This window comes from Staurois parvus, unplaced genomic scaffold (assembly GCF_062004578.1).
Source record: "Staurois parvus isolate SC_StPar_1 unplaced genomic scaffold, SC_StPar_1.0 ptg000232l, whole genome shotgun sequence".
Taxonomy (NCBI): domain Eukaryota; kingdom Metazoa; phylum Chordata; class Amphibia; order Anura; family Ranidae; genus Staurois; species Staurois parvus.
The window spans coordinates 7,459,990-7,604,168 of NW_028318028.1; the positions used below are offsets into that span (position 1 = coordinate 7,459,990).

The 144,179-nt window shown below is 40.5% G+C and overlaps 1 protein-coding gene and 1 long non-coding RNA gene across 2 annotated transcripts; one reads left to right on the forward strand and one right to left on the reverse strand.

The window, feature by feature from the left end:
- Positions 1-1,492: 1,492 nt before the first annotated feature.
- Positions 1,493-8,983, forward strand: LOC149460328 (uncharacterized). Its single transcript, XR_016313094.1, has 4 exons — positions 1,493-1,601; positions 4,980-4,991; positions 5,928-6,016; positions 8,600-8,983. It is a non-coding gene; the product is annotated as an uncharacterized LOC149460328 (long non-coding RNA).
- An 11,119-nt stretch (positions 8,984-20,102) lies between these two features.
- LOC149460329 (uncharacterized) lies at positions 20,103-111,954 on the reverse strand. The gene is made up of 12 exons (XM_089679905.1): positions 111,816-111,954; positions 87,335-101,929; positions 85,863-85,894; positions 84,020-84,044; positions 78,348-83,558; positions 75,637-75,734; positions 71,482-71,529; positions 65,481-65,497; positions 62,153-62,253; positions 50,624-58,333; positions 39,510-39,598; positions 20,103-23,517 (listed from the first exon to the last, which is right to left on the reverse strand). Exons 1-12 carry the CDS (start codon positions 111,919-111,921, stop codon positions 23,455-23,457), a joined length of 28,095 nt encoding a protein of 9,364 aa, XP_089536031.1. The 5' UTR covers positions 111,922-111,954; the 3' UTR covers positions 20,103-23,454.
- Between the last annotated feature and the right edge of the window lie 32,225 nt (positions 111,955-144,179).

Sequence of the window (144,179 nt, forward strand, 5' to 3'; positions counted from 1 at the left end):
GAAACAAATATAAACAACACGTAAACCCATAAAATAAATAAGTCTGATTGGTGTCAAGTCTATGCACAATTCACACTATACACTCCAATGGCTTTCTTGCTTGTCCTCTGTGACATGGCTAGTGCACAGCATCAATAAAGTGACTTTGTGCTCATAATTGCTCCATGCCCCCTCAAATATTCCTGTATTCACAAGAAGGATTGGACCCCCTACACACAGTATGACCGTCAAAAGCGCTTTAGCTCTTATAGAGCAGCTTTCCTCTTTACTCCTCTCCTTTTACTCCTTCAAACTCCTCTCTCCACATCCATAAGTTCCACCGCTTGTGAATATGCAAGTATGCTGACACCACTCAGGCAGTGATATGGACCAAAGACGGAAGAATGTATGCTCAGATTAAGGGTCTCGTATGTATTCTTGCTGTAGAACAGGGGTATCAAACTGGCGGCCCTCCAGCAGTCGCAAAACTACAATTCATGCTTCTACCTTTAGAAGTCATGTTTGTAACTGTCAATCTTGCAATGCCTCATGGGACTTGTAGTTTGGCAACAGCTGGAGGGCCACTAGTTTGACACCTGTGCAGTAGGATGTGCTACAGGAAAAGTGACATTTACGAATAAAAAAAATTATGCAGTTTTATTGCTGACTTCTTTAAAAAAATAAATATAATACACTGGGGGACCATTGCTATTTTCTTGATAACCCCTTGCCTATTAGCCCAGAATGTGAGCATTTTGGATTTCACAGATTTAGCTCCCATTGATTTTAGTAGAGTTCAAGTTCAATATCAGGGGCGGACTGACAACTCATGGGGCTCCCGGGCAATAGGGGATCATGGGGCCCCTGTGTCCTTGCCCAAACTCAAAAAAGCCTATGAAAAAGGTACCAGGGGCATCTCATGGGGCCCCCAACTGACCCCGGGCCCTCGGACAGTGCCTGAGTTTCCAAATGGTCAGTCCGCCCCTGTTCAGTATCCAAACGTCTTTGAAGTTTGCCAAACCTTGCTCAAACCGAATCCAAGACAGTTTGGCTCAAACTAGTGATTTGCTACAAGAAATATTGGATTTTCCTTGGACAATGGTAACCATGATATGCAGAGGATGAATCTAACCACGGAGAGCAATAAAATGCTGACAAATATTCTAACCCTACTCCTCCTTGGATTTCTAGATAGATTGGCAGATGAATATAGATAGATGGATGGATAGATAGATAGATAGATAGATAGATACGCACATATCTATGTTATAAAGTCACAAACAGAAACTTAATGAATTTACAGTTAGCTCACAGTTACTAAATATAGTAAGAGCACAGTTGGGAAGATGTTTGGAATGCCATCTCAGCCATCATGAATTTGAGATTCCTTATAGTGAGTGATGTAAACCCATACATAAACAGGAGAAATAAGCAGAAGAAGAGGAGGCGGAGATAATACTGAACCCTCCTCATACCAGCAGCTATTTATTAACCAGCTTGTTCTGCCAGTTATATATATGAATACACCCAATCTGACATTTCATTGTCAGTCATAATGAATTGTAAAGTTTTAGCTCGTGGTTTGTTCCTGCTGGTGCTCGTTTCCCTACTGGCACAAAATGGTGAGTGTGTGTCCATCCTCCGCATTTATTTTTATGTACATACATGAACTGTGTTAGAAAAACTCCAGTTAGTGTCTAAGAGCTTACACTCAGTTTGATTGTGGGGTCAAACTGTTTGTGATCCCTATTAGTTTTAATATAACATTTAGATTACCATTACATACATTTGTTAACTACATAACTTCACATTATTAATCACCAACCATTGAACTGCCAAGCTGCCACTGTCATTGTTGTATCTGTAGTTATTGCTGACTATTTCTGTGTGGGGCTGAGGAGGAGAGGGAATTCTGTATATTTTTTTAGGAACAATATTCACTGTTAATATGTCATATTTCTGTTTGATGTGTGTCTTTAGCCATTTTTTTTATATAATATGAAAGCACTTAAACAGGTTTATATTGCTCTCGGTGCCCCCACTGGGGGGATTCTTCCACTTTATTTGTTCTACTGTCGATGAGACAGAAAGGAAAATCATCACCTAAATAGGAAGAGAAGGGAAATCTTCTGAAGGGTGAACTAGTTTTGGTTGCAACTAAAAAGTAATTTATATTCTCTTTGGAGAGATTTCTTCTCACTTCCTGTTGCATCTACAAGACAAGAGGTCCCCAACAGGACACATATAACAAAAATAGACTAGAAGTTGTTTAAAAATGTCCTACACTATCCAAAATTAAAAATAGAGAGATAGAAAATTAGGTTTGCTACTTCCAAGCCCAAAACCCAAAACCCTTGAAGGAGACTGGGTGCCAAACTCAAGGCAGGTGCTTGTCTTATGCCCCACTCAACCAATAGATAGAAAAGAAAGTAAGCTGGAATGTCTCAGTAAAATTCAAACTCTCATAACTTTATTGCTGCAGACAAACAGCCACAGAGTCCCTACCTGTGACCTCCTTTCACACGTTTCACCCAGAAGATAAAGCTCAAAAGAATAATCCTGGTATCTGTGTCAGAGCAGAGGGGGAGGTCTTAGGCAGGAATTCCTTGTCTGTCTGTCTGAAGCAATAAATTTATCAAACTTTGAATTTTACCAGCTAACTTTATCATAAAAAATTGTTTGAAAATAGATAGACCATAGATTGTTTTAAAAGGGGCCTAGATTTTTCCCTGAACGTGCAGAATATAACTGGCTACTAATATTTATAGGTAAAGTAGGGGGGGAAATAATTTCTTCCCCCCTCTGGAGAAAAGTCGACCATGCTTTTTTTTTTTTTTTGCATTCCTCTGGATCAACTGTGACTTGTGTCTTTTTTCCATCCAGATTAACTATGTAACTATGTAAGACTATATACACTTTGATTTAATGTTGTACTCTTGTATATTCTCACTGCCTAGTGTCTTCCCCAGAACTGTGAACAGTATTGGCTATGTAGATGTAAAAATTATAATAATAATCATTTATGCTATGTGGGCAGCACAGTGGCTAAATGGTTAGCACTTCCACCTGGCAGTTCTAGGGTCGTTGGTTCAAATCCCAGCCACGGCACCACCTGCCTGGAGTTTGCATGTTCTCCCTGTGCCTGCGTGGGTTTCCTCCGGGTACTCCGGTTTCCTCCCACACTCCAAAGACATGCTGGTAGGTTAATTGGATCCTGTCTAAATTGGCCCTAGCATGTGTATGTATGAATGTGAGTTAGGGACCTTAGATTGTACACCCATTGAGGATCAGGGACTGATGTGAATGTATAATATATATGTAAAAGTGCTGCGTAAATTGACGGCGCTATATAAGTACCTGAAATAATGCTAAGCCAAAGTACTTAATTGAAATATTTGAACAGCTTTATTAACTGATATACATTGAAAGTGTAGAATTCTTTAGCATATAACCACAAGAACTCTTCTATTGCACAGTACCTTTAATCTACTTTTATGATAAACCTAACAGAGTGCTTCATTGAACAAGTAAGACAATATCACAGGCAGAGAGACGTTGTAAAATGGTGTCTAGACTCAGTGGCTTCTGTGGGCCCCCACTTGTGCTACCACCAGGTCCACTAACGGTTAGTGAAAGTTGTAGTCTGGTACCGAGCCCAGCGGCTGAAACAATCAGCTTCTAGGTTTCCAATGCTTCTACAGAGTTAAATGCAGTTCATCTGCATTGTGTTACATCAGTAGTGTAGTCATTCTGAAGTCTGCCAAGGTGCTTTCTGTAAATACAGGAGCTCAGACAGAATTGTTTCTGCTCTGTCCAGCTCCCCCTACACTCACAGATTATTGCTATAGGGATCTATTGCAGGCATCAATAGATCACTGTTAGAAGTGATCTGCTGCGGAACAGTTGAGATTAGGTCTTAAAAAAAAATCTCTATCTCTGTCTGTCTATCTATCTATCTATCTATCTATCTATCTATCTATCTATCTATCTATCTACACCCAATGCATTTTATACATATATATATACAAAATACAAGGGTGTTACTAAACAGGTAGCTAATTATTTTCTCCTTTAAAGAATCATCAAGCTACTTCAGCATTCCTGCCCTTTTAGTCACTTACTTGCACTATGCAGTGGAAATGGTTTGTACTCAGGTCCTAGATGGCTTCCATATATACAGCACATGCAATACTAAAGAGGTGTAACCACATGTTATATCAGGGGCGGACTGACAACTCATGGGGCCCCCGGGCAATAGGGGATCATGGGGCCCCTGTGTCCTTGCCCAAACTCAAAAAAGCCTATGAAAAAGGTACCAGGGGCATCTCATGGGGCCCCCTACTGACCCCTTGCCCTCGGGCAGTGCCCGAGTTTCCAAATGGTCAGTCTGCCCCTGATATATATACATGCACAGTATATATACTTTTTCCCCCCCCTATGTGTAATGTAATGTCAAAAATGCTCACTTTTAGGCGATCTCTGAAAACCTATCTCTTCAGGGAAGCCTATCCTGCCCTCAGCTAATAATGAAATCTTCTACTCTTCCTACCAGTCCATCCCCCACAGTTATTACCTTTTGTACCACTAGCCCCTCCCTCCTAGATTGTAAGCTCCAAGGAGCAGGGCCCTCCTTTCCCTCTTGTATTGAACTGTATTGTTGCTGTATGGTCCCCCGTTATATTGTAAAGCGCTGAGCAAACTGTTGGTGCTATATAAATCCTGTATTATAATAATAATAATAATAAAAAAAAGGTAATAAAGCTCTAGTAAAGTGCAGAACCATGACGTTGCTGAAATGAAAAAAAAAAAATGCTCAGGGTCACAAGTGGATTCAGGAAACAAAAGTCCTGGAGACTACAGTGGTTTAAAAATTGTGTTTGCGTAAAAAAATATGTATAATATGTTATAACTTTCCCATTGCGTTACTTAACTATTGCTGGTAAATGCTATACTAATTTGATTATTAATTATATCATTTATTTTCTTTTTCATTCTAACAGCACTTGCCGCTGGTAAGTATATTTACAAATATTTTGACTCTCAAAAGAATGTGGGGCAATTAACAGAATACAATAATAAAATAAGGGGATAATTAAAGTAGAACATAAGTCAAAAATATGTTGTATTATTTATCTATTTTTAGTTTTAGATAGAAGATGGAATAATGTATGTTAGAACTTAAGTTAGATGTTTATTGCTGTCTGTGTCCCCACTGGGGAGTTTTCTCCTCACTTCCTGTGGTGTCATAAAAACAGAAAGTTAGAGGCATTCCTTCAATATTGATCCAATAAGGGAATTTTAACTAGTAGAATGGAATGGGGAATCATTAGGACCTCTGTCTGATTTTTGTTGCTGATTGGGCTTATGGCAAGGAGATTTATTTACTTCCTGATGTGTTACCGGGGCAGGAAATGGTGTGAAATCTTCCCAGGAAGGACACAGAACTAAAATCCTGAGTTAATGATTTAAGTATCATGATTCAGTCATTAAAAAACTTTTTGTAGCTGTTGCCTAAAACCATAGGCAAGAGGAAATTAGAAAATCATTTAGTGTCTGAGTCTTATTCAGGCAGAAAGTAAATGAGGTTCCACTATTTAAATATCCATGTTCTGGTGCATAATTAAAGAATCATGAAGAATACCCACCTGCCGTTGAAATGAGCAATGTCCATGGTTGTATAAATGAGCCCCAGGGGTCACAGTCTGCCAGAATGATATGTCCACCCCTCCTGCCCTTCACGGTGTTAATCTGCCACAAGAGTGGTACTCGCAAGGTTAGCTGGACAGCCAAAGCAGAGAATCTGAGAAGAGCTTCCTTTGTCAGAAGGGCAAAAAGTGATGAGAAGTTAGATCTTCAAGTGCACTAACAGCTTCACTTAACAACGTGTATATGTTTCTTTTTATTGTTGTTTATATGTGCAACATTTAAATATATTTTCTGTCCTCTAGATAATAACTCTATGACTGCAGCTGAAATTGCAATTCTTGTTATGAGTGCTGTTATCACAGGCGTGGCTCTCCTATTTTTCTTAAGTTCAGTAAGTAAATCCACATTATTACACCTAATGCCCATCTGAAGAATGAAACATCAGGATGTTTATTGATTGTCTTGTCTACTCTATTTGGTGATATCATAGTAGCTGAAAGTTTAAGTCTATGTAAAGCCAAAACTTAACTTTTAAAAGACAAGTATGAGTTGACAACAACAACAAAAGAAGTATACTCACCTAGGTGGATGCAGCATTGATCCAATGCTGCATCTGTCCCCCACCAGCTCTAAGACTTAGAACTAAGCAATCAAACACCGTTGATCTCTCAGTTTGCAGTATTCTGTGAGCAGAGGGCTGGTGACTGTCAGTCACCGGCTCTCTGCTCTGCCCTTCCAGCACTCACTAAGGCACTGAGCTGTGGACGGGACAGGAGGGGCTGGCTCAGTATTGCTGAGTGGTTGAGCCAGGTGCTGGTCCAGGCTTTTGGGTGGCTCTCGTCCTAATGTTCGGGATCTTTTCAGAGCCTGCAGTGGCTCCTGACATCAGCCAACAGTGAGCTTTATCCTGCTGTTGGCTTAAAACAGGTCACATGAGTGCAGAATGAACTGTATTCCTCTGATCCCCAAGAGAAGTATAGCCATAATAGCTTTTGCCAACTTTTTTCCTTTAATTTTGGATAGAATAGGGAAGGGTTAAAACCATTTTACTCATGTCCCATTAAGAAGATTTACCATTACCTACTGTCCAGTAGACACATGAGGGAGAAAATCTCTGCATAGTGAAGAAAGTGTTGTCTACATTGGGACATTATATTCCTGTCTTGACAAATTTTAGAATTTCCCTCACTTGCCATATTAGTTAAAATGGTTACTAGAATTCCTAAGAATCTCCAAAGTTAGAACACAACAAAAATAAATCGCTCTTTTATGCAAAGCCAACAAAAAAAACATAAAAAAGCTTGGCCGAGAAATATTTTAACTGTGCCAATTTCTAATGGTTTATAAATTAGGGTTTCTCAACCAGGTTTCCATGGAACCCTAAGGCTTCTCTAGAGCTTGTTAGGGGTTCCTTGAGCATTGAGCAATTTCTGCCTCTCAGATTTGTTCCCACTGACACCATTGATCCTTTTAGCTATCTGTAAGGGGGGTAATTCTTCCCAATGACCACAAGTGTAAGGAGAATTTTCTCCAATGACCATCACACTAATGTATCATGAGTTGGAAATATAGTAATTTTTAGCAACTGGAAAAGTTATCTCAAGGATTCCTTTGTGTTGAAAAGGCTGAGAAAGTCTGATCTTAATGAATGCTGCCTCCTGCAGCTCCTCAAGGGCTTTGAGGGAATCTGCCACAAAAGATGTTAGCTGTCTGAGCTGAGTCTCCTATCCAGTGCTAAAGGCTGCCAGGCTTATTGGGTGTAAAGCTCCACAGGTTTGCTTTGTCTCCACACAGGGACTGCAATTAGGAGCCTCCAGAGGTAGATGGGAGCTTCGGCAGTGATGGGTAACAGTCTTTCAATACTATAATATAGTGGACCTATATGTTAAATCTATATAAAAAGTAGATCTATGGTCACAGTACACATTTTCATTTTATAGAAAAGTCATTGCATTGGCAATACCAGCAATAGTTATTTTTGTCAATCCAATATAAGCTTACCCGAAAAATCTCCTTTACTGTTGTCAGTGCTGCTTGATTTCTTGCTATCCTATTCCATGGCTTCTTGAATTCCCTGCATGCTTTGCAGCTTTTCCTCTGCTGCTTACTTTTGATTTCTAAGGACTACTTATCCAATGGTACCTTGCTGCCTGCAAGCTGTGATGAAATAAATGAAACACATTATGGCAATTAATATATATTTTTACATTTTGACCATAGATGTGCTATACATATAGGTCCACTATAAATCTATGGCTAGCTGGGATGGGTAAGTAGTTATAGGAGTTCTGGGATATGGATATTTCTCCTTTAGTTACATGATTTTTTACAAAGAGAAGGATCAAGCAATATGAATGCTGATCATTTCGTTCAACAGGGATCATAAGTGCAAATATCTAGTCTTTTTTTGGGAGCAGCATTAGAGAGTCAGAAACAACATTTTCTACAGGGGAATTAAATATTGAGGTCTTTGTATTACTCATTATCTATCCCAGAAAGACTGTTAATATACCATTATGTGAATACGGAAGTAATGGTATGCATTAAAGCACACCTCCAGGATTTATTTCTTTGCTCAGTCTCCTTTGTACCCCTTTCTGTTAAGAAGTGCTGTGCTCTATTTCCTCTGCAAACTGCCAGTCCTTTTCCTGGTTGAATGATGCCGGAGTCATTCAACCCACTTCCTGTGAGTTTTGGCTGTCAAAGACACACCCCATGGGGGTGTGCCATCACATTAGCCTGGGCATACAGTGGAATCCTGCATAGAACATAATTCCCACTCCACAATGTACTGTTCTATGTAGTGGTCAGGATAACCCACTGCTGACAACAGAGAAGAGGAAGAACATTAGGACATCACCAGCCAGAAGGCAACTGGAATATGTATACTATGGTGGTGGGCTTTACATCATATCATACCATCCATGTAATATTTTTATCCAATGCCCTTGCTTTTTTTTTTGTTTGTATTTAGATTATATTCTACTCGCGTTCGGGTTGATGTCCATGTGAAAGAAATGGACCTCCAATTTTCAGACCTCATTTACATGTGGCAACCTGGGAAAAGCTGGCTTCCTGTCAAAAATATTTTGCACACTTACTATCATTGTTGTTCCTGAAGTACCAACAGCATCCCACACAACCTAATCAGCTTCTTCTGTTAAATAATTCATATTTATTTTTTGTAGTTGAGCCTTGTACTCTGAGTGGTTACACAACATTTGTTCCATCTTGGCTCTAAAAGAATTGACTGATTGTCTGATGTTTTATAAAGAGACTCTTTAGCCGCAAGAAATGTATTTGTATTTATTTCTGGAAAACAAAAATCTAATATCTAATAAAATACTTTAAAAATTAATCTGCCTTATATTGCACAATCCAATGAACCTGAGCCCAGATGACTTGCACTGACGCATTTACATATTCTAAGCGAGCAGTAAAAGAATGTTAAAACATGCCCTCCATCTTCTCTAACTATAAGTACTATGATGAAATTAATATCCAAAATTCATAGAGATAGTGGCTATAATTATGAGAACAGAACTTTGGCAGGCCACCATCCCTCAAATGTAAACAATCAAAATGTGTTTCTAAACTCTTAGAAATCAACTAAAACCAAACTCTAAAGTCTGATCCCTGCCATTGGTTGGAAAGATTTTTTGAGTGCTCAGTTAACCTAGGATGCAGAGGTAAGGCATGGTGATGTCACCCTCACTTCCCAGAAGCAGGGGCTAAAGTAAGTACTTTTTTTCTTTTTTTGAGTGAAAGCTTTTACACTTGTAAAAGTGATTTTACTTTGGGGTAGGTGAGGCTTAAACCATGGAAGTTATACTTCTACTTCACAAAAATTTGTGAAAAAACAACCTACAGTACCTAGATGACATTCAGTAAGAGTTTGACATTAGTTTTAAGAGACCTGTCAGTGCCTAAAAGCCCTGCAATAGTTTCCCAAAAGCCCCCTTTTTTGCCCTTCTAAGCCAGTTGACCAAGGTTCAAAGGCCAGGCAGTGCATTACGGTTGCTAAGGTGAATTGCCACCTTTGTTCACTTGGTCCACGAATCTCAAATATGCAAGATTTGCCACAAACCCATGCCTCATTCCTAGTTGTTATCAGTAGAGGATTTAAAGTTGTCTGCGCTGAGGGATTAAACATTGTTATCACCAAAGAGTCTGAGGCTGCAATCACTGGTGCAATTGTGGTTGTTGTCATTGGGAGATTTCAGTTTGTTGTCATTGAAGTATTGGGAGTTCTTGTCATTGTGAGATTTGAGGCTGTTGTCACTGGAGTATTTGAGTTTGTTGTCATCGAAGGAATTAAGGTTGTTGTCAGTGACTGGGGGTTTTGAGGCTTTTGCCATTAGAGGATTTGAAGTTGTTGTCACCGGGTGGTCTTTGGTTGTTGTCAATGAAGGATCTGTTGTTGTCATTGGGAGATTTGAGGTTGTTATCAATAGGAGATTGAAGCTGATTACACTGGGGAATTTGAGGTTGCTGACATTGGGCTTTTTGAGTTTGTTGTCATTGGATGATTTGAGGTTGTTGTCACAAAGAGATCTAAGGCTGTTGTTTCCACAAGAAATATTTGAAGTCTTTGAGGGTCAAATTGCGATTTGAACATTTTGTGCAGGAGTATTTGTCCCAAAATAAAGAAATAAATATTTAAAAAAACTTTCTTAGCAAATGTCATTATACATTTTAAAACATTAACAACTCACTCACAGTTGTGAATATAACCATTAGGATATGTGTTTTTGGTATAGTGTAAGCTGTTCCAAAAATCCTTTTGTTAAATATTTAATTTCTTTATTGTATAAACCAGGGGTCTCTAAACAAAGGGCCAGTTTACTGTCATTCAGTTTTTAGGGGGGCCAGACTTGGGCCATTGGGAGTAGAAAAGGTCTCAATGCGAGTGGGAAAAAGATGTCCCATCTTTGATGTCAGTGGAAGGAATAGTGCCCCATCGTTTGTGTTATTGGGAGGAATTGTGCCCTATTGTTTGTGTCATTGGGAAGAATTGTGCCCCCTCATTGGTGTCATTAGGTCCCATAGTTGGTATCATTGGGAGAAATTGTGCCCCTTCATTGGTGTCAGCAGGGGGAATTTTGCCCCATTGTTGGTATCAGTGGATGAAATAGTGCCCCAGTGGCCAGATAAAAGCAAGCAAAGGGCCGCATCTGGCCCCAGGGTTGCAGTTTGGAGACCACTGGTATAAACCAATACAGTGATACTTTTGTATACTGTATAAATGTTGATTGCTGGGTGTCTGATTTTTACTTGATAGAGTAGTAAAGGGTTAGAACCCTGGTGAAGTTTTGATCCCTGTTGAGGAAACATGCCAACTATATTGCTTTCATTGGGATAGGTAATGTTAGGAAATCAAACATTTTTATGATTACCACATTTACAGCAGCAGAAAGGGTAAAATGTTCCCATGCGGACACCTATTTCATAGACAACTATGTGTGTCATATTTTCTCTCTTCTCTCTCTTTTCTTTGGCTGCCTGTTGCGCTTAGAAAAGAAGTAAAGTAAAATCTCCCCAATGAGATACAGAGAAAAAAAATGAAATCCTGAGAGGTTTTATTCATTTCCTACTTTATCCAAAACAACAAAACGAAATGTCTATAGATTCAAAATAAACTAAGGAACCTATTTATAGAATTTGCTTTATGTTTCATAGTCCCTTTCAATGATCTCTAATGTATCTATTTTTCCTGTAAATATCAAAATTTGGACAAAGAAAATTATGATACAATGTGGAAATTGTTAAAAAATAAGTATGAAATGTCATCAGTAAAATAAATAAGTGTAAATAAAAATATGATATCTTGATGATGGACTGTTTATATTTCCTTTGCTTAAGAAAAACTTTATTTTCCTGATTTCAAAAGAGCAATAAAGACTGTCCACTTTTACAGGTTGATGGCTAGTGATCCTGGGCTCTTTGTATTGCAATATGAATTAGTTTAGCTACTTGTATTTGGCTTATAATTAGGACTGGTTCACCCAATCATGTTTGCAAATCAATGTGGTTTTTACACGCAGCTATAACAATGCATTAGGTGCGTTGTCCTACATTTTGATACATTTTTTAGCACAAGCAAGTGACGTGGTCAGTGCAGGTTTAGTGGTGTTCCATTCGAGGTAGATTTGGTGAACAGTCCTGAAATTTGGATACTAAACCCAAAACAATGCATTAGGTGTGTTGTCCTACATTTTGATACATTTCCTAGCACAGGCAAGTGACATGGTGGTCAGTGGAGGTTTAGTGTTGTTTAGTTTGAGGCAGATTTGGTGAACAGTCCTGAAATTTGGATGCTAAACCCAAACCCCATTAAAGTAAATTGGAGCCAAATGTTAAAAAATAGTAACAGCCATTTTCTAGCCTGATAGGCAGGGGATTGTCAAATAAATACAATGGGGGGTCGTGCATTGCACCGGGGAACATGTACCAAAGCAAATACATTTTTAAATATTCCCTTTGGTAGGGAACAGCAATTTTAATAATGCCTGAAAGTCAAATTAAAAATGCAAAAATCCATTAAAAAACATCCCAGCCTTCTGTTCTGGAAATTTTATAGATAGGCAACTCCTATCCTCATATTGATTAGTGGTTTCAAATTAATAATAACTACTGCAGTAGGGAACAGGCACAAAAAGATACACTCAGCATCATTCCAAATAACTGTTCTGTTTATTTGGCGCAATTGACGTTTTTTTTTACACACATGATTATGTAGGTATCAAATTAATATTACAATTATACTTTTATGGTAACAAGGGGCGTTACATGGGCAGGATAATTTCTAATCAGGACTTGAAGGAATGCAGCCATGTAATGAAAACATTATTAGTGCCGTGTGCGCAATGAGTGCAGTGTGCAAATAAATAGGCAAAGCATACAAAATAAATTACAATTTTATACAGAATTTACAATTTCCTTTACAGTCTCCTCTCTTTTGATCAATATTTTACATTTTGATCACAGACCACACCTACTATCACCTTTAACCTGGAACATCTTTACAATTAAGTGGACCTAGCCCGGCCTATGAGGCAAACTGCAATGGGGAGAATTTAATAGCTGACGGCAACTATATTTTTACATAATTACCTTTCATTGTAACTAAAACTTACATAAAAAACAAATGATTGATAAAAAATATTTACAGAGCGATTGGCTGTACACTCAGATTTTGTGGCCAGAAAGGCCTTGTAAGTTAATTGTGGACATGCTGACTTAAACACAGACAATTCCACATAAAATGGAAGACATATAAAAGAGAATATGACTTCAACATGGCTGAACTACTTTTCAAATCACATTATTTTTTTATCCCTCACAGTTAAAGCATTTAAATAAATGATATCCTAGACTGCTATTCCAAATGGGAAACAAATCAAACACAGAGATAATTTAATTTAGTAATTTTTTGTGGAGTATGCTGTGGATCCAGGTGACTTTTCCTTCAAGTTTTGTAAACTGTACATGAAATAGATTCAGTATTGTGTCTCCAAACACACACTAGTTTACTAAATCCTTCCAAACTGTTAGGATCTGGAATTTGGGGATAAAACACATAAATGAGTTTGTCAAAAACCTTAAAAGATCAGCAACATTCTCTACGAGATCTGAGTGGAGGGCTTCAGCTGCTAAGAAAAATTTCAGCAAATGAGCAACACACTTCCTAACAAAATATCATAGGGGGAGAGTTCATATATCACCTTAGGAGCTTCATATAAAATACGAGGTGGTATCAAAAAGTTTAAAAACTAGTTTTGTAACACTTCAACAGATGGCAGCGCAAGGCTGTACTCGCAGTCACAGGGAGCATGGACCTTAATAAGTCAGTGTGCCAAAAATATCATCCTGTGTACATTGGGTGATGTGCAACTGGCGCTATTCTGAACACGTGTGTTACCATGTCTGCTATTACATCGTGGACAGCAAGTTAGAACACAGAGCAAACGTGAAATTCTGCATGAAACTGGGCAAATCTGTCACAGTGACATCTGACAAGTTTACGGCGATGCTGCAATGAGTCATTCAAGGTGTTTTGAGTGGCAAGCATGCTTCAAAAGTGGAAGAACATCACCGGAAGACGGCGAGATATCAGGAAGATCTTCAACGAGCTCAGCCCCTGAAAATGTCAAAACCATTAGGCAACTTATGTATGATGATTGCCGCCATTGTGGGTGTATCATATAGAACAGTCCAGGCAATCCTCCCATGTGATTTGAACATGCTCTTTGTTTTAACTTGCTATCCATGATGAAATAGCAGACATGGTAACGCACATGGTCAGAATAGCATCAGTTGCACAGCTCTCCCATAAAATGATTTCCTTTGTTACTTTCTCTAGCTTCTGGGACTCTGTATTTACAAACTACTTTGGATAACTCTTTTTACTATGGCCTTTGCAGCAACATTTTCTACTGGCCAAACTTCTGGCCATTCAGAAAAACATGTCCATACAGACAAGTGCATACTCGTAAGATCCTGACTTGGGCATCTGGGTATATCTTTTTGTAATTTCTTGAAGGGATGTTCAGTTTTTGGTAACACCTTTGGTAAAGGTAAAACAAGAAGCGGTATATTGAAAAACAACTGTAGTAAACTCTGATGCTGTCCCATGTCCATTTACTAAGGCAGCCATAACTGCTTTTGTCTGATGACACGGTCCATGTGTCAAGCAAAAGAGTGGCTGGCTGGCTTCTAAATCTCTACTATCTATATAAATGTATACTCTTGATAGCTCGCAGGCTTTGTTAAAGCACACAGCTCTGCCTCTTGCGCTGGGGAAGAAGGTCCTTTCACATGGATGTTCTGATTGGGTTTGTCTGCCTGTTTTGCAGGCGGACCCAATTGGAGCCTCCATTCTCCTCTACAGAGCAGTGGGTATAAATGGATGTGTCCGCTTACACCCGCTGACATCCGATCCGCAAAAAAAAAGACAAATGGGGATTCAATTCCCCTTCCGTCCATCGGATCAGTTTGGATGGAAACGAACAGGTGATCTGTTTCCATCCGACCTCTCATTGAGGACAATGAGTTGCTCTGTGTCCGCTCTGCAGCAACGGAGCGGACAAAGACCTGTTATCCATTTGCTCAGCGGGGATCAGAAGAGAGATCTCCCGCTGAGAAAGTGGATACTCTAATCAGGTCCTCTCCGTGTGAAAGGACCCTAAATACAGAACGTTCTTCTGGGTGATAACTGAATATTCAGTATGGGTCTTGTCATCCTTGGTATAAAAACCGTGATCAAATCTACAAAAAAAAAAAAAAATATCTGGGTCTTCAAGGATTGTGTCAACTCATGTGGTTTTTATTGGTCTCCGGCCTCCTCCAATACAGGCAATAAGGGCCTCCTCCAATACAGGCAATAAGGTGGCCTAGTTCAATGGTACATATTCTTCATTGTTAGCTTTGTACATAAATAACAATACAAATTCATATTTTGTGAACCTTGCATTAGACACATATTTAGTTGGACTGTTTGCAATAATTCCTGGACAGAATGTGGGACCATTAAAGTTAAATATTTGACCAAAATAATGTCTGTAACTTTATCTAGTAGCACCTTACATGCAAAAATACCAACCCTACTCCTGCAGGAATGAGATGAGCAAGGACCAACTCATTCACACAAAAAATATATATAGTAAATGCTTTATTTACTATTATTACTTTTTACTAATGTAAATCCATCTGACAATGCCAAAGGAAAAAAAAAAACACGCTGACTGACAGACATTTCCGATCCTCACTTGCTGTGAATGACAGCTCCGGTCCCCACTACTAAATTTTAACAAAGGGGCATGGTGTATCCAATGATGTCATTAACCAAATATGACCATGGCAATTCCCCAGCAAATGAATGGGGGCCAGGTGATATCATTAGCTAATAAGGATGTGATGGGTACCCTACATGGCCAAGCAAACAAAAGTTCTTTTAATTGCTAAAGGTAATTTTTCCAGGAAGCACTGATATAACACTGTATTTGAAGCTTTTCTTTTTTTTTAGCATACAGACAGCACATAAAAACTTGGCAATTAATCAGATCCATGGTCACCATCTATGAGGATAATTGGGGAGTAAAAATGTATAATCTGGTTGTCTTGGAGCAATGATGACCATTGTTGTGTCAGATGAATGAAGGCTAAAGGCTCCTGAGCTAGTTTCCCTTATGTCAGTGTGTCAATGGATGTCTTTTGTTACTACTTTTCCAAGTGTTACTCTGCCAATGTATTTTGTACTAAAGCATTGTTATAAGATAGTCACAGATTTTGCTATGAACACTATCAGTGCTTTGATCCACATTTTCAATTTGGCTAGACTTCATAACTTTACTTTTGCTGTGTCTCAGTGACACAAATAATCTTGGCGGCTACCTGGCCAGGTTCTTCCTGTATACATATAAGTGGATTTATTCCAATTCCAAGGTGTGTCTCTATAGCTCATGAGTCATTTTCTTGTTAGCCTTCTGTGCCTTATATGGGAAATTATACCCAATATATTAAAGCACTGCCCCAGCTAAAACAATTTCTTGTCCCGATGTGTCACTAACATAGGAAGAAAGAGGAAATATCACCAGTGAGGTTGCATTTAAAACCTGATAGAGGTTCTCAACCTTCCCTAGTCAATCCAAGGAGCAGAGATTGGACTGGGGCACTTTGAAAACTGCCCATCACTGATCCCTTAACTGTTATAAGCTACCTTTTAGGCCAAATAGGAATGCATGGGAGGTGGGAAGGGACAGGCAAAGAAAACTTTACTGTAGAATGCTCAAGGGATGCAGCATCCAGGCTCAGTAAGTAGGGCACTCCACATAAGCAGACTAACTATGGGTTCAGAGCCATTTCCCTATACTCACAGGGTACCGTGTCCCAGGATCCCTCAACAGGGAGTTTTACTGCAATACTTGACTCAGATGCTCAGTTCTTAGTTGCTGGATCTTGCCTTCCTGGACTTTCAGGACAGGATCCTCGCTCAACTCCTCTGGAGTCACACCTACACATGTATCACCAAGTGCACATGTGCTTCACCTCACCTCATTCTGGCTTTCATTCCCCCATACGTATATTATCCATGCTCAGCTCCAGTCTTTTTCTCAGATAGTACACCACAACCAGTGGGGATAGACTGAAAAAATATAAGGAAACTCTTAAAGCATAACCACTTTCAAAAACTTCAAGCAGGCATGCTCTTTATGGCAGAAGAGACATTTCATGTAAGTTCTGCAATAAAAGAAATTTACCTGCCTACTTGTAAACTTTTTTTGGAAGTTACACTGAGCTGTACAAGTGCAACTTGATTTGCATTTCGGCACAGCGCCTGCATGCCGGGATAACTCCACACCTAGACATGGGCAGGAGTGACATCATCCAACATTGGCCAATGAGGAGAGCCGCAGCCTGGCAGTTGCACGCTGCAAGAGCAGTTGCTCCAGAGTTTAGCAAATGAGGTGAAGCTTCACTCTGAAAAGAATACCCAATCACATGCAAGGAAAATAAAAAAAACAAACAAAAAAACATTTTTGCTTGCACATGATTGGATGATGAATGTCAGCAGGGCGTCTGCTCATTTAGCAAGCTCTGGAGCATCTGCTCTTGCAAAGTCCAGCCTATTTGCCTTTAGTAAATCAACCCAAGTATTTTCAGCTTCATTTAGGATAGGGTGATGTTCCTCTTTCATATACTAGCGTCTTCTATTTCACAAACAAAGGATTTCCCAGCAACACTTACAAGCCAGCCTGCAAAACAACCAATTTGGTCTTGTCTAGCAGTTTGCTAGAAAAACAGAGGGTTTTGTTTGCACAGATTTGCAAATACATGTGTAAGCCACAGTCCTGAGTCAAGGGTCCTATGTTTACTGTGGACCTAACTAAAATTTCCATAGCTTCCATAGTAGGAGCACATGCATCAATGGATAGTTTAAGGGTAGGTATCCCTGGAGTACCACATCCCTTCTAAAAAAGGTACAGGGACGCTCGTGATGCCCAGCTATACCAAAATGACAGCAAAGGCAACCAGTGCATCCCTGCATCCAAGTTAGCCAACTACACCGACAACAACCTTCTTGACCCTTTACAGTCTGACTTTTGCTCACTCCACTCCACTGAAACTGCTCTACTAAAACTCACTAATGATCTACTAACAGCTAAAACCAATGGCCACTACTCCATACTCTTACTCTCTGCAGCTTTTGATACGGTTGACCATCCCCTCCTCCTCAAAAAACTCCACTCTCTTGGCCTCAGAGACTCTACTCTCTCCTGGTTCTCCTCCTACCTATCGCAGCACTCCTTCAGCGTTACCTATAACGCTGCCTCCTCCTCTTCACTCCCTCTTTCTGTAGGGGTCCCTCAAGGTTCTGTCCTTGGACCCCTTCTCTTCTCCATCTACACCTCCTCCCTTGGTCACTTGATAAACTCCCATGGCTTTAAGTACCATCTCTATGCTGATGACACACAAATCTATCTTTCTACTCCTCACCTCACCCCTTCAGTCTCCTCTTGCATTACTAACCTACTAAGCGACATATCGGCATGGATGTCTCTCCACTTCCTCAAACTCAATCTTTATAAAACTGAGCTCTTAGTATGCACCCCAGCCCGTGCCCCCTCCCCTGACTTCTCCATCAAGATCAATAACACAATCATCATTCCCTCCCCTCATGCCAGGGTACTAGGTGTAATCCTAGACTCCCATCTGTCCTTTCATCCTCAAATCTAATGACTGTCCAAAACTTGTAGACTTCACCTCCGCAACATCTCCAAGATACGCCCATTATTAACCACGGAAACCACTAAGCAACCTATTCACTCCCTTGTTATATCTAGCCTTGACTATTGTAACTCCCTCCTCATTGGCCTACCGAATCGCAGGCTATCCCCTCTTCAGTCTATCATGAATGCTGCTGCCAGACTTATCCACCTTACTAACCGTTCTGTATCCGCCACCCCTCTCTGCCAATCCCTCCACTGGCTTCCCATTGCCCAACGGATAAAATTCAAAACATTAACAATAACGTATAAAGCCATTTATAACTCTGCCTCAAATTACATCAACGATCTTGTCTCTAAATATCACCCAAACCGTACTCTCCGCTCCTCGCAAGACCTCCTGCTCTCTAGCTCCCTTGTCTCCTCCTCCCATGCTCGTCTCCAGGACTTTTCCAGAGCTTCCCTCATCCTCTGGAACTCTCTACCCCAATTCATCAGACTATTGCCTACACTGCTCACTTTTAGGCGATCTCTGAAAACCTATCTCTTCAGGGAAGCCTATCCTGCCCTCAGCTAATAATGGAATCTTCTACTCTTCCAACCAGTCCATTCCCCACAGTTACTACCTTTTGTACCACTAGCCCCTCCCTCCTAGATTGTAATCTCCAAGGAGCACGCCCTCCTTTCCCTCTTGTATTGAACTGTATTGTTGCTGTATTGTCTCCCATTATATTGTAAAGCACTGAGCAAACTGTTGGCACTATATAAATCCTGTATAATAATAATAATATAATAAACTACACAAGAAAAAAAGCCTCCTACGCAGGGGCAGACTGACAACTCATGGGGCCCCCGGGCAATAGGGGATCATGGGGCCCCTGTGTCCTTGCCCAAACTCAAAAAAGCCTATGAAAAAGGTACCAGGGGCATCTCTTGGGTCCCCCTATTGACCCCAGGCCCTCGAGCAGTGCCAGAGTTTCCAAATGGTCAGTCTGCCCCTGCTCCTACGATGGAGGCTATGGAAATTTTAGTTAGGTCCACAGAGGATATAGATATACAGAGGACCCTTGACGTGGGACTGTGGCTTACACATGTATTTACAAATGTGTACAAATAAAACCCTCCGTTTTTAATGCAAACTGCTAGACAGGCCCAAATTGGTTGTTTTGCAGGCTGGCAAGTGTTACTGGGAAATCCTTTGCGATGTGCATTGCCCCTCTATGCACCATACTTCTAAAGCTCGTTATAGGTTTGGGACAGCATCTTCTATCTCCCTGAGTTCCGATGATGAGAATTCACAATCAAAATTTACATTCCTACCCAGTTGTTGCAAATTACAAAGTCTATTTGTCTTTAGTGAATTAACCCCACAGCGTCCATAGATACCAACATTGTCTACTTGCAAGCAAACGTTCCTTGCTCTGCTCCTGTGCCACCAACTTGAAGACAGACACTGTACATGTGCAAGCCAGGCCCATGGGACATAGGACATGTACAAAATCTGGTGCACTGTCTCCTAGGATATGTGATGTAGACATAGGAATTTATAGTTTTTAAAAATCCTGAAAATGTGTAGGAGGAATTGGGTAAGTGAGAGAATTGTGTAGGAGGAAAGAGGCAAGTGAGTGGATGTTAAGCAAATTGTTGAAGGCCCACTTTTAATGACCAGAAACAGTAGAGAAAGAAAATATAGTATTTTTGGATGGAGTTGATCCCTAATAGTAATAATATATTCAAATAAAATACCATACATTTATTGGTTTACACAATCTGACACATTTTTATTTAGAAATTTTTGTAAACAGTGCATCTGTAAGAAAATACATTCAATCCATTTTATTTTTTATCCAACACCAAGAATATCACTATCAGAAAAAAGAAAAACAGAAATGTTCTTAGTATCTTTGTGTGGGATTTTTTTTTCAATCACAAAAACAAATTAAATTCTTCACAGATTCAATGCAGATAAACATGAAAGAGCAACACATACTAACTCAGAATAAGCTTATGGTTCCAATAAATAATGAAGAAAGCAAATCTGCACCGCCCTCTTCTGGCTACAAGTTATAATGTAGCAGCCGAGTGTTGTATGGTGTTAGCCATCCATGAAAGGAAAAGTTTGGGTTTAAGGTAATACCATTTTCTGGATAGTTAAATAGATTGTTGAGCAAGCCTTCATGGCACACAGGGCCCTCTTCAGGCATCTTGTCAAAGAGGCCAGCATGCCTTGAAAATTTGCAATACATTCTGTTTTTTTAAATAAATGTTTATTCGATAATCTCAAAACAAGTGATACAAAAGTAAAACAACAAAGAAAAGTGTATCAAGGGTTACCACCATCAATTGACAAAACAACCGCTCAGAAGATTCCCATACACTTTTATGATAATGTAAAATAGTTTGTGGTCAGCTTATATCAAGTAATAAACCAGGGAGAAAAAGAAAAAAAAGAAAAAAAGAAAAGAAAAAGAAGGAAAGAAAAAGGAAAAAAGAAAAAGAGTGGAGAGGAAAGGGGCATTGAAGGAGCCGTTATCAACGTTAGTCTCAAAACGGATCACAGATAAGAGCCAATATTTAGTATGAGATAATATGAAACAGTAATTCTAATGACCTTCAGAAGTGTTAGAGGCCATAACCTATAGATATTTGGGAGTGGACTTAAAAGCCAGCCAGCATGTCCATACTGTAGTAAAAGAAGATGGTGATTGACGCAAGTTGTTGGTGAGGTCTTCCATTTCACAAATATGGTCTATAGTTTGGAACCAAAGTTTTGTGGGGGGTATATTCTGTTGTTGCCAACAAAAGGGAATTAAGGATTTGGCTATGTTTAGTAAATGGGAAGTAATAGAATATTTATGCAGGCCTATGTGTTCTTCAGAGCAATGAAACAGAATGACCTAACGATCATTGGAGTCTTAACATATACTGAAAGCAAAGAGGGTGCATAGACCTAGTGCATTAGCAAAATATCAACCTGAAAGTATAAAAGTATTCTACTTGCAAACACATGACATGCATTAGCACATAAAGAGGGGTCAAGCCCTTTTTGGCTCTGAAGAAGAGGCCTCAACCCTTGAAACACGCAAGCCTTAGTACACTATGGGGCTTCCCACACTACTGGCTGAGTACCATGGATCTGGAGGCGGTCTCGTCTGCTTCCATTTCTATGCTAATGCACGTCATGTGTTTGTGAGTAGAATACTTTTATACTTTTGAACAAATTGTTATTTTAGTAATGAGCTAGGTCAGTGTGCCCTTTGTTGTTTTTTTCTGTATATACTCTTCTGCTACCTGTATTTGATTTAGACACTTTAGGATCAATTATATCAAAACCTCCCTTTAATGCCCCATGAAACCTGCATCCTTGGTGGGAAAAGCTCCCCTCACTTCTCATCCTGTGTTCTAGAGAGAAATTTTACAATGAAGCTACATACAGAAAAATAAAAAGGAACAAAACATTTTTCCTATTCACACTGTACCATAAGAGTTTTTTTTTCTTATCTTGGGGACCACCTGACAGAGATTTGAATGGTACCACCATGGTAGTGGCTGAGTTCCCATGCCCTTTGTTTGCCTTTTGCCCCCTCTAGACTTTAGTGAGGTTCACTCTCTCCTAGTCAGTTTGACACAGTCAGACAAAACACATAATTCAGTACTGAATGTATAGTATAAATTGAAAACCTAATTTCTTTTATCTAGAGCATCATCTCTGCCCAGATGGCGGCCTGCCAAAGTAGGGGCATGGAATATTGTAGTGTAGTTCTTACCACCCTTAAATCTATTAGTCCGAGTGCCACTTTGTCCAAACTCCTTGCATTGCAACCCCTCCAATAAATCTAGTGTTTTTCCTTCCAGCTTTAGTGTAGAATCATATGGCTGCAGACTGCCCGCACTTACTCTAATCAGGATCGCCAAAAAACAAAAATGACAGGCAAGCGAAAAAGGGAAAGGTAGAGGTGTTGTCATATGGAGACAGTAGGTGGCAAGGGTTGCTGATGTGACCTCTTCCATGTCCTCCCCCTCCTCCATCTTTTCCTTCTCTTCTTTGTGTCTGCCTTCACTTCTGCCACTCTATAGTAGATGAGAAACATTAAGATGCAACAAAGGATACCCCACAACAAGCAGATACACAGCATTTTACTACCTACATTCAGTAAGTGTTTACATCAGCTTTACCAAACCAATACTAGTCTCTCCCTATGCACTTTATCAGCAGTATTCCCCATGCTTTCACTATCACAGATAAATATATGGCTGCTGTGACGTTGCCCAATTATAGTGAGGGGAGTAACTTATCTAAAAGCCCCCTTATTGGCCCTTCTAAGTCATCAGGCCTAAGTTTAAAGACCAGGCAGTGCATTATGGTTACAAAGAACTTGGTCTTGTGAATTACTGCATAGCTTTTTTTGTCTTCGAACCTCAAAAAACATAGAACTAACTGCAAACCCATGGCAGTGGTGAACCCAAACTTCATGCTGGGGATATCTTCTATGATTCATAAGCAAAAGATATCCTCATGTCCTTTTCTTCTCCAGACAGAAGTCTAAATTGTGTGTACATGTCTATATCCAAACCACCTAGTGTAATTTCTGTCTCCTCTCTCATTGCTGTCTGCATGAGTCACTTCTGCCAGTCTATGCTGACACCAGGCAATCCCAGGAGATGCCCCCTCCCCTCCAGCAACACAGCAGTTGATTGATAGCCTCAGCTGTGCATAACTCCCTATGAGACTATCGGGGGTGGGGGCCTTTTTCTCAGGTCTCAGATTACACTCAGCTCCCTGCTTTATGCCATACAGTGTGTTACATCAGATCCCAACACACTTCCCTCTGGAACTGAGGAATGCTTCCTAAATTTTGTAAGTTTAACAGCTGTAGAGAAGGGAGAGCTACAGGTACAACTTATTCAGGAGGACTTGTGTCTTCTTTGTGTATCACCTGGGGCCAGTCACATCACAGGATATAAGTAAGGGCTTACAACCACTTTAATATATTAATTTTGGAAGTTGTTAGTGCCAGAGGTGCATCACTCTATGGAGGAGACTGAAATTTCCAAGGAGCCATCTTCCACATTCAATGGTCGCCTTTCAAATCTCTTTTCATCTTCATATATTATGAATATTATATACTGGAAGTTCATAGTGATCTTTCCGCCTGCGAGCCAATATCTGTCAGTAGAAAAGAAAAAAGGAGCCTGCTCAAGTAATTACCATGAAGGGCTTTTCCCCATATATAGTAGCACACTATGTAATGAATCAAAGAATTTAACATATTGATGCAAAAAGAAAGCAAGTTTAACCCCTTAAAGCAGGGGTGTCCAAACTATAGCCCTCCAGGTGTTGAGGAACTGCAAGTCCCATGAGGCCTTGCAAGACTCTGACATCCACAGGCAAGACACCCAGAGGCAGAGGCATGATGGGACTTGTAGTACTTCAACAGCTGGAGGGCCATAGTTTGGACACCCCTGCCTTAAAGTGTTACTAAACCCACAACAGTAAAATCAGTCTGTATATTCAGTAAAGCATGCGTGTAATACTCACTGTAAAACCTAAGGGGTTAATCCTCTGCATTGTGTAAAAAGGCTGTTTGATCCTGTCATCTGATTCTCCCCTTCTTCCAGTGACCCCCTTTTATCTCCTTATAAGACTTGTGGAGACACTCTGCACATGCTCAGTTTGGCATGTAGAGATATTTTTTTTTCTTTGGGAGGGTGCATGTGATCAGCGCAAGGCCAATCAGCACTGTCCAGACAGAGGTCAGGGGTTCTGCATCCTCCTAGAGCAGAATGAAAAGTCTTCCTACAAGCTTTAACCAATGCTCTGCTGAACACTGATAGAAGTCACACTGCTATATACTGCTGATGAGAAAATTATTTAGCAGTTTATATTTACTAAAATAATTGCCTTTCCAGCACAAAATGGTTAAGGTCTACTAACCCTTCACTTCTCCAAAGTTTACAGTGACATTGCATATAAACACTAAAAAAGGAAACGCTGTTAATATATTACAACTGCTGGTCACTGTATAATACTCATAAAGCAAATATACTGCATATATTAGAAATAATAATAATAATAATTAAATAAAAAAATAAAAAACAAAACAACAAAACAAAAACCACTGCAAGCCATGTCCCTTTAACCATTTGCCGCCCGCCCTATGGCCGAATGGCAGCCGGCAAATGTCATCAGCATTCCGGGTGGACGCCATATGGCGTCCTCCCGCACATGCGCAGATTGCGCTCCTGCAGAACCACGCAGCGGCGCGATCTGTCACCGGCCGTGTACCTCAGACACGGCCGATGACAGATCTGAGTATCGGCCCCCGTTGCCGGTACCATGTGACCTGCTGTGACCAATCACAGCAGGTCACATGACAGTTGTATACAATGGATGGCTTCATTCATGCCGTCCATTGTATACTAGTGTCTAGCTGTGAATGGTCACAGCTAATCACATGCACATGTTATGTGATTAGCTGTGGCCAAATCACAGCTAAGCACATAAAAAAACCCCAAAAAACAAAAAACCCTGAATGAATCGATGTCATTCAGGTAAATGCTTGCTTATAGCAAAGTAATTCTTTGCTATAAGCAAATTGTGTAAAAAGAAAAAAAAATACTGATCACTTCCCCAAAGTGGTACAATGTTACTAGGGTAACATTGTACTACTTTGGTCAGAGTGAAATATGAAAAAAAAATCTTAAAAAAAGAAAAACAAATTAATAAAAATAATAAAAAAACTAAAAAAAAAAAATATATATATTTTTTTTCATACTGTCACCAGTCAGTGTCCCTGATCACCGCCATGCCAGTTATATGATGATTTTGTACTGCACACTGGTGACAATATGTAAAAAAAAATAGTGAAACTAATTTTTTAAATTTTTTCATTTTCCAAAAAAATATGACAAAAAAAATACAACTTCAAAAAACTCGCCATGCCTCTTATGAAGTACGTTGGACTGTCTACTTTGCAAAAAGGGGTCATTTGGGGGATATCTGTACTATTCTGACATCATTCTTGGACCTCAAGAAATTAGATTGGCTGTCAGTACTTCAGGATTGATCAATATTCAGATCTATACCATAGTTTGTGAACTCTATAACTTTCCTACAAACTAAAAAACACATCCTAATTTGGGTTATTTTCAAAGACATGTAGCAGAATACATCTCAGCCTAAATTTATGAAGAACAATTATTTATTTGCAAACTTTTATAACAGAAACAAAGAAAAACGTGTGTTTTTTTCAAAATGTTTGGTCTTTTTTTGTTAATTTAGCAAAAAATAAAAACCCCAGCTGTGATTAAATACAACCAAAAGAAAGCTCTAGTTGTGTGAAGAAAATTATAAAATTTTAGTTTGGGTACAATGTTGTATGACCGCGCAATTGTCATTCAAAGTGTGAGAGCGCTGAAACCTGAAAACTGGCCTGGGCAGGAAGGTGTAAAATTGCCCGGTATTGAAACGGTTAAAGACCATTTGTTATAGAAAAATATATAAAAATCGCATAGGTATACCTATCCACATTAAAACCCCACACACTGTACATCCAGAATATACAAAGAGCTCTCTTTTAAAGATGGATATGACAGTACTGTCAGTACACTCACTCAGGGCAGCTATATTCTCAGTCCCACTGAGGTGACCTATATTGATGCATATTGTATCAGTTACCAGGTATGGGTCTTAGACAAAAAGATAGATTTTAACACTATTTGGGTTGTGGTCCTTTTAAGGGAAAAGTTCATGGGACATTTTTGTACACATGCAGTGTGAAAGGTTTAGGGGTAGTCTAGTTGGAGGGAGAGTATGGATTTCAGTACTCTGGATTGGTAAATTCCCATATGGAACCTGGAATTCAGAGTCTCAGAGAGTCTTGTTTGGGAACGAGCCTCTAAACCAGCGGTTCTCAACCTGGGGGTCGCGACCCCTTTGGGGGTCGAACGACGCTTCCACAGGGGTCGCCTAAGACCATCGGAAAACACATATTTCCGATGGTCTTAGGAACCGAGACACCGCTCCTCGCCGCCGCCACCGCCGTCTCCAGGTGTGGGCGGGATGACATGCCGCCCCTGTCATCTGGACACACCTCAAGATCAATCCTCGCCTGTGATTGGCCTCCAGCACTGTAGCTCAGGCACACAGGCGGCCAATCACCGGCAAGGAGGTGGAGCTTGGAGAGGAGGGGCCGAGCGGCACCGCGAAGATCGAGTGAGTGAAGAGGAGGAGAGCGGCCGGAGAAGGAAGACAGCTGACAGGTAAGTGTCGGTACCATGGGAGAGGGAGGGAGCGAGCGAGCCCAGGCTGGAGCAGGGGTCTGCAAGGTAAGTATCACTGGTGTCAGTGGGAATAGTGCCTCATCATTGGTGTCACTAATACCAATGATGGGGCACTATTCCTCCCACTGACACCAATGATGGGGCACTATTCCTCCCACTGACACCAACGATGGGGCACTATTCCTCCCCCCACTGACACCAACAATGAGGCACTATTCCTCCCCCACTGACACCAAGGATGGGGCACGATTCCTCCCCCCACTGACACCAACGATGGGGCACAATTCCTCCCCCCACTGACACCAACGATGGGGCACAATTCCTCCCCCCACTGACACCAACGATGGGGCACAATTCCTCCCCCCACTGACACCAACGATGGAGCACAATTCCTCCCCCCACTGACACCAAGGATGGGGCACTATTCCTCCCCCCACTGACACCAAGGATGGGGCACTATTCCTCCCCCCACTGACACCAATGATGGAGCACAATTCCTCCCCCCACTGACACCAAGGATGGGGCACTATTCCTCCCCCCACTGACACCAATGATGGGGCACTATTCCTCCCCCCACTGACACCAATGATGGGGCACTATTCCCCCCACTGACACCTATGATGGGGCACTATTCTATTCCTCCCCCCACTGACACCAAGGATGGGGCACTATTCCTCCCCCCACTGACACCAAGGATGGGGCACTATTCCTCCCCCCACTGACACCAAGGATGGGGCACTATTCCTCCCCCCACTGATACCAATGATGGGGCACTCTTCCCCCCACTGACACCAATGATGGGGCACTATTCCCCCCACTGACACACCTATGATGGGGCACTATTCCTCCTCCCACTGACACCTATGATGGGGCACTATTCCTCCCACTGATACCGATGATGAGGCACTATTCCTCCCACTGACACCAATGACGGGGCACTATTCCTCCCACTGATACCAATGACGGGGCACTATTCCTCCCACTGATACCAATGATGGGGCACTAGTCCTCCCACTGACACCAATGAAGGGGGCACTATTCCTCCCACTGACACCAATGACGGGGCACTATTCCTCCCACTGACACCAATGACGGGGCACTATTCCTCCCACTGACACCAATGACGGGGCACTATTCCTCCCACTGACACCAATGACGGGGCACTATTCCTCCCACTGATACCAATGACGGGGCACTATTCCTCCCACTGACACCAATGACGGGGCAATATTCCTCCCACTGACACCAATGACGTGGCACTATTCCTCCTACTGCAAAATTACAGTTATGAAGTAGCAACGAAAATAATTTTATGGTTGGGGGTCACCACAACATGAGGAACTGTATTAAGGGGTCGCGGCGTTAGAAAGGTTGAGAACCACTGCTCTAAACCTTGATTACAGGGACTTTTGTCATATAAAGGTTAACCCACCTGCAGAGAGGCTTGAAAAGCAGCATGAAGGTGTCAGCACATGTCTATGAGGTATTGTGAAGTGGTTCATAGCTATGCAAAAGTGTGGCCTATGTGGGGGCTGAGACCCTGTTTTGCTGAGCTCTTGGGGCTTTTGCTATACTCTGAAGCTGACGGGAACCCTAAACTCAAGTGCAGGACTGGTATATTGGCGGTGAGCTTGTTTTTAGAGTTCAATAAAGGCTGTTACTTTTACAAGCGGCTGACTGGTGATCTGGGACTATCCAGAATGCAATGTGTACATTAATCCATTGCAACTACTATAATTTGTAAACGTTTACATACACATTTAATCCTGATTAAATAATAGAATATTGATCAAACGTTCACAACTGGACATACTGTATACGGCTATAGCTTTGTCAGTCCATCCAGTATTCTTTGTAAATTCATATTGTCTTACAGAGTGCGGAAACACTATATAGGGCAAAGTATTGTCATGCACCCAGCAGAACACTGCCCCAAGGAGAACCCTTGCCTGCTGCTAGATAGTTCTGCTCCCATTATAGTATGGTAAAGATATAGTCGCAATTAGATGTTAGCTCTCCTTTTAGGAAAGTCCCTCCTCCATTAATATCATGTGTGTAGTCAATGCTCATATAAATGTCAGCAGGGCTTAGGTCAGATGGGGCATTGGAACCAAACACCCCAGAGCTGCTAAGGTGCAGTATCCTAAAGACCTGATCTAAAGGCCCCCTTGCAGGACTGGAGTCCTGCAAGGTGGAACAGCATTTGTGAGTAGTGGTGGAAGCCTGGGAGAGAATGTGCCATCTGTGCTTAGCTGGGCAGAGCCATACAGATATACACTCACTGGTCACTTTATTAAGTACACCATGCTAGTGCTGAGAAAATATCCCTCACACCATTACGCCACCAGTCTGAACCACTGATACAAGGCAGGATGGATCCATGCTTTCATGTTGTTTACGTCAAATTCTTACCCTATCATCTGAATGTTGCAGCAACCAGACTGCCCATTCTCCCTTGACATCAACAAGGCATTTTCGTCCATACAACTGCTGCTCACTGGATATTTTCTCTTTTTCGGACCATTCTCAGTAAGCCGTAGAGATGGTTGTTATCCCAGTAGATCAGCAGTTTCTGAAACGCTTAGATCAGCCTGTCTGGCACAAACAACCATGCCACGTTTAAAGTCACTTAAATCCCCTTTTTTCCCCATTCTGATGCTCAGTTTTAACTTCAGCAAGTCATCTTCACCACGTCTACATGCCTAAATGGATTGAGCTGCTGTTCTGTGATTGGCTAATTAGCAAATTGTGTTGCCAGGCAATTGAACATGGGTACCTAATAAAGTGGCCGGTGAGTGTATGGGGAAGAGACTGGTATACTATAGAAGTCACCTTGATCCCCCTGATCCTCAGCATGTCCCGTGACATGGTAAAGTAAGCTTTTAGGGGATAGTATACACAGGGAAGCGGTCCCAACTAGTGTTGGGCTTGTGTTCTACTCAAAGTTTGGTGAACACACAAACAATAAGGTCGTTCAGGGGGCTGTTTTCCCCTTTGTGCTCCAAAAATGCACTGCGCTGTGACAGGTCAGGTGCAATGCTTTAGCCAATCACAGCACACAATGTCACAAGGGAGCAGGGTCCCCCGGTTGAAGTCACTGGGTGGCCTCACCCCTTAGATATTTAAGAACTGTCAAGCCGGTACAGCTGTCAAATGGCGGGAGCCAGCATCAAGAGTGGAGCTTTTTTTGATTTCCTTTTTCGGGTCGGCGGTAATCGTGGTTGACATTGGATCTACTTCAAGGACATTTTTATTTTTAATAAAGGACTGGTCTTCTGTCATTTTTTACACACTTTTTTTGTGAATGAGTAGCAGTACCATGTACCCCATACTCATTCACATGGGGGGGCCGGGATCTGAGGGCCTCCTTTGAAGCATGTTTTCAATACTAAAATACTGCATGACTTAATAAAATAACTAATGAGGTATTTTAGTAGGGTTAGGTTAAAGTATAACAAAAGCCAATTTTTCCTTTTTTTTTTTAAGTTTTGGATAGAGTGGAGAATCTTTAGAATACCTGTCAGGTATTTATTGCTCTGTGCCCCATTATAGAGATTCATCCTCTCTATTTGATTTGTGTACAGTTATGACTGAATGGATGTGAAAGAATTTGAAATTTTGGCTTGACCCCAAACTTTGAGGACCATAAAATCTCTCCAAGTCCATTAAGAGACACAGGTTCCAACCCTCTTTTTAATTGGCCTTATGTCCTGTTTACCTACGAAACCAAGGCATGCTGGGAGACACACAGAGGTGACTTTAGTTTTTCTGTTTGCCTGTGTCCCAATCTCCTGTAGGTGGCAGTATAAACTGACTGAAAGATTTCCTGAATTCCTGTGCCCCTCATTGGACTCAAAGAAAAAGGTTTTAGGTTTCAAAAGTCTTATTTTTAGTATACTGAGGGAGGGTTAAAACTTCAGACAATTGTACTTGCCATGTAATGCCCCCTCCCCCTGTTTCTGGTATAGCAGTCACAGAGACAGGAAGTGGGGGAAAATCTTCCCAATGGGGTCACAGATAGACATAAAAATGTTATGATATGTGGGGGAGCTGTTTTTTCCCCCCCAATCAGTGATTGCCAAAATTGTGGCTCGGTGACATGATGGAGGAAGCCCCCAGGAAAATATTACCACAATGCAATGTGGAACCTTGGAAACATTGTTGGTGCGCTACATACATATATACTTCAATAAGAAATGAAAACGTGACAGACTGACCAAACCAAATAAAGAATTTGGCCAGATTTACACTAGTGCACATCGCTGTAATGCATGGCAATGTGCCTTACATGCTTTTGTGCAATGCCATTCATTCTGAGTGTGACCTCATTGCACCTTACCAAAGGACGTTCACTGCAGTGCAGCATGCAGCAACACACTAATGTGCATTGCATTGTGGGGGAGTGTGATGCCAGAAATGACACATTCTTCTTTTTTGGGGTGTTATGGTGCATTAGGCAGAATTTTAATGGGCTTCCTTAATGCAACACACATTCGTGCATATGCCAAAAAAGTGTAAAAGAGTCCATAAGGGTTAAGTTACACTTAATAAATCAATGTGAGAGCAATCTCTCTACGCACAGAATACACTAAGCCCTAAAACATAACATTTATTCAAACACAGCTAAAATAACTTATAGTGGCAAAAAATGTATGAACCTGCAGGTGATGCAAAGAATGCAAAGAATAAAAAAAATCTGGTAGGCACATTTAAATGAGGTTTTCCGAAGAGAAAAAAAAAAACAAAAAAAACATTCCCTTACTTGCATATCCAAAAAACCGGTCATACTAATGAGTATCTCCCACACCAGACTATTTTTCAATTTTACCATGCATCCCTTGATAATATAAAGCACATCAAAAAGTGAGCATCCCAACCCCAAAACTCTACATGTTTCACCCATAAAAGGGCATCATTAGGAGTGAAAAAAGTGCCATTTAAAATCAAACATGTGCTCAAACACAAAACGTGCAATGAAGGCGGCCGCCATCTATAACTCTTATTTATATATTTTAGTCACCACCAGGGGGCAAACAGGAATCCAGTTTAGACAGGAGCTCCATCATACTACCAGAGCACCCCCCGTGGTTAATTGGCAGACTACTATTGATTGTATCAGTTGTATCATACATGTTTAGATTCATACCACCAATTTTCTTTGCTCGGTATTACCAACTTTAAACCATTTCAAGTATATAACTTTATTAGGAAATCACCAAACCAGATGCACACAGAGAGAAACATCAGACTGCAGCAAGCATAATCAGTTTATTCATGTATAAATGGCAGAAATGTGAAAGCTTCATTAAAGCCTGAAGGGGCCCTAGATCCCAATGTAAATATCCATCTAGCTTCAGCTCTCCGCAGCATTCTATCCAAATTGCCCTTTTCCAACTTAATGTCCTGCATGACCCAAAATTTTAGACCATTGGGTTTACCCAGAAATGCCTCCCCACTGGTCTACCCTTTCAAGAGTATATCATTTACATGTTTCAGGGCACATCACTTTAGTTGTGTAATAATTTTCCCAACATAAAATAGTGGGCAAGGCCATTTGGCAACATATACAAGCCCACTGGAATTACAGTTGTAAAAAGATTTTATCTGTATTTTTGGGTTTGTGAATTCCTTCATTGTGAGAACAAAAGGATATGCTTTACTATGGCCACAATGGAAGGAGCCATTTGGTTTCTGTGGCAGCCATATTGACAATTGCTTGCCCCTCTATCCTGTTCATTATGACTATGCACCAGTAAATCTCTTAAATTCCCTCACAACTATCCCAAGATGGTGTTTGATGGTACTATATAGCACTTCCACATCTAGACTAGCGAATAGTATATCTGTATATAGCGAGGTCAGCTATTTTCTTAACCAGTCACCTGATTTCCTGATCTATTAGGGTAGCCTGGTGGTTCCTGTTGGTATTATGTATCTTTGTTAAGGTATAAAATGTTGCAGTTGTCGGATTGAGATGTAATTATGTTCATCTTTTGAGATCAGTTCCATGCAGATTGCAGTATGAAGTATCTCTTAATTTATGTGACTATTCCTTGATCAGATATCTGGCCAGTATCACATAATTATTCTCATTATCAAAAATCAATAAACACATTCTTATATAGGGGCTCAGAACATTTCCACCCTTATCTTGCAACATCTCCAAAGCCTTCATTTCACCAGATGATTGTGATCTTTCCTAATGCTTCTCTTACAAGCTGGCATAAATCATTATCTACCAGTTTCACAAATAGCTAGATATTACTCCCCTGTGGGAAAGGCGGAGTATAATCACTCTTAAAAGGATAAGTTCACCTTTCAGAAAAAAAATGCATTTTTTTGCTTGTAAAAAAAAAAATTGCATTTATTATTTTTGTCTACAGGAGTCTGTAAATCATTGTACCAGCAATCAGTAGATCGCTGATGCTATGCAGGTCTCCTGCAGACCTGTGAGAATACAAGATGTATGACCAAGCAGATATTCTGATAGGAAGCTTCAATGAACTACCACCTTAAACATGGGTGGAACATGTAACATGTTCCCAAAGGGGAACTTATCCTTTAAGCTTGAGATCAGTAAAAGGGCCCCTCACTTCAACATCTGTCTCGTTTTCTTGTTGTGTAGATTCAAATATTCTCAGACTTTCAATCTCTTTTTGGGAGGTTAATGATAACTAGTCTATTTGTTTTTCTATTCCTTTTAATGCCAACATTCGTGCAAACAAATTTATATCTTTGACCAAACCAAAGAGATTGAAATCTGTTGATGGAAGTGTCTTTTTCTAGGACACTAATGTGGTCAGGGTTTAGGACAAAAGAAGGGAAGACTGAAAATTGGCATTAAAAAAAAAAAAAAAAAAAAAAGGGAAGAAGGATAGAGGATACTCCTAACTTGGTTAAGAAAATAGCTGACCTTAATATCACGTTAGATATACTATTTGCTAGTCTGGACATGGAAACGCTATACAGTAACATCAAACACCATCTGGGGATAGCTGCAAGGGCATACTTTTTACAAACTAGGGGAAGGGACTTTCAGCAATATAGTTTTGTCCTTGAACTTACAATTTATCCTCGAACATAATTACTTCCTGTTCAATGGGACCAAGTATCAGCAGACAACTGGCACAGCATCTGCACCCATGTACGCCATCCCTTTCTTATGTAGGAGGGAACACATGATTGTATTCTAGGATGAAATGCATGAATACACCTCTAGAATCTTGCTGTGGGCAAGATTCTTAGAAGACACGTTCATATCATGGGACGGAAGTATACTGGCGTTCAATTGGTTTGTGGAGGTACTTAATACTTAATGCCAACAAGATTGGCATATACTTCACAAGGGAAATCCACATTAGACACCAATTTCTTAGATCTGAAGATAAGTAGAGGTGAAAGTGGACAAATTTAAACATTTTATCCTAAATCAGCTATAAATAGTCTGCTGCATTGGTACAGCCATCACCCCAAATCCCTGAAACGTGGCATTCCTACTGGGCTATTTGTACAAGCATGACCTAATTGCATGTCTCAGGGAGCCTTTGGATGAAAGGACTCAAAATTTCATGGATAGGGGTTACCCAAAAAGATCTTTTTAGATCATTTTGTAAGGCCAGAGATACATCAAGAGACTTACTGCTAATTGATTAAAAGAAAAAAAAAAGGACCATAATAATGTTGTGTGACTGATGTGCACCTACTCTCAACAATCTGGAGAAATTTACAACATCTTACATAAATATTGGCTGGTTATCCTGGATGATAAAGATCTGAGAGACTGCTTACCACCCAGGGGCGGACTGACCATTTGGAAACTCGGGCACTGCCCGAGGGCCCGGGGTTAGTAGGGGGCCCCATGAGATGCCCCTGGTACCTTTTTCATAGGCTTTTTTGAGTTTGGGTAAGGACACAGGGGCCCCATGATCCCCTATTGCCCAGGGGCCCCATGAGTTGTCAGTCCGCCCCTGTTACCACCTTCTGCATCTGTCACCTATCGGGAGCAAAGAATTTTGAACAGGATAGACGGCGCAATAAATCATCAACATGGCTGCTACAGAAACCAATTAGCTCCTTCCCTTATGGCCATTGTAAAGCATGTACTTTTGTTCCCACAGTGAAGGAATTCACAAACCCAAAAAACAGGGAAAAAAATACAGAAAATCTTTTTACAGATGTAATTCCAGTGGGTTTATATATGTGTTGCCAGTTGTCCTTGCCCACTATTTTATGTGGGGAAAATGATTAGACAACTAAAGTGATGTGCACTGGAGCATGTAAATTATATACTGTTGAAAAAGGGTAGACCAGCAGTAAGGCATTTCTGGGATAAACATAGGGGTAAACCCAATGGTCTAAAATTTTGGGTCATGCAGGACATTAAATTGGGACAGAGAAAGAGCATCTTGGATAGAATGCTGCTGAGAGCTGAAGCTAAATGGATTTTTAGATTGGGATCTAGGGCCCCTTCAGCCCTTATGCAATATTTCTCACTTCTGCTATTTGTACATGAACTAATTATGCTTGCTGAAGTCTGACGTTTGTTGGTGTGCATCTGGTTTGGCGATTCCTTAATAAATAAAGTTATATACTTGAAATGGTTAAAAGTTGGTAACAACAAGAAGAAAATTGTCTGTAAAAATCTAGACATGTATGGTACAATTGACACAATTGATAGTAGTCTGGCAATTGACCACAGGGGGGAGCTCTGGTAGTACAATGGAGCTCCTGTCTGATTGGAATTCCTGCTTGCCCCCTGGTGGTGACTAAAATATATAAATAATAGTTATAGATGGCGCCCGCCTTCATTGCACGTTTTGTGTTTGAGCACATGTTTGATTTTAAATGACACCTTTTTCACTCCTGATGATGCCCTTTTATGGGTGAAACATGTAGAGTTTTGGGGTTGGGATGCTCACTTTTTGATGTGCTTTATTCTATCAGGAGATGCAGAGTAACACTGAAAAATAGACTGTTATGGGAGATACTCAGAAGTATGACCAGTGTTTGGATAGAAGTAAGGGAATATTTCTCTTCATGGAAAATCTCATTTGAATACTCCTACCAGTTTTTTTATCCCCTGCATCCACCTGCAGGTTCACACATTTTTGCCAACATAAGTTATTTTAGCGGTGTATGAATAAATGTTATGTTTTACCCCAGGTTCACACCTAAGCATTTTCGGCAGCGTTTTGCAGAAACGCACTACAGCCTATTTAACATTCCTACAGGACAGGTTCACATCTGTGTTTTCGCCTGGTGCATTTTTTGGAAAGGGTCAGGGACTCTTTAATGCAAAAAGTTGCGTTTTTGGATCTATAGACTTCAATGGAAATGCTGCAGAAAAGCATGTAGTGTGCTTTTGCCACGTTTTTGATAAGTTTTAAATCTGCCTAGCAACAAGGAAAAAAAAAAAAAAAGCATCAAAAACGTATGTGCAAAAATGCAATGCAAAACGCACTGCAGAAATGGATCAAATGCAAATTGCATGGGTGTGAACCTAGACTTAGGGCTTAGTGGGTTCTGTGCATAGAGAGATTGACGCACAGTTCTCACATAGATTTATCAGTTGTGATTCCCACACAGTAGCCTGTAATTAATTTAGTTCTGAATAGTCAGGCAAATGTATTGGTTTATAGTTAAGTTACAGTTAAAGTTAAAAGTAATTCTAAAACCAAAGACTAAAAACATAATACATTGGTGGCTTACAAGTCCTTCGATGTGGTGGCTCCATATGGTTTGTTTTTCAAACCTCAGTGCATTCAAGTATACCTCTTGAACCTGCCTGAAATCTTGTGTAACCCTTTGTGCACTAAACTTAAATGTTTCAGCTTTCCATTGTTTCTGTGAACTACAAGGCAATGCCTCTCTATGTAATGAAGATGGTGAGAGCAGGAGGTGTTTGTAGTATCCAGATTTCAGTTGTCCCCCCCCCCCCCCGATATTCAATCATTACTATGCCCTCCAAATTTCAGTTGATGCAAGGGGGCACTCTGCTGGACTCGGCAGACCCTTGCCATACACTACCATAATGACCCCTGTCCTCCACCCTGCTGAACACTGTACCTCTGCCCTGATGGCTGCAGTCCTCTGCCCTGCTGGTCCCCTGTACTGCCCTACAAACTGCGTATTCCTGCCCTCTGCTAATCCCTATCCTCTGCCCTGCCACTACAGTCTGATACTGATTCTTATTTTTGTTCACTGTGCTGATGACCTCCTATCCTCTGCCCCCCTTACATTGTTTACTGCACCCCCACAATCAGACTGGCTAGATTCAGACCTACATTCAAGGGTTGATAATCTACATATTTATTTTTTGGGGAGTTAAGATAAACTTTAAAAATATAATATTGCCAGAAATACTGGCTTCTTTAGTTTTTTTTTTTTCAGGCTGAGAACAGTTCCAACAAGTATCTGTTGATCCTGCCAACAATTCAGTGTTCTTTCCATTTCTTGTTAAAGGAACTAGAAGAATAAAATTATCTTTCCTGTGTAAACTACTAATCCTTTTAGCTTGCATGTAATGGAGAGAAACAAAGGCAGACATGTTTGATGTCCTGCAAACACAAATGCTCCTGCGCTTGGGGATGGACTCGATGCAGGCTACAACCACATTAAGAATGTCCTGGAACATGCACACCTTGCTGCCCTCAAATGGACCGGGGGAATCCAAATATACTGAATGGGGAAAGAACAAAGAGAGGGCGCACAGGCCTAGTGCATTACCATAAAAAATGTTTAATAAAAAATAAAGTAGGTGTTGTACTCACAAACGACAATATAGTCAAGGCACATCATAAAGAACAGCTTAGTCAACACCACGCTGAGTAACAGTCCGCAATAGGGAGTTTAGACATCCAAAAGGCTGACGCGTTTCGAGGACTTGTGGCTCTGAGGAAGAGGCAAGTCCTTGAAACGCGTCATCCTTTTGGATGTCTAAACTCCCTATTGCGGACTGTTACTCAGTGCGGTGTTGACCCAGCTGTTCTTTATGATGTGCCTTGACTATATTGTCGTTTGTGAGTACAACACCTACTTTATTTTTTATTAAACATTTTTTATGGTAATGCACTAGGCCTGTGCGCCCTCTCTTTGTTCTTTCCCCATTCATGTTTGATGTCCTGTCTGGTGGACAACAGTGGTTCCCTGTAAGAACCTCTTGAACCTGCCTGGTTTCAGGCAGGTTCAAGAGTTATACTTGAATGTACTCAGGTTTGAAAAACAAAACATATGGAGCCACCACATCTAAGGACTTGTGAGCTGCCAATGTATTATATTTTTAGTCTTTGGTTTTATAATTACTTTTAACTTTAACTGTAACTTAACTATAAACCAATACATTTGCCTGACTTTTCAGAACTAAATTAATTACAGGCTACTGTGTGGGAATCACAGCTGATAAATCTAAGTGAGAACTGTGTGTCAATCTCTCTATGCACAGAACCCACTAAGCCTTAAGGCTAGGTTCACACCTATGCACAAAAGAATAGTAAGAAAAGCCAAAAGGTGTCAGGAAGTGTTTTATTCCTAAGATTACTGGGTGAAAATAAAGGGGAATACAGAAAAAAAAGAAAACTAATGCAGCCTCATCTAATGGCTGATAAGCTGCAATACAGTATTTTATATTTTTATTTTTGGGTTTAGCAGTTAATGCCAGATTTAGCATTAAGGGTTAGGTTTAAAATGAACGTTTAGCTAAAAGCAATGTTTTTCGACAGCTTTAGTTACATTACCTGTAATAATGGATGACTCATGATGTTCAGGCTGCTGGATTCTGATAATCTTCACTGCAGGGCTATCCTGTCCTCTTCCTGCTGCTGAACTTTCATTTTTGTTGGGGTTAACATCATCATTCCTTTGGGCTCAGCTGCACTAAAGATGATCTTGTGGGGACATGCCCCCTCCTCCATAGAGAAAAGTTCTTTCACTGATTACACTGCCTGTAGCAAGATCTATAAATGGCAGTGGGGAAGGGGAGCGTGAGAGGGTCATGTGACCCCTTTTCACAGGCACTGTAATTCATAAAAACTTTCCTCAATGGAGGAGAGGGTGGAATGGGGTGTGTCCTCATCCAATCATTTTTAGCGCCTGAAGCCGTTAACCCCCATAGCACCAGCAGTTCAGCAGCAGGAAGAGGACAGAGTAGCCCTGCAGTGAAGATTTCCACAGAATCCAGCAGGGTACACATTGAAGGATAGCCTTCACTACAGGCAAGTAATGTAACTTAGGCTGCAAAGGAAAAAACAGTTTCTTTACCAAACTTCAGCTTTAAGATAATGATTAACATACATAATTACTACATTTACTTTAATTGCTATTACTGGCTATTATTGGCATTAATATTTGTTGTTATTGTTTGTTTTTTTTTAGACACTTTTTTTGCCAATTTTGAGTATATGCAGCACAGGAATAGAAACTTGCTTAGAAACACAAAAATAAAAATTGATCAATTATAAAGTCTACAATTAGAATCCACACTAGCAGCTAGCACAGTATTAACGGTTACAAAAGAGAACTATAAAAATGTAAAAATAAGGATCTTTTTCCATTCAAAGTTTCCTCTGGACACATGTTGGACTCATGCTGTTTCCTTAACACTGGACTTTCTATACTCTATATGTTGAATTTCTTGTATCATGCTATTTTAGATATGTACTTAGCGCTGCATTGTTCAATTTTTACAGAAATATAAACACTATAGTAGGAAACCTCTTAGCAATCTTGATGCAAGGTTAGAACTTTGCACCACGCTTCCATTACTGAACACTGCCTGAGACAAAATTCACATCCCGCCTAATGGGAAGAGCAGAAATGCCTGGATGAAGATGTGATGGGCGCCTGATACCTTTCACATCTACTGTACTTATGTGTACTTACCACACAGCATGTCCAACAAGTACAAACCATCCCACATGCTGATGCAAGACCAATAAGAATGATAGCCCAATAGGGAAGGTCTTCTGTATCTGTCAAAGATGAAAAATAAGAGATTAAAATGTCAGAAAGCAAAATACCATCATCTAAACAGTACTGAGCAAACACTAGCAGCACATAATCATCCTAGAGATTGTACAGTCATAGTTACCTAATTATAATCATAGTTACATGGTCACGTTCAACCATTCATGCAGCTTTGGTCCGTAGGAAGGCAAAAAATGGACTTAAACCAATCCCTGTGGAAAATTACTGCTATCCTTAAAGTGGTTCTAAAGGCTCAAAGTTTTTCACCTTCATGCATTCTATGCATGAAGGTAAAATACCTTCAGTGTGCAGCAGCCCCCCTAAGACTTACCTGAGCCCTCTCTGGTTCCAGCAAGGTGCACGAGAGCCTCGGCTCTCTGCCTCCTCAGTGGCTGAGACAGCAGTAGCAACCATTGGCTCCTGCTACTGTCAATCACAGCCAATAAGCCAATGAGGACAGAGCAGGGAGTGGGGCCAAGCCATGTTCTGTGTGTGAATGGACACAGAACAGCAGCAAAGTGAGCCTGCTCAGGTGCCCCCATAGCAAACTGCTTACTATGGGAGCCCTTGGCAGGAGAGAGGGGCCAGGTGCGCCAAGGGGAACCCAAGAAGAGGAGGATCGGGGTTGCTCTATGCAAAACCACTGCACAGAGCAGGTAAGTATGACATGTTTGCTATTTTTAAACAAACAAAAAAAAATCTGCCTTCAATATAACTTTAAATTGATATTAAACCCAAAACCAAAAATGTAATATATTGCAGTTTAACAATCAGTAGATAAGGTGGCTGCATCAGTTCCTTTTTTAAGCTTGTTTCCACCTGGTAATCTGGCCAATAACACACCTCCTGTATTAGAGAGACACCACTCTGGATGAAGGAGCACAGGGGGAAATTTGACCTGCGGCATTGTCAGTCTGGGTAGGGGAGTGTTAGATAGTTACATAGTTAGTCTGGCTGAAAAAAAAGACAAAAGTCCATCCAGTTCAACCATTTAAAAAAAAAAAAAAGTGGTTATAATCCTACACCCACAGTTGATCCAGAAGAAGGCAACAAAAACCCCAGCAAAGCACAATCCAATTTGTTCCTGCAGGGAAAAAAATTCCTTCCTGATCCCCAGAGAGGCAATCGGTTATTCTCTGGATCAACTTTACCTATAAATGTTGGATACAAAAAATATAACTGGATACTAAGAAAGAATCTCGGCCTTTTGCAAAGCAATCCACTGAGCTGGCCAGAACCAACACTTGAGGGAGTCTATTCCACATTTTCACAGCTCTCACTGTGAAGAAACCTTTCCGTGTTTGGAGATTAAATTTCTATTCCTCCAGAGATAAAGAGTGCCCCCTTGTCCTCTGTGATGACCTCAGGGTAAATAACTCTACACCGAGTTCACTATATGAACCACTGATGTATTTATACATGTTGATCATATCCCTCCTTAATCTCCTCTTCTCGGGAGAGAATACATTCAGTTCCTCTAATCTTTCCTCATAGCTGAGCTCCTCCATGCCTCGTATCAGTTTGGTTGCCTTTATTTGTACTCTCTCCAGTTCCCCAATGTTTTTTGTGAATTGGTGCACAAAACTGAACTGCATATTCCAGATGAGGTCTTACTAATGATTTGTAGAAGGGTAATATGATATCTCTCTCTCTGGAGTCTATACCTCTTTTAATACAAGAGAGGATTTTTAATTTTATTAAGCTTGTGATCTACCAGAACTCCCAGATCCTTCTCCACCATTGATTCCCCCAGTTGTACCCCCCCTAGCATGTCCATTTGTACCCCCCTAGTATGTATGATGCATGCTTATTCTTAGCCCCCAAGTGCATAACCTTACATTTATGAACATTAAACCTCATTTGCCACATAGTTGTCCAATTAAACAGTGCATTGAGGTCGGCTTGTAAGTTGGAGACATCCTGTAAGGACGTTATTCCACTGCACAGCTTGGTGTCATCTGCAAAGACTAAAATTGGGTTTTTGTATCCCAGACCCAATATTGTTTATAAATATATTAAAAGGTAAGGGTCCTAACACTGAACCTTGGGGTACACCACTGACAACCCTAGACCATTCAGAGTATGAATCATTAACCACTACTCTCTGAATATGATCTTTTAGCCACTTTTCTAACCATTTACATACAGATTTTTCCAAGCTCGTAGACTTTACTTTACACATTAGCTGTGTGTGAGGAACTGTGTCAAACGCTTTTGCAAAATCCAAGTATACCACATCCACTGCCACCCCTCTGTCCAAAGTTTTGCTCACCCCTCATAAAAAGAAATCAGATTTGTTTGACAACTTCTGTCTTTCATGAATCCATGCTGTCTGTTGCTTAAAATATTTTTTTCCAGCAAGAACTCATCTACGTGGTCTTTTATTAAACTCTCCAGTATCTTCCCAACTATAGAAGTTACACTAACAGGTCAATAATTACTTGGTAAAGCTTTTGACCCCTTTTTAAATATTGGCACCACATTGGCCTTACGCCAATCCAGTGGTACTATGCCAGTCATTAAAGAGTCCCTAAAAATTAGAAAATGGCTTTGAAATGACAGAGCTCAATTCTTTAAGGACCCGTGGATGTATGCCATCCGTTCCAGGTGCCTTATTCACCATTATTCTGTCTAAATATTTTTTGGATCATATCAGTTGTGAGCCAATGTGGGTCATCTGGAGCTTTATCAATACCATGCCCATTATTATTATTATTATTGGACAAGAGCTCCCCCATGCTCCTTTGTATACACAGAGCTGAAGAAGGTATTTAATAAATTTGTCTTCTCTTTGTCCCCAGTCACCCACTCTAGATTATTTTGTAAAGGACCTACATGCTCGGACCGCACCTTTTTACTATTAGTATATTTGAAGAATTTTTGGGGGTCGGTCCAGCTATCTTTTGCAATCTGTTGTTCATTTTCAATTTTTGCGGCCTTTATTTCCTTTTTGCATATTCTGTTATATTCTTAGTAATGTTTAAATGATGATAGCGTTCCTTCATCTTTATATTTATTAAAAGCTCTTTTCTTATTTATATCTTTTTTAACTTTGGCCGTAAGCCACATAGGTTTGATTTTTAGCCTTTTAAACTTGTTGCTCATGGGAATATATTTTACAGTGTGTTCACATACAGTCTTTTTGAAGAACTCCCATTTCTGCGTTGTGTTCATTGATGTCAATATTCCCTCTCAGTCTAAGTCTTGGAGAGCAGCTCTCAGCCTTGGAAAATTAGCTCTCTTATTATTATTATAATTATACAGGATTTATATAGCGCCAACAGTTTGCTCAGCGCTTTACAATATAACGGGAGACAATACAGCAACAATACAGTTCAATACAAGAGGGTTAGGAGGGCCCTGCTCCTTGGAACTTACAATGTAAGAGATTCTCTCTTAAAATTTAGTGTTTTTATTTTTCCCGTATGTGATCGCTGTTTACAGCTAACAATAGATGAAATCATGTTATGGTCACTGCTACCCAGATGTTCTTTTATATGAACATTCGTAATAAGCTCTGCATGGTTTGAAATTACCAGGTCCAGCAGAGCATCATTCTTAGTAAGGGCCTCTATGAACTGTACCATAAAATGGTCCTGTATTAGGTTTAAACATTTGTATCCTTTAACTGTTCCTGCAGTACCTGTCAGGCACCGCCTGGCGGAATCTCTAGTGATCCACAGAACGGGATTTCCCAGGATGCGGAGTCTAAGTTCCAGTCTGCCTTTTCACCAGAGCCCCTGATGGTGGGGATGGACTTGGTGCAAGACTGAAACCAGGTCGCGACCCCTGAGTGCACCCAACTGTGGTAGAGGGGTTCCGCCGAGGGTACGTGTCAGGGATGAGCCTGATGTGAAGAGGCTGACAAGTCCAGGTCCCGAGCGGGATGGATGGATGACAGTCAGGAATAAGCGTAGTCAGGCTAGCCGGGTCGGTAACGATGGAGGCAGGTAGGTACCAAGCAGTAGACAGAGAACAGCCGGGTCACGAACCAAGGTTCAGCAACGGGAGGTCAAATAATAATATAGCAACAGGCAGGAGAGTAGTCAGGGACGAGCCAGGGGGTCAGAGCAGGAGAAGGTCAACACAAATCAGAACAAGCAGGATCGGCAACAGGAACACACTTCAGAACACGGGTACAGGAACAAGACCTTGTGGCAACCTGGCCACCGCCTGGTCAGTTTAAATAGTGCGCCCTGCACCGTCATTGGTGCCAGGCGCGCGCCCGCGTGCACGAGTGTGCATGCACGGCCGCCGCCCAGGTCCTAGTACCTGCACATTAGTGCGCCTAGGCAATCTGCGCATGTGCAGACCTGTGCGCCGCGGTGAGACCCACAGTCCCTGACAGTACCATTACTCCAGTCAATTTCCAGGTAGTTAAAATCCCCCAATATTATCACTGTCCCAGCCCTTGCAGCCCTTTCAATCTGTGCAAGGAGCTGGGTCTCCATCTCCTCATTAACACTGGGAGGCCTATAACAAACTCCAATGATTACCTTTGTAGTACGCACCCCCATGTGCAGTTCCACCCATAATACTTCAGCCTCATCACACTCTCCATCAACTAGGTCCTCTTTCATACTCGCTCTGAGATCACTTATCACATAGAGACAGACACCACCACCTTTCCTATTTTCCCTGTCTCTCCAAAAGAGAACATAGCCAGGAATATTAATGACCCAGTCATGTGAAGAATGAAGCCAAGTTTCAGCAATACCAATTAAATCATAGTTCTCTTTATTCACCAAAGCTTCCAACTCACCTATTTTGCTTGGCAGACTTATGGCATTGGTGAATAAACACTTTCATGCATTGACACCTTGTGCACCTATATTTTTTATATTTTTTATTTTCATACAAATGGTACCAATTTTACTGGTTATTTGTAACATGGGAACCTTTGTATCATCTGCCATAGCCCTCCCCCCATCTTTCCCCATTCAACCCACCAATAAGTACTGACCCCTGTCTGATCTGTCTACCACATTATATTCAAATTCTCCCTCCCCCCTAGATCCTAGTTTAAATACTCCTCCAGCCTTTCCATAAACCTCTCCCCTAGCACAGCAGACCCCCTTCCATTTAGGAGCAAACCATCTCTAGCATATAGGCTGCACCCAGATGAAAAGTCAGCCCAGTGAACCCCAAATCCTTCCCTTTTACACCAGGTCTTTAACCATGCATTGAGTTCGCTACTCTCCCACTGTCTTTCCTCAGTTGCTCATGGCACAGGTAAAATTTCAGAGAATATCACATTGGAGTTCCTTCCCTTCAACTTGAAGCCTAGTTCTTTAAATTGATTCTTAAGGAGCCTCCACCTTCCATGTATTCTGTCATTGGTTCCAACATGGACCAAGACTGCTGGGTCATGCCCAGCCCCTCTTAATAATTTATCAACCCAGTCCACCACATGCCGAACCCTGGCACCAGGGAGACAGCAAACCATTCAGTTGAGGTGATCCTGGTGATAAATTATTCCATCAGTCCTTCTGATTATAGAATCCCCTTCTACCACCAGCTTTCTAGGCCTTCCTGCCCTCCCGGCTGTTAGGGAAAGCAGTGACATCCAGGGCTGCCACCCCTGATCTTGCCACCCCCACATCTTCACCCAACCTGGCAAATCTGTTTGGGTGCACAAACCCAGGAAAAGCTTTCCTTTTCTGTGAGCCCTTAAAAGCTACCGTAATTCCAATATATATACCATAGTTTTTAGACGCTATACCTTTCACACAAACCAATTAATGTACATGTATTGGGATTTTTTTTTACCAAAGACATGTAACAGAATACATTCTAGCCTAAATTTATGAGTTTAATGGATATTTTTTATAACCAAAAGTGAAAAAAATAGTTTTTTTTCAAAATTTTTGGTCTTTTTTTGTTTATAGCGCAAAAAGTAATAACCACAGAGGTGATCAAATACCACCAAAAGAAAACTCTATTTGTGTGAAAAAAAGAACTTAAATTTCATTTGGGTATAGCATTGCATGACCGCGCAATAACCAGTTGAAATAGTATAGTGCTGAACAGCAAAAAATGGCCTGGTCATGAAGGGGGGTTAAATCTTCTGGAGGGCAAGTGGTTAACGCAAAAACGCTTCAAAAACTTCTCAGTGTGAAAGTAGCCTTAATGTTTTTTTCTATGCTGACATATGTTCTGCAGTTACCTTTTTCAAGTATGCAATCTGTCTTGTGAATTTGTTAATTTGTGTGGTGGATCTGAGGAGTTGATTCGCTGGATTTTCCCATCAAAATTCTAGAGGTCCACATCAAAAGGAGCTCTCCAGTGCCCCAGAAAGTTCTGCTGAAAACCACTGCCAAGATGTAGGTTTGTCAGTGGCCCCATCTGGGGGACACATGGAGTTCCCTGGGGTCCTGTGGACTTTTGCTACTTCCTGTGGATTACCAGCCAGTCATGGACTCTGCCTTTCATGGACTCTAAAGACACATTGCCGCTACTCAGGTATGACACTCTACGAACACCTCTGTACAGGATTATACATAAGATGTTGCCTACAAGAACTGTTCCTGCATGTTTGTCTTGCTTCGGTAAAGTTCCAGTTAACTGTTTGTTTGATGCCTGGTCTGAAGATTCGTACCTAAGTGGTGCAATGAATGGCATAGCTAATAGAACAGGGCTTGTTTCAAGGGGACCTAGGTTGGAGCAGACCCTACACATAGAGTCCAGCATGGGTCTGCTGACTAGTGTAGGCTATATTGCTGAAATTAGGGACAACTATGTTAATGTGTCATTTGCTTAAGGCAGCCAATTAGCCAGGGGATGGTGACTTGGCCAGGGTGACGGTTACTGTGGTGGTGAAGGTGTGTTATACTTGGCCCCTTCAATGGCCCCTAGCTCTGGGACCAGCTCTGCAGCACAGAGTAGCTAGGATCCAATCAAAAAAGGGGGGTTTGTGAAAAGAGATTCACAGAAAAGCGGCTACATTATGAACAGACCGTGACACTCAGAAAATTTTCCAAAAATTATGCTTTATTACACAGATATAAATATGACATATGGGCATTCGCCCTGGTTTACCATCACCTCAGTATGAGACAATAACACACAGACCTAAAACCATATAAAATGACATCAAGACCGGTCTAAATGTATGTGCAACAGAAAAAGTGACTGCAAGAGTCTAATATCTCTGTAGTACAAACACATAGGTAAACACTTCCCTGAAGAGGTGTATCCAAAAATTATACCATAGGTATACCATAATATTAAATAATGAATTTACACCAATATCATAATGGTGAATCCCGAACAGGGAATCCAAAAATTATACTATGGATATACGTATATCACATGTATGAAATGCAGTAAGCACAATAAGCGTAAAAGAGGGGAACAGTAAGCCTCAGGCCTGTTTGGAAAAAGACATAAATGTCAAATATATGATGCAATACATTCCTGTGCCGGCACACGTGGTTGGGGCCCGTTCATCTGTTATGTGAACAGCTGTATCATAAAGCTCTTGAATGGAAATAAGCCCCATTTATTCCCAGGATGGGAGAAAAGGTGCAGATTGCAGCACTCTGCTTGAAATGGTGTCTTCACCACTGTATGTGGACTACACACCACCCTTTGTAGGAAAAGCAAAACATATCCCAAGGAATCTTCTGCCTGTTGAGCTATATGCGGTATGTCCTGTATCCTACACAAAGCACCATAATGTCCCCATCCTGTAGTGAAACAAATAATGTGGGAAGTCACTGACAGAGCTTGCACTCAATAAGATATGTAGGTCATATTGATCACAGAGGACCGTATATCTAATGTCCTGTAACAATCCACTCACCACCTGTGCCGTGGATAAAGGGAATGAAAGAAATGTCCTTCATGGATATTGCCAAACACGGCCACAGAGGCCCAGGAACCACCGCTGACATCCGCCGATATACCGCGGGTTCCAGCCCCCTCTCAGCGCCTGTACTGCTCACGCTTGCCTCATGGCATGTGAAGATGGCTTCCTCCTTATGGGTCAGCGTGCGTTCCACCTAGTGCGCATGACCGGAAGTGACGTATCTGACGTATGACGTCAACGCGTTTCGCCGATGGGCGTATCTCACTCAGCTTCGTCAGGACCAATGGGACAGCTGCATTTCAATATCCTATTTATAGTGGGTAAAGACCCACCCATTTATGCAAAAGAGGTGACCTGCAGTTGTTCCTAATGGAAGAAAACAAGGGGGGGGGCTAAATACTTAGCACAGCTACTGGTCTTAATTAAAATTAAAAAGGCAGGCGGCTGGAGTCCACAGGGAGGGGAGAGGCTTAGTATTTTAACCAAAACATATATTAATCAAAGGTCATAAATTATATATACCAGTCTGTTGGGGCTTTTATCACACTTTAACCAGGAGATGGCGATATAAGTCAAAGAATCATGAATTCCATCCACTGAATCGGGTTCTTAGGGAGACAATATCAATTATCAAAAGATACCAATAAATACCACAAGATGGCAATATAATCTGAAAATTCACATGAGGGTCATTATAACAAAAATACCCCAGTTTTTTACATCCATCCTATGGTATGGTTATTGTTCAGAGACGAAAGGTATTAAGGGACATATAACCAGACAGTGAGTCCTTTTGCATTATTTAGAGCTATATAAAAGACTCATATCGTAATGTCATCCATATTTACGTTGATATTCCCAATATACACAGGTTTATCGCAATTCCAGCCATCTTTTACGCTCTTTTACGCTTATTGTGCTTACTGCATTTCATACATGTGATATACGTATATCCATAGTATAATTTTTGGATTCCCTGTTCGGGATTCACCATTATGATATTGGTGTAAATTCATTATTTAATATTATGGTATACCTATGGTATAATTTTTGGATACACCTCTTCAGGGAAGTGTTTACCTATGTGTTTGTACTACAGAGATATTAGACTCTTGCAGTCACTTTTTCTGTTGCACATACATTTAGACCGGTCTTGATGTCATTTTATATGGTTTTAGGTCTGTGTGTTATTGTCTCATACTGAGGTGATGGTAAACCAGGGCGAATGCCCATATGTCATATTTATATCTGTGTAATAAAGCATAATTTTTGGAAAATTTTCTGAGTGTCACGGTCTGTTCATAATGTAGCCGCTTTTCTGTGAATCTCTTTTCACAAACCCCCCTTTTTTGAATGCCTTCTTTGGCTACTGAATGGAAACCAAACATTGGGTGACACGATAATTTAATTAACAACCTCTTAATAACTACCTATAATAGCTAGGATCCAAGCCTGGAAAGTCATGGATGAGAACAGAGGCCCCTGGAGTAGTACAAACATGTAATCACAGGTTGGTGTAATGAGTTCCCTTGTATCCAGTAGCAACATGCTGGTATGTCACTGGGAGTGAGGTGACAGGCTATTGCTGTGTTGGTAGTGACTGGGACCTGCTCAGTGGTCCAGACCCTAATCATTGCGTACCTGGGAGTTGGAGTCTATAACCTGTGGTGGTAGTTGTAATGTTAACCTGAAGTTAGTTAGCAATGGGTTGCCAAGAGGTGAAAGTGTTCTGTGCTCTTGGGCAAGAGTGCCACTTCAAATGCAAGTTTTGCACAGCTCGGATCTCACATATAGTGAGGCATCCTGCAGGTAGGGTTCCCATCCTGGGTGAGTTTGTTCCTACAACTGGGTGTGGTTAGCTAGGGAAGGTATGTAAATTACCATGTGCTAAAATATCACTAAATATAAAGAGCAACTCGTCCTCACATATGAATGTCTGAAAGCTATTTTATTTGAGGGAATAGGACTTTCTTAGTGCTGATAAACAATACACAAAAACTTTTCCTATCAAAAAGCAAATACTTTTTAATTACAGAGAACATATTTATATTAAAAACCACATAGAATCAGTCATATTTACAGTAGATTTCCATATGAACTGTATAGCCATACCCATTGGGAAGGTAGTGGGTCAATGGTGTAGTGACTGCTGGCTCTTTAGCTGAATAGCCACTTTAATGTAGAGTAAGGCATTAGGGAGAAAGGGGGCTGATGATCACACACACACACACATACACCGTGGGCACATAGGTGCCACCCACAGTTCTGGCTCTGTACATACACCGGGCGCTTTAAGCCCTGTCCACAATGGGTCACTTAATTATATTTAACTTTCAGCACAGGAGAATTAACATATCTTTACAACAATAGCATTACTAACATCCAGATTTAAACTTACCTAGTCATACAAAAGTATCATGTCAGTCAAACAATGGGGATGAAGTTTGGATTTGATGCTACCATGGGTACTTGGTGAATCCATAGGATTTTCAAAGATCAAAGTTTCGGCTGAAAATTATGTAGGTTCGCCACCAGAAATAAAGAACAACCTTGCACACGGGACACCTAAAACGTCATGTTTTTAGGCATTCAGGTGGGTTTTTTAACTGATCTAAATACAGCCAATCGTTTTAATGGGTCTGTACACACAGGCACACAACCTTGCATTGCATATAGATCAGATCACCTTTTCTGGTCAGTATATATTTTTTTTGCATATAGATACAAATACATGCATATACAATAGTTCCTTGATTAAAACGAGCTAGAAACAATTTTACACATATGTAAGCGTACACCCGAATACATGCATATATGTGCCATGTTTTTTTTTTCTGCCAGGAATATCTGATGTTCATCCATCAGTACCTTTTTAATGCAGTGTGGAGCCTGTACCCCTGGTCGAACCAGTCACAGAAGGCAGCATTTTAAAAGGTAATGTATGTGTACTGTAATCCAACAACCTTTCTGTCACATGGAGGGAACACAGTACTGATATTGTCAGTCTGTGTTGGGGAGAACTGTCACTTCTGAGTAGGGAGAGATACTGTTTTTCTTTTTTTCCCCTAATTTTGGCATTGGAACAAGTTCCCATAGCAGCATTCCTTATCATGGCATTTGCATCTAGGCATTTGCAATTAAATCAGATGTATGTATATATTATGCTGATTACTTAGAAGCATAGCTATAATACAATGCATGCAAATAAATATAACTTTACCTGTTTGTTTCATCAGGGTACGTGCATCCAGTATTGTTACATTCCCAGTGACAGTTGCACTGATAAACATGCTAACATCAGCTGACGTCATATGACCAACTATTGTGGCCAGTGATGCAGAAATTCCAGTTGCTGAGCCTCTTGTAGTTGGTGTTGTTGTTCCTTTGGACCTTGATGTCGTTGAACCTTCTACTGATAGTGATATTTTTTCCTTTGACGTTATTAAAGTTCTTTCCTCCTTTACTGTTGTTTCCACTCTAGCTGAAGTCATATTTTCTGAATGCACTGCACCTTTTAAAGTTTTTGCTGTTACACCTTCTATAAGAATTGTGTCTGTGCTTTCTAGTGTTGATGCAGCTTTGGTTATAGTTGTTGTCACTTTAGGAAGTCCTGTTAAATTTAGTGATGTTGTAGCACCTGTAGCTGATAAACTTTCAGTTGATAGTGCTTTTGCCCTTTCTGTGGAATGTTTTGCTGTAATTTCCAAAGATTTTGATGTGGTATGATCTGAATGTAATACTGATTGGTCTTTTGTTATTGATATTTGGTCTTCTGTAGTTGATGTTGCACCTTTTGAGGTCACAGAAGGGCCTATTGCTGTTGTTTGAAGCTGAGTAGTCATTTTTGTGGTAATCTCTGAAGTTAATCCTGATGTTGAACCCTCTGTAATTATGTTTGTAGAATGTTCTGTAAATGGCAGTGTTGTATGATGGGCTATGATGTCCCCAGAAGTTGTGGCTGTAGTACCATTTATAGATGGTATTGTGGTTTCCTCTGCCTTTATTGTTGTGGTTGCTGAATCAGTTTTCACTGCAGTTACCACCGTTGAATCCACATCAGATAGTGATGATGTACCTTCGGTAACTGTTTTTGTAGTGCTCCCTGCTTTTGATGTTGTGCTTTCAACAGTTTCCACTAATATGCTTTTTGTTGTTGATATATTGCCTTCAGTATACAATGTTATGGACCCCTTTGTTGTAATTGTAGTAATTATTTTGTCTGCCTCTGTACCTTCTATAGGTAATACTGGAGATTTTATTGTAGCATTTTCAGTACTTGTTGCCTCTGTGCTCTGGGAACTTACTGCTTTTGTGCTTACTAATAATATACCTTCTGAAATTGTTGTGGCACCTTCTGAAACTGTTGACATCCTTGTGCCTTCTGTGTCTGATTCTGTTGGGATTACCTGTGTTGTGACTTTTGTACTTTCGGACCTAACAGCATCTGTAGTTGACACTATTCCTGTTGTGTCTTGAGAATCCACTGCTGTTGTTCCTTCAGTTTCCATTATTGTTGTGCTTTCTGTAATTTTAGAAATTGAAGGTCTGTTAGTTATGTCTGTTTCATTCTGATTACTGGTTACAGTTGTACTTTCTTTGATTATTTGGGTGGTGATTTCAGAAACTGGTACTGTCGATCCTATTTTGGTTATTAAAGTTGTAGTGCCTATAGTTGGCGATACTGAACTTTCTATAGTTGATAGTGCTGTGGCTGCTGAATGTGTTTGTTTGGTGCCTTCTGTTATTGATATAGTTATGCTTGTTGGTCTTTCAGTAGTTGCCACTGTAGTGCTATTTTCAGGTACCTCTGATGCATCTGCTGTAGCTACTGTTGTGGTAGCTTCTGGAATTGATAATGAACCTTTGGTCATATCTTTTGTTATGCCTGTTGTTACCTGTGTCCTTGCTGTTGTAGCTGTTAATAATGTTGTTGTGATATCTGTATATGTTTTCTCTGTGGTTGCTGTAGTTCCAGCAACTGTTGGTGTTTCTGCTGTTGCATATTTTGAAGTCACTACGCTTTCAGTTGTTTCTGAAGTACCTTCAGTAAATATTGTTGTTGAAACTCCAGTACTTGTTAACAATTTACCCCCTGAAGTTTCTGTTGTTGCCAGTGTAGACATTGTGTCCTTTTCTGTGGATATTGTTGTTGTGTGTTCTGTAGTCCCTGCTGATGTTCCTTCTGACGAAGCTGTGGTTGTGTCTCTGGTGCTTTCTGTTACTGTACCTTTTGTAGTTACTGCTGTTGATGTAAACGGAGAAGTTAATATTGTGTGCTCTGTAAATGTTGTTGGGACTTTTGTGTCTTCAGTGGTTATTGGTGTGGTACCTTCTGTTGTGGTTATTAGTACACCTTCTGTGGATGAGACTGAGGTACTTTTTGTACTTATTTGGGTAGTGCCTTCTGTAAGTGTTGAAGATGAACTTACACTAGATGCTTCACTTTCTGAAGTTGTTAAAGCTGCACTTTCTGTAACTAGCGACGTGGTGAGCTCCACAACTGGTGATGCTGAACTTTCCATAGAAGTGACCATTGTGACTTGTGTGGTAGTCATTTGTGAGGTGACCTCTGATACTGCAACTGTTGAGGCTTCAGTAGATCTAACTGGATCAGAAGTTGTGACTAATGTGGTTAATGCCGTGCTGTCTTGTGGTGTTGCTGATGTTAAGGCTTCAGTGGTTTCTGTACCTGCCACTGTTGCTACCTGTGTTGAACTTGGTGCAGCACTTACTGTGGAGAGTATTGCCAATGTTTCTGTAGTTACTGCAGTTATTGCTGAAGTACTTTCTTTGATTGCTGTTCTAACACCAGTTGAAAGATCTGCTGTTGTAACTATTGTAGATGTAGTTATTGCACTTGTAGTTGCTTTTTTGGATGTATTTTCAGTAGCTAATATTGTGGTACCTTCTGTAATTGTTGTTCCTTCATTAGTTGTTACTGTGTTACCTTCTGTAGTCATCACACTAGCCCCTACTATATTTGAAGCTGAAGTGCCTTCCGTGGTTGGTTTTGTTGTGTTAGTTTCTGCTGTTGCCAGTGTAGACATTGTGTCCTTTTCTGTGGATATTGTTGTTGTGTGTTCTGTAGTCCCTGCTGATGTTCCTTCTGACGAAGCTGTTGTATCTCTGGTGCTTTCTGTTACTGTACCTTTTGTAGTTACTTCTGTTGATGTAAATGGAGAAGTTATTATTGTGTGCTCTGTAAATGTTGTTGAGACTTTTGTGTCTTCAGTGGTTATTGGTGTGGTACCTTCTGCTGTGGTTATTAGTACACCTTCTGTGGAATGGACTGAGGTACTTTTTGTACTTATTTGGGTAGTACCTTCTGTAACTGTTGAAGATGAACTTACACTAGATGCTTCGCTTTCTGAAGTTGATAAAGCTGCACTTTCTGTAACTAGCGATGTGGTGAGCTCCACAACTGGTGATGCTGAACTTTCCATAGCAGTCACCGCTGTGACTTGTGTGGTAGTCATTTGTGAGGTGACCTCTGATACTGCAACTGTTGAGGCTTCGGTAGATGTAACTGGATCAGAAGTTGTGACTAATGTGGTTAATGCCGTGCTGTCTTGTGGTGTTGCTGATGTTAAGGCTTCAGTGGTTTCTGTACCTGCCACTGTTGCTACCTGTGTTGAACTTGGTGCAGCACTTACTGTGGAGACTATTGTCAATGTTTCTGTAGTTACTGCAGTTACGGCTGAAGTTACTTCTTTGATTGCTGTTGTAACACCAGTTGACAGTTCTGCTGTTGTATCTTTTGTAGATGTAGTTATTGCACTTGTAGGTGCATTTTTGGATGTATTTTCAGTAGCTAATATTGTGGTACTTTCTTTAACTGTTGTTCCTTCATTAGTTGTTACTGTGTTACCTTCTGTAGTCATCACACTAGCCCCTACTATATGTGAAGCTGAAGTGCCTTCTGTGGTTGCTTTTGTTGTGTTGGCATTAGTTTCTGTTGTTGCCAGTGTAGACATTGTGTCCTTTTCTGTGGATATTGTTGTTGTGTGTTCTGTAGTCCCTGCTGATGTTCCTTCTGACGAAGCTGTGGTTGTATCTCTGGTGCTTTCTGTTATTGTACCTTTTGTAGTTACTGCTGTTGATGTAAATGGAGAAGTTATTATTGTGTGCTCTGTAAATGTTGTTGAGACTTTTGTGTCTTCAGTGGTTATTGGTGTGGTACCTTCTACCGTGGTTATTAGTACACCTTCTGTGGAATGGACTGAGGTACTTTTTGTACTTATTTGGGTAGTACCTTCTGTAAGTGCTGAAGATGAACTTACACTAGATGCTTCGCTTTCTGAAGTTGTTAAAGCTGCACTTTCTGTAACTATCGATGTGGTGAGCTCCACAACTGGTGATGCTGAACTTTCCATAGCAGTCACCGCTGTGACTTGTGTGGTAGTCATTTGTGAGGTGACCTCTGATACTGCAACTGTTGAGGCTTCGGTAGATCTAACTGGATCAGAAGTTGTGACTAATGTGGTTAATGCCGTGCTGTCTTGTGGTGTTGCTGATGTTAAGGCTTCAGTGGTTTCTGTACCTGCCACTGTTGATAGCCAAGTTGAACTTGGTGCAGCACTTACTGTGGAGAATATTGCCAATGGTTCTGTAGTTACTGCAGTTACTGCTGAAGTTACTTCTTTGATTGCTGTTGTAATGCCAGTTGACAGTTCTGCTGTTGTATCTTTTGTAGATGTAGTTATTGCACTTGTAGGTGCTTTTTTGGATGTATCTTCAGTAGCTAATATTGTGGTACCTTCTGTAATTGTTGTTCCTTCATTAGTTGTTACTGTGTTACCTTCTGTAGTCATCACACTAGCCCCTACTATATTTGAAGCTGAAGTTCCCTCTGTGGTTGCTTTTGTTGTGTTAGTTTCTGTTGTTTCCAGTGTAGACATTGTGTCCTTTTCTGTGGATATTGTTGTTGTGTGTTCTGTAGTCCCTACTGATGTTCCTTCTGATAAAGCTGTTGTTGTATCTCTGGTGCTTTCTGTTACTGTACCTTTTGTAGTTACTGCTGTTGATGTAAACGGAGAAGTTAATATTGTGTGCTCTGTAAATGTTGTTGAGACTTTTGTGTCTTCAGTGGTTATTGGTGTGGTACCTTCTGCTGTGGTTATTAGTGCACCTTCTGTGGATGAGACTGAGGTACTTTTTGTACTTATTTGGGTAGTACCTTCTGTAAGTGTTGAAGATGAACTTACACTAGATGCTTCACTTTCTGAAGTTGATAAAGCTGCACTTTCTGTAACTATCGATGTGGTGAGCTCCACAACTGGTGATGCTGAGCTTTCCATAGCAGTCACCGCTGTGACTTGTGTGGTAGTCATTTGTGAGGTGACCACTGATACTGCAACTGTTGAGGCTTCGGTAGATCTAACTGGATCAGAAGTTGTGACTAATGTGGTTAATGCCGTGCTTTCTTTTGGTGTTGCTGATGTTAAGGCTTCAGTGGTTTCTGTACCTGCCACTGTTGATAGCCAAGTTGAACTTGGTTCAGCACTTACTGTGGAGAGTACTGCCAATGTTTCTGTAGTTACTGCAGTTACTGCTGAAGTACTTTCTTTGATTGCTGTTGTAATGCCAGTTGACAGTTCTGCTGTTGTATCTTTTGTAGATGTAGTTATTGCACTTGTAGGTGCTTTTTTGGATGTATCTTCAGTAGCTAATATTGTGGTACCTTCTGTAATTATTATTCCTTCATTAGTTGTTACTGTGTTACCTTCTGTAGTCATCACACTAGCCCCTACTATATGTGAAGCTGAAGTGCCTTCTGTGGTTGTTTTTTTTGTGTTGGCATTAGTTTCTGTTGTTGCCAGTGTAGACATTGTGTCCTTTTCTGTGGATATTGTTGTTGTGTGTTCTGTAGTCCCTACTGATGTTCCTTCTGACGAAGCTGTGGTTGTATCTCTGGTGCTTTCTGTTACTGTACCTTTTGTAGTTACTGCTGTTGATGTAAACGGAGAAGTTAATATTGTGTGCTCTGTAAATGTTGTTGAGACTTTTGTGTCTTCAGTGGTTATTGGTGTGGTACCTTCTGTTGTGGTTATTAGTACACCTTCTGTGGATGAGACTGAGGTACTTTTTGTACTTATTTGGGTAGTGCCTTCTGTAAGTGTTGAAGATGAACTTACACTAGATGCTTCACTTTCTGAAGTTGATAAAGCTGCACTTTCTGTAACTAGCGATGTGGTGAGCTCCACAACTGGTGATGCTGAACTTTCCATAGAAGTGACCATTGTGACTTGTGTGGTAGTCATTTGTGAGGTGACCTCTGATACTGCAACTGTTGAGGCTTCGGTAGATCTAACTGGATCAGAAGTTGTGACTAATGTGGTTAATGCCGTGCTGTCTTGTGGTGTTGCTGATGTTAAGGCTTCAGTGGTTTCTGTACCTGCCACTGTTGATAGCCAAGTTGAACTTGGTTCAGCACTTACTGTGGAGACTATTGCCAATGTTTCTGTAGTTACTGCAGTTACTGCTGAAGTTACTTCTTTGATTGCTGTCGTAACGCCAGTTGAAAGCTCTGCTGTTGTATCTTTTGTAGATGTAGTTACTCTAGTTGAGGCAGAAGTGCCCTCTGTGGTTGGTTTTGTTGCGTTAGTGTTAATTTCTGTTGTTGCTTGTGTAGACACTGACACCGATACTGCAACTGTTGTGACTTCAGCAGATCCATCTGGTTTAGAAGTTGTGACTAATGTGGTTAATGCCGTGTTGTCTTTTGGTGTTGCTGATGTTAAGGCTTTGGTGGATTCTGTACCTGCCACTGTTGATACCTGAGTTGAAAATAGTGCACTATTTGTGGTTAATACAGTTGTTCCATCTGTGGTTGTGGCTGCTGTACCTTCTGTAGATGTCCCTGATGTTTTTTCTTCAGTTGTTATTACATGTGTTGGTGTTCCTATTGTTGTACCCAACGTTGTAGCCACTGATGCAACTGAAGTAGTAGTTCTCACTGTTTCCTCACTTCTAGTTGACATGGTTGTGCCTTCTGTAGGTAATGTTGGAGTGCCTTGTGGAGTAATTGTTATTGGGATACTGCTGGCTTCTGCTTTTGCAATACTTGTTTTTCCAAACACTGTTGTGGCTTCTGTTTGCAATGTCAGTGTGTGTTCTGTTGTTCCTTCAATAGTTGTGACTGATGTTGTTTTGGTAAATACTGGTGTGACTTCTGTGGACTCTAATGTTTTATCTTTTGTTGTTGCCGCTACTGATACAACAGCACTAGTTAATACTGTAGTCCCTACTGAACTTATGTTGTTGTCATATTTAATTGTTCCTGTTGTTACTTCTGTTTTTAATTGTGTGGTACCTTCAGTAGATGACACTAGTTTGCCTTCTGTGGTAATAACCTTTGTACTTTTTATATTTTCTGTGGCAGATTTTGTACTTTCTACTGTTGTACCCTCAGTATATTCTGCCTTTTTATCTTGTGTAGTCATACCTGTTTTACCATTGCTAGTCTCTACTGTATCTTTTGTAGGTTTAAAAGTTGTAGTTTCAGTATTTAATGCTGTAGTTGCTGAATGTTCTTTAAAAACTGTTGTGTGTTCAGTACTTGCTGAAGTTGTTCCCAAAAGAGTTGTTTCTGGTATTTTTTGAGGTGTTGATATTATATTTTGTGTAATTGCTGCTGTTGTAGATTTTGACATTTCTGCATTTGTGTTCTTGCTAGTTGTTAATTTTGCATCTTGTGTGTCCGGTTTAGCTGTACTTTCCAAATATGATGCTGTTGTTACTGTTGCCTCCATTATAGCTCCTTTTGTAGTTAGATCTTCGATGCTATGAGTTGGAGAAAGTGTGGTGGCTCTGGTGAGACTTAGAGATGTTGCAGGGACTTCTATGCTTGAAGATGCTTTTTCATCTGGAACTGATGAAGGCAATTTTCTTGTAGCATTTTTTGCTTTGCTCTGTGCCACTATTTCTCTCACTGCAAAATATTAACAAATGCTATAAGCATATGAGATTAACTTATAAAAATAACTAAAGGTTCCTGTATGACAGTTTAACAAATCCAAAGCTTCCTAAAGTAATCAAAAAACTTTCTTCTCGTAGCCAAACCATTTATTTTCAACCTGACTAACTATGTTACTATATACTCAATCAATTCTTCTTCTCTGCCTGGCCAGTCATTGCTCTCCAATGTTATCAAGTACATTGTAAGAAGTGAAGTAGTTTGAATGGCCTTGAGTGACAGCTAGGGGTTGCAAAATTGTAGTGTTCAGCCTCTCCTGCAAACAGAAGGATTGGGGGGGGGGGAGCATGGGGCCAACAGTTTTTGTGAAGGCCCCCCCTCCCCTCACAGCATGTGTAGTGGTTGAAGGTGTAGCATTTGAAAAAGGAGGAGTGCTGGTATGTACTATTTAGAAAATATGGAATCGCATAGGGGGATTTTAGGAAAATATTGTTGAAGGTGAGCTTACACTTCAAATACTAATTTCCAATAAATAAACAGGATCTTGGGAATTTGGATTTAGAAACCCATTATTGACATAATGTTACAAATCAGTTCCTAAATCAATTCAAGTTGGAGAATTAATGAGGGACTGTCCATCAGCACACATCTTTTTTTGTCACTTCCATTCTGTTCAGCCACTGGTAGCACAAAAAATGTGATATTTCTAAGTAAAGGGAAGCATGTGGCTTTCTTTCCTTACAGGCCGTTACTTGATGATTGGCTGCTTAGGCACCCACCATTGTCACGAGGGCGAGGTAGAAATTCTCAGCCCCGTGTAAGCTCCAAGTCTTAGCTCACACAGAGCTTCTTCATGTCACTCCAGGTAACCAATCAGAGCAGCAAGGAAGCAGAAGGCAGGAGAGCATGTGTCGCTAGCAAGACATGACCCTTGCTTGTATGGGCAAAGCTCAGGATTACTTAAAAGCCTGACTTCATACTCGTGTGCGGAGCAAGCCACCCTCCCCAGGTCTGAAGAGGACAGCACCAGAGAGCAGAGGATTGTTCAAGTATTTGTAGCTTTACAGCATATTTTTTTTCATATGTAGAAAAGTAGTGGAGTAGGACTTAATGTCATGAGAAAATAAAAGGTGTCAAATAAACACTGAACACTACTTCTAACAATTTAGTCTTATTGTTGGATGGCTCCAGTAGCGTTAGCAAGGTCCTGCTATAATACAATGTAATTTGCATCCTTTGTGTGAATATACAAGAAATTCCCATTTTCTAAATTTGTAAATGACATAGTAGCAATATGCAAGCTGACACATTTTTATCCTGGTTACAAATGCCTCAATCTTGTAGTATTGTATTTTACATTAAATCATTATGTTTGGTTCCATTTCTAAAACATCCTTTCAATTTTCAAACAAGTGTTTTCAGTCTTATTGAAATTGGATAATAGTGGGAAATACAATAGTAACTACATGCCTTTTATTGAAAAAGGTAATTTTAAACTCTATCTGTGTGTGTATATTATATATATATGTATAGGCTTAGCAACACTATACAAAACAGAAGCAGATATACATTTTTATTTTTTATTGTGCATATAAACTCCTAAGGCCCCTTAACACCAAGACGTCACTGTAACATGCACATTATGGCATTGAATTACTAAAACCGAAGGGTGCAAAATCTGGTGCAGCTGTGCATAGAAACCAATCAGCTTCCATATTATTTTTTTTTAAAAGCTTAATTGAATAAGCTGAAGTTAGAAACTGATTGGCTACCATGCACAGCTGCAGTAAATCCTGAATGCTCCAGTTTTAGTGAAGCAACCCCTATGTATGTGTTACCACGGTGCAAGGTAACACACGTAACGTGCATTATTGCCATCCATTGAAAATAGCATCTCAATGTGTTGCAGCATGCTGGAATGCTGCATTTCCCCAAAAAATGGTCAATTCAGATTTTTGCCACGTTAGGGTGCAATGGCAGGCCATTCATTTCATTGGACTGTCTTAACACAACACATGTTAAGGTGTGACATAACACATGTTAACACAAGTGACCAGCCCAGCTGCTTGTAGTCCCTTTCAAAAGCCCCTGTGACAATGAGTGACAATGGCAGAGCACAACTGTGTTGTCACTCTATAACAGCAGATTTAAAAATGTAAAGATTTAAAATTTTGAAACTACATGTTAAAGCTAACAAGATTTTGGTAGTTTGGCTTATACTGTATATACTGTTTAATTTTTTTTGCCATGACTCAATTTACAAAACCAACTGAAAGCATTCATATTTCTCATAGTTTTTTTCCCACAGATAAAATCAGAACATAAAAATGACTGGGACAAAAACAGATCTTATGGAAACATGGAAAGCATCTATAGCTGAATCTCAATTCATCAGGTGCGAAGAAAATCAGGTTGACATACTTCTTTATTTTTTCTGACTGCTCTTAAAGGAAACTTGTACAGAGAAAAGTTGGAGGCACACATTATTGAACTTTCTTTCTTAATGCAGCCATCTCTGGAGTGCATGTAGACATGAAGAGGCTGTCGGAGACCAGCAGCAAAATAGGTGAAAACTGTATTTTTTCAAAGAAAAAACACAGTGATTGTTTCTGATACTCTGTGATTTAGCAAACTGTCATCCAGTTGGGTTTACATCTATTTTAGACTGTTGGATAAGCATGGCAGCCAAGCAAACAGGGTTTTCAGGAGGCCAACAATGGCTGTACAATCCACTAATGGATTTTCTATTGCATATTGATTAACCAGTCCTTATATATACACAAAATATATTAATAACCTTTTTTAATAGAATAGAGGAGGATTGGGTGCAATGTCATATGAGTTATCATTAATGATAAAAATAGATTCACATTAGGTAGCAATGTATCCTTGGAAATTATTTTTTTACTATGTGAAAGTGAATACAATCTGTGGACTTAGTGACCCAGAAGGGGTCTAATTATTATTTGGAATCCAGCAGCAGTTACAATTATACCCACAGTGCTGAATCACTGCTTAAGATGATACAATTATATTAGAATAATATATTACAGTATTAAAATATATTATAGCTCAGCACCTCAGAGTGACCTGTAGTATGTCTAGGCTTTACTGATGCCAAAGACTGACATATGCCACTACTGTATTATTATTTGTGTAAGAAGCAGAATATAGATTGTGTATTTCATCGATAATGGGTCACTATTTGGGACCGTGGGCCTTATTCACACTATTTAAACATCTCCACACTCTTCATATGTGTTTTAACATGTTTGATCTTTTTTTTCTCCACATTTTAAACTACTTGTTTTATTTACTTTTTTGCACATTTATAATGAATGTTTTAATGTATTGTTGTGAATCTTTATGCATTTTAGATGCATATTTAATGTGAAAACATTTGCATGCCTTTTTAACACATAAAGCACCTACAATACATACAAAACATCTCCACACTCTTAATATGTGTTTTAACATGTTTGATCTTTTTTTTCTCCATATTTTAAACTACTTGTTTTATGTACTTTTTTGCACATTTATAATGAATATTTGAATGTATTGTTGTGTATCTTTAGGCATTTTAGGTGCATATTTAATGTGAAAACATTTGCATGCCTTTTTAACACATTATGCACCTACAATGCACACAAATGCATTTAAAATTTGCACAAAAAAGCACATAAATGCACAGAAACAAATGAAAGCCCACCCAGAATTCAAGGAGGAGTTGCTACTGGAAATGCTACTATAACTAAAATTAAATCAAACATGTTTTACAGGCAGCAATGTGAATAGGTTGTTATTAATCCACATTGATAGATGTTTAATTCTTACCTGCAGGCAGTAGGAAAAAGTAAAAAATAAAAATAATTTTCCATTTAGTGCAGTTCTGGCAGTGGGAATAAAATCCATGCAACATCTCCATAGTGCAGAAACTTTATTACCAGATCTTCTCTTAATTCAAAACTTTAAAGAAAACCAAATGTCAATTAATTCATTAAAGTCCCTTTTCATATGACAGCAGAAAGCAGCTGGCTTAAATGTAGATGATTTATATTGAAGGCATGTCATTTTGTGCAGCCACGTATATTACGAGGAATGAGGAAAAAGCCCGGGGAATGGCTGCAAGTATACAGGACAGCATTGAAACATGTCGAAACACAAAAATGGGAGTCATTATCAAACATATCTTCTCTATGGACTGTAGTTGCATGTGAAAGTATATAAACTTATATTCCAAGTATCTTCAAACAAACTGTTATTAAGTGCCAATATATCAAAATAAAAAAAACAATTACCTTCAGGGAAAAAACAGTTGACACCATGTACAAATGTACACAAGGGAGCACTCCTACTGATATAAAAATTAAATTATGTAACATTGAAACATTGTAACATAGCATTTTCTGTGCTGTCATTTTACACCCTGTTCCAAATTATTAGGCAAATTATATTTTTCTCATTTACCTAAATAATTGATGTAAATAACAGTCAGCATAATTCTCATGTTATCAACTATTAAGAGTACAATTCAAATTTTATTGAACAAACCTCCTGATAACAGTATTTTTTTTAAACATAAAAACTTACAATGCACTGTTCCAAATTATTACACACAGTAAGTTTCAAAACACTTTATAGGTTGTAAAGAACTGAAAATTGTAATTTGTTGTGTTTGCAGCATATTTACTGAAATCAAAAGCTATTTCAATCAAACTTTTAACAACATTTTAACTTTTTAAACATTTTAACAGGTCACGTTACATTGTAACATAGGACCCCTTATTTGATAGCAGCTTCACAAGACTTGCATCCATTGAACTTGTGAGTTTTTGGACAGTTTCTGCTTGAATTTGTTTGCAAGATGTCAGAATAGCCTCCCAGAGCTGCTGTTTGGATGTAAACTGCCTCCCGCCCTCATAAATCTTTTGCTTGAGGATGCTCCAAAGGTTCTCAGTAGGATTGAGGTCAGGGGAGGATGGAGGCCACACCATGACTTTCTCTCCTTTTACCCCATAGCAGCCATTGATGCGAGATATTCTTTGCAGCATGAGATTGTGCATTGTCATGCATGAAGATGATTTTATTACAGAAAGCATAAATATGTCACAAAGAATAAATATTTTGTTTTTCAGTTTAACTCATGGATGGCATTGTGTGTCAAGGCTCTTTTGATCACTGAAAACAATCTCGGACACCTGTGATAATTAGATTGGCCAGTGAGCCCAATTTAAGGAAAAACTACTAAAGGACGGTGTTCCACATTATTAAGCAGAGCACCATTTTCAAGCAATATGGGGAAGAAAAATGATCTCTCTGCTGCCGAAAAGAGTGAAATAGTTCAATGTCTTAGACGTGGTATGAAAACATTAGATATTTCACAAAAACCTAAGCGTGATCATCGCACTATTAAGAGATTTGTGGCTGATTCAGAGCATAGACGGGTTCGTGCAGATAAAGGCACATTGAGGAAGATTTCTGCCAGATCCATGCATCAGATCAAGAGAGCAGCTGCTAAAATATCATTACATAGCAGCAAACAGATATTTGAAGCTGCTGGTGCCTCTGGAGTCCCACAGACATCAAGGTGTAGAGTCCTCCAGAGTCTTGCAACTGTGCATAAACCTTCTATTCGGCCACCACTAACCAATGCTCACAAGCAGAAACGGCTGCATTGGGCAGAAAAATACATGAAGACTAATTTTCAAACAGTCCTGTTCACTGATGAGTGCCGTGCAACCCTGGATGGTCCAGATGGATAGAGTAGTGGATGGTTGGTGGACGGCCTCCCTGTTCCAACAAGGCTGCCTTCAATGTCTTGGACCAATGTCTGTACCAGGGAAGAAAGTGGTCAGTCATAAACTCCACATACTTTTCAGAGGTCATCTTTACACCTTAGGGGCCCCTAAAAGGGCCGACCAGCTCTGTTCCCATGATTCCAGCCCAAAACATGACTCCACCACCGCCTTGCTGACGTCGCAGCCTTGTTGGAACAGGGTGGCCGTCCACCAACCATCCACTACTCTATCCATCTGGACCATCCAGGGTTGCATTCAGGCTGGAGGTATCCAGTAAAGAAGCTGAATGATACTACAGGAGGCATTGCAGTACCTAGGACACAATGAGTACTAGCCTCAAGGATCCTAGAAACTGTCCTTGCCACCTCATAACTACCTTTATTCTTCTTGGCATAGATTCAACAAGGTGTTGGAAACGTTCCTCAGTAATTTTGGTCCATATTGACACGATTTACTGTTGCCTTTTTATAATCTCAAACCAGTCTGCCCAATCTCTTCTGACCTCTGACATCAACAAGGCGTTTTTGTCCACACAACTGCTGTTCACTGGATATTTTTATTTTTTTGGACCATTCTCTGTAAACCTTAGAGATGGTTGTACTTCCCAGTAGATCAGTAGTTTTTTAAATTCTCAGACAAGCCTGCCTGGCACCAACAACCATGCCATGTTCAAATCACTTAATTCCCCTTTCTTCCCCATTCTGATGCTCAGTTTGAACTTCAGCAAGTTATTTTCACCACGTCTAGATGCCTAAATGCATTGAGTTGTTGCCATGTGATTGGCTGATTAGCAATTTGTGTTACCAAGCAATTGAGCAGGAGTACCTAATAAAGTGGCCAGTGAGTGTATACAGTATTTATGAACACGAGACTTACAAAATGCTATGTTTATTTGCACTCCTGACAAAGCAGAGTTTGTACCCAAAATAATTTGTGGAGAAGATTTTAATTCCATTGCCTCATTAGCTAAATCATAAATGCTATTTGACTGTGAAGTAAAAATTAATTACAGCATAAGGATACCGGATAGTGATATCAATACAACTGAGACTGGAGTAAATGTATTTGAGAACTACTTGATTTTTTAAATGTATTATAAATTGTATTTACATTTTGTTTATCATAAACTGAATATGGTATCCTCCAATGTAAGTCCACCTGTTGGCATCTAAATTATGTATGGGTTAACCAACTTGTTAACTTCTCAATTTGTTTTGCTAATGTTGAGAAGATAGACTTACTGCCAGCAGGATTTGACCCACATTGCGTGATTTACAAGAGTAAATGTTTGTAGCAGATCCCCAATCCACTTGTTAAATTTATATACTCAGTGAACTGATAAAGGGGTCTTTTAGGTCACTTACCAGTTCCATGAGGAGCTCTGGATCAAATTTTCCAACCAGAGGTCAACAAATGAATAAGATTCAGTGGAGAATATTATTTTACTGAGTAATGGTAGGCTATGGGGATTATTGAAAATGGTAGGGACTTTACCACTTACCCTCCAGAAGATTTACCCCACTTCCTGACCAAGCCATTTTTTGCGATACAGCGCTGCATTATGTTACTGAAACTGACAATTGCGCAGTCATGCAATGCTGTACATAAATTAAATTTGTTATTTTTTTCCCACAAATAGAGCTTTCTTTCAGCGGTATTTGATCACTTCTGCATTTTTATTTTTGCACTATAAACAAAAAAGACTGACAATTCTGAAAAAAAACCCAAACAATATTTTTGACTTTTTGCTATAAAACATATCCAATAAAACAATTACTAGTAATGGCGGTGATCAGCAACTTAGCGCAGGACTGCAGCGAGCATTCTGACACTGAGTGGGAACTGACTAACTGCCACTGACATCCCCAGTTACACTAATACAGTGATCAGTGCTAATAAAAAGCACTGACACTATACAAAATAGCATTGGGCAGGAAGGGGTGATCAAAGGGTTAACTGTGTGCTGTGTGTGTGTTTTAAATTTTGTGATGTGTGCTCTTTTACTTGGGAGACATGCTGTTGTGTATCTCTCAGCTGTGCAGAGGGATACAAAGCAGCATGTCCATGCTGACAGGAGAGAGACATGTATTGTTTATACACAGGTCTCTCCCCTGTCAGCTTTGCTGATGATCACCGAGTGATTGACATCCCCAGTCGCCAATAACAGCACAGGTAGGCCGGCGTGCATGCCCCCTACCTGGAAATGCAAATCACGTGTATGTGTGTGTGTTTGTGTGTGTGTATATATACAGTTGTGTTCAAAATAATAGCAGTGTGTTGAAAAAAGTGAATAAAGCTCAAAATCCTTCTAATAGCTTTTATTTCCATACACACAAATGCATTGGGAACACTACACATTCTATTCCAAATCAAAACAGGAAGAAAAATATATCAAATTTGTGTTGTTCCTCTAAAAAAAAATTTAAGAAAAGTGAATATTAGACTGTTCAAAAAAATAGCAGTGTTTGTATTCTTCTTTACAATCTCAAACATTCACTATATAAACTGAAAAATGTTTGAAGATTTTGCTTTCCTTTGAATCACTTAATTAATATTTAGTTGTAGAAGCACTGTTTCTGAGAACTGCTGTACATCTGTGTTGCATGGAGTCAACCAACTTCTGGCACCTGTGAACAGGTATTCCAGCCCAGGATGATTGGACTGCATTCCACAGTTCTTCTCTATTTCTTGGTTTTGCCTCAGAAACAGCATTTTTGATGTCACACCACAAGTTTTCTATTGGATTAAGATCCGGGGATTGGGCTGGCCACTCCATAACGTCAATCTTGTTGGTCTGGAACCAAGATGTTGCACGTTTACTGGTGTGTTTGGGGTCGTTGTCTTGTTGGAACACCCATTTCAAGGGCATTTCCTCTTCAGCATAAGGCAGCATGACCTCTTCAAGTATTCTGCTGTATTCAAACTGATCCATGATCCCTGGTATGCGATAAATAGGCCCAACACCGTAGTATGAGAAACATCCCCATATCATGATGCTTGTGCAACCATGCTTCACTGTCTTCACAGTGTACTGTGGCTTGAATTCAGTGTTTGGGGGTCGTCTGACAAACTGTCTCTGGCCACTAGACCCAAAAAAAACAATCTTACTTTCATCAGTCCACAAAATGTTGCGCCATTTCTCTTTAGGCCAGTCAATGTGCTCTTTGGCAAATTGTAACCTCTTTAGCACATGTCTTTTTTTCAACAGTGGGACTTTGCGGGGGCTTCTTGCAGACAGCTTGGCTTCACATAGGCGTCTTCTAATTGTAACAGTACTCACAGGTAACTTTACACCTTCTTTGATCTTCCTTGAGCTGATTGTTGGCTGAGTCCTTGCCATTTTGGCTATTCTTCTATCCATTCGAATGGTAGTTTTTTGCTTTCTTCCACGTCTTACAGGTTTTGGTTGCCATTTTAAAGCATTTGCGATCATTTTAGCTGAGCAGCCTATCATTTTCTGCACTTCTTTATATGTTTTCCCCTCTACAATCAACGTTTTAATCAAGGCATGCTGTTCTTCTGAACAATGTCTGCAATGACCCATTTTCCTCAGAATTTCAGAGAGAAATGCACTGTAACCAGCATGTACAACATTTGCTGCCTTCCTTCCTTAAATAAGGGCAATAATTGCCATCTGTTTTTCAAAGAATGATTGACCTCACTAATAGAACTCCACACTGCTATTATTTTGAACATGCCCCTTTCAATTAGTGATTCAATTACACAGAATCAGCAGCATGCATGTCATGACTGTTGGGTCTGTTGGATTTCTATTACTCTACTACACCTGCTAGTAAATTATTTGCTATGTAGAAATATAATTTCTACAAAAAACAGTGATTGATCAGACTAGTAATGTCTGACTGCTATTATTTTGAACACAACGGTGTATATATATATATTTATTTATAGAGCCTATGAGGGTGCAATAATAGTCACCAAAACACTTCCAATTTGTGCTTCAACAATATACGGTAATCCTTCCACTGGTAAGTAATTCCACAATTACCCGTCCTGTAAAGTTTCTTATATATCAATTACATATCAATGTGCATCACCACACTCATGATTCAAGATGGACCCTCACCTCCAGGTATTGACCTATAAATTATACCAGGTCAATAAATGCTTCCCCCATTCCCTGAAGATGACATAAAGGCCTCTCGATGATCCTGGGTTCCCTCTCTCTTCCATTGCTCATATAAGCTGCCTGTTTCTTTAACCTCTTGACGCCGACGTAACACAAATATGCGGCCTCACGGACCTGGGCTTTTTTCCGTGGGGCCGCATATTTGCGTACCTGTCTTTGTGCTGGGAGCGCGCCGCTCGGCGCGCTCCCAGCACCAAGACCGCGGTGTCACTGAGAGCCCCGGGTCCTGTTCTAACGATCGGGACTCGGGACTCCCGATTCCGGGTCACGTGATCGCTGTGATAGCCTCTGATTGGCTATCACAGTGATCAATCACTGTGTGGCCCGGCCCCCTTGTTTTCTCTCTCTCTCTATGAATGGAGAAGAGAGATACATTGTATCTCTCGAACTCCTGACATAGAGAGATAAAAAAAAAGTTTGTAAAAAAAAAAAAAAAGATAAATAAATAAATATTAAAAAATAAAAGAAAAAATAAAGAAAAATACCTAGATCAAGGTTTGATCTAGTTCAGTACCAGGGTTAGTGTTTGGGTCAAGGTCAGGGTCAAAGGTCAGGGTCAAGGGCAAAGGTCAGGGTCAAAGGTCAGGATTTAAAAAAAAAATTGGTATCAGTGTCAGATAGTGTTAATGTCAATGTCAGTGACAGTGTGTTTTATGTAAAAAAAAAATAAAAAAAAAGACAAAAACAAAATGCGCACTGTTGTTTCTGGACTGTACTACGGGTACAAACAACAAATAACATACACATATATGGTAGCGCTGCGATCGTCAAGAACTGGAGAATGTATTTTGGGTTGTTCTTTGGTGGTAGGTTATGGTCGTAACAAGAAACACACAGTTAAATTTAAAAAAATGATTTTTTTTACTATTTTGGCCCAGTTTTCCTTTAATAATAAAAAAAAAATTAGGAGCTATCCATAACCATTTACCACCAAATGAAAGCCCAATTTGTTCTGAAAAAAACAAGGTATAATCCACCTGGATGTACAAAGTAGTTGTGACGATATGTATGGTTTTACTAACACGTCAACGTTGCAGAATTGTGCTTAGGCATTTAGATTTGTTTTACCCTTAGGCATGAAGGGGTTAAGAATCCACTGTACTGCTGTAGTAGTTCTGTAGGGTGAACTCAAAGCCACATAAAAGCCACCATAGTGTAGTAGGTTATAATAACATTTAGTTTATTAAAAATTGCAACGTAAACTGGTAAAGCTTGCTTAGTATATGAAACAGTATCTTCGGACTAAACACTGTGCTACCTGCTGCACTTCCGCCAGGAGATGTCAGAGCCGGGATACTGGAAGTGCAGCAGGACGCCTAGTGTTTAGTCCGGAGATACCGTTTCATATACCACGTGAGCTTTACCATTTTATATGTGAGCACTTTTTAATAAACTATATGGTGATTCAGTTTACTACACCGTGGTGGCTTCTATATATATATGAATGTTGGTTTATTATTTTATTTATATAAAGAACTTTTTGGATTTTGTTACACTCAATACACAGAAACACGCAATTATTTATTTTTCAGCAGTGCAATTTCTTGTTTTTAAGATGTTAAGTTGTGATGAGCACACAATAGTAGTGATTGCAGCAACTAAATACATCGATTCTTCTTTCACACAGTACACTATTTGGATAACACATGAGTAATTTTGGGTTATTTTTCATTCCCTGAAATATTTGTGTTGAATTACTTATGAAATATAGCAGAATATTTCCTGTGGCTAGAAGCTCCTGTGCTTTGACCCTTATAGTGGTAATTCTGTGCTGCAAGATCATTAAAGGCACTACAACCTCTATTAGTCTCACCAAATTTAGCTAGAAATTTGGCGATGTCAGTCCTGTACTGCTCACTGTTCTCCTTGTTGGATAACAAGCTGAACTTTGAGGCCAGAAGTGCAAGGAACTCCCTGCATTTGCTTTTGTTTTTTTTTTTTTTATATTAATCACTGCTTCCTAAACCTCTCCTGCTGCTGCTTGATTACAGTATTTTCAGCAGATCAGTCAGTTAGGGGGACAGTTCTGAGATGAAGAAGCCAAAGCTCTGTTCCATCAAAGTAAATGCCTCCGCACAGAAACAAAGTGCTGAACAAAGCATAGGCAGTACTGGTGACTAGACTTTTGTCACTTCAGGCCTTTTTGGGCACAATTTCCAGAGTTTAGGTCCCTTTCAAGGAAAAAGTAAAACACTTCTGAAGCAGGTTTTGGAGATGTCTTGTAGGTGAATGCTGCTATTTTATGGGAGATTCTATTAAATGCTAAACTGTACAGGAACTCACACATACTGTAGGCTTAAAGGTAACCAGAATTGAGAAACTTGAGAGAATATAAAGGCTGCTATTACTGAAAAAACTTTACATATGTTCTTTTACTTTTCACTCACATATATGGTTAATTGATGACAAATTATTTATTTCAAAGTCAAACATTTACAAAGGAGTTACCATTTTTACAGTGTTTTCACAATAAATAGCACAATAAATGTAATGAAAGTCATGTATTTTACAATTGGCTGTTTAATAAATAGAATTTTGTCTCAACATTTTATATACATAGTTTTCTATTTACAAACTTATATCACAAAGTGTTATTTGAAGGCAAAGAACAAGCAGATCAATTTTGTAACAATTCAAAAATCAGTCTTTTACTGTTGTAGAGCTGATGAAAGATGATATCTGATTGGTTACCATGGTTGGTTGAACAACGTTGTAATGTTTTTACTTTTTTTCATCACATGCTTAGCTTGAATTGCTCAGATGATAGATTTACTATGAGCTAATAGAAATCAAAAGCAGCTATCATATATCATATAGTAAGCTGTTTACCCAAAGGCAATATTTGAAGCAACTTAGCATATGGCTTTAGAACAGTAGGGAGTGGTTAGTTTTCTACATAGCTTACAAGGCATCACTATTGACTGTTTATATATAATATTTACACAAGATACACTTTTTTCTTACTGAAAGTTGCTCTTTTTTAAAAAAAATAAATATCAATGTATTTTTAAGTAATATCAAAGCCGCACTCTACGCAGATATAAAAGACATGCCAGTGTACTGACATTGCTCAATGTATTGATGTCTTGCATGTTGATAGTTGTTAGTGCTAGAAGTGCATGACTCCATGAAGTAGACTGAACTTTTCATGGAGCAATCTTCAACAGTCAATGTTCCCCATTCAAGTCCTCATTTCATCTTCATATATTATGCACATGATACACTGGAAGTTCATAGTGACCTTTCCGCCGGCGAGCCAGACACTGTCGGTAGAAAAGAAAAATGAGCCTGCATATGTAATTACCATAAATAGTTTCCCCCATATTCATGCATAATAGAAAGCTATGGAACAAATCAATTTTACAACAACAATTTTACATACATCACTGAAATGTTTTGTTACATAAAACTCTTTGGCTAGTTAGTGGTGAACACTTAAGAGTTTTAGTTCCAGTTTAGAGTTACGCTTCAGGATTAGGTTAGGTTCAGTCAAGTGTAAACCCTAAAGTATATGTAAAGCCAATCAATAAATCTCATTACTGATTTACTAAATAAGTTAGGCAAAGTAAATTATCATTGATGTATTCCTGTTTTTTTTTTATTTTCTATGCATGTGATTGACTTGATCTAAGTGAACACAGTTTCACCTATCTATTAATCTAAATAAAATACTCTAGTGAATAATTTGAATGAATTAGAAAGTACAGAAACCACTGGACCAGCATGACTGCTACAAAGATAGTATTTTCAGAAAGGGAGGTAAGCAATGCTCAGGGCCGGGAGTAGGGGTGGGCAGAAGGGACATTTGCCCAGGGCGCAGTGTTTCTATGTAGAGGCATGGGCAAAGTTGGAGTTGCAGCAGCTCCCTTCTCCCTCATGCTCTTCGGTAGCTAAAAAAAAAAGAAGGGAAGTAAAGTGTTAAACCCACTCACATGACAGAACAATGGACTGCATACTTGGGCTCAATCTTAGTTACTGCCGGGCTGACTTATTGACAGTCTCGATCTGCCGATCTCCAGGCTGCTGGAACACTGATATCTTCAGTTACCAGTGCACTTCATATCTGTCTCTAGTTGTTGGACTGCCTGGACCTGTCAGCATAGCCAGGATTAGAGATCATGGTACAGTATCATCCTGGCAATAAATAAGGCCGAGCCTGAGTGTGTAGTGAGCTTTCTGTTACCAGATGAGGAGATGAACACTTTACTTCCCTGCATTTGTTTGGTTGGCTACTCTTAAGGCTAGTTCATAGGCTGGCCATACATCATGCAATTTTCTTTCTTTTAACCAAGGTTGAGGGAAAGAAATATGTTTGACTCCCCCCATCAACACAGTCAGCGTCGATGGGGAAATCTCTCCCACTGCACTATTGTATCCTGACAGTGGGAGATTTCCCTGCCACCAGAATACAAAGATCACTGCTGCTGGCAGGCTTGTCGTGCTAAAATCAATTGATAAATCAACTTCACTACAAGCAACCTGCCTATAGATGGAATGAAATTTGTCCAGTTCCTGCTGAGCTGCACACATTTCAATCTGTATATGGCCAGCTATAGTGTGCTAGTGACTGTTTCTTCTCTGAAAAGTGATTCATGCTTGGATCTCTTTTCAGAGCTGTTTGAGAGGTGGTGAGGAAGTGATACGTTGCCTCCTCACCACCTAATTTAACCTGATAATTGCTGTGATTACGTGCAGGGTGGTTGCAGCACAGCCTCATTGAAATGCATTACCACGTTTGGTGGACGCAACATGCTGTTGAAGCATAGCATCATGGTCGTGGCATGTGTACAACAGGTAGCAGCTGTATGCTTAGTGTTCAGAAATGGCTCAACCACCCAGTTTTACTGCCCCCCCCAGACACATGTGTGAACAAACCGTAAAATCAGTCATAGAGGATAAGAATTTATTTTCTGAAACCACAGCTTGAAAGAAAAGAAAATAACTTGATTCCCAATCAACACAGTCATTGTTGATTTCAGAATCTCTCCCATGGAGCTATTTTGTTCTCCTGGGTGGGTAGGCTTGGGGAAGGAGAACACAGTGATTATTGCTAGCGGCTATAGCTACTGGCAATAGTCACATGCTAGAAATCTGATATGCTGTTTGCACCCAAGTCGATCGTTGGAATAACTTGGCTACAATCCGCCTGCCTGTATATGGATTGATGTTGACCATCTACGGCCGGCCTAAACATCCTGTCAAACAGAACAGATCCCAGTTCAATCACCATCCGTGAGCAGATCCCTAGCTGAATCAGAGCTGAACATTATGGATGTCAGTTTTTTTTACATCTGTGTCCGTTCAGTTTGTTCCAGCAGACACAGGTGGACCTGTGACAGCTCTGTGGGTGGTTGGATAAAAACATTTAGGTCCAGATAAATGAAAGAGGATGCAGTACTTTTCAATTTTTTTTTCCCAGACCTGGATGGATTCAGAGCTAGGTGGGTATAAAGAGACACAAGTCCAGTTACATCAGCCTGTCCAGAGGGCTGCATGGACCTTCTGGTCAGGTCCTCCTGAAAAACTGACAGACAGACCTAAAAGGACCCTAATGAAGACGTTGGGTAAAAGCTCTTTTGGCCATACTTTTCCTGTAGATCATAGGTGTGCACTTAGTTCTGCACTCCTGTATTCAGTGGAGAGCGCGCTGAAGTCTACCGTTGTCTGACATCAGTTTGCTACAGTGTCCCAAATACCCTATATTGTCAAAAGTATTGGGACACCCTTTCAAATCATTGGATTCAGGTGTTCCAATCCCCTCCATGGCCACAGGTGTATAAAATCAACCACCTAGGCATGCTTCTACAAACATTTGTAGTTGAGGGTTGCTCTCAGGAGCTCAGTGAATTCAAGCATGGTACCATGACAGGTTGCCACCTGTGCAATAAGTCCATCCATGAAATTTCCTTGCTATTAAATATCCATGGTCGACTGTTAGTGGCATTATAACAAAGTGGAAGCAACTGGGAACAACAGCAACTCAGCCACAAAGTGGTTGGCCACATAAAATTAAGAGTGGGGTCAGCGCATGCTGAAGAGCACAGTGCGCAGAAGTCGCCAACTGTCTGCAGAGCCAATAACTAAAGACCTCTAAACTTTATGTAGCCTTCAGATTAGCACAGCAGCAGTGCAGAAAGAGCTTCATAGAATGGGTTTCCATGGCCGAGCAGCTCTATCCAAGCCTTACATCACCAAGTGCAATGCAAAGTGTTCGATGCAGTGGTGTAAAGCATGCTGCCACTGGACTTTAGAGCAGTGGAGACGTGTTCTCTGGAGTGAAGAATCATGCTTCTCTGTCTGGCATTCTGATGGATGTGTCTGGCTTTGGTGGGAGAACGGTACTTGCCTGACTTCATTGTGCCAAGTATAAAGTTTGGTGAAGAGGGAATAATGGCGTAGGGTTGTTTTTCAGGGGTTGGGCTTGGCCCCTTAGTTCCAGTGAAAGGAACTCTTAAGGCATCAGCATACCAAGACATTTTGGACAATTTCATGCTCCCAACTTTGTGGGAACAGTTTGGGGATGGTCCCTTCCTGTTCCAACATGACTGCACACCAGTGCACAAAGCAAGATCCATAAAGACATGGATGAGCAAGTTTGGGGTGGAGGAACTTGACTGACCTGCACAGAGTCCTGACCTCAACCCCATAGAACACTTTTGGGATGAATTACAGTGGAGACTGTGAGCCAGGCCTTCTCGTCCGACATCAGTGCCTGACCTCACAAATGTGCTTCTGGAAGAATGGTCAAACATTCCCATAGACACACTTCTAAACCTTGTGGACAGCCTTCCCAGAAGAGGTGAAGCTGTTATAGCTGCAAAGGGTGGGCCAACTCAATATTGAACCCTACAGACTAAGACTGGGATGCCACTAATGTTCATGTGTGTGTACAGGCAGGTGTCCCAATACATTTGCCAATATACTGTATATTGGCATGCCACAAACATTACAAACATTTTGGTGCATTCCAATATATTAGCTCGTCACGCTTCTTTATCTAACAGGGAGTGGGGGTTGGTGGGGGTGATAGATGGGGGGGTGCAGTTTTCTATTTTCGCCGTGGGCACTGGATGGCCTTGTCCCAGCAGTGGCAATGGTTACTTCCACACCTCCTCAATAACTTTTACCTTTAAAGTTGAAATGAAGCATTTTTCTCCAGGTAACAACAAGCTCAAAGAGAGCTTGGATTTCATAAGCAAAAAGAGACAGCTTATGTTATGTATAGCCTGCTAAAATCGTTTTGTCATGGAATCTTCTGAAGGATGCAAACTACAGTTGGAAGGCAGCAAATATACACCATTGCACTGTATCAGTACAGCAATGATAAACAGTAATTTAACTCTGTAAAATAAAACATGATCCAAACTTACCAAACAACAAAGGATCAAAAGCCAAACTGTTCCTGCTATTACCGCCAGGCAGATAAGTATGATACCCCAGTAAGACAAATCCGCATATTCACTTGCCACTAAAATATCAATTTAAAAAATTACATAAATTAAAAAGAGTGGTTGGGATAACAGATGAGCATGCAGAGACTCAGGAGACGCACATACTGGAGGTATTTAGCAAAAAAAAAAAAACTACAGGAAAAGTTTGAATAGATAAAGAAAACAGTTGACTGTAAAAATAAATAAACATAATAATAATAATAATGATAGATTCATTCTGAGATCCAGGGAAACACAAAAAGACACTGTTAAATGCAGTTGTGTATCCAGTGGAGCATTAAATGAGGTAGTTATTTTGGGGGTCTATTTATAGAACATTTGTTGGACGAACGTCACACAGGTTCATGCATGCTGCACACATTTTGATTGTAACTTTTCTGGTTCTATAAAACACCTCAATGAGAAAATATGCCTCATTTTGGCCACTAGATGAAGTTTACGATCCTAAGAATTAATCTATTACAGGACAAAATTTGTGCAGCCTGTACAAATGTGTGTGACATTTGCCTAACAAATGTTTTATAAATAGACCCCCAAAATAACTGCCTTATTTAATGCTCCAGCAGGCTCCCCATATCCCTGAAATGAATAAATGGAAGAATTTTCTAATGTGTTTTGTGCCCAACCATTCCAATGTACTTGTCTCTCTTATCTTGCCTAGTCCGTGGCATCTTTGAATCTTCACCTTTCTGCTCAAAATTAAAAAAAAAAAGCCCATCACTTCCTGTAGCATCATGTTACGATCCAGGAAACCTCATATCCAGGGGCGGACTGACCATTCGAGCACTCGGGCAATGCCCGAGGGCCCGGGGTCAGTAGGGGCCCCATGAAATGCCCCTGGTACCTTTTTTTATAGGCTTTTTTGAGTGTGGGCAAGGACACAGGGGCCCCATGATCCCCTATTGCCCAGGGGCCCCATGAGTTGTCAGTCCGCCCCTGCTCATATCCTATCATGTACTGCCTTACTGAAGCACAGAATAGGGTGTGTTTTACCTCTTTGTACCAAGGACTTGCCTGACTGAATACAAGTTAAATAGATTGTGCAGGTGGGTTCTATGATTATATACTTTTGCTAAATATAAAGGAAATTGTACAGAGATTGTACAATCAGATTGCATAGCATATGGCCATCTTTATACAAGTACATGGGAGGGAATGGATGGAGACACTCCGCTGCCATTGTTCTTGTGTAAACACACCAGTTTCGCTTTCAGGCCTAATTTACATCTAGCGTAATGGGAATGCACATTTTTTGCCATGTTTTTTCCAAGACATGCATATAGCAGCCCATTGATTTCAATGGGCTGCACAACAAATGGCAAAGTAGCTCATGAGACATTTTGGCATGTTGCTGTTTGCAAGTTCTTTTACTGCACATTTTGTTCCATTTGTGTCTGTGTGTCTGCTTCCGCATTTGGGGTGACTTTAACATCAATGGGACTGAAAAGCAACTAGCCTTATTTATACGTGTATAAAGGTGGCCATACACTATACAATCTGATTGTATAATCTCCTTTAGATTTATTAAAACTATATAATATCAAGATACATCTATCTACCCAATCACTCTGTATCCAATCAGGTAGGCCCTTGCACTACATAGTTGATGGAAAATTTAAAGGAGATTGTAGAATCAGATTGTATAGAGTATGGTGAGCTGTACAGACTTCCAGGGACACACTTTTGCTTTCAGTACTACAGCTCTGTTGCACATAGGCTGCTATTTGATCACTCAGCTCTAGCATGCTCTGCCAAATTACTGATCCATGAAAGAAGGTAAGGTACAAAATGATACATTATCAGAGGCAGACTCTGTGTACGTATTTAGGGAGAATGGTGATCATTGATAATGTCTGCATGTAACTGCAGAGGTGGCCAGGAGCAATCTCCTGGAGGGGGAGGGCAGGTACAGGGTGTATTTTAATGAGATCAGCTGCTGAAATACTTCCTTCTTACAGTGTTCATGCCTCAAAGTACAAATACCAAGAAGTCAAGATGTTTTCTATAGAAGAAACTGGAGGCTGAGGTAATGCCTGCCTTAGAATATAGAGAAAACGTTTTCTTTTCTGCAACAGAGGTACGTTAATGGTATATTAATACGTGGCGAAGCTGGAATTTAGAAAAAAAGGTGAACTTATGCAGGCCATAGACGGGTCGTTTATTGGGCGTTAGTGGGGCCGCCCGTCAACTGTTTTTCGTGGATTGTCTCATTTACTTTTATTGGTCATGCTGGAAAATCCACAAAAACTGACTTTTTTCGTGGAAGATGGTGGCAGCATCGGCAACGGCGCTGACCGATTTTTCGTTTATCGGCCGGTCTATGGCCTACATTAGTCTTTAATACCTGCCTCAACACTTATCCTGGTCCTAGAGCTTTGCCTGATCCTCACAATTCAGTGATCTCATGTGAGACCCTCTATTGGCCAGTAAGGCTTTCATGATGGACCATTGAATAGGAGGAAGGGTATAGTTGCAATATGGGCAAAGCTCATCTTAAAGCCAATGCCAAATCTGATACTTAGGTACAGCTTGAGAACAGGATTGAGTGGCTATCCAAGGGCACAAATAAATCTACTTTGATTCTCTAGTTAAGGGTGTATTATACAGTGTACAAAGATATAACCCTTTACCTGGTGGCATTGTTATATTGGTAGGCAATGAGGCGTTGACTGCAATAAGGATAAGTGTAATATTTTTTAAATGATATGCAGTTGTTCTATTTACAGGGACTGTAGCATTAATACTGATTGTCCCAGGTTTGGTGGTGTTCGGCTTTAGACTGCTGGTCACTGGTCCTCTAGTTGTCTTGGTAATAGAGGTTGAGCTTTCAGTAATATTGACATGGCTTCTTATTGTTGTGGCATTGACAGCTCTCTCTGTTGGTTTGTCGGATACAATTGAACTTATGTAACTAGATGATGATGTTAACGGTTTGCTTGTTGTCTCTTTTGATGATGTTGCTTCTCCTTTTTGAATAGCAACTGTAGAGGCTCTGCCAGCTGTTTGCTTAGTAATATTCGCAGTTGGAATCGTAGTTATGCCCCTTGCAGCTGCTATACCGGGAACAGTTGCCTTGCTAATTGCTATAGTAGCAATGTCTGCTGCTTTAGATGTTCCTGCAGTAGTTTTAGCAATGACACTCACAGAGTCCACCTTTTTGGTTGAGACTTCCCCAACTATAGCAACAGTACCTTTTGGATCTGTTGTGCTATGCAAAGTCGCATTTTTCTCAGGTTGCACTGTTAACCCTTTTATAAGTTCCAAGGTGCTCTGTGGTGTAGATTTTGTAGTTATAGGTTGTGTTGTTGATGTTTTTTCCATCGTGGCTGTTTTTGTTCCAGTTGGAAAAACTTTATTGGTAACTTGAAAACTTGAGGAAGGTAACAAACCTTTAGTAACATCAGTGATTGGCTCAGCTGTAACTTTTGTTAGTTGAGATGTTTGCCTGCTTTGTACTACTGTTGTACTTATAGTTCTTGCTGTTTGTCTGGTGTGTGCAACATCTGCAGTTGATTCGGTGGTATGCTTTTCCATTTTAGTCTCTGAGAAGTTTCCTTTCTTGACAGGTGGCTCTGTTTGCTGGGCAGAAGGTATTTTTGAGGATCCTACACTTGTACTCATTTTTACAAGGGCTTTTAATGTTGTTGCCTGCTTTGCAGATATTGCTTTTTCAGTAGATTTGGAAATGTCTGCTTTAAAAGTTGCATCTGTTGTAGTTGACAGCCCTCTTGTTGAATTATCTGTAGTTATTGCTGATCTCACTGATGTAATAGGAGATGTGAATACATTGAGCGCCTGTGTTGTCTTCTCTTTTTTGCTTTCAATAATTGATTTTGATGTCATATTAGATTCAGTGGTGTGTATTGTCACTGAAGTATTGATTGGTGGTGCTGATGTTACAGTGTCAGTTGCCAGCTGCACAGTAGTAAATTCACTTGGAAGAGGTCCTTTAGGTTCAGTGGTTGTGGTTCTGGATATCCTTGTTGTCGTAGTCATTTTGGTAGGCTGTGCTTCCAAAGTAGTATTGGTTGTTGGTGTTGACATTGTAGTTCCAGCTGTGAGAGGTGCTTTTGATATAACAGATGGAATTTTGGTTATTTTTACTGTTATGTATTCTGTAGAAGGAGCTACTTTACTAGTGCTAATTGTTGGTGCTGTTGTAGCAGTGTCAGGGGTCAATGATGATGACGGTTTTCCAGTAGCAAAAGGCATTTTAGATGTGGAAGGTAAAGTTACAGTTGTCTTTGAAGCTCTACTTGACTCTGCTGTATGTGAAAGTGTGGTAGTATTGGTTATTGCTTCTAATGTAGTAGTTTCAACTATAATGGGGGTTTTAAGTGTGGTAGTCAAGGCTTCACTCACCATTGTTTTTGTAATAGACTCATCAGTTTGCCCTCCTGTAGTACCACTGGTTGATGTAGAAGTGTCAGTTTCTACTGGTGTGGTAGTAGTTGCAATTGTTAATTCAGTGGTTTTAATATCTGTTGCTTTTGCTGTTGAAATTGATTCAAATTTTTGCAACATCTCAGTGGTTTTAGTTGTTGGTCCTAAAGTAACATTACCAATTGCCATTGTTGTTGTAGTATTTTTCAGTGTGGGAGGTATTTTGGGTTCAACAGTCAAGAATTTAGTCGTCTTTGGTGTTGTACTAGATTCAATGGTTTGTGCTCCCATAGTAGTATTGGATATTGGTACTGCAGTAAAAGTTCCAGTTGCCAGCACTGTTATAGTAGTTCCCTCTGTTGAAACTAATTCAGGTTTACTAGTTTTGGCTGACTCTGTTGCAATAGATTCAGACATTTGTACTTTTATAGTAGTTGGTATAATCGTGTCACTGCCAGCTGTCAATCTTGGTGCTGTTGTGCCAACTATGTGACCTTCTTTTGAAGTAAGTGCTGGGGTCTTATAGGTAGTCTCCATAGTGGATCTTGGTGATATTGTGGTTATTTTACCAGGATGTGTTTTTAGAGTTATTTCAGTTTTTCCTGCGGTTGCCTCTGTAGTTATTCCCTTAGTAACATCTGTAGTTAAAAATGTTGCATCCAATCCTCTGGTACCTTTCTCTGGCTTGGTTACCTCTTCCAGAGTTGTAGATTCACTGAAGATTGTTGTGGGTTGTGCTGTACTAGAAGCACTAATTGTACCGCCTCTGATTTCTGTGGTCAAGCCTGCTGTTACTGTTTCTGTATGAGTACCTGTTATTACCTTTGTTGTATTTGCCTCTATCAAAGGTGTTATTTTAGATGATGGGGTTCCAGTGGTAGTTCTTGTGTGTTCCATTGTGGCAGCTCCCTTTTCGACTGTTGTAATTTCTACACGTTCTGTCATTGTCTTTCCTGTTATTTCTTTTGTTGTGTCTCTTATGGATTCTTTGGTTGCTGTTCCAGGTACAGCTGTGCTTTTTGTAATATTTGTTGATTTTTCTTTTGCTGATCCTAAATGTGATGCAGGTGAAACTAAAATGTCATCTCTCACAGTCATACCTTTTATTTCAATCACTGTAGTAGAGCTTTCATCTGTCATTGGGCTCTTTATTGTTGTAGGCTTGCTGTACTCTCCTTTTGCTGGTGGATTTGTAACTTCTTCATGGGAACTGAATGTTGTTTTAACAGTAGCTTTTATCTTTTCTGTTGAACCTTGAGTTGTGGAAACTTCTTTACTCTGAGTGCCTACAACAGTAGCTGGTTTTGAATCCTTAAATGTTGTTTCTGACGTCCTCTGACGTGGTTCAGATACTGTTGAAAACTCTTTTGCTTTGCTTAGTCCTTCTTGAGTTGTTTGACTTTCATAAACCGTTTCTTGTGTTGCTTTCATTGATATTGTTTTATCTAATTGTGAGCCAACAGTAGCATTTGAAGTCTCTGCTGTAACTGTTAACATATCTTTAGATGTTCCAATAGTTCCTGAAAATGTTTCCATAGATACTCTTACTGATGTTGTAGAGGTTGAAGCCCCAGTAAGCTCTGTTGTTGCAGCTGGACTTGTAGCTATGAAATGTTTGTCAGTATAGGGTGTACTGGTCTGTACACCAGTATTTGTTGTACTATACATTTGTGTCCCAGTGCTTACTGGTCTTGTAAGAATAGTGGTGGCTGCTAAAGCTTGGGCTGTTGTAAATGTGGTTGTTGGTACAGTTGATGTTCCTTTATATTCTGTTGGTAAATCTACAGCCAGTGTGCCCGTTGTCTTACTAGTATTCCTACTGTTTGTAATCATACTTGTTGGTCCAGTTGGAACTTTGGTATCAGTTGAAAGTATTGTGATTGTATTTATAGTAGTCTCTTCTTGTTTATCTGTTGTTTCTTTGAACTGTTTTGTAGTAAGATCACTCATACTATCACTAGTGATTGTAAATGGTTCGGTAATGTATTCTTTTGATGACTGTGTAGACCTTGGTAATGTGGTTTCTGAACCTGTCCCATAGGATTCCTCTTGCAAGGTAGTGAATTCTGTAAATTGTTTTGGACTGATTTCTGCTTTCCCTTTGCTTTGCGTTGTTTCATCTATTGTGGTAAATGTAGAACTGATCTCTTTGTGTTGTGAAATCGGTTCAGTTGTAACTTTTGTTGATGGTAGCAAAGCTGCAGTTCCAGAACCTGTGACTGCTTCTTCTGTAGATGGTGCACTCTCTGACTCTGTAGTGCTTCCTTGTGTTGATGTTAAAGAAGTATGTACTGTTGCTGCAACAGTATTATTTTCAGAGGTGGGGGTTGTCTTTAGTCTATCTTCTACTTGTGTTCCTGGTGTTGTGGCCTGAAGTGATGGTGTACTAGTTTTAGTCATAAATAGATGTGAAGATGTACTACCTAGACTTCTGCCTGTTGAAATTGTTGCAGCATCTGTGGATGTTGTGATCACTGCTTCCTTAACTTTTCTAGTCTCTTCTGCCACTGTAGACCATAAAGAAGGAACCTCTGATGCCGCGCCTGTTGGCAGTGTTCTAGAGTCTAAAGAAGTACTTACAGTAGAGGAATCATTTTCAGTTGTGAAATCTGTGGCTGATAGTTTAGTCTCAGCTGTGCTACCTACAGTTGGTCCTGTATAGGGTGTAGTTACAACATCACTGGCTGCTGTTAAAGCTTTTATAGTCATTTTTGTATCAGATGTAGCAGCTGCTGATACAATTGTTGACTCTTCTACAGAGGTGACTACAGTGGCCTTTGGTTCATCTGTTGATAAAGCACTTGCAGAGGTTGACATATTCTCAATATGGGTGTCTGATGTATCTTTTGTACTTTGAATATGTGTAGTTTTAAAATCCTCTATGACTGTTTGGTTTGTTGCAGGATCTATAGATGTTTTCAAACTCTTCACAGTTGTTACCAATGTTGATAATGATGTTTCTTCCTTTGATTTTACTGTGTCTTCAGTTCTTCCTATTACAGTTGTCCATGGGTTTGATATTGAAGATGCCCCTGTACTTGGCATGGTTTTTGAAGCATCTATGGAAGTTGCTGTAGTTGTTTCTTTGGATGTAAGTGCTGTAGTTTTGCTGTCGAATGGTTTTGTGCTTTGAATTGTGGTTTCATCAGCTGTTTTTATAGTGGTTCCTTGGATGGTGGAATATAGAACTGTTGATGAAGCTTTTGTATAGTTTCCTGTTGGTATTGTAACTGTAGTTTCCAAAAATGAGGTGATAGCCTTGGTAGCTTTGTCTGTGGTTGCAGAATGTATCGATGTAGTTGAGCTTTTTGTAACATTTCCTGTGGTCCCCCGTGCAACAGCTTTGGTTGCTGCTGTAGTTTTACCCTCTGTAACTCTCTGTATTGCAGAAGTAACAGCTGATAAACTTTTTTTTGATTTTCCACTAGTAGATGTCCATGATGATGGTGTTGTTGCATCTTACGCGGTGTTAAGGAAAGTGGATGCATGGAAAAAAGTGAAAATAATACATTACTACTTAGAGATAAAACTGCTGAACAATAAATACATGAACAATTCATACAGATAGAAGATTTGCAATAACCTTTTACTCTAGATTTGTGAAGCCAGTCAACTTCAGATCACTATATTATTGAAGTAGAACAATTTCAAAGCAGTTAGCTCATCACATGGGCTATACACTGCTCATGAACATACTAAAGGCTATTGGGAATGTTTAAATCCTTTACTCTTACTGATGGATTTAGGAAACATAAAAGAAGCTTATATCAACATAGATGTTAGCAACAAAAAGATATGAAAAATGATACATTCTTATTTTCTCTTGCATATAATACATAATGTATATTGTGTAACTTGTTACTTTTTCAGGATATGTGAACTGAAATTATAAAAAATATTTGTAGCATAGCTTACTTACTTATGTATTTGGTGAAGACTTCCCTCTACAAAAACAGAAGAAAAAGTTTAGGGCTAGACATACCAATTCTTATAAACATAGCAAAGTAGATGTGACTATTCATATAGAGGTACCTAGAAAATCTGCTAATACTCAAAAATGTTCCCAAATGCTTAAATTGCCTTTTTGCTCCTGAGATATCTTGTAGTGCTTTGTATCGTGGAACACATTCTGGGGATGCTGAATATGAATCTCTGCATTACCCATGTAATGGGGGGTGAATAGCGTTTAGCTAAACGTATGTGTGGTTGTCTGTTTCTAGCACTTGTGTGCTCTTCACTAATTACATGATTACCCTGTTGTAGAGATGAGCTGAATGTGGTTCGGGGCAGGTTCACAGTACACAATTAAAGTTCAGGTGTCAAAAAAACTGTAAGAAAGCAATGGCCATTTACCAGGCTAATAGGAAAGAGATTGTCAAACAATTAGTATGGGGAACTAGGCACTGCACTGGGGAACATTCACCATAGTTTCAGTTTGTCAGGGAGTAGAGATTTTAAATACTGCTTAAAGTGAAACTTTAAAATGGGAAACTTCCTTTACATAACAACCCTGTGGGGTGCCCTGACCATCCCTGTAAAGTGGTGCATTTTTACTATGTTTAAAACCTACTACAGTAAAACTGACATTTGCGAAGAAAATAAATTAATTTGCCTGAAAAAATGAAAGCTCTCTGCTATATTCTTCTGTTTGTAAACAAATGGCCAATGATTCCCTTTATTTATACCAGTCTCATTAAGATGTTAAGAAGGGACCTCCACATTTAAAAGGCATGGTGTTCCCCCTAAAAATACATATCAGACCTTTTTCCTTGACTAAGGTCTGGCATGGATGTCAGGGGAGATATACCCATGCAGAAAACAAATGGCGAGGATCCCTCCCAGATTGCATACTGGACCCAAAGTGTTTGCGGGTTTTTTCTTTCAGCAGACATCAGACATCATTATTGATGTGCACCTGATGTGGGAAATGTTTTGAGGGTTCTTTTTCTTTAAAGAACATGCCAAAAACTATGTCTGTCTTTATATAATATTTTTTTGTGTATGAATGAGTATGGGTACTATGTACCCCTTTCTTATTCACATGGGGGCATGATATGAGGGCTGATAAGCCCTCCCAACCATAGATCCCCACAATCACTAAGCCAAGGTTGTGGGGAAGAGGCCGTTGTCCTCATCAATATGGCTGCAGGCTCACCCACCCGCTTTCCTGACCTGACAGGCCTCATGCTAGGGTGCAAGGGTCCATTGTAGATTTTTAGGGAGGGCATCATGCTTTTTTTCCTTTTTTAATACATTATTTTTTTCACACAATCCCTGAATTTGTTTACATTCCACTGTCAACCAGAAATTCCCAGGTGACAGCTGAATGTGTGAGGTGGGAATGAGTTATGGTTGTTAAGACTTCAGCAGCTGCTGGCTTCTTAACAACCAGCCAGAAGGAAAGCTGTCACGTTTACTAGTGGTTGTAATACCACTGCTAAAGTTTCACTTCCTTCTGCCCTCAGAGGTTCCAAAATGACCCAACACCAATTTAGTTTGGCTTATTGTCGAACCTGCGAACAAAAACATTTCATTCCAAACTTGGGTTTGGACCAAACTGGGAGCTCCTCCCTACAATGTAGCAATAAAGCCAATTCATTAAAGTAGGAGTCTGTTCACTCTTGTAGAGCAGAGACTATTCTTGTTTGATATTGTTAGTGAGAAGATAATTCGAATTTTTATCATTCAGATAATACAATATGAACAAACATCATCATACAATAGATAATTCTTTGTGATTGTTCAAATTAGAGACTATTTACCTGTTGAGCTTCCAGTCTACCGAAATCAACCCCTAAAGACAGCAAATACAGAAAGTCAGTATGTATCCTTATACATTTTTATCCAATTCAATACCGGACAATTTTACCCCCTTCCTGCCCAGGCCAGTTTTCAGGTTTCAGCGCTCTCACACTTTGAATGACAATTGCGCGGTCATACAACATTGTACCCAAACTAAAATTTTAGCATTTTCTTCACACAACTAGAGCTTTCTTTTGGTGGTATTTAATCACCACTGGGGTTTTTATTTTTTGCTAAATTAACAAAAAAAGACAGAAAATTTTGAAAAAAAAATGTTTTTCTTTGTTTCTTTTATAAAAGTTTGCAAATACATGTCTTTGGTAAAAATAACCCAAATTAGGATGTATTTTTTAGTTTGTAGGAAAGTTATAGAGTTCACAAACTATGGGATAGATCTGAATATTGATCAATCCTGAAGTACTGACAGCCAATCTAATTTCTTGAGGTCCAAGAATGTCAGAATAGTACAGATATCCCCCAAATGACCCCTTTTTGCAAAGTAGACAGTCTGACGTACTTCATAAGAGGCATGGCGAGTTTTTTGAAATTGTATTTTTTTTGTCATAATTTTTCGGAAAATGAAAAAATTAAAAAAATTAGTTTCACTATTTTTTTTTTACATATTGTCACCAGTGCAGTACAGCATCATCATATAATTGGCGTGGCGGTGATCAGGGACACTGACTGGTGAAAGTATGAAAAAAAAATTATATATTTTTTTTTAATTTTTTTATTATTTTTATTAAATTTTTTTTATTTATTTAAGATTTGTTTTTCATATTTCACTATGACCAAAGTAGTACAATGTTACCATAGTAACATTGTACTACTTTGGGGAAGTGATCAGTATTTTTTTTTTTTACACAATTTGCTTATAGCAAAGAATTACTTTGCTATAAGTAAGCATTTACCTGAATGACATTGATTCATTCAGGGTTTTTTTGTTTTTTTTGTGCTTAGCTGTGATTTGGCCACAGCTAATCACATGACATGTGCATGTTATTAGCTGTGACCATTCACAGCTAGGCAGTAGTATACAATGGATGGCATGAATGAAGCCATCCATTGTATACAACTGTCATGTGACCTGCTGTGATTGGTCACAGCAGGTCACATGGTACCGGCAACGGGGCTGATACTCAGATCTGTCATCGGCCGTGTCCTAGGTACACGGCCGGTGACAGATTGTGCCGCTGTGCCGCTCTGCAGGAGCGCAATCTGCGCATGTGCGGGAGGACGTCCACCCGGAACGCTGATGACATTTGCCGCCTGCCATTCGGCCATAGGGCGGGCGGCAAATGGTTAAAATATTATAATTGTGCATTCATGCAAAAATAGATAATGAAGGCACGAAACCCATTAAAATACAATACTGCCATACATACTACAAGTTTTCTTGTGGACTCACTATCACCACTAGAAACTGATGTACCTTTCGCAATTAATGTTGCTGTATGTGCAGTCAAGGTTGTCACTCCAGGTGCTGTGGGAATTCTTTTTTCATGTTCTAAAGATTTTTTTGTGTCATTTCCTAAAGTCATTGTTGCAATTCTTGTAGATGCTGCAACTACACTTTCAGTAGGTTTTGCTATCTTTACAGTATATGATGATGACATACTTTGTTTAGATGTTTCTCTTGTGGGTATCATTGTTTTTGTAGAAGCAGATATTGAGTCCATTGAAGAAGGGCTTTCAGAAGTCAATATAGGTGTTGCTGTGGCAGAGTCTGAAGATGATAATGTGCTTTGTTTATATGTTTCTGATGTCCCTAATGTCAATATTGGTGTTGCACTTGTTGAGTCCTTTGAAGAAAGGAGTGTAGATGTTAAAATTGTTTTTGCTGTAAAAGTATTTACTGGTTCCATTGAAGAAACATATGTTGATATAAGTTTTGAAATAGAAGATGAAGTTGAGTCTGTTGAAGAAACATGTGTAGACGTTAATATTGGTGATGTCATAGAAGTAGATGTTGATTCAGTCGAAGAAACATACGTTGATATCGGTATTGTTGTAGAAGTAGATGTTGAATCCAATGAAGAAACATGTGTAGATGTTAATATTGGTTTTGCTGTAGAAGTAGATATTAAATCTGTTGAAGAAACATGTGTAGATGATATTGGTGTTCCTGTAAATGAAGGTGTCGCTTCAGTTGACGAATTGTGTGTTAATACCGGCGTTGCTGTAGAAGTAGATACTGCATCTGTTAAAGAAATATGTGTTGATATTTGTGCTGATGTAGAAGAAGCTGTTGATTCCATTAAAGAAACATTTTGTGTTATTGGGGTTGTTGTTAAAGTTGATGATGAGTCCTTTGAAATAACATGTGTGGATGTTAATATCGGTGTTGCTGTAGGAGTAGATGTTAAATCTATAGAAGAAACATGTGTAGATAATGAGTCTGTTGAAGAAACATGTGTAGATGTTGATACTGGCATTGCTGTAGTAGACGATATTGATTCTGTTAAAGAATCATATGGTGATATTGGTGTTGTTGTTAAAATAGACGTTGAGGCCATTGAAGAAACATACATAGGTGTTGATATCAGCGTTGCTGCAGCAGATTCTACAGATGGTAACCTGCTTTCTTTAGTTGCTTCTGATTCCCCTACTGTTGATGTTGGTGTTGTAGATATTGAGACCATTGAAGAAACCAGCTTAGATGTTAAAATTGGTGTTGCTGTAGAAGTATGTATTGGTTCCTTTGAAGAAGCATATGTTAATATATGTGTTGCAATAGAACTAGATGCTGAGTCCATTGAAGAAACATGTGTAGAAGTTAATATTGGTGTTGCTGTAGAGGTAAAAATAGGTGTTGGTTCAGTTGAAGAAGCATATGTTGGTATTGGTGTAGCTGTAGCAGTAGATGTTATGTCTACTGAAGAGACATGTGTAGATGTTAGTATTGGTGTTTCTGCAGAAGTAAATGTTGGTTCCAATGAAGAAACATATGTTGATTTCAGTTTTACTATAGAGGTGGATGCTGGTTCCATTGAAGAAAAATCTGTTGATATCATTGCTGCTGTAGATGTAAATATTGAGTCTGTTGAAGGAACATGTGTAGATGTTAATGTTTGTGTTGCAATAGAATCAGATGTTAAATCCACTGAAGAAATATGTGTAGAAGCTACTGATGTTGCTGTAGAGGTAGATATTGGTTTCATCGAAGAAACATCTGTTGAAATCAGTGTCGCTGTAGAAGTAGATATTGAGTCTGCTGTTGAAACATATGTAGATGCCAATAGCGGTGTTGTTGTAGAGGTAGATGTTAAATTTCTTAAAGAAACATATCTAGATGTTATTGGTGTTACTGTAGAAGTGGATGTTGGTTCTGATGATGAAACATGTGGTGATATCGGTGTTGCTGTAGAAGTAGATGTTGAGTCTGTTGAAAGAAGATATGTAGTTGTTAATAACGGTATTACTGCAGAAGTAGATGTTAAATCCATTGAAGAAATCTGTGTAGATGATATTGGTTTTGCTGCAGAAGTAGGTGAGGATTTAGTCAAAGAAACATATGTTGATATTGGTGTTCCTGCAAAAGTAGATGTTGAATCTGTTGAAGGAAAATGTGTAGATGTTAATATTGGTATTTCTGCAGAAGTAGATGTTAAATCTGTTGAAGAAACATGTGTAGATGATATTGGTGATGTTGTTGAAGAAGTAGATGATGGTTTAATTGAAGAAACATGTGTTGATATCAATGTTGCTGTAGAAGTAGATGTTGAGTCTATTGATGAAACATAAGTAGATGTGGATGTCGGTGTCGGTGTTGCTGTAGAGGCAGATGTTGATTTCATTGCAAAAATATAGGAAGGAGATGTTGTGTCCATTGAAGAAATATGTGCAGAAGTTAATATCGATGTTGCTAAAGTAGATTCTGCAGATGGGAACATGCTTTGTGTTTCTGATGTCTCTGATGTTGCTGATATTGGTGTTATAGATGTTGAGTCCAGTGAAGAAACATGTGTAGATGCTGAAATCCGTGTTGCTGTAGAAAAAGACATTGGTTCTATTGAAGAAACATATGCTGAAATGGGTATTTCTGTAGAAGTGGATTTTTGTTCTGTTGAAGAAAAACCTGTGGATATCAATGTTGAAATAGTTGTTGAGTCTGTTGAAGGAATATGGGTAGATGTCAATACCGGTTTTGCCGTAGAGATAGGTGAGGATTCAATCAAAGAAACATATGTTGATATTGGTGGTGTTGCCAAAGAAGATGTTGAGTCAGTTGAAGGAACATTTGTAGCAGTTATTATCAGTGTTGCTGCAGACGTAGATGTTGAGACTGTTGAAGGAACATGTGTAGATGTTAATATCGGTATTGCTGCAGAAGTAGATGTTAAATCCGTTGAAGGAACATGTGTAGATGCTAATGGTATTGTAGAAGTGGGTGAGAATTCAGTTAAAGAAACATTTGTTGATGTTGGTGTTGTTGCAAAAGTAGATGTTGAGTCTGTTAAAGGAACATTTGTAGATGTTAATATCAGTGTTGCTGCAGACGTAGATGTTGAGTCTGTTGAAGGGACATGTGTAGATGTTGATATCGGTAATTTTGCAGAAGTAGAAGTTAAATCTGTTGAAGAAGCATGTGTAGATGATATTGGCATTGCTGTAGAATCAGATGTTAAATCAGTTGAAGAAACATGTGTAGATACTATTAGTGTTGCTGGAGAAGTAGATGTTGAGTCTGTTGAAGGGACATGCGTAGATGTTAATATCGGTATTGCTGCAGAAATAGATGTTAAATCTGTTGAAGAAACATGTGTAGATGATGCTGGTGTTGCTGTAGAAGTGGGTGCAAATTCAGTCAAAGAATCATATGCTGATATTGGTGTTTTTGCAGAAGTAAATGTTGAGTCTGTTGAAGGAACACTTGAAGAAGTTAATATTGGTGTTGCCACAGAAGTAGATGTTAAATCCGTTAAAGAAACATGTGTAGATGATATAGGTGTTGCTGAGGAAGTAGATGATGGTTTAATTGAAGAAACATGTGTTGATATCAATGGTGCTGTAGAAGTAGACGTTGAGTCTGTTGATGAAACATATGGTGATATTGGTGTTGTTGTTAAAGTAGATTTTGAGTCTCTTGAAGAAACATGTGTAGATGTTGATATCAGTGTTGTTGTAGGAGGAGTTGTTGTGTCCATTGAAGAAACATGTGCAGCAGTTAATATCGATGTTGCTAAAGTAGATTCTGCAGATGGCAACGTGCTTTGTGTTTCTGATGTCTCTGATGTTGCTGATATTGGTGTTATAGATGTTGAGTCCAGTGCAGAAACATGTGTAGATGCTGAAATCAGTGTTGCTGTAGAAGAAGACATTGGTTCTATTGAAGAAACATATGCTGAAATTGGTATTTCTGTAGAAGTCGATGTTTGTTCTGTTGAAGAAAAACCTGTGGATATCAATGTTGCTGTTGAAATAAATGTTGAGTCTGTTGAAGGAATATGGGAAGATGTCAATATTGGTTTTACCATAGAGGTAGGTGAGGATTCAGTCAAAGAAACATATGCTGATATTGGTGTTGTTGCCAAAGAAGATTTTGAGTCAGTTGAAGTGACATTTGTAGCTGTTGAGACTGTTGAAGGAACATTTGTAGATGTTAATATTGGTATTGCTGCAGAAGTAGATGTGAAATCCGTTGAACAAACATGTGTAGATAATAATGGTATTGCCTTAGAAGTGGGTGAGAATTCAGTTAAAGAAACATCTGTTGATGTTGGTGTTGTTGCAAAAGTAGATGTTGAGTCTGTTGAAGGAACATGTGTGGATGTTAAAATAGGTATTGCTGCAGAAGTAGATGTTAAATCTGTTGAAAAATCATGTGTAGATGATATTGGCATTGCTGTAGAATTAGATGTTAAATCAGTTGAAGAAACATGTGTAGATACTATTAGTGTTGCTGGAGAAGTAGATGTTGAGTCTGTTGAAGAAACATGTGTAGATGATGCTGGTGTTGCTGTAGAAGTGGGTGAGAATTCAGTCAAAGAATCATATGTTGATATTGGTGTTTTTGCAGAAGTAGATGATGAGTATGTTGAAGGAACATTTGTAGATGTTAATATTGGTGCTGCTGCAGAAGTAGATGTTAAATCCATTAAAGAAACATGTGTAGATGACATTGGTGTTGCTGAAGAAGTAGATGGTTTAATTGAAGAAACATGTGTTGATATTAGTGGTGCTGTAGAAGTAGACATTGAGTCTGTTGATGAAACATATGTAGATGTTGACATCGGTGTTGCTGTAGAGGCAGATGTTGATTCCATTGATGAAACATATGGTGATATTCTTGTTGTTGGTAAAGTAGATTTTGAGTCTGTTGAAGAAACATGTGTAGATGTTGATATCAGTGTTGTTGTAAGAGGAGTTGTTATGTCTATTGAAGGAACATGTGTAGAAGTTAATATCGATGTTGCTAAAGTAAATTCTGCAGATGGCAACCTGCTTTGTGTTTCTGATGTCTCTGATGCTGCTGATATTGGTGTTATAGATGTTGAGTTCAGTGAAGAAACATGTGTAGATGCTGAAATCAGTGCTGCTGGAGAAGTAGACATTGGTTCTATTGAAGAAACATATGCTGAAATTGGTATTTCTGTAGAAGTGGATGTTTGTTCTGTTGAAGAAAAGTCTGTGGATATCAGTGTTGCTGTTGAAATAGATGTTGTGTCTGTTGAAGGAATATGGGTAGATGTTAATATTGGTTTTGCTGTAGAGGTAGGTGAGGATTCAGTCAATGAAACATATGTTGATATTGGTGTAGTTGCCAAAGAAGATTTTGAGTCAGTTGAAGGAACATTTGTAGCTGTTATCAGTGTTGCTGCAGACGTAGCTGTTGAGACTGTTGAAGGAACATTTGTAGATGTTAATATCCGTATTGCTGCAGAAGTAGATGTTAAATCTGTTGAAAAATCATTTATAGATGATATTGGCATTGCTGTAGTATTAGATGTTAAATCAGTTGAAGAAACATGTGTAGATAATATTTGTGTTGCTGTAGAAGTAGATGTTGAGTCTGTTGAAGGGACATGTGTAGATGTTAATATTGGTATTGCTGCAGAAGTAGAAGTTAAATCTGTTGAAGAAGCATGTGTAGATGATATTGGCGTTGCTGTAGAATCAGATGTTAAATCAGTTGAAGAAACATGTGTAGATACTATCGGTGTTGCTGTAGAAGTAGATGTTGAGTCTGTTGAAGGAAGATGTGTAGTTGTTAATAACGGTATTGCTGCAGAAGTAGATGTTAAATCCATTGAAGAAATCTGTGTAGATGATATTGGTTTTGTTGTAGAAGTAGGTGAGGATTTAGTCAAAGAAACATATGTTGATATTGGTGTTCCTGCAAACGTAGATGTTAAATCAGTTGAAGAAACATGCGTAGATGATATTGGTATTGTTAAAGAAGTAGATGATGGTTTAATTGAAGAAACATGTGTTGATATCAATGTTGCTGTAGAAGTATATGTTGAGTCTATTGATGAAACATAAGTAGATGTTGATGTCGGTGTCGGTGTTGCTGTAGAGGCAGATGTTGATTTCATTGAAAAAATATAGGAAGGAGATGTTGTGTCTATTGAAGAAATATGTGTAGAAGTTAATATCGATGTTGCTAAAGTAGATTCTGCAGATGGTAACATGCTTTGTGTTTCTGATGTCTCTGACGTTGCTGATATTGGTGTTATAGATGTTGAGTCCAGTGAAGAAACATGTGTAGATGCTGAAATCAGTGCTGCTGGAGAAGAAGACATTGGTTCTATTGAAGAAACATGTGCTGAAATTGGTATTTCTGTAGAAGTGGATGTTTGTCCTGTTGGAGAAAAACCTGTGGATATCAATGTTGCTGTTGAAATAGTTGTTGAGTCTGTTGAAGGAATATGGGTAGATGTAAATACCGGTTTTGTCGTAGAGGTAGGTGAGGATTCAATCAAAGAAACATATGTTGATATTGGTGTTGTTGCCAAAGAAGATGTTGAGTCAGTTGAAGGAACATTTGTAGCAGTTATTATCAGTGTTGCTGCAGACGTAGATGTTGAGACTGTTGAAGGAACATGTGTAGATGTTAATATCGGTATTGCTGCAGAAGTAGATGTTAAATCCGTTGAAGGAACATGTGTAGATGCTAATGGTATTGTAGAAGTGGGTGAGAATTCAGTGAAAGAAAGATTTGTTGATGTTGGTGTTGTTGCAAAAGTAGATGTTGAGTCTGTTAAAGGAACATTTGTAGATGTTAATATAAGTGTTGCTGCAGACGTAGATATTGAGTCTGTTGAAGGGATATGTGTAGATGTTGATATCGGTAATTTTGCAGAAGTAGATGTTAAATCTGTTGAAGCATGTGTAGATGATATTGGCATTGCTGTAGAATCAGATGTTAAATCAGTGGAAGAAACATGTGTAGATACTATTAGTGTTGCTGCAGACGTAGATGTTGAGTCTGTTGAAGGGACATTTGTAGATGTTAATATCAGTGTTGCTGCAGACGTAGATGTTGAATCTGTTGAAGGAACATGTGTAGATGTTGATATCGGTAATTTTGCAGAAGTAGATGTTAAATCTGTTGAAGCATGTGTAGATGATATTGGCATTGCTGTAGAATCAGATGTTAAATCAGTTGAAGAAACATGTGTAGATACTATCAGTGTTGCTGGAGAAGTAGATGTTGAGTCTGTTGAAGGAACATGCGTAGATGTTAAAATCGGTATTGCTGCAGAAGTAGATGTTAAATCCATTGAAGAAACATGTGTAGATGATAATGGTATTGCCATAGAAGTGGGTGAGAAATCAACATTTGTTGATGTTGGTATTGTTGCAAAAGTAGATGTTGAGTCTGTTGAAGGAACATTTGTAGATGTTAATATCGGTATTGCTGCAGAAGTAGAAGTTAAATCTGTTGAAGAAGCATGTGTAGATGATACTGGTATTGCTGTAGAATCAGATGTTAAATCAGTTGAAGAAACATGTGTAGATACTATTATTGTTGCTGGAGAAGTAGATGTTGAGTCTGTTAAAGGAACATTTGTAGATGTTAATACCAGTGTTGCTGCAGACGAAGATGTTGAGTCTGTTGAAGGGACATGTGTAGATGTTGATATCGGTAATTTTGCAGAAGTAGATGTTAAATCTGTTGAAGCATGTGTAGATGATATTGGCATTGCTGTAGAATCAGATGTTAAATCAGTTGAAGAAACATGTGTAGATACTATCAGTGTTGCTGGAGAAGTAGATGTTGAGTCTGTTGAAGGAACATGCGTAGATGTTAAAATCGGTATTGCTGCAGAAGTAGATGTTAAATCCATTGAAGAAACATGTGTAGATGATAATGGTATTGCCATAGAAGTGGGTGAGAAATCAACATTTGTTGATGTTGGTATTGTTGCAAAAGTAGATGTTGAGTCTGTTGAAGGAACATTTGTAGATGTTAATATCGGTATTGCTGCAGAAGTAGAAGTTAAATCTGTTGAAGAAGCATGTGTAGATGATACTGGTATTGCTGTAGAATCAGATGTTAAATCAGTTGAAGAAACATGTGTAGATACTATTATTGTTGCTGGAGAAGTAGATGTTGAGTCTGTTAAAGGAACATTTGTAGATGTTAATATCAGTGTTGCTGCAGACGAAGATGTTGAGTCTGTTGAAGGGACATGTGTAGATGTTGATATCGGTAATTTTGCAGAAGTAGATGTTAAATCTGTTGAAGAAGCATGTGTAGATGATATTGGCATTGCTGTAGAATCAGATGTTAAATCAGTTGAAGAAACATGTGTAGATACTATCAGTGTTGCTGGAGAAGTAGATGTTGAGTCTGTTGAAGGAACATGCGTAGATGTTAAAATCGGTATTGCTCCAGAAGTAGATGTTAAATCCATTGAAGAAACATGTGTAGATGATAATGGTATTGCCATAGAAGTGGGTGAGAAATCAACATTTGTTGATGTTGGTATTGTTGCAAAAGTAGATGTTGAGTCTGTTGAAGGAACATTTGTAGATGTTAATATCGGTATTGCTGCAGAAGTAGAAGTTAAATCTGTTGAAGATACATGTGTAGATGATACTGGTATTGCTGTAGAATCAGATGTTAAATCAGTTGAAGAAACATGTGTAGATACTATTATTGTTGCTGGAGAAGTAGATGTTGAGTCTGTTGAAGGGACATGCGTAGATGTTAATATCGGTATTGCTGCAGAAGTAGATGTTAAATCTGTTGAATAAACATGTGTAGATGATGCTGGTGTTGCTGTAGAAGTGGGTGAGAATTCGGTCAAAGAATCATGTGTTGATATTGGTGTTTTTGCAGAAGTATATGTTGAGTCTGTTGAAGGAACATTTGTAGATGTTAATATCGGTGTTACTGCAGAAGTAGATTTTAAATCCGTTAAAGTAACATGTGTAGATGATATTGGTGTTGCTGAAGAAGTAGATGATGGTTTAATTGAAGAAATATGTGTTGATATCAATGGTGCTGTAGAAGTAGATGTTGAATCTGTTGATGAAACATATGTAGATGTTGACATCGATGTTACTGTAGAGTCAGATGTTGGTTCCGTTGATGAAACATATGGTGATATTGGTGTTGTTGTTAAAGTAGATTTTGAGTCTGTTGAAGAAACATGTGTAGATGTTGATATCAGTGTTGTTGTAGGAGGAGTTGTTGTGTCCATTGAAGAAACATGTGTAGAAGTTAATATCGATGTTGCTAAAGTAGATTCTGCAGATGGTAACATGCTTTGTGTTTCTGATGTCTCTGACGTTGCTGATATTGGTGTTATAGATGTTGAGTCCAGTGCAGAAACAGATGCTGGGTCTATTGAAGAAACAAGTGCAGATGTTGATGTTTCTGTAGAATTAGTTGTCAACATTGGTGTTGTTTTATAAGTAGATTTTGATTCCAGTGAAGAAACATATGTCGATGGCCTTGTTGCTGTAGAATTAGCTGTAGAGTCCATTAAAGATGCTGATGTTACTGTAGAAGTAGATGTTGAGTCTGTTGAAGAAACAAGCTTAGATGTTGATATTGATGTCGCTGTAGAAGTAGATGTTATGTCCATTGATGAAACTTGTGTAGATGGTGATATCAGTGTTGCTGTAGATGTATATTTTGACTCTGTTGAAGAAACATATGTAGATGTTATTATTGGTGTTTGTGTAGAAACAGATGTTGATTCTGTTGAAGGAACGTATGTTAATATTGGTGTTGCTGTAGAAGTAGATATTAAATCCTTTGTAGACACTTGTATATATGTTGGTGTTGGTGCTGCTGTTGAAATAGATGCTGGTTCTACTGGAAACATATATGTTGAAGGCAGTGAATTTGTAGTAGAAGATATTGGTATAATTGTAGAGGTTAAGTCCACAGCCGAAACGTGTGTAGATGTTGATACCGGTGTTGCTGTAGAAGTAGGTACTAATTGCGCTGAAGAAACATATGTTGACATTTGTGTTGTAGTGGTAGATGTTGAATCCATTAAAGAAACATATGTAGAAGATGTTGGTGTTGCTGTAGAAGTAGGTGTTGGTTCAGTTGAAGAAACATGCGTTGATATTGATGTTGCTTTAGAAGTAGATGTTGAGTCTGTTGAAGGAACATGTGTAGATATTAAAATCGGTATTGCTGCAGAAGTAGATGTTAAATCCATTGAAGAAACATGTGTAGATGATAATGGTATTGCCATAGAAGTGGGTGAGAAATCAACATTTGTTGATGTTGGTATTGTTGCAAAAGTAGATGTTGAGTCTGTTGAAGGAACATTTGTAGATGTTAATATCGGTATTGCTGCAGAAGTAGAAGTTAAATCTGTTGAAGAAGCATGTGTAGATGATACTGGTATTGCTGTAGAATCAGATGTTAAATCAGTTGAAGAAACATGTGTAGATACTATCAGTGCTGCTGGAGAAGTAGATGTTGAGTCTGTTGAAGGAACATGCGTAGATGTTAAAATCGGTATTGCTGCAGAAGTAGATGTTAAATCCATTGAAGAAACATGTGTAGATGATAATGGTATTGCCATAGAAGTGGGTGAGAAATCAACATTTGTTGATGTTGGTATTGTTGCAAAAGTAGATGTTGAGTTAGTTGAAGGAACATTTGTAGATGTTAATATCGGTATTGCTGCAGAAGTAGAAGTTAAATCTGTTGAAGAAGCATGTGTAGATGATACTGGTATTGCTGTAGAATCAGATGTTAAATCAGTTGAAGAAACATTTGTAGATACTATTATTGTTGCTGGAGAAGTAGATGTTGTGTCTGTTAAAGGAACATTTGTAGATGTTAATATCAGTGTTGCTGCAGACGTAGATGTTGAGTCTGTTGAAGGGACATGTGTAGATGTTAATATCGGTATTGCTGCAGAAGTAGAAATTAAATCTGTTGAAGAAGTATGTGTAGATGATATTGGCATTGCTGTAGAATCAGATGTTAAATCAGTTGAAGAAACATGTGTAGATACTATTAGTGTTGCTGGAGAAGTAGATGTTGAGTCTGTTGAAGGAACATGCGTAGATGTTAAAATCGGTATTGCTGCAGAAGTAGATGTTAAATCCATTGAAGAAACATGTGTAGATGATAATGGTATTGCCATAGAAGTGGGTGAGAAATCAGCATTTGTAGATGTTGGTGTTGTTGCAAAAGTAGATGTTGAGTCTGTTGAAGGAACATTTGTAGATGTTAATATCGGTGTTGCTGCAGATGTAGATGTTGAGACTGTTGAAGGAACATTTGTAGATGTTAATATCGGTATTGCTGCAGAAGTAGATGTTAAATCTGTTGAAAAATCATGTGTAGATGATATTGGCTTTTCTGTAGAATTACATGTTAAATCAGTTGAAGAAACATGTGTAGATACTTCTAGTGTTGCTGTAGAAGTAGATGTTGAGTCTGTTGAAGGGACATGTGCAGATGTTAATATCGGTATTGCTGCAGAAGTAGAAGTTAAATCTGTTGAAGAAGCATGTGTAGATGATATTGGCATTGCTGTAGAATCAGATGTTAAATCAGTTGAAGAAACATGTGTAGATACTATCAGTGTTGCTGGAGAAATAGATGTTGAGTCTGTTGAAGGAACATGCGTAGATGTTAAAATCGGTATTTCTTCAAAAGTAGATGTTAAATCCATTGAAGAAACATGTGTAGATGATAATGGTATTGCCATAGAAGTGGGTGAGAAATCAACATTTGTTGATGTTGGTATTGTTGCAAAAGTAGATGTTGAGTCTGTTGAAGGAACATTTGTAGATGTTAATATCGGTATTGCTGCAGAAGTAGAAGTTAAATCTGTTGAAAATGCATGTGTAGATGATACTGGTATTGCTGTAGAATCAGATGTTAAATCAGTTGAAGAAACATGTGTAGATACTATTATTGTTGCTGGAGAAGTAGATGTTGAGTCTGTTGAAGGGACATGCGTAGATGTTAATATCGGTATTGCTGCAGAAGTAGATGTTAAATCTGTTGAATAAACATGTGTAGATGATGCTGGTGTTGCTGTAGAAGTGGGTGAGAATTCGGTCAAAGAATCATGTGTTGATATTGGTGTTTTTGCAGAAGTATATGTTGAGTCTGTTGAAGGAACATTTGTAGATGTTAATATCGGTGTTACTGCAGAAGTAGATTTTAAATCCGTTAAAGTAGCATGTGTAGATGATATTGGTGTTGCTGAAGAAGTAGATGATGGTTTAATTGAAGAAATATGTGTTGATATCAATGGTGCTGTAGAAGTAGATGTTGAATCTGTTGATGAAACATATGTAGATGTTGACATCGATGTTACTGTAGAGTCAGATGTTGGTTCCGTTGATGAAACATATGGTGATATTGGTGTTGTTGTTAAAGTAGATTTTGAGTCTGTTGAAGAAACATGTGTAGATGTTGATATCAGTGTTGTTGTAGGAGGAGTTGTTGTGTCCATTGAAGAAACATGTGTAGAAGTTAATATCGATGTTGCTAAAGTAGATTCTGCAGATGGTAACATGCTTTGTGTTTCTGATGTCTCTGACGTTGCTGATATTGGTGTTATAGATGTTGAGTCCAGTGCAGAAACAGATGCTGGGTCTATTGAAGAAACAAGTGCAGATGTTGATGTTTCTGTAGAATTAGTTGTCAACATTGGTGTTGTTTTATAAGTAGATTTTGATTCCAGTGAAGAAACATATGTCGATGGCCTTGTTGCTGTAGAGTCCATTAAAGATGCTGATGTTACTGTAGAAGTAGATGTTGAGTCTGTTGAAGAAACAAGCTTAGATGTTGATATTGATGTCGCTGTAGAAGTAGATGTTATGTCCATTGATGAAACTTGTGTAGATGGTGATATCAGTGTTGCTGTAGATGTATATTTTGACTCTGTTGAAGAAACATATGTAGATGTTATTATTGGTGTTTGTGTAGAAACAGATGTTGATTCTGTTGAAGGAACGTATGTTAATATTGGTGTTGCTGTAGAAGTAGATATTAAATCCTTTGTAGACACTTGTATATATGTTGGTGTTGGTGCTGCTGTTGAAATAGATGCTGGTTCTACTGGAAACATATATGTTGAAGGCAGTGAATTTGTAGTAGAAGATATTGGTATAATTGTAGAGGTTAAGTCCACAGCCGAAACGTGTGTAGATGTTGATACCGGTGTTGCTGTAGAAGTAGGTACTAATTGCGCTGAAGAAACATATGTTGACATTTGTGTTGTAGTGGTAGATGTTGAATCCATTAAAGAAACATATGTAGAAGATGTTGGTGTTGCTGTAGAAGTAGGTGTTGGTTCAGTTGAAGAAACATGCGTTGATATTGATGTTGCTTTAGAAGTAGATGTTGAGTCTGTTGAAGGAACATGTGTAGATGTTGATATCAGTGTTGCTGTGGAAGTAGATGTTGAGTCTGTTGATGTAAAGGTAGAAGAAACAAGCATAGATATTGATATAGGTGTTACTATGGAAGTAGATGTTGGTTTGGTTGAGGAAACAAATGCTAATTTTGGATTTTCTGTAGAAGTAGATGTTAAGTCTGTTGAAGACACATGTGTAGATGTTAATATTGTTGCTGTAGAAATGGATGCTGGGTCCATTGAAGAAGCATGTGTAGATGTTAATAATGGTGTTGTTGTAGAAGTAGATTCTGGGTCCATTGAAGAAGCAAGTATAGATGTTGATGTTGCTGTGGAATTAGGTATTGGGTTGGTTGAAGAAAGAAGCATAGATGTTGAAATGGGTGTTTCTTTAAAGGTAGATGTTAAATCTGTTAAAGAAACTTTTGTAGATGTTGATATCGGTGTTGCTTTAGAAGTTGTTGTTGGTTTAGTTGAAGACATATGTGTAGATGGTGATATCAGTGTTTTTGTAGAAGTAGATGTTGAATCCTCTGGCGATACATATGTTGATATTGGTGTTGTTGTAGACATAGTTGTTGAATCCATGGAAGAGGCATGTGTAGATGTTGATATTGGTGTTGATGTAAAAGTTGATGCTGAGTCCTTTGAAGAAACAAATGCAGCTGTTGGTATTGGTGTTGCTGTAGAAATAGCTATTAATTTGGCAGAAATAGATGTTGAGTCTATTGAAGACACATATGTAGATGTTGATATCCGTGTTGCTGTAGACGTAGATGTTAATTCCATTGAAGGAACATATGTTGATATTGGTGTTTTGGATGCAGAGGTTGAATCCATTGAAGAAACATGGGTAGAAATTGATATTGGTATTGGTGTTGGTGTAGAAATTGATGTAGAAATTGATTGGTCAGTTGAAGAAATAAGCGCAGATGTTGATATTGGTTTTGCTGATTGAATAGGCTTTAAACCTGGAACTAGAGGAGGCTGCTTATTCTGTAAACCTTTGGCAGATCTCTGCAGTCTCTTTCCTATTCTTTTAGTTACATCATTTGTCTGCAAAGAAGAGGAAGTAGATGATGAAGATACATTTTGAAGCTGAACATTTGAATTTAGAGATGTGATATGTGTTCCTTTGGGTCTTGTTAGTGTGAAGACAGACGGTTTGCTTCTTGCTGATGTATGAAGCACAGTTTCCCACGAGGGTGTTACTGTTATTTCGACTGTAATATAAAAACAAATGAGTTTGGGTTATTGAGGCAAAATAATTTTAGTGAAAAAAATACGGTTATTCAATAAGGCAGCAAAACAAACTGGTGTAATACAGAATAGGTCCATCCAAAACTCTTATGATATTTTTTAATTGAGGAAGGATTGGAACATCATTTACATTGCTTTCTGGGTCTTCATTGTTAAGGTTTCCTCTCACCTACTGTCATGAAGACAACGGTTTCACCAACCAGTAAAGAAAGACACAGATAGCAATAAAAAGCTGACAACGGTTCTAGCCTTCTCCTATTTTACAAATACATATATATTTCTGTCTGTATTGCTGTTGCAGATTGTCACCATGACAGTAAGTGAGGGTAGCAGTAAAACCTGACAGTGGTTTTAATCCAAACACATAGCAGATAGCAGTAAAACCTAACAGTGGTTCTAATCCAACACACACTCTACCTAAAATATAAAATAAAATGTAGAAGGACCTACACTTTAGTTGATTAAAGCCAAATTTAGATTTCAGTTCACCACTGACAGATCACTAAAAAATAAAGACTCTTTGGCTTATATGAGCTACTGTGTATGTAATAGATATAAATTCATGTATGAGTGTGTTGTGTTTTGCATTTAGGCAGCAAACAAAATCACTCTGCTCTAACACCTAATGACAATTTTTCTTTGTTATCAATTTCGTAAATTAAGTTTATCAGTAAAATCTAGAAATAAAACCGTAAACTTAAAACTAAACTCCAAAAATTGGCAAATTTAATATAAACGTACAAACAAACCTATACCATAAAAGTATTAGTTGTTATGGATTAGGATCTGGTTTAGAAAAATGTAGGATTAGGGCCAGTCTTTTGCTGTTTACCATTTGGTGAAGGGGTGAACTAAATGGGGTGCTTGGCCACTCACAGAGCCAAACGTCTGCATTCAGTAGGATGTCAAGAACTTAGCAGCAGCATTACTACTACTACTACCACAAAATGTGACAGCTTCCCACTCAGGTCTCCTGGTATGGATTCCCAGCCAGCATCTGAATGTAAACAAATGTCAAGTTAAGCTGCCAAGTGGGGCACATGTCGTTCGTGGGAAGTCTCAACCAGGAGTGAATTGAAATGAAGGGTTGGCTTTTTTGTTTTAGGCAGGTCAGTGGGCAGCATTCATTGTGAATGACAATGGATATACATCACTGGATGGTGTGATTGACAATGGATTACATTGAGGGATTTAATTCCCAGTAATTGCCAAATGTGCCAGTATGTTTTGTTACTTTTCAAATATTTTTGTGAATGAATAAGGGTGGGTACTATGTACTCCTTGTTTATTCACAGGAGGGGGGGGGGTTCCTGAAAAAGCACCTCACACTTGCTGCCTTGCCCCTTTCCTGGGTAGCCATGCTGCATGCTCTTATAAGTCTCTGGTGTGGATTTTGGTGGGACACCATATTTTTTTCTTGTTTTTTTTTGCAATGGGATACCCTTTAAAACTCATACTGGTTTGGTTTTTTTTTGGGGGGGGACTAAATTGTTTTGTTTTTTTTTGCACAGGCTCCCACTTAAAATTCATACCAGACCCAGGGTCTAGGATCTCATGTGTATTTTATGGGGGAACCCCAAATCATTTTTAATTTGAGATTCACCAAATTAATGGCATTTACCGGCAGTTTAAATAGTATTTTTTCTTTGTAACCTAATTTTGCTGTTTTTGTACATTGTACACACATGCACAAGTGCTCAGCTTTGTGAGCAGGTTTAGGGCATCCTCCAAATATGGTATTTAAAGGAATTCAGTATTTTTCATGTTTAATTTTATACATTATTAAAAGAGCTGCACCCAGTAATTAAAATGTTGCATTGTACATTCTCCATGCCCATGTTTGAAAATCCCTTGCCTATTATCCTAGGAAATGACAATTACTGTTCTTAACATTCAGTTCCTATTGACTTAAGTTGGGTTCAGATTTGGCACCCAAACTTCTATGTTTGTTGAACCCTGCTCGAACTAGAGAGCAGAGATTTTAAAAATGCTTTACATTGAACAATAAAAATTCAAAAAACTATTGGATATTATATCTGGGGATGCCCTGACCCTCCCTGTGAAGTGGCGTGCTTGTACTATGTAAGCAACATACTAAAGCAAAACTGACATTTACAAAAGGAAAATGTGTTTAAATTGCCAGCAAAATGACAGCTCCCATCATTTTGTTTTGACTGGGAATCCCTTCATTTAGAAAAAAGAGTGTGGGGGCTACCCTATAAGCCTGTGATCTGGTATGAATTTTCCCAGACAAATTCTATTCAAGACCATTTGGCTCTGAGTTTGCATGTTCTCCCTGTGCCTGTGTGGGTTTCCTCCGGGTACTCCCACACTACAAAGACTTGCTGGTAGGTTAATTGGACCCTGTCTAAATTGGTCCTAGTATGTGTATGTATGAATGTGAGTTAGGGACCTTAGATTGTATGCTCTTTGAGGGTTAGGGGCTGATGTGAATGTACAACATATATCTAAAGCGCTGCGTAAATTGATGGCGCTATATAAGTACCTGTAATAAATAAATAAATAAATAAATAAATAAAATAAGTAAATATATTTAGCATTGATATGGCTTTCAAGGGGGAACCATGCACAAAAAAAAGAAGAAAAAAAAGTGTGAAATCCCCCCAAAAATTCACACCAGACCCTTTTGCTAGCATGCAGCCTGGCAGACCGAAAAAGGTGGTAGATGAGTGTGTACCCACCTTGTATCTTGCCAGGGAAGCCCTCCGGAAAGCACCTTGTCCCATCCCCATGTTGATGAGAACAAGGGCCTCTTTCCCACAACCCTGAACGGTGGTAGTGGGAGTCTGCAGATGGCTTATTGTAGCCTGGAAGCCCATTTTAAAAATAAGGCGCACCCAGACACTGCCCCCCCCCCGCCATGTGACTAAGTAAGGGGTGCATACTCCTTTTTATTCACAAAAAAGAAAAAGTAAACAGAGAAACACAGTCCTTCATTTAAAAAAAAGTCCCATAAAAAAGGTCACATCATTCAGGATGCCCCTGCAGAAAGAAAAAAAACAGATGACCTTAACATGATAAACTGTCATCGATAATATAAGGGAGTGGGAGGAGATAGTGGTGACATAATTGCCCCAATATGGGCATGTTGTTTACCAAATACGGCTATGTTGCCATATTTATTCAGTGTTGTCAGCTCCTATCCCTTCCCCTTTGCTTACATGGTCAGGGATTCCCAGCCATGTAAGTGAATGGGCCAGGTGATATCAGTGGTTGCTATGGACAAGCATCAAGTGTTGACAGTGCAAGCTGTCATATTTTGTCCATGCTAAATGCCCTCAATCTTCAGCTTTCTGACAAATATCTGAACAGCAAATTGTCAGTTTGATCTTATATACAGGCCGAAAACTCTGCTCATTCTTAGTTATGGTTAATGCATTAAATATCAACAATCATTTCCAAAACCATTTGTTAGACATTAAACCTTAGACCTTAAAACAAAAACGCATAAAAAAAGCAACAAAAATGCAATACATGCTTTTCTGCAGTGTTCCCATATAAGTCTATAGAACCAAAAACGCAACATTTTGCATTAATATACAATCAAGAAGCAAGTGCTTCTCAAAAGAGATAAAAGCAGCTTGCATAAGAAAAAAAACCTCTAGATTCTTTGAACCATATATATAAAAAATAAATAATAAAACATATATAAAAAAAACATAAAAATAAAATAAATTAAAATGTAAAGTGACAAGTGATAAATCAAAGCACTATAAATGAGCGCAATAAAGTGATAATGGTGCGTTGTCTTAAAGTAGACGAATTGCAATGATGTAAAAGCACATTCTAAACGTATAGCAGTCCAAATAATATTGGAAAAAACTTTTCTTATAGGTGCATTGACCATCCAGTGTATGGGGATACTGGTTACTCTCACTGGAATTACATAAATAAGGTGCTTGTGACTTCCGTGGTTAAGAAAAGAGGTGTGCTTGCACTCACCAGACGCACAATATAATTGCGCATGTATATGACACTCAGAAGGGCACTAGTGATCATCTAGGAACCGGTAAGGATGAGGCACTTCACAGGTAGTTTGTACACCCTGGAACGGACTCCAAACCTCTCCGTGCGACCCTCACAGCAAACTGGGACAACTCCTTGGTTTCACTTACACCCAGCTTCAAATCAGGTCAGCACCAATGGATATCCACCTTTAAGTAGCTCCATGAATAAGCCACCAAACAGAAGAGCTTATATGGTGTAGTAGGTTTTATTGAGCCAATGGTGTAAATATAGTAAAGCAGCTTAATTCAGCAGAACGAAGAAAATTATATTCATGAATGGCAAAGATGGCCACCAGCCTAACATGTGGAATTGGCAGCGAGTGACATCAGCGTGGCAAGCCCCTTCTGACGCGTTTCGTGCAACAGCACGTTGCCAAAGGGAACATTTTGCATAAAAAAAGGCCCTGAACCTTACCAAAGAACGCACCATGTGAAAACTCGTAGATGTAAACTTGTCCCATAGGAAATCATGTTAAATGGACTCTATTGTGTTTCTGCAAAATGCTACAGAAAACGCTTAGGTGAGAACCTAGGGTAACAGTGAGTGATATTAATATTTAAAAAAAAAAATGGGTGTCACTATATCACGTACCTGGGGATGGAGGCCAATGGAGAGAGGGCTTCCCTTGCGGCTAAGTTCCGGACTCCCCTGAGAGTGGGACAGCGGAAGTCTGGCCCAAAGTTGCACAGGTCGCCTGTAGGAGTGCTGGTTGGTGGTCAACTCAGAAGCACAGCTGGTGCACGGAGATAGGTCTGCAGACAGGAGGCACCTGTGCGTGGTATGCAAGCCCTTCCGGGATTTGGATGTTTACTGGGTAGTCGGTTCAAGCCAAGATCAGGTACCAGGAGGGAATCAGAGCAGTCGTAATCAGATGGGAAAGCCGAGGTCATTCACAGAGGAGCGAGAGAGAAAGAGAGAGAGAGAGTATCCGTAAGCCAAGCCAAGGTCAGATCAGGAGTAAATCAGAGTAGACAGGTCCAGGAGCAAGCCGAGCCGGTAACAGGAAACCATAAGTCAGAATCGCAGGAACAGGGCACGGGCAGCTAGAGATCATTCAGCAACTAGAGGAAGTGATGAGCCTCCTTATAAAGACAGTCTGGCACCAGACTGAGGCTGATGTATACTTCTTCAGCCATGTAGAGTTCTGGCAGAAGTGCCAGATCTTCCAGAACTCTTGCCATGGACAGGACCCTGACACATTACTATTCTAATAGGTCTCTCTAAGTTGCAAGACTACTCACTTTTTATTTGACTGTTTCATGGACTCATCCTCAGTCCTAAGTTTTCTATTACTTTCGGCTTTTTAGATTTGGATAGAGTGGTGAAGGGTTAGAACCTGATGTGTGTTTTTAATTGCTGTCTGTGTCCCCATTAGTAAGATTCATTAATTCCAATTCTCCTGATCAAGAGTGGCACCAGGAAAGAAAGTAAGGAAGTAATGAAGAAAATTTTGAGTTGTCACCAAAATAGGAATAGTGGGGAAATCTACCTATGGGAACACTGGTTCCCTTGGTACCTGTCGAAGAGGGAATTTCCCACACATTGGAATAATATCCTCTCACTTCCTGTTGGGTCTACAGCACAGAAAGGGAAGGGAAAGCTCCCTGAAAAGAAACATATGGCATTACAAAAAAAGAAAAAATGAAATCGGTTTTAACCCTCCCCTTCTCTAACCAAAATGAAAAGCAAAAAATGATATTGTCTTTAGATATCCAGTACTTTAAGGAGATTCACCTTCACTTATTTCATTGTAACAGTAAGAAATGAGAAGCATGGAGGTACTTGGGATGAGGAAGAGATCAATGAAAGACAGATGCAGGGCTGAAGACAGATGTGGGATCTGCAAGGTTGGAAGAGGGAAGAAAGATGTGAAGCTCTGCAGGGCTGGGAGAGGGGTGACAGGTGTGATGGTCTGCAGGGGCACAGAGGGGGCAATGTGTGCAGGGGACTGGGGTGTGGGATTTGTGCAGAGGAGAGCAGTGTGTATAGGGGCAATGTTTGCAGAGGAAAAGGGGGGCAGTATGCAGAGGGTGCACAGTGTGTAGGGAAGGACAGTGTGCAGGAGAAAGGGAGACTGTGTTTATAGTTGATAAATTGAATTTGGGCTAAATCTCAGGTTTTTTCATTGTTTCTATTCAGAATCTATGTTGTATTAAGCCACGTCCAATATTCATTTTAATGAAACCACGCCCGAAAGGACAGTGGGGTGGGAGGCAACAAAATGCACCTTTGCCTGTGTAGACAAAAATCCTTGCACTGTCCCTGCCTCTAGCAACCAGTCAGTGAACATTAGTGATCTGCTGTAACCTCTAGCAACCAATCAGTAAGCATTATTGATGTGCTGTAACCTCTAACAACCAATCATTGAACAATAATGATCTGCTGTAATCTCTAGCAACCAATCCGTGAAGAATAATGATGTACTGTAACCTCTAGCAACCAATCAGTGAGCCGTAATGATGTGCTGTAACCTCTAGCAGCCAATCAGTGAGCGATATTGATAAGCAGTAACCTTTAACAACCAATGGGTGAGCAGTGATGATGTGCAGTAATGTCTAGCAACCAATGGGTGAGCGGTAATGATGTGCAGTAACGTCTAGCAACTGGTCAATGAGCGGTAAGGATATGCTGTAATCTTTAGCAACCAGGCAGTGAGCCTGGACCAATTTAGTGAGTGTGAATAGCCCTTACTGACACCAATGACCATGTTAGTTGTCTTTGGGGAAAACATTCTTCCCACAGACTACGAATGTATGGGGGCACTTCAGTGGCTGTCACTGTACTGGGGGCTATTTCTCAGTGACCACCAATGTAACGGCATTCCTTCCACTGACCAACAGTGTAAGGAACCCATCTTGCTTATGAATTGTAGGCTGTATAATAATTTTCAGCAGGGGTTCCCTGTGACCATAATGTTGTTTAAAGGGTTCCTCCATTATAAAAAGCCTAAGAAAGGCTGATCTAAAAAGACAGATTATCTTCATTAGAGGCTGCTTTATCAGCTCAGGTTTGGCTTGGATAAAATGAAACATAAATAGTCAGTTAAAAATTAAAATTTACCAAATTTATATCACATTAGGATTTGATTCAAGCTCCAGTTCAAATTGTATATTTTTCTAATGAATCCTTCCTGGAATGTACCTTTTAACTAATTAGCAAAATCTTACATATTTCTATTGTCATATATTAGTTTTAGAGAAGCTGAAAACAGTGACTGTGCCAACTGTACCCCCCATACACCCTGGAAGTTTTGAAGTCGAAGAAGTCATTTATTTGTTTTTTTCTTTCAAAATCCAGCAAAGGCACTCCATGTGTAAGAGGAAGTAGGATCCACTCTGTCCTCAGTATAAACGTATCACACAGCTGCCCTAGGCTTGCTCAAGAATAAAGTTGTAATAAAAATTGGGAAACGATGGGCTTATCCAATATTATTGGGACCTGTAATCTCAATTGTTGCAAGTAGTGATAGCATTAGGCGTTCACTGCGCATGTATGAATGACACCTTATTTTTCTGCAAAAAATAGTAATGTCAGCTTTATACCTTTATACAGCTTAAAATATTTAACCTTCATAATAGAATATGAAAAAGTACATTCTTGTTAGTTTAGTGGTTTAGTGGTTACAGAGCAATAGGAACACTATGGAGCATATTTATAAAGCAGTGAAAATGACTTGACATATGGCTAGACATATACTATACAATTTTCTGTCCAATTTCCTTAGATTTACCTTCAACTGTGTAGTACAAGGACCTGCCTAATTGGATACAACTGAAAGTGTTGTTTGGGCTTGACCTCCTATCATATGGTTTTTGGTAAATCTAAAGAAAATCTCAAGAAAATTGTATAATGTATGGCCAGCCTTTCTCCCAGCATCCACTGTTGGTGAATCAATCACTGCCATTTAAAACACATGCACCACGAAGATTTGCCTGCAGTGAATGGTTGATGAATGTCAGATTAATACCTTATAAATATGTCCCAACGTGTCTAACCCTAGGTTTGCACCTAAGCTTTTTCTGCAGTGTTTTGCAGAAACTCAGCACAGTCCATTTAACATGATTCCATGTTCACACCTGTGCATTTTCACCCCGTGTGTTTTCTGGAAAGGATCTGGGACTTTTTTTTAACACAAAAAGTTGCGTTTCTGGTTCTATAGACATTTTTGCTGCGTTTTTGCCGCATTTTTGATATGTTTTTATGCATTTTGCATTTTAAATCTGCCAAGCAACAAGAAAAAGCAAAAAAAAAAAGCAAAAACACATCAAAAATGCGGCAAACATGCAAGTGCAAAAATGCAAAACACAACACAAAAAGCAATGCAGAAACAGCTCAAAAGCAACCTGCATAGGTGTGAACCTAGTATTGTTACCTCTAGCTACTGAGAAAGATGATGACAGTGTTATTAAAACAGATATTTAAAGTGGAACTCCACCCAAAAAAGCTTTAAGCCTTTGTGACCCACTCCCCATTAAGGATTGGCACCTTTGGGGAGCGGGTACCCGAGTTTGATAGGTGCCCGCTCCCCCTTCCACTGCAATTGCCTAGGTCGATAAGAAGTGGAAGTTGTCCTCCCCCCCTCCTTCCCTGTAGTCTTCTGGGACACATGACAGGTCTCAAAAGATGACAGGGCCATTCATAAAGTGCAGCGCTTCTTGTGCACGTGCAGTGGGCACCCGACTGTGAAAGCCGCAAGTTGTCACTGCCGGGTGCCCACACTGAAGATGCCGGCGCCAGGGAGAGAAGAAGGCCGGTGAAACCAGCAGTGGTGAGGGCACCGCTGGACCGAGGGACAGGTAAATGTCTGTATTTTAAAAGTCATCAGCTACAGCTTTTGTAGCTGCTGGCTTCTTTTTAAAAAAAAAAAAAAAATAATAACAATAGCATTGTAATAATAATTTTATATATATATATATATATATATATATATATATATATATAAAAAATTATTATTACAATGCTATTGTTATTTTCATTTTTTGAAGATAAGCTCATGCATAATAACACAAAGTGATATGATCTGAGTCATATTCCATCCCTTTTTTTTTTTTAAAGGAGAAATTTAGGAAGTGAGGTTGAGGGATAGCCACACCCTCTCACATGACAGAGTTTAGTTGATGTATACCTTATACACAGACATCCATTGTTATTATAATCTACATTCTCTGAATCATTTCACTCTGTATACTGTGCTGAACATGACATACCCTGGACCAGCAGCGTATTTACCAAGAAACAAGGCGTTTGCCTAGGGCGGCATTTTTTAGGTGGGCGGCACCACCCACTGGCAGAATTGACACACGTGGCTGTCGGTGACTAAGGATGGGGAGCAGCTGAGACACTGGCACAGCAGTGGGGGCTGCTGAAGGCTGTCTGATTCTCATTCCCGAACCATTGTCAGAGATCAGCGTAGAAGGAAGTCATCAGGCTTTCCTGATCATGGCTCTCGGGATGGCTGGTGGACAAGTGCTGGAATCTCTCTCCACAACCCCCCCCCCCGCCCATATGGGGGGAGGGCGATTTTACTCTTGCCTAGGGAGGCACACAACCAAAATACACCACTGTCCTGGACTACCTCCATTCTGTTTACTTTGTAGTAGTTACATGTTTCACATTGGTCCATTTTGAATGCTGTGCTGTATGTTATATACTGCGCAGTGCTTATCATTACAATTCTGTTATATAGAAGTAATTAGTACCATTAAGTCATAGTGCAATGAATGGACACACAATCTGCTAGATCATATATAAATTGCTTGCTGAAAATCTCTAGTAAAATATGAAGGGCACAGAATATGGCAAGGCATCTATTCTTCCTACCTGTGCACTGAAAAAGAAGGCAGAGAGTAAAGATAATATCCCATTTAGTGCAAATCAGGTGGACGCTGATCTTATTCTGCAAGTGGAATCCATGTAAATTCTCCATTATGTGTTGGAACGACCAGAGGAACTGCTGATGTTTCCCAGTCCAGATGAACAAATAGTCAATAACTCATTAACATTCCCTTTTATATGACAGTGAAAGGCAGCTGGCTACATTGTGAGTTATACTTGCAGGGGTCATGGGGTTTTTTTTTGCCATGAAACGACTGGAATGAAGAAACTGCTCAGGGCATAGATAATCTGCATGAAACATGTCAAAACACACACACAAAAAGTATTATTTACAGTTTCACTTCAATAGTCCTTTTTTCCTTTCTTGTAACCTGTACATTAACAGGTTTGGACATTTAGCCTGTTAAATGTATGTTTATATTATACCGAAAGCTATGATTATTTGATAAGACAAATTGCAAAGTGCATGAAACGAAGATCTGACGAGGTACTATATGTTACGGATCTTGTTTTTGGGTTTATTTTTATTTGAGTTAGATGAAGAGAGATTTTGTATATATGTTATTCCTTTATATTAACCATTTAAAGACCAGGCCTATTCTGACACTTTTTGTTTACATGTTAAAAAAATCAGTATTTTTTGCTAGAAAATTACTTAGAACCCCCCAAATATTATATATTTTCGTGTTTTCAAATTCTTTATTTATGTAGACAGCACCACACTCACAAAACAGTGCAAAACATCTCCAGTATATACGTCAGTAGGAAAGGGGTAACATCCCCCGAGTACAGAGATCACAATGCAATAACCAGCTAGGAGTAATACAAAAAGTAAACAATCGACAGGCAATACAATATACTGTAGAGAAGAGTGATGACATGAGGTGCACCCCGGGGGGCAAAACTAGCTGCAACTATGAGTGTTGGGATCCGTCCATTTTTATAGACAGTGTATATAAAGGAATGAGGAACAAAATGGAGGCAGAAACAAAAAGCTGGAAAAGAGACAAAGGGGGGGAAGAGAGATGAAAGAAAAAAAAAAAAAGAAGGGGGGTTAGGGGAGGAAGGGTAAAGGATAGGTACGGGATACCGGAGAAGGAAGGGAAGTCCAGCCTCCGAGGGTAAAATAGTTCAGTCCGGAGAGGAGGAAACAAAGAGGGATTTCCCCTCATCTGAGAAAATAAACATGTTTAAGAGAAGCCAGGTCTTCGAGTAGGCCTCATGTTTATTTTGTGATGTTAGAATCAAATTTTCCATTCTATTGACCTCCTCTACCCTTGATAACCAGAGCGAGACAGAGGGATGACGGGAGTCTCTCCAATACAGGGCGACATTATATATTTTCTAAGCAGAAGCCCCAGAGAATAAAATGGCAGGTTTTCCAATTTTTTATGGCACAAGTTATTTGTGCAGTGTTTTTTTTTTTTTAAACACAATTTTTGGGGAAAAATGCATTTTAACCCTTTCTCTGCCAGGTCTGTACATTGTATGGACCTGACAGCAAGGGATTTTATACACAGCCACTGGGATTGTCTATACCACTGACAGGCAGACTGCTGCCTGTCAGGTGGAAGCAGTTGGGCGGATGTGCTGCTGCCCAATTGCTTCCACAGTGTAACGTACTTGGTGGTGGAGCCTGATGTGTGGAAGTAGGCTTCTCTTACACCCCCTGCTCAGGAGTCCTGGTAAAGTGACAGGAGTGCCTGAGCACAGAGTGGGCACGAGTGCCAGACTGGTGTTCCATTGCAGGATGCTGGAGAGCTGCACGTGGTCGGAAGATGAGCAGGCAGTGCATTGCTGTGGAGCAGGCTTTGCTTGCTGAATGGCAGGCTGGCTTTGCTGATGAGCAGGCTGTGCTGAAGGAAGACCTACGTGGCAGGTGGCACAATTTAGCTGGTTCAGATGCAGAGAGCAAGGTCAGGCAGTCCGGGCTGGCAACTGAAAAGCAGATCAAGGTACAACACGGCAGGCAGAGGAATAGTCCAGGTCAGGCCAGGGTTGGCAACGATAGGCAGATGGCTGTATAAGTAGGAGGAACAGGCAGAGACTAAAACCAAGGACAAGCCAGGGGTCTGTACAGGCAGCGTTCAGGCAAGGTCAGGGGCAGATCAAGTATGTAACAGAGAGTCAATACAGGATCAGGTTTCAGATGCTTCAGAGAGCCTAATAGACCAAGCGGCATGGAGTCCAGGCCATAGTGCAGTTTAAATAGCTTGCCTGGTGTTTGTGCATGCTCACGCACCAGTTTGCACACGTGTGAACATGCGCACCAGCGCAATCGACCGCGAACAACTGTTGTGCACACTGAAATTTGTCTTTCCTGACACACAGCCCTCGGTCCTGGGCTTCCCCTGCGCACTCCCGCCATGTATCCGGGCACCGCTTGCCCATCTGTAGGCCCAGGGAGTGTTATGGCGGGTGCCGGCAGGTGGAGGGGAGAGAGTAGAGCAAATAAAAGTGACCTGGAACGGCTAGCACAGCGGAGAAGCAATGTATTGCAATGTGGTCTGCACTGCAATACATTGAGTGGAGCCCAGAGGAGACAGGCCCTGCCTGTCTATATAAATAGGACCTGTCACCTACAAATCATCACATAGGGGACTTTGCGATGAAAAAAAGTTAAGTAAAAACCAGGGGCGGACTGACAACTCATGGGGCCCCCGGGCAATACGAGATCATGGGGCCCCTGTGTCCTTGCCCAAACTAAAAAAAAGCCTATGAAAAAGGTACCAGGAGCATCTCATGGGGCCCCCTACTGACCCCGGGCCCTCGGGTTTGCAGTGCCCGGGTTTCCAAATGGTCAGTCCGCCCCTGGTGAAAACATTTCTTTTTATTGCAAAAAAATAAAGTTTCACCCAAGCACATAACATTGCACAACCAAAATATTTTGAGGCACCCCCACCCTCACATATACGCATGTAAAAAAGTAAACTCACATATCAGGGCGCCTACACGTGAAAACATCAATTTCAATACACATGTTACATATTGCTGCACACGCAGGAGTGAGAGCAATAATTCTAGCACCAGACCTCCTCTGTAACACTAAACTGATGACCTATAGGGGTTTTTGAAAGTGTTACCTATAGAAAATATAGGGTACTGAAATTTGTCACCATTTCATAGGCGCACACAAATTTAGGATTTGACATGTTGGACTACCACAATTTTATTCTCTAGGGCAGGGGTGGGCAACTGTGGCCCTCCAGCTGTTGGTGAACTACAAGTCCCATCATGCCTCTGCCTTTGGGAGTCATGTTTGTAACTGTCAGTTTTGCAATGCCTCATGGGACTTGTAGTTCTACAACAGCTGGAGGGCCACAGTTGCCCACCCCTGCTCTAGGGTGTCTGCTTTCATAAAATATATAATGTTTTGAGGGGTTTGTGCAATCTTCAGGCCTAAAATGATTGTTTAAACATGTGTGCAAAAAGTGCAAAAACTGCTCTGTCAGCAAATAGGTTAATGAATTTTAATGCACAAACAACACTATATAATATCCAATTGTTTGGTAAGGTGTAAAAGATGATGCTACACCAAGTAAATAGATACCTAACATGTCACACTTTAAAATAGTGCACATCATGCACTATGGAATGGCGGCAAACTAAAGTACTTAAAAATCTCCATAGGCAACGATTTAAAAGCCTTTACAGGTTACCAGTTACACTGGAGGTCAGGTGCTAGACGTATTGCTCTCGCTCTGACATTCGCATTAATACCCCACACATGTAGTGTGATCGCTGTTTACTTATGCGTGCAGGACCAACATGTGCATTTGACTTTGCACACCAGCATTCTATTTTCTTTATTTTTACACTGTCTCTTTAATTTTCTTTTTTATCACTTTTATTGCTATCACAAGAAATATAAATATCCCTTGTGATCGCAATATGCAGTGACAAGTTCTCTTTACTGTCTAATAGTCCCCAGATGCCTCCTTTGCCATTAAACGCATCAGATAAAAACCAGAATAGGTTTGATCTGATGCTTTTGTAAACCAAAAAATGTAAATGTAAATGTCAAAATCCTTTGCCAGCCCTAAAAAAAAAAAGATACTGTGATGATGCCTGTAGCTGCAGGCATCATCTTGGTGTACAACTTTAAACCAACATCGTAAATGTACATTAGCTGGTCTTCAAGTAGTTAAAAGGAGTTCCAGACTACTCCCAAAAATGTTTTAATTCAGCAGCTACAAATACTGTACCTGCTGACTTTTAAAATGAGGACACTTACCTGTCCAGGGGTCTGGCACCATCATCACCCGGGCTAGTTCTTCACTAGCATTCGGGTACCTGGCGCTAGCATTGCAAGTAAGGGGAACCGGAATTAAAGCCTTGCAGCTTCCCCTTCTGGGTGGAGCTCTGCTTTAATAATAATACTTTTTATGTCAATTGAATGTTGCACCTAAATTTTATTTGTTATGTATTTTATGTTTACTCCATACACATGCTTTTAGACTACCTATGTTTGCCTTTGTAGCACCCTCTTAGTTAGGTTGCTAATAGGTTTAGGTAAATTTAGTTTTTGGGCACCTCTGTAGCCAAAGAAGCAGGTTTGATTGTTTATGGCTGTTCTGGGTTCTCCTGGCTTCAGGCTCAACTACTTCCCCCTGCATTTCAGTAGGTTCTAGAACATAGTGGGCTGAACCTTGGGCTGAATATTTACGCAGCCTCAGCCAATCCAAAAGAATGATCAGTGGAGGGCTGATCGAGACAGAGGTGCACATAAATAGTCTGGGGCCTAGAACAGCAGGGTCCTTTGCCCTGTTGGAGATAGATGCAGGCTGGAGGGGCTGTCTGCCTTCCTGGGCCATCAAGTGGCAGTCTTCAGAAGGTTCCTTGCAGTTCCAGCTCAGGGAGAGCTGGGGGGCTGGAGTATAGTCCACTAAGGATATGGTCGGGAGACTCATGGTATAGGGGCTGGCTGATACTGGAAGGAGGCATCTATCATGTATACAGGGACACAGTGAGTAAAGGCCTGAGAGAGATCCTAGAGAGACTGTTTAATCCTCTTTTGTGAGAGACTGTTCCAGATTCTCTGGCTTTGGCCTGTTTCCAGAGTGCAGCTGCAGTTGAAGCTGTTTTTCCATATCGTCTTATGCTAGAAGTCTACACTGAAGAAGTTAATCCCTGTAAATCCTTGTTAGAGAGTGTCCACAGTTAAAGAACCACTAGTTCTGGAGTATCTCAAGGCTCTCCAAATTCTTCTAACTATAAACCAAAAAAGAAACATCTGCCTGGTTATTGTGTAGAGATACTGAAACTGCTGTGTGCCTGGTTGATGTGCCCCCTTTAGGCAATAGAACCTGGTACAAACAGCAAGACCGTCTTAAGGTCTGCACTAAACCTTGTTGAAATAAAGCCTGTTCTTTACAGAGCTCTGTAGTTCTACATACAGGGGTTGATTTACTAAAACTGGAGAGTTCAAAACGTCCAGACACTTCTTGTTAGAAGACAATCTATGTACTGTACATAAATGTACACTACATTGCCAAAAGTATTGGAATACCTTCCTTTACATTAACTTTAATGGCATCCCAGTTTTAGCCTGTAGGGTTCAATATTGAGTTGGCCCACCCTTTGTAGCTATAACAGCTTCAACTCTCCTGGGAAGGTTGTTCACAAGGTTGTTTGTCTATGGGAATGTTTTACCATTCTTCCAGAAGCACATTTGTGAGGTCAGGCATTGATGTCAGACAAGAGGGCCTGGCTCTCAGTCTCCACTCTAATTAATCACAAAATGTTCTTTTGGGTTAAGGTCAGGACTCTGTTCAGACCAGTCAAGTCCCCGCCACAAACTCGCACATCCATGTCTTTATGGATCTTTCTTTGTGCACTAGTACCGTTCTGCTGGCAGCCTCCAAACCCATACACGTTAATGGGATTGCCAAACAGAGGAGCGTTATTCACCACTCCAGAGAACACGTCTCCACTGCTCTAGTCCAGTGGCGGCATGCTTTACACCACTGCTTCCAATACTTTGCATTGCACTTGGTGATGTAAGGCTTGGATGCAGCTGCTCAGCCATTGAAACCCATTCCATGAAGCTCTCTACACACTGTTTTTGTGCTAATCTGAAGGCCACGCAAAGTTTTGAGGTCTTTAGCTATTGACTCTGCAGACAGTTGGCAACTTCTGTGCACTGTACACTTCCGTATGCGCTGACTCTGCTCTGTTATCTTATGTGGCCTACCACTTTGTGGCTGAGTTGCTGCTGTTCCCAGTTGCTTCCACTTTGTTATAGTACCACTAACAGTTGATCATGAATATTTAGTAGCAATTAAATTTCATGGATGGACTTATTGCACAAGTGGCAACCTATCACAGTACCACGTTTGAATTCACTGAGCTCCTGAGAGCAATCCATTCTTTCACAAATGTTTGTAGAAGCAGTCTGCATGCCTAGGTGCTTGATTTTATACACCTGTGGCCATGGAGGTGATTTAAACACCTGAATCAAATGATTTGGGGGGGTGTCCCAATATTTCTGGCAATATAGTGTATAATAATTTAATACTAGATACACACTTTGCTCTTAATTGCAGTTCTGTAGTTTAGCTTGTATATTTTGGATGCACCTAGATATTCTTATCTGCAAACCAAAGTATAATGACATTTCAGCGCATTAAAAATGGCAAAGAAGATGTATGTTGAGTTATATTGGTCAGATACACAATATGTTTTCGTATTTGCAGTGCTAGATTTAGCAGAGGCAGCTGGCTTACAAAGATGCGCACACAGAATAAAATCATAAGTGGTACGATTTCATAAATTTCCTATAGTATATCTAAATAGCTAGCAGCATTATAGCAAGTTTCTTTGAAGTGTTACATTTTCTGTCAAAACTTTAGGACCTGGAGGAGTTTCTGATGGCTGAGGAGTCTCAGTTTCTAGTCATAAAGAGTTTGTTGAATGACGTTTTGGATGAGGACGCTATGTACCTGGATAAACAGTTTAGAGGTGGAATAGTAGGAAGACATGAACTAAAATGAGATATTAGATAAATTACATCAGTTTTCAGTGCTGGGCCAGTTAACTGTTGGGGCTTTTGGCACTGAAAATAACTGAAATTCACTAGCTTAAAACAGGTCTACACCAACCACTAAAACCACTAAAATCTCATATAAGCTTTAAGATGTTATTGTAATTTCAAATTTTTTAAAACTTATTAAATCTGCAGCTTTCATTAAAATAACAACGGTTGACAGTGAGCCTACATGGGGCCTTGTTGGTACCAAAGCACAACATACCTATTATATAAAATTTACAAAGTTTATTCACATATTTTATTACATTTTAAAATGTTAAGAAGCATTTTAAGAGGCAACTGATTCATGTGCTTAAAGGCAAATGCTACATTTTCCAAAAAATGGACTGGACATACCTTCAGTTAAAGGGCTAGATGATGTTTCAATGGACTACAAATGCAATGATGTTGCTACACTTCTGCATCATTAAGAACGAGGAGTCCTTCTGGACTGAATGATGCAGCTGGGCATGTCTCCCACCAAATTCAAATAGTGAGAAGAGCCAATGGGGAGAAATACCTTGTTTTTTGTAAGTGGGGTGGGGAGCTGCAGACTCTGATTCTGTGTCATATTACAACCCAAACAGGGTTCAGCAAGTGAAACAAGGATCCCCGGTGAGGGCTCTCAGGATCCATTTGCCCTCACATGTAGCATTGCATAGAGTATGTCTCTGATCAGCTCTCTTCTCCTGAGCATCAGAGCATCAGATGGCTCCAGCAAACTCTGGTCACACATCAACCTTGTGGTGCTTTCTCTCAGCTGTTCAGTACAGGAAAAGGTTGCAACAGCACATAGTTCAGGGAGTAAGTAGCTTACTCCCTGCATTCTCCAGGCTGCTGACACAACAAAGTTCCCTTTTCCAGCAGCTGAGTTCACTGTCCCCTTGCTCTGTTGCATCAGCCAATCACTCAATCCTGCCCCAGCCAAGATGTCTGCCCTCTGCACTGAAGACACTCCATAGATGAGCATTGCAAAGTTGTCTCCTTAAAAATGCCTGCTGTGCTTCTGCATTAATGAATATTCAGGTTATCCTTATCTACACTGCAGAAGAATATTACAGCAGCAACAAAGGAAGAGGTTCCACACAGTTGTCAGCTACAGTCCAGGTTATACAGCCAAATGGGGATAACACTGACAGTTGCTGCTCTCTGCTCAGAGCAGACCAAAAACTGAATGATCAGTTATTTCCCAAGATTAGAGCCAGCAGGGGACAGATTCAGCATTAGGCCAATGTTGCAGTAGGAAGTTGAGTATAGATTTTTGGTTTTTACTATTCAAAAAACAAAAATTATAGATATACTATGTGAGTAGGAACACATAGCAAACATATAGGGTTTTTTTTTTAATTTGACTGCAAACGTGCAAATATGACTAAGACCAAGAAGAGATGGCATAGCTAATATTTAAGTTATTTAAAGAAAATCATAGTAGAATTCAATTGCCAGGAATTTTTCTTTAATTATGTTTTGTTCATTGTTTTTTTTTTTTTTTTTTTAATATCTTAAAGTAGTTATCAATTTTTACAATCTTCTATTCTCTTTGAGGAGTCACACTGTCCACTGCTTTTTCAATTAACAGTTGTATTTTGGAAATGTATAAAAATATATCTGTGAATATCCTCATTTATCTGGACGTGTTCTGCATTTAAACTTTTTTGAAAAAGTCCAGTTAAATGTAACTTACCACTACTGGATATGAGAACATATTAACATAATCACCGAAAACACTAAATTATATTTCATGTACCGTAGCTAATACATTATTTGAACTGGTTGAAACATGTTGTAAATAGTTCTAGAGAACATCACCTGGTCCTAGGCGATAAACGGCTTTTCACAGGTTTGCCTATAGTAAACTTGTTGACTCATATTATTACTATGTTAGGTCAATGTCATACCAGTAGAGATCTGTAGCAGCATTTTCTATGCTAATAGGAAAGGAATTGTCAAAAAATTAGCAAGGGAAGTGAAAAATGCCATGGGTAACATGTACTAAAGCAAAAAAAAAAAAATTAAACATTTTGTATGACTGGAAGAAGTGATTATAGTAATGCTTAAAGTGAAAAATACCTCCAATGAATACTATATCTGGGGGATGTCCTGACCCTGCCTGTGAAGTGGTGCATTTGTGCAATATATACAACCTACTATAGCAATACTAATACTCATAATTTTAATAAAGTGTGTTTAACCAATTGACCTCTGGAAGGTTTTACCCTTTTCAGCAGCGGTGGCTGTTAACTCTCCCAGCTCCTGAAGTTAGTCAAGCAGGGCAATATTTGGTGGCTTTGGAGGAGGCACTGAAGGGAAGTTTTAACAAGAATCAGCTACTACTAAAGGTAGCAGGTTGTTGGCTGTCTGATGCGAATAGCTCCCCGCTCACTCCCTCCCCTCCGCTAGTGCATTGTCACAGCAACTGCAGCATGGGACACTGGGAAATGTAGTTTATGGAAGGATGGTTGCACTGCACAGGGATAGCTTCCAAACTGTAAATCCCATTAGCGTACGGGACCCAGGAAGAGCATGGGGAGATTTTTGTTAAAGTAACTTGGAAGGTTTGGGGCTTTTGGGAACCCAGGTCTGGAAGAGAGGCAACCTCTGCCTGCATGCTCTTTGCTCATGGGGAATCAGGCCGGAGTGGACCTGACCCTGTGACTGAGAGTTAGGACACTGTTACAGGGCAGGACCAGCCGTATCTGCAACATGGTCACCAAGAGGCCGGAGCATTCATCCACCATCTGCTCACACTCTACACAGACTGCATCTATTCATGTCTTACACCTCACCTTTAACAAAGACCCTGCCACATTCATACCAACTCCTATAGTGAACTATCACTGTTTCAGACCCATATTTACCCTGTAACAGTGCAAAGACTATACCACTCCTATGGCATACATTAACACCATGCAGGTTCTTCAGTACTAAAGTGTATAAAACTCCATGCTTAGGTGTAAAAGAAGAGCTGCTAGCACTAAGGATTATGATACAAAACCCGAAAACTATACTGTAGCAAATCTTCCTCTGAAGATTCCATAGGTGTCACCAGGGGAGCAGTGGTCAGAATGGACACTGCAACGCTGGGTGACCTTGGTGGCCATCTTTAGTGTGAATAATGCTAATAAATAGCATTGCCCCACTGTATTTGGCATGCAGTTTCAAGTTGTTAGAGTAGGGAGAGGAACCATGCTTGCTAGGGACAGTGTTATAGGGAAATTGTAACGGACCGCCTGACAGTACCTCTATCAGTCCCCTGATAGAGCCTCCCCAGAGTGCGGATTCTAAGTACCGGAGCACTTGTTCACCAGGGCCCCTGATGGTGGGGATGGACTTGGAGCGCTCCGGGACCAGGTCGCAGCTGCTAGGTATCTCTACCAGAGGTAGAGGAGTCTGCCAAGGGCTCCAGCGGGTTAAGAGTCTGATGTGAGGGAGCCCAGGGATCCCTGAGGGATGGATGGACGGATGAGCAAAGTCAGAGTCAAACAAGCCGGGTCGGTAACTAGTGGGTCGGTGAGGTACAAGACGATAGGCAAAGGATAGTCGGGTCACACGCAGGGTCAATACCAAAAGATCAGATCTATAAGGGAACATCCAGGAGCAGAGTCAGGCAAGCCAAGGGGTCAGGACAGGAGAAGGCAACAAGGTCAGACAATCCAGATCAGAGTACTCACTACACAGGCAACAGGATACAAAAGACCATTCGGCAACAAGCGTCTGTGCAGGGCTGGCTTAAGTAGCCCGCCCTGAACCTGACAGTCACCGCCTAGGTCCCAGTGCCTGCCTAGTACTGTCAAGACGACGGGTGCGCCTGGGTCCTAGTGCCCTGCTACCTGTATGTCTTGACAGACGCCTATGCATGTGTAGACCCATGCGTCGCGATGGTCCCTGACATTTCCCCCCCCTATGGGCATCCTCCGGGTGCCCATCTGATCTCTCCACTGCAGGTGACCACGCACAAACTCCCGCATAAGTCTGGGGGCATGAACATTTTGAGCAGGTTCCCAAGAATTCTCCTCAGGACCATAGCCTTTCCACTTAATCAAAACCTGGGTCTGGCCCCCCCCCTCCTACGACAGTTCAGAATTGCTTCCACCTCAAATTCTTCCTGTCCCTCCACTGTAATAGCCTCAGGGGGCCTGGATTCCCGGTCCGGAAATGGGTCTGCGACCACTGGTTTCAGCAATGAGACATGAAACACCGGATGGATCTTAAAGGTCTCTGGAAGGGCAAGCTCATAAGCCACCTCATTGATCATGCGTTTAACCTGGAAGGGGCCTAAAAATTTTGGTCCTAGCTTTTTTGACGGACAACATAACTTTAGGTTAGTTGTTGCCAGCCAGTCCTTATCTCCTGGCTGCAGCACCAATTCCCCCCTTCGCTTCTTGTCAAACGTCTCTTTGTTGTCTTCCTGGGCTTTAGCCATGGCCTCCTGCAACAGTTTGTTGTTATCTGAGAAAAAAATCGGTCATGCTTTGGGTAGCTGGAACCGTGCTTTCAACAACCAGATCAGGCATGAATGTGGGGTGGAATCCGTAATTCGCAAAAAATGGCGATTGCCCTGTGGCGGAGTGGTTTGCATTATTGAAAGCAAATTCTGCTAAGAGCAAGAGGGTCAGCCAGTCATTCTGTAAAAACGATGTGTAACACCTCAGGTACTGTTCCAACGTCTGGTTGGTTCTTTCCGTCTGTCCATTGGTTTGTGGATGAAAGGCGGAGGAAAGTGAGAGCTTAATGCCCAGAGCCTTGCATAGGGCTTTCCAAAACTTAGAGGTAAATTGTACCCCCCGGACAGACACTACATCTTCTGGAACCCCATGTAATCTGGCCACTTCTTTGATGAAAATCCGAGCGGTCTCTTCAGCTGATGGGGTACCTTTCAGGGGTACAAAATGGGCCATTTTTGACAGACGGTCCACAATAACGAAGATTGCCGTATGGCCCTGGGACGGGGGTAGTTCCACTATAAAATCCATTGCCATCATCTGCCAGCATCGAGCAGGAATGGGTAGTGGGCGTAGCAGCCCCCAAGCCTTATTTCTGGTTGGCTTATTCCTCTGGCAAATCGCACAAGACTTTACGTAGCGTTTGCAATCCTTGTTCATGTGAGGCCACCAGAAGGTGCGTTTAAGCAGCTCCAGCTTTTTTGCCACTCCAAAGTGTCCAGCCATTGGGTGATCGTGACAGTGCCCTAACACCTGCGTCTGCACAGCTTCCGGTACCACAATCAATCCCTCTTTTCGTAACAATCCTCCTTCGAGGGAGAGTGGTATTCCTGGTAGAGGGGGGCAAGTCCCAGATGCGTCTTGCAGCTTAGCACGCAGCTCCGTTTGGAGGGCCAAAAAGTTTCCAGATGACAGAATGGTATCCAGCCTGAGTTCTTCCTTGGGATCCTCAAACATGCGCGAAAGGGCATCTAGCTTTGTGTTCTTTGAACCCGGCCTGTAGGTGATGTGGAAGGAAAATTGTGAGAAGAAAAGAGCCCACCTAGCTTGGCGTGTCCTTAAGCGTTTAGCTGTTCTCAGGTATTCGAGGTTCTTATGGTCAGTAAAAATCAAAATTTGGTGAGCCGCTCCTTCCAGCAGGTATCTCCACTCCTCCAGGGCAGTTTTGATGGCCAATAGTTCTCGATCCCCGATGTCATAGTTGCGTTCTGTCGGAGTACGTTTCCTGGAGAAGAATGCCACTGGGTGCAACAATTCTTTTGGTCCTTCCCTCTGGGATAAAATTGATCCCACTGCGTTCTCGGATGCATCCACCTCTAGCACATAAGGTAATGCAGTGTCCGGGTGACCCAGAATGGGGGCGGTGGTAAACAGTCATTTCAGGGTCTCGAATGCTTCCTGAGCTTCTGATGTCCATTTGAAGCGGGTCCCTGACTTAGTCAACTGTGTGATAGGGGAGACCAGACCTGAAAAATTCCTAATAAACTTCCTGTAGAAGTTGGCGAACCCAATAAACCGTTGGACGCCTTTTTTATCGGTTGGGATCGGCCATTCAAGGATTGCCGAGACCTTTTGGGGATCCATTGCGATCCCCGCAGTGGAGATGATCAACCCCAGAAAGGAAATGCTCTGTTGCTCAAAGCTACATTTATCGGCCTTGGCATATAGGCCGTGTAGGCGCAACCGCTCCAGAACCTTAATCACATGGACTCTATGGGTGTCTAGGGATGGTGAAAATATCAAAATGTCATCCAGGTAAACAATGACAAAAATGTCCAGAAAGTCCCTAAAGACATCGTTCACAAAATGCTGGAAGGTGGCCGGAGCATTGCAGAGCCCAAAAGGCATGACCAAATACTCAAAGTGGCCAAACCGAATACGGAAGGCTGTCTTCCACTTGTCCCCCTCTCGGATGCGTACCAACTTGTAAGCCCCGCGGAGATCCAACTTAGTGAAGCAAACCGCTGTCCTTAGGTTTTGAAAAAGTTCAGGGACCAGTGGTAGAGGGTAGCGGTTTTTAATTGTAACCCGATTCAGTTCCCGATAATCAACACAAGGCCTTAAAGTCTTATCTTTCTTCTCCACGAAGAAAATACCCGCCCCTGCCGGTGAAGTGGAAGGAGATTCTCTTCAATATACTCTTTCAGTACCCCCAACTCCACCTCAGATAACGGGAATATGCGACCAAAAGGGATCTCGGATCCAGGCAGTAAGTCAATGGGACAGTAATATGGTCGATGAGGGGGCAAAGTGTCGGCCCCACGTTTGCTAAATACATCCAGGTAATCATGGTATACCACTGGAACAACCTGTCTTAAGCTCGAATCCTCCTCTGCACATAGGAGGATTTGGGGGGCCCGGAGGCATGACAGTTTTCCTGACAATAGGCCGAGGGAAAACTGAGGGACCCGGTTTCCCAGTTGATCTGAGGGTTGTGGGCTTGTAGCCACGGAAGCCCCAAGATCACTGGGAAAAGGGATGACGCGATAGCGTCAAAACGTAATAACTCCCTGTGAAGGCCCATTATGGTGGTGAGTATAGGGGAAGTTTCTTGGTCAACCAAACCCGATTTAATATGGGAACCATCAGCCAGGAACAAATTAAGTCCCCATTTCCTGGCCTGTAAAGGTATTTCCTGCTGATGGGCAAAATCAATGTCCAAAAAGCAACTGCAGGCCCCCGAGTCAATGATTGCAGTGGTCTCCACGGTTCTTTCCGGAAACTGAAAAAAGAGGGGTACTGCTAAGTATCTGGATTGACTCATATTACCCAGGGAACAAAAGGGAACTGTAGTTCTTGACTTACGTGCCTTCACCGGTTCCGCATGACATGTCCAGTTCTTCCACAGTAGAAACAGAGCTTTCTGGTGCGTCTTCTCTGGCGCTCCTCTGGGGTGAGGGCCTGCCAAGCCAATACCAGTTGCAGCTCTGAAGTATCCACAGGAACGGCTGATGGAACATCGGTAGGGGCGAGATGACCTGTGCCCCTGGGAGGTGCCCATGTGACTCCTTGACCCTGGCCTGACCTCTCAGACCGGCGTTCCCGCAACCTGCGATCGATTTGGATCGCCAGGGAGATCAGATCTTCCAAGGACTCTGGGAGGCCAACCTGAGCTAACTCATCCTTTAGCGCCTCCGAGAGTCCGACCCGGAATTGGTGACGCAGGGCAGCGTCGTTCCAACGCGTGACCCCCATCCATCGCCTGAACTCAGAGGCATATTCCTCCGCAGCTCGACGACCCTGTTGGAGGGAGTAGAGGGTGGATTCAGCTGAAGCCACCCGCTGGGGGTCATCATAGAGGACAGAGATGGCCTCAAAAAATGTGTTTATGGTCTGTAACTGGGGGTCCTGCGTTTCCCTTAATCTATGGGCCCAGTCCTGGGGTTCATCTTGTAGTAGGGAAATCACGAATCCCACTTTAACCGACTCAGTGGTGAAGGTACGAAGTTGCAGGTCAAAATACAGCAGACATGCGTTTTTGAAGGACCTAAACCGTGCACGATCTCCCCGAAAACATTCAGGCATGGGAACATGAGGTTTGGCTGGTGAAGCTGCAGCCGCAGCCCCTATGGGAGATCCAGAGGCTACCTCAGGGCTAACAGTTGAGGCCTGGCTCTGAGGAGGAGCCTCGGACATGGTCATGGTGTCAAACCGATTTTCTAACCGGGAGCATTTGTCCTGGAGGGCAGTTACTACCTGGGTTAGGGTGGACAAATGTCGGCAAATCTCTTCTATGGGAGAAGGCCCCCCTCCAGACTCAGTCATGGCCGAATGGTACTGTAACGGACCACCTGACAGTACCTCTATCAGTCCCCTGATAGAGCCTCCCCAGAGTGCGGAGTCTAAGTACCGGAGCAGTTGTTCACCAGGGCCCCTGATGGTGGAGATGGACTTGGAGTGCTCCGGGACCAGGTCGCAGCTGCTAGGTATCTCTACCAGAGGTAGAGGAGTCTGCCAAGGGCTCCAGCGGGTTAAGAGTCTGATGTGAGGGAGCCCAGGGATCCCTGAGGGATGGATGGACGGATGAGCAAAGTCAGAGTCAAACAAGCCGGGTCGGTAACTAGTGGGTCGGTGAGGTACAAGACGATAGGCAAAGGATAGTCGGGTCACACGCAGGGTCAATACCAAAAGATCAGATCTATAAGGGAACATCCAGGAGCAGAGTCAGGCAAGCCAAGGGGTCAGGACAGGAGAAGGCAACAAGGTCAGACAATCCAGATCATAGTACTCACTACACAGGCAACAGGATACAAAAGACCATTCGGCAAGAAGCATCTGTGCAGGGCTGGCTTAAGTAGCCCGCCCTGAACCTGACAGTCACCGCCTAGGTCCCAGTGCCTGCCTAGTACTGTCAAGACGACGGGTGCGCCTAGGTCCTAGTGCCCTGCTACCTGTACGTCTTGACAGACGCCTATGCATGTGTAGACCCATGTGTCGCGATGGTCCCTGAAAGAAATGTTCCTGTTCAAGAAGTTAGAGATTAGGTACACTGCTGTTTGCTCTGCTAGTTTCTGGTCTTCAGTACTACTTCATAGGACCTGCTCAGCTCTTCCAAGTACTGCTTGTGCCACCACTCTGCCTGTCAGCAAGTCCTGCCCACAAGCTGCCCAGTCTGTCTCTCCTGTCCATCCACAGAACAATTTTGTGTTTTGTGAATGATTATCAGAATAAAATATTTTCTGTGATTGGACAAGTGGAGAGGAAGGCAAATGACAGGACCACTGCTGTGTAAGAGAGCAGCATGTATCCTGTCAGAGCACTGGAAGTATAACAAAAGCTATACTATTGGCTCTCAATAGAAATGTAAATTGTAAATAAAAGATGGCATACCTCCTGAGATTTAACTATTTTGTTTTTTAACCACTTGCCTACCAGGCACTTATACCCCCTTCCTTACCAGGCCAATTTTCAGCTTTCAGCGCTGCCCCACTTTGATTGGCAATTGCGCGGTCATGCAACATTGTACCCATATGAAATTTTGATATTTTTTTCTCACAAATAGAGCTTTCTTTTGGTGGTATTTAATCGCCACTGGGCGCTTTACTTTTTGTGCTATAAATTAAAAAAGTGCAAGAAATTTGAAAAAAAAAAAGTTTCTTTGTTTCTATTATAAAATTTTCAAACAGGTATTTTTTTCTCCTTCACTGATGTGCGTTGATGAGGCAGCACTGATGGACACTGATAGGCGGCACTGATGGGCACTGATAGGCAGCACTAAAGGGCACTGATAGGCAGTACTAATGAGGTGGCACGGATAGGCGGCACTGATAGGCAGCACTAATGAGGTGGCACGGATAGGCGGCACTAATATGCAGCACTGATAGGCAGCACTGATAGGTGACACTGATGATGGGTACTGATAGATGGCACTGACTGGCATCACTGCTGGGCACTGACTGGCGGCACTGACTGGCACAACCGCTGGGCACTGACTGGTGGCACTGACTGGCAGCACTGCTGGGCTGCACTGGTGGGTGGCACTGGTGGGCAGCACTGGTGGGTGGGCACAGGTGGGTGGCACTGGTGGGCACAGGTCGGTGGGCACAGGTGGGTGGCACTGCTGGGCACAGGTAGGTGGCACTTCTGGGCACAGGTGTGTGACACTGCAGAGTGGCACAGGTGGGTGCACTGCTGGGCACAGGTGGGTGCACTGCTGGGCACAGGTGGGCGGAGCTAGTGGGCGCACTGCTGGGCAAAGGTGGGCGGAACTTGTGGGTGGCACTGCTGGGCACCGATCATCAGGGCACTGATCATCAGTGGCCCTGATGATCGGTGCCGATCCTCGATCTGACAATTGCCGGTTCTCGGCAGTACTTTCCTCACGATCTGACAGCGTGAGGAAAGTGCAGCCGAGAACCGGCACTTGCATTTCCCTGTGATCAGCGTGTCATTGGACACCGCTGATCACGTGGTAAAAGGCCGGTATGATCGGCCTTTTACCACATCTCGTGATCAGCTGTGTCCGTAGGACACAGCGATCACGGAGATCGCCGGGTGCGCGCCCCCTGGGGCGCGCAGGAGAGCGCGTTCTGGGGGGACGTCATATGACATCCACTCAGAACTGGCCGGCCGTCATTCGGCTATCTGCGGTTGGCAACTGGTTAATTTTTATTTTGTAATTATACAAACAACATTAAAACATCTTCCCTCTTCCAAAATATAATTTTCTAATTTTTCCATAATATAAATACATTCTTTAACCCACAACCTCCCTCCCCCCTCCCACCCCCTTCCCCCCCTACATCATCACAATCTTATCTCTATCTGTGTCCATTTCTCCATATGTTATTCTGTATAATATCACTATAACTTCTTAGGCTACCTCCTTAGCTTTAGTTAGTTGTGTATAAGCTTTGGTGTTTTTAAATTTCCTCCAAATACTCCATATTCTTTTAAACATTCCCGACTTATCCTCTTCTAAGCATCTCAGTTCTTCCATTCTGAAAGTACTTTCCACTCTATCTATCCAATCCACCATCTTCGGAACATCTGCCATTAACCAGAATTTTGGTATCAAACCCTTTGCTGCACTGATTAAATGATACAATACTTTATTCCTATCTACTTCCAAGTTGGGCTCCAAATAATAGAATAAGCATTTCAGTGGATCTCCCTGGATATTTACCCCACATATTTCCTGAATATAATGAGCTATTTCCCTCCAATAGGCCTGTAACCCCGGGCAACTCCACCAAATGTGTTCCATATTACTCTTTTCTCCACATCCTCTCCAACACCATGGAGGACCATCCCTTTTCTGCTTATAGGCACTACTTGGTGTTATATACCATCTTGCCAAGCATTTATAATTCATCTCTGCAGTATGCATGTTTATTGCTTTTTGTGTTGGGTTGAAAATACCTTTCCTTTGCTGGGGTTGATTTTTATTCCTAATTCCTTTTCCCATTTGTCCAAGTACCCAGGGAGCTCTACATCCTCTAAATCCACAAGGATCCTATATATCCTTGAGGTGATATGTTTTGGGCTTACATCAACATTCATTCATTTTTCAAATGGGTTCATTTATTCTCCCTTTTATATCTTTCAAACGTGTGTTTTTATCTTTTATCCATCTCCCAATTATTTTAACATTTCCTGGTGCAAAAAAAATCTGTTCCAACTAAAGGTATCAATAGCGAATTATATTTCCATTTTTCCTTATTGTGTAATCTATCCCATGTTTCCAGTACTATCCTAGTCAATTTACTCATTTCTACATCTAAAGTGCGAAACCCGTAAGGTATCCAAATCATTGTATCTAAATTTGATTTACTTAATTCCCCTTCTATTTTTACCCAACTTTTCCTTTGTGAATTAAAAAACCAATCTATCACCCGTGACAAAATTACAGCTGTGTAATAATTTTTAATATTTGGTAACCCCAGTCCTCCATTTGCTTTTGCTCTGCATAACACTTTGTAACAAATCCTAGGCCTCCTATTTGCCCAAATAAACTTAGTGATCATCTTTCTAATTATTACAAAGAAAGCTCCAGGTAAATATATTGGAATCAGCTGAAATTTTGGGAGTATCACCATCTTAACTAAGTTAATTCTTCCAATCCACGAGGCCCCCCCTCATGCTAGTCTTTTCAGCTCGTCTTTTATTTCGTTTATCAGGGGAATATAGTTCACTTGGTATAAGCTTTTTACCAATGTCATTAATTTTATTCCAAGGTATCCAATTTCGTTTTTCCTCCAGGAAAAAGGGAACACTTTTTTGTAACCTTTTCTCTTCTATGTCTGTGAGATTGATGTATAGGATTTCCGATTTGACCGGATTTATCTTCAAATTTGATACTCCTCCATAATGTTTTAGTTCTTTCATTAAGTTAGGCAATGTTATCCTAGGGCTGGCCACATAGAACAACATATTGTCTGCATACGCAGCAACTTTGTGTTCCCTGTCTCTTATTTTTATCCCTCTTATATACCTTCTTCTCCTTACCCTCTCCAACAGTGGACAACACAAACAGCATGGGGGATAGGGGGCATCCCTGCCTAGTTCCATTATTCATCTTAAAAAAACTGAGGGAAGGTTCCATTTACCTTTACTTATATAATCCTTTTATCCAAGTCAACATTCTAGGTCCCATTCACAGTTTTTCCAATATATCAAACATAAACCCCCAATTAACCCTTTCAAATGCCTTTTCTGCATCGATCGACAATAGGATCACAGATGTTTTTTCTTTTTTAGCTTTTTGAACCAACATCAAAGATCTCAGACCATTGTCCCTCCCCTCTCTCCCAGGTATAAAACCCACTTGATCTAAGTGCACCCATTTGGACATCAGGTCCTTCAACCTTGTTGCCAGTACTTTTGCGTACAGTTTAGTATCTACATTTAACAGTGAAATCGGTCTATAACTTGAACACTGGGAGCTATCCTTCCCCTCCTTCAAAATGAGGGTGATGTATGCCTTGAGGGATTCTTCCCTCATTTCTGATCCCTCTCCTATCGCATTCATGTATTTACATAATTTGGGAACCAATATTTCTTTGACTTTTTTCAAATATCTTACTGTATACCCATCTGCCCAGGACTTTTACATACTTTTGTACTATTTAAAGCATCATTAATTTACTTTGAGGTGATTGGGCTTTTAAGACTTTTTAGTTTTTCCCTTTTTACTCCTGTAAGGTCTGCCTCACTTAGGTTGTCCTGTCTTCTTTTTCTCTCCTCCTCGCTTCCCCAATACTTGCCCTTTCTTACGTTATATAGTTCACTGTAATAATTATGAAACCTCCTAGCTATATCAGATGTTTTATACAAATTCTCTCCCTTCCTTTCACTAATTTTTTCAATAAAATTCCTCACTTGTTTATTCCTGAGTCTTCTCATTAAATATTTTCCAGGTTTATTCCCCCATTGGTATCTTTCTTTTCCCATTCTACTAATTATCTTCCTTGAATCCTGTTCCATCAGTTCTTTCAACTCATCTCTTTTTTGTATTATCTTCTGATATTTATCCATCCCCTTTTCCTTTCTATGAATTTGTTCCAGTTTTGTAGTTCTTCTATAGCCTGTTTTATTTTTTTCCCTCTTTCCTTTCTTCTTCTCTATACTTATAGAGATCAATATTCCTCTAATATAAGCTTTATGTGACTCCCACACAATTGCCTCGGACATTCCCTCAGTCTCATTTATCTAAAAAAAATTGTTCAATTTCCCTTTTTATCCTCTTCTCGACTTCAGGGTCCTGTAAAATCATTCAATCATAATGTTTTGTCTTCACCTCTCCCTATTTGAAGCCTCATCGTGACTGGGGCATGATCTGATAATGAAATAACTTCTATCTTTGATCCTTTCACTATCTCCAACTGTCTATGCTCCACCATTATATAGTCTATCCTTGAATATGAACCATGCGCATTGGAGAAGAAGGTATAATCTCTTTCTCTAGGATGGTTTATCCTCCACACATCTACCAACTGGTATATATACAATAACCTCTTCAATGATTTGAGGCTCCTCTCTCCTTCCCTCCTCCCCCCAGATGACACATCCCATCTAGGATCCAAGCACAAAATAAAATCCCCAGCCACAACCAGGTTCCCCCTTTTAAACTCCATAAGTTTCCGAGCGCATTAAAACGCCAGGAACGGGGGGAGGAGCCACAGCATGACTCCGTAGCAGCATGGCTGGGAGGCTACGGATGTCGGTCTGCTAGCAACGAAAAGTGATGCCCTAACCCTGTAGGGATCTTACCTTGTCGCTGGGAGGGAGGGTGCGGGGCCCGGGTGTCTCCTGCTTCAGAGCTGCTTGGTGCTAGTGGAGTGGCGTGGAGCGGTGTTGGTGCGGTGTGGGAGCGGTGCAAGAGTCCAGTCCCATGTGAACCTGGAGCTGGTTCAGGGAAGTGACGGTGGAAGGAGAGAAATGAAGCGAGGACCCAGAGAGGCATGGAAGGACCCGATGCTGCCCCGGATACTGCCTGAGAATCTGAGGAGTGGCAGACTCAGGTCAGAAGGGGATGGGAGCAGCAGCAGTGGGTATGGAGCATAGGGACCTAAGGTGAGTCCCCAGATACATCATGTTTCTCATCTACTGGATATAACACACACAAAAAAAAGAGGCTGGTGAAGATTACCCGGAGCATGGTCTTTCAAGGTTGTGTAGCAGGGATACTTGAGCATACTGGACACATTCAAAGAAAGCAGTGTCATTAATTACTGATGTTAGCCGGGTGAAGTCCGATATCTGAGTTCTAGTAAATCCACCCGGTGCTTGGGTTGGTGGATATAGGAATACAGACTGGAGACTGTCTCATGTACGTGGTGCAGGCCAGCCGTGGTGAAGTGCCCATAGAGGGAATCCCCAGCTTTGAGAGCTCTGGGTGAGTGCAGTTATACTGAGAAGTGAAAATTTTTTGTCAATGTCTGGTTGAAAAGTACTTATCCACGGGAAGTAAGGCTATGGTATGGTATGGGTAAAACCATGATGGTTCTCATGCTGCAGATCCAGAATAAGTAACATACAACAGACTCATACCAAACCTGATATAGAAGATGCACACCAAATAATAGGACCGCACCAAGCTCTAAAAAAGCAGACTAATACTAAATCTCATACAGTAGACCTGCTTCAAGTTCTATACAGCTGATTATTGCCAAGTACTATACAACAGATCCATACCAATCTCTACACAGCGGAGTCGCGTCAAGCACCATACAGCAGACCCGCACCAAGCTCCAAACAGCAGACTCATATCAAACTTTTTATAGCAGACCTGCACCAGGTTCTATATAACTGACTAATGTCGAACAGTATACAGCAGACCCTCACCAAGCTCTGAACAGCAGACGCATATCAAATCCTATACAGCAGACTCGCACCAAGTTATATACAGCTGATGATCATCAAAGTACTATACAGCAGACTCGCACCAAGCTCTGAACAGTAGACCCATACCAAATCTTATACAGCAGACCTGCACCAAGTTTTATACAGCTGACTTACGTCAAGTACTATATAGTACACTCGCATCAGTCTTATATAGCAGACTCACAGAAGTTCTATACAGCATACCCACATTAGTCTTTTACAGTAGATCCTATTGAGAGACATACAGTAGATCTATACCTGTCCTATACAGTAGGTGAGCCATCAAACGGGATTCCTCCAAGGAAAATGAGAAGTAAACCAACTAAAGGGGGTGGCCCTAAAACACCTCAGGCAAGCATAAACTCCCTTACGATAAAAAAATATATGCCAGCACAGGGGAAAAAAAAAAGTCCAGAATCGCAAAATCAAGAGAACCAGGGCGAATCTTCTATTAATCATGGAGGTGAACAATCCAGATTGTCACTTGGTAATATAGAGGAAGATCAACAAAAAGGAAGCCCAACCTTAGAAAGTAGAGGGGCAAAAAGAAAAGTGGAACAGGAAGGGCCGCATGTACATACCCTTTTAAAAAAGGACTTGGTAGAGATGTTCACGAAATTGGAGATGGTGTTTAAGCAGGAGATTGGGAACCTCCGAAGCAATCTGGGTCATGTCCTGTCTCAATTGGAGGATCAAAAAAAAAAAGTAGAGGAACATACATCACAAATCAAGAAATTAGAAATGCAAATAGAAGAAAGGCGATTAGAAATGAGAGAATTATTATTTAAAACAAAGGAGAACCGTAGTCTAAGAAATAACCTAAGGTTTAGAGTCATTCCGGAAGAAAAAGGACAGGAGGAAGACTTAACGGAGAAAAGTAAAAGAATCTGCAATCCAATAATGGGAAGACCAGAGACAGATTGTATAAAAATGGACAGAGTATATAGGGTCAGAAGGCCAAAGGGTATATCAGTAGAAAGTCCCAGAGATGTGATAGCTAGATTTTGGGACATTGGAGACCAGGACCAGATATGGAAAGGATTGCAGGACTTTCCTGAAATAAAATTCAAAGACTCTATCGTACAAATCTTTGCTGATATTTCCCAAGAGACATTGGCGAGAAAGAGAGCCCTTAAACCACTCATGTGATTTATCACGAGAGAGAAAAAAGTCAGATATAATTGGAATTCCTTTCTTGCTTAGTGGGGTAGAAAAATGGAAGATCGGCAAGACTGAGATTCCCAGAAGATTATAATGACTTTTGTGAAAAACTAGATATACAGAAAGTGAATATAGAGGGATGGTTTGATGGGGCTAGAGAAAGGAACACCTGGGCCCCAGGTAGAGGGCAACAATTAGGAGGTAGATCTTAGAAGATGAGCTCAGGGGTGGGCTCATGGGACAGAGAACGAGGGGGGTTGCTTATTTTTTTGTCCCCCCCCTTTTTTTTTTCTCCTCTGTCCGGTGGCCCCACTGGGTGGCATCAGAACTTTGGAGTCCCTCATGGGTTTATATCCCCTGAGACGGAGGATCAAGGGGGTAGAGGAAGGATAGAGCAGGCTGGCATTTCTAGTAGACCCAGCACAAGATTATTTGTTATTTAGAGATGTCATCTGTACAGATGATAGGGAGGTGGTTATGTTGTGAGTTTCACCCCAATCAAGGAATTGCTAAGGGGTATATATCTAGTCAAATTCCTAGTCTTAATGTAAGCCAGGGTGGGAGGAGGGAGGGGGGAGGAGGTGAGGGAGGGGGGAGAGGGAGGGGTAAAGGGGAGGGAGGGGAAGGTGTAAAGAAGGGGTTTGGTAGAAACTATCTGTATCCAAGCGGCAATGAGTTGAAGGGAACAGATCAAAATAAGATTAGAGAACATGAATGCAATTAAGTTTATGACCTATAACGTGAAAGGGCTAAACTCACCTAGAAAAAGACATAAGATACTCAGGGAAGTCCAACAATATTCAATAGATATTGTTTTTCTCCAAGAGACTCACCTATCTAGAAACATAAACGTGAAATTATACTCGAAGCATTACCGAACTTGGATATATGCTGATTCACCTGCAAAGGCAGCAAAAGGGGTAGCAATCGGTCTCTCAGCAAAAGTTGATTTCCAACTGGAGGATAGAATGGAAGATTTGGAAGGTCGATTCTTGTTTATTAGGGGAAAGCTGCAAGGAAAGGAATATACACTGGCTAACATATATTGCCCAAATAAAAATCCAGCGGGATTCCTGGAAGGGACTATAAGGAAACTGAGATTTAACTATTAGTAGCCAAACAATTTTTTTATGTTTTTTTTCTCTGGAATTCATTAAATTCATCATTGCAACATGGAGATTAAATGGTATCAAACTGTACCATTATCACACGAGGGGGGTTAAAGATTAACATACTTAAGGGATTTCCCTTTACATTCCAATTTCAAAAGGACTTTACAGCTCAATTATGCTCAATTGCTCATGGGCATAAAATTTAAACTGTCATTTACTGAAGCTTTATTTGCAATACTTAAGTTACATTTGAAATTGATGGGCCTGTATTTTTAAACGTTGTAACTATAAAGGGGTGAAATGTCATGTTTACAAATTACTGACCCAAAGCAAGCATGGATCATGCTGCCCAGCACACTTGTTATGGAACAAGAAACTTGGTAATAAGTGATGCAAGAATAACTGTGACAATAAAATCGTCTGATGAACCCCAGACTGGATGAGAAGAATGGAGATTCATACTGGGCATAGTACCTAATTTCTCCAAAATTTGCAAGTCATTGATGAAAATGGGCAAATTTGTATCTTATGTTTATGCTATACATGAATGGGATTTAACACATTTGACAAAAGACTACATTCTAGTTTACAGCACATTTGACAGGACACAGGCCCACTGTCATTAAACCCCATTAGCAGGGTCCTTTAAACCAGACTATGTCAATATCTGTTGTAAACCTACATTGATTCAAAATTAGACCATAAAATGCTTTCCCGGTATCTGATTTCACAATACACATTTGCAAGTCTGGTTTTTAATATGTAAACCACCTGCGCTACCCAGATAGAATAAACTAAAATAAGGAAGCTACTATCACCTGGCTATAGACCTGCATAAATTGCAAATAATAAAGAAAAAATGGTGTTGCGCTCCCATACACAATAACTATATACTACATATACTCAAATGACATAATTGCATAAATATAATAAATCTCTAAAAAAAACTATATTGTGTGAGATATTAAACATCAATAATAAACAATCTCATGTGATAATGTGCAAGAATATACACACATATAAAACAAAAAAAATACACATCAAAAACTGAAGAAAATGATGAAACAATACACATGTGTCCCTTCATTAAGGGCAAAAGTGACATAGATCACAAAAAGAAAGAGTGATCAACATATGGCATAAAATATGCCTATAAAAGTGCCGTGAAAATGGACTCACAACTGGCGTGAATAATAACTATAGTGATATACGGTGAGACTGTCAGGATAAAACCCCGACTCAAGACAAGACTTTAGGACCACACAAAAGTACTTCCACATAAATGTGTGAGTCCATTTTCACGGCACTTTTGCAGGCAAATTTTATGTTTATTATATTTATGCAATTATCATGTCATTTGAGTGTATGTAGTATATAGTTATTGTGTATGGGAGCGCAACTCCATTTTTTCTTTATTATTTGCAAGTCTGGTTTTTAAACTACACAAAGTTAGGTTTTAAACAATAGCCATAATCGGTGCTTTGATGGAGCTACAATAACATGAAGTTGTTTTACACAAATATTTTAAAGAATAACAAATAGTTGAATACCAAACAGTTCTATGTTATAAGGTCCAGGAGGCAGATAAGACATATTACATCTCCTAAGGAGAATAAGCCTAAAATTATCATCAATGATATCATGTCGTCATTCTATTCAACAATACGTTGGTTGTCAGATTAAAACACTTAGTCACAGAGTTGGCAAGGTCAAATAAAGACACCAGTCCATCCAGTTCAGTCTGAGTGTATGTGTGTTCATGTGTGTGTGTGTTTATGTTACTACCACTTTCCATTTTTGAATTTATCTACATTATACACTGACACCACCAACTGTGGAAGGGAGTTCTACATCCTTAACACTCAAACAGTAAAGAACCCCTTATTGCAGCTGAAGAGTAAACTTCTTCTCATTCAACTTCATTGTGTGGCCATGTGTCTTCTTTAGAGACCTTAGATTAGTTTCCTAGCAATGCTAGAGTTCCATTCAAAGTTTTGTATATTGCGGTTATATCCCCTTTTAAGTGTCTCTTCTGCAGCGAATATACGTTTTAATGTTTGTAGTTATTTCTCATAAGTAAGGTCCTCCAGCTGCCTTGTTAGATTTGTTTCCCTTCTCTGTACTTTCTCCAGTTCAAGCACATTCTTTCTGAGGATCAGTGACCAAAACTGACTGGCATACTCAAGATATGGCCAAACAGAGTTTTGCAAAGTGGTAGAATTATATTTTTATCTGTGGAATAACACGTTCATCTGGAAATATTGATACAGATAGAAAAACTGGCATCAAGGAAATGTCTGCTGAAATAATGTAAATACTTCAGTACTCCTACATCACACTCCTCAACTCTCTTGTTCGGGTGAGGGATGGCTCAGTGACATCCTCTAGAGTAGGGCTGTCAAACACAAGTTCATTGTGGGCTGCATCAGCATTATGGTTGCCCTCAAAGGGCTGGTTGTATACAAAAAACTAGATGTCCACAGTACCCCACCCCTCCTTACATCAGATGTCAAGAGCCCTCCACCTTTAGAAATCATGAGTCTCCCACCCTCTCTTGGATCACAATGCACCCCCCTTACCCTGTGCTGCTGCTGGAAAGAAGCTGAAGTGAAATTGGGAAGCAGAAAGTGCAGGGTCTGGAGGAGTACCAGAGAAAGGCTGGAGCCTGCTGGATACTGAGACCAGGGCAAGTGGAGACAAGGGGATGCTGCGGCTACACAGAGAAGCACAGGATTTGCAGAAGCAGTTCTGTTCTACTCTGCTGCAATCTGCTGAAAAGGGGGGGGGCAGAGACAAGGTTGCATGGAGAAGTGCAGGTGGTGGAAGAGGGAGGTGCCATTGCTTCAAGAGAGGTACGAGGGCTACATGAAATGACCTGGTGGTTTGGATTCTGTCAGGGCAGGAGCTGTGGAATGGACAGGCAGGTCTAGTGGCAGGGTCACGCACTGACTGACAACAACCACCACCCACAGACCAGAGTCCCTCAGGGCGCGGAGTCTAAGTCCCAGGCTGCCCTTCACCAGGGCCCCTGATGGTGGGGATGGACTTGACGCAGCCAGGAACCAGGTCACGGCCCCCGAGACACCCCAGCTGTGGTAATGGCCGCCGCCAATGGCGTGTAGCTGGTATGAGCCAGATCAGACAATAGCGTAGTCGGGCAGGCCGGGTCGACAACAACGGGACAAACCGTACAGAACAGTAGACAAGAATAACAGGTCACAGGCCGGGTTCAGCAACGGGAGGTCAGATCAAAGGAAACCACAGGGAATGGTCTAGTCAAAGCCGAGTCAGATTCCAGGAGAGTCACGAGAGTATAAACAGAGCTGTTGCAACACTAACGCACAAGACACGAATGCAAAGAGCATGTGCGGACAACAGGCTTATATGTGATCAACCACACCCCTCTGGGGGATGGACTACAGAGGCCTGAAGGCATAAAAGACTCCCACCATGCTCTGCAGAAACCCATGATGGATGCCAGCACATGGAGCAGCATAACCTCTGGGAAAAGGTAGGACCTTGACAGATTCGGCCTGTGGGTCGTGTGTTCTAGAGGGTCCACAAAAGTTGCTGCAATTGGCAGCTCAGAGCTCTGGTTTCTATTGAACACCAAGTGTGTTGGCCTCCAGGAAAACTTTGATAAGTACTTTTCATTTTTGATCTCTTTTATTTTACTGTTATAAATGTCTATTTTGTCATACCTTTTTATGTAAAAATTTTTGTTGAACCAATTTTCTTTTCTTTCAAACAATGTTTAAAGATTGTTAAATTGATTCTCTAAATGCTCTAAATAAGAAATGAAAGAATCCTTGCTTCTTTGAAAAGTTTTAAAACTCTGTTACCTTCCTCTCTGGCGTGGTAATGATTTTCACAGCCATTTGTTAAGGCCGAAGTTGTTTTAGCAGTTGCTAGGAACCATGATTTATTTCCTTTAAAACATGCAGTGTTTGTATGTGAAGGGTTAACTGCAGAGATAACCACCCTTGAGAGGATCGATTGATCGCTCTGTCAGTTGGCACCAAAATCGATGGCTTATGAGCTGGGAAGTCATAAACACCATTCAGGAAGATGAGCCTTTACAACTTATTAACAAATATAGTTCTGATATGTCGCGATACTTCATAAAATCCTTTTGTATTTTGTTGTTAAGTTGGCAACACACGGTTAAAATTTATACACCAAAAACCAGCTCTGCAAGAATGATTTATAAGCTAAATACACACTAAACAACCATATGTTCTTACATTAGTACACCCACACTTGTGAGCTTTACATAAAGCGGAACTGCACTGCATCTGAGCACCACAAACCAAAAACGCTGTTTAATTTATTTTAAATATGCAATGCAAACTCCTCCATCCATTCATGTCTCCATGCTTTATTTTGCTGAGAAATCACTTTGAAAAACCCCCCTAGCATGTCTAGCCTTGGCCATATTGAGTAGAGGCAGATGATTCATGTTGCATTTAATTTCTGGAATCCAATAGCCCTTAGCTCAGGCAGCAGGCAGGAGGGTGTACTTATCTGAGAAAGCCCCTCCTACCCTACTGAAGACTCCTGAGATGTATGTCATTACTTGCCTAGGCATGGAAGCAAGAAAGTGACTGAAGAAATGTAAAATAAAAAAGTTAAAACAAGTAAATATTATATATTTTTCTATCTATTTACTAATGATAACAGTATAAGGATTAAAAATAATCAATGTTGATTGAGAGTGTGAAGTTCCACTTTAAGTGTGTACTCCAGAAAGGATAACTCTTACATCATTTTGGAACATGCACACTTAGGCCCAATTCACACCTGAGCAGGGGAGGACTGACAACTCATGGGGCCCCCGGGCAATAGGGGATCATGGGGCCCCTGTGTCCTTGCCCAAACTCAAAAAAGCCTAAGAAAAAGGTATCAGGGGCATCTCATGGGGCCCCCTACTGACCCCGGGCCCTCGGGCAGTGCCTGAGTTTCCAAATGGTCATTTTGTAGCCCAAAGCTGCAAAGAGCTCAGAAAGTCACTACCCATCTATTTAACCACCTGCCTACTGTGCACTTTTACCCCTTAGTGCCCAGGCCAATTTTCAGCTTTCAGTGCTGTTGTACTTTGAATGACAACTGCGCGGTCATGCAACACTGTACTGAAATGAAAATTTTGTAATTTGTTTCACACAAATAGAACTTTGCTTTGGTGGTATTTAATTGCCACTGGGTTTTTATTTTTTGCTCTATAAACAAAAAAAGAGCAAAAAATTTGAGACAAAAAAAAGTTTTTCTTCGTTTTCATTATAAAATTTTGCAAACAGGTACTTTTTATACTTTACTGATGTGCGTTGATGAGTCTGTACTGATAGGCAGCACTGATGGGCACTGATGAAGAGGCACTGATAGGCAGTAATGATGGGCACTGATAGGCAGCACTGATGGGCACTGATCAGGCGGCACTGATAGGCAGCACTGATAGGCTGCATTGATGAGGTGGCACTGATGAAGCGGCACTAGTGGGCATTGATGAGGAGGCACTGATGATGCTGAACTGATATGCAGCAATGATGGGCACTGATAGGCGGCACTGATGGGCACTGATAGGCAGCACTGATGGGTAGCACTGCTGGGCAGCACTGAGGGGTGGCATTGCTGGGCACTGATGGGCACCACTGATCAGGGCTCTCATAAGTGCCCTGATTATCAGTGCCGATCTGCTCTGTGACATTTGCCGGTTATCGGTAGTACTTTCCTCACGCTGTGACAGAAACTGTATTTACTTTGTGATCATTTGTGTCATTGGACACAGCTGATCACGTGGTAAAAGGCTGCTGTGATTGGGCTTTTACCTAGTCATTTGATCAGCTGTGTCCGTAGGACACAGCGATCATGGAGATCGCTGGTTGTGCACCGCTGGGGGCACAAGGGGTGTGTTCTGGGATGACTTCATATGGCACCCTCCCAGAACTGGACAACCGCACTGTAGCCATCTTTCAGCTATAGGGCATTGTAAAGTGGTTAAATGATTCCTGTTCACATCTGAGTGCTTTGTTGCCTGTAGTCACTGAAAAAAAATACATGAGCTTCTTTCATCAGATTGCAGGAGGATTAGAGGCTGTTTGGAGTGTTTTTAGCCCCATAGACTTCAATGGGAACGCCTGAAAATGCATGACATGAGCACTTTACAAGCATTTGATGAGCGTTTTGTTGCACATTTTCTGGTCAAACAGCAACTCTCCACCCTTAATCCAAAATGAAAAAAAATCTGTTACTGTAACTGCTTAAATGTGTTAGTTCGAGTTCAGATTCGATTTGTTAGTCAACTCCATTTATATCTGCTAGGACATCCAACACTGCCCTCCCCATGGATTGACAATGTTTATCTCTTAATGGGATAAACAACCTAAGACAGGGAGTATGCCATTGCCTGGATGACCAGGTGAAAATAAAGGGAAAAAGACCCTAAAAAAGAGAACTAATGTAGCCACCACATCCAAGGAATCATGAGCTGCAATATATTAAATGTTCATTTTTGGATTTAATACAGCTTTAAGCAGAATTATAAATTATATGGTGGGTGAAACAGTTCTTATGTTTTGTATCTCAGCTGCATATTTAACATTTTTCCTGAAGTGCTGCTTTATTAGGTCACTGAGCTTTACACTTGCCATGCAAACCACAAGATCCTCATGTTAGGTGTACATCCCGCAGGTTTGACCACAGAAAGTGCTGCATCTGCTTTCTATAGTCAACAGTAGTAAAACCGTATGACTCAGAGCACCTCGGTGTGAGTTAGATATCCAGAGGCATTAGGAGACCCTCCTACAATGCGCTATGCATAAATGGAGCAGTACATTTTTCTTCCCATGCCTCAGGCATGCTCTTGTATGGAATGTGTCAGTTTTCAAGCACTGAAGATTTAATGTCTCGGTTCAAATAGTTACTTTTGCGTTTTAAGTATTTTAAATAAAAAAAAAACTGTTTTTATAAAATGCTAAGTTTACACTTTTTATAATTTATCAATTTTCACTTTAAACTCAAGTGGTCCTTTTTCAGTTTTCTAACCACGGTCTATTATCTGTGCATTTTTCATGATTTTAATTAGGTGTGTCGTCAGTGAAAAAAGCAGGTAAAATAGAAAAAGCAAGTAGTTCACATGCTCACTCGCACCATTTTTCCTTTCCATAAACAATTAGTTATTGACTTGCAATGTGCCAGTGAGTTTGCTAGCAAATCTGGTTCAGAATAGCCAATTCCCTAGTACATGCTCATTTTCGGAGAAAATATAATTACTATCTGTGCAGGCCAAATTCATCTGCTGTTGACCTCACCTCCTTACATGACATTTTATGTAGCTGCTTGAGCACTAATCTGCATGCTTACCTGCTAAGCATAAATTCCCCCTCCTCCCAGTACAAATCTGCACCCTGCTGAAAACCCCTTCTCAGCACAAATCCACACCCTGCTGAAATCCCCTTCTCAGCACAAATCTCTGCCCCCAACCCCCCAGCACAAATCCACTCCCCCTCAAGAAAAAATTCCCTCTTCCTAGTACAAATCCTCTACCACTCAAATTTCCCCTCTCAGCACACATCTTTTCCCCCCCTCCCAGCACAAATTCTCCCCAATCCCCCATCCTAGCATAAATCCCTTCCAAATTTCCCCTCATAGCACAAATACCCCCAATCATCCCTGCTAGCGCAAATCACCCCCCCAAAAAAATTTTTCCTCCTAGCACAAATCCCCTTCCCCTATCATACTACCTTTTCTAGAACACCATCCCCCAAAGTTGCCCCTTGCCCCCTCCCAA

Bases quoted from the DNA above. Each gene is read 5' to 3' on its own strand.
- LOC149460329 (XM_089679905.1), bottom strand. From the start codon at position 111,921: ATGGAGAATTTACATGGATTCCACTTGCAGAATAAGATCAGCGTCCAC. The intron at 85,895-87,334 runs GTACATCAGTTT...TGCTGTCTTTAG, and splicing joins AGCAACATTAATTGCGAAAG to GGGTTGATTTCGGTAGACTG. The intron at 71,530-75,636 runs GTAAGTTTGGAT...TTCTACCGACAG, and splicing joins TTTTGATCCTTTGTTGTTTG to TGTCTGGCTCGCCGGCGGAA.